The sequence below is a fragment of the Mus musculus genome, chromosome 5 (assembly GCF_000001635.26).
Source record: "Mus musculus strain C57BL/6J chromosome 5, GRCm38.p6 C57BL/6J".
Taxonomy (NCBI): Eukaryota; Metazoa; Chordata; class Mammalia; order Rodentia; family Muridae; genus Mus; species Mus musculus.
Window position 1 is genome coordinate 86,795,001 of NC_000071.6, and position 144,179 is coordinate 86,939,179.

At 38.2% G+C, this 144,179-nt stretch overlaps 3 protein-coding genes, 2 non-coding genes and 1 pseudogene across 18 annotated transcripts; 1 reads left to right on the top strand and 5 right to left on the bottom strand.

Annotated features, from left to right (window-relative positions):
- The first annotated feature begins 8,979 nt into the window (after positions 1–8,979).
- Positions 8,980–41,659, top strand: Ythdc1 (YTH domain containing 1). 14 transcript variants are annotated; one of them, NR_153372.1, is made up of 19 exons: positions 9,266–9,591; positions 14,305–14,340; positions 20,629–20,730; positions 21,464–21,792; positions 21,907–22,333; positions 25,086–25,175; positions 25,633–25,686; positions 26,252–26,346; positions 27,596–27,704; positions 27,791–27,908; positions 31,727–31,811; positions 32,955–33,121; positions 33,508–34,479; positions 35,554–35,636; positions 36,664–36,700; positions 36,797–36,836; positions 36,948–37,010; positions 38,508–38,642; positions 40,684–41,659. NR_153372.1 is itself a non-coding variant. In XM_006534867.4 (18 exons), exons 1-18 carry the CDS (start codon positions 9,564–9,566, stop codon positions 40,686–40,688), a joined length of 2,079 nt encoding a protein of 692 aa, XP_006534930.1. In that variant the 5' UTR covers positions 8,980–9,563; the 3' UTR covers positions 40,689–41,659. The 14 variants fall into 14 exon arrangements, 10 of the variants coding, with proteins under 10 accessions (XP_006534930.1, XP_006534926.1, XP_030110255.1 ...); XR_389269.3 differs by having other exon boundaries at positions 8,980–9,591; positions 32,955–34,479; XM_006534867.4 differs by lacking the exon at positions 33,508–34,479 and having other exon boundaries at positions 8,980–9,591; positions 36,773–36,836; positions 38,508–38,694.
- A 23,676-nt stretch (positions 41,660–65,335) lies between these two features.
- Positions 65,336–68,506, bottom strand: Gm21461 (annotated as a pseudogene).
- A 26,263-nt stretch (positions 68,507–94,769) lies between these two features.
- Ugt2b34 (UDP glucuronosyltransferase 2 family, polypeptide B34) lies at positions 94,770–111,937 on the bottom strand. Its single transcript, NM_153598.2, has 6 exons — positions 111,191–111,937; positions 109,257–109,405; positions 106,154–106,285; positions 98,733–98,820; positions 97,743–97,962; positions 94,770–96,481 (listed from the first exon to the last, which is right to left on the bottom strand). Exons 1-6 carry the CDS (start codon positions 111,918–111,920, stop codon positions 96,202–96,204), a joined length of 1,599 nt encoding a protein of 532 aa, NP_705826.1. The 5' UTR covers positions 111,921–111,937; the 3' UTR covers positions 94,770–96,201.
- Positions 111,938–121,215: 9,278 nt separating this feature from the next.
- Gm25211 lies at positions 121,216–121,322 on the bottom strand. The gene has a single exon (XR_003956129.1). It is a non-coding gene; the product is annotated as a U6 spliceosomal RNA (small nuclear RNA).
- A 316-nt stretch (positions 121,323–121,638) lies between these two features.
- Ugt2b1 (UDP glucuronosyltransferase 2 family, polypeptide B1) lies at positions 121,639–131,503 on the bottom strand. The gene is made up of 6 exons (NM_152811.1): positions 130,775–131,503; positions 129,548–129,696; positions 126,876–127,007; positions 124,605–124,692; positions 124,250–124,469; positions 121,639–122,865 (listed from the first exon to the last, which is right to left on the bottom strand). Exons 1-6 carry the CDS (start codon positions 131,496–131,498, stop codon positions 122,589–122,591), a joined length of 1,590 nt encoding a protein of 529 aa, NP_690024.1. The 5' UTR covers positions 131,499–131,503; the 3' UTR covers positions 121,639–122,588.
- Positions 131,504–133,902: 2,399 nt separating this feature from the next.
- On the bottom strand, positions 133,903–134,008 carry Gm24121. The gene has a single exon (XR_003956039.1). It is a non-coding gene; the product is annotated as a U6 spliceosomal RNA (small nuclear RNA).
- Positions 134,009–144,179: the final 10,171 nt, after the last annotated feature.

The following is a 144,179-nucleotide window of genomic DNA, read 5'->3' on the forward strand; positions in this document are numbered from 1 at the left end:
AGTAATTTTTGACTCAGAGGAGATAACAGAACACCTTTTGAAGACATCATCTACTATCTTCCATTTACTGTAAACAAAACTTTTTACTCTGTTAGTGATATTTACTTCAAGATGCCCCTGAGTGAGATACCAAGATGCAGATCAATGCAAAAATAAGAGGTTTATTTTCTGGCACAACGGGGTCAATCCTCAATCAGTCTTTCAAGGAGAGTTATGAAGAAGGCAACCCTGAATGGCTATTACAAGCAGTTTTTATACTTTTTAGGGGCACAGGTTACATCAGCAAGGCTACAGTTCAAACTTATTGGCTAAGCATATTGACCTTTAAATCTATTGGCTGGCAAGCATGACACACATTTGAACTCTACCTGGGACTTTCCAGAGGGTCAAGTAACTATCAGTCAGTACATGCTGAGAAATTTTTTACTCAAGGATGTTCCTGTGGATGGAGAATGGAGGCCTAGCCTTGACCCCAAGCGGGAGGGGTAAGCTGTAAGGAGGGGTGGGACTGGAGAAAGCCCTTAGGGTCCCTCATTACTTCCTCTCTTAGTTTCTCCTCTATTGCTGCAACAAAGCACCATGATCAAGGAGACTTATAAAAATATAGTTTAATTGGGCTTACAGTCTCAGAGGGTTAGAATACATGATTGTTGTAGCAAAGTCATGGTTGTAGGGAGAGCTAAGAACCAATATTTTTGATCTACAGGCAGGATGCAGAGAGAGGCACACTGGGAATGGCATGGGCTTTTGAAACTCAAAGCCCACCTGCAATGACACATCCTCTAACTAGGCAATGTAGTATTAGTACATTCTCCAAACTTTTAGATACAAGGGAAGTGTGGTGGTTTGAATAAGGATGGTTTCTGTAAGCTCATATGTTTGAATATTTGGTCCCTGGGTATTGGTAGAAGCGTCTGGGAAAGAATATATTATATGAGCTAAATTTGCACAATGACTCTATGAAGTAGATATGATTCTCATGTTCTTTTCTTGTTTATAGCAATGAGGGGGAGTTAAATCTAAAAACACATCACAGTGGGACGTAAGGAAAAGACTAGCTCTCTTTAGATTGTGGGTTTTGTCAGAAAAGGGTTCAAATATTTATTCCAATGCTTATTATCTACTAAGGGTGCAGAGTTCTTTATTTGCATCTGTAACTGAAGAGAAACTGAACAGTTCTTACTTTGTATTATACCATTATTATACTAGTTTTGGTATTTCAGTTTTTGTTTCATGTTTCCCTTTTGTTTTATAAAGAACAAAAAAACCCGAAATTTTATTTGTAATACAACAGGAAGTTATTATAACATAGTTAGGTGGAATGTTGGCAATATCACTTTTTAGGTTAGGGGCTGGGATAGACTAAATTTAAAAAAGGGAAACCTAGCTACATTTAAAACAGGGCTGAGGGAGTGGTGGAAAGCTTTGCAGTTCTAAGATTTTTAAGAGAGAATGTAGACAGGCCTAGGAAAACCTGCATGCTTTAAGACAACTAAGATGTGTATTTCTTTGTATCTATTTTCCCATTATATGCCTTTATTTCTTCTTCCTTCCCCCTGCCCAAGATCAATCCTGTGTTTTTCAAAGATTTAGTCTTTATTTTATGTTATGGCCAAAGGGTAAGTAGTTGCTGTTGCAGGATATGTGGATCATGCTTCGAAACCTGAGATTGTGTTATTTACTGAAAAATCCTGTTTCTAGTGTGGTGTGGCCAAGGCCTTAGCGCACACTTTTAATCCCTCTGGTGGGAACTAAATACATGTACATACCTTTAATCCCAAACAATGAAGGTAAAGTTAGTTTGTAGAAGAAAGCACCCATGTTTGAAAGTAATGAGTCAGAGAAAGATTCAACAGAGTAAGATATGTACAATTCTCACGAGAAGAGAGAGGAAAGGGAGAGCAGTATAGAGAGACAAAGAAAAGGAGACAGTTTTCCTGGAAGAATTTTACAAAGACAGGTTGAAGAAAGAATGAGCCAGAAGGTGAGAACATATAGCTAGAGTTAGTTTGAGGCTAAGCAAAAACAATTCAGTAAGAACTGAGAGAAGCCTGATTGAATCAGTCAGCTTGGAGAGGAGTTTGAGTCAGGACAGTTGAGTTTAATCAGCCAGCTAGAGATTAGAAAGAGTGAGCTTCTTTAGCAGCAAGGCATAGATTAGGTTATAAAGAGGCTAGAAAATTCCACGACTAGGCCTTAATTAACAGACAGTGGCAGTAAGCCTCAGAGATGGAGACAATTACTACAGGAGAATTAAAGGTACCCCCCACCAAAAGATATTTTTACAAGTTGGAGTTCCAAATGTTCCTGTTATAAACTCGGCCACTCATCACTTCCACCTGAGACAGGATCTCACTGAATAGGCTGGTTGTCCTGCAACTCAGTATGTAGACCATGGTGGCCTTGAACTCACTGTAATTCTCCTGGCTTTGCCTGGGATTACATAGAGCTGAGATTAAAGGTGGTTGACACTATACCCTGCAAATTGTTGCTTCTGCCTGATTTCAAGCTGGGGCCCTTGAGGGTAATGCCACTACACTGCAGAAACTGCCCCTAAGCTAGGCTAGTCATAATGAAGGAAGACTTACAGTACTAGCTTTGTCCATTTCTCATTTATTCTTTTCAAGTCCCTAGCCTATAAGGTGGTGTTGCCCACATTAAAGGTAGGTCTTCTCTTTTAATCCTTTCTAAAAATGACTTCACAAATGCACCCAGAGATATACTTTAGTAACTTGGGCTTTTCTCAATTTAATCAACTTGACAATAAAGATTAGCCATTATAATTACTGCTCACCAAGATGACCACACATTTGGAGAGATGGGTATCTGTCTAAATAGTCAAATATGTAAGTAGCTACAGAAGAAAAATCTCTTGAGAGCAGAGAGCAAGAGATTGATTTCTGGCATCAGACTGTGTGTGTATGTGTAGATACAATTTTGATGCAAATAACATAGTTATCACATTGAATTGTTAAAATCACTCAAACTAAAGGAAAATATAATTAGGAAGGATGTTCAACTCCTTTCTGAACAATAGTGAGCTATCTATTCACAGCCTTTAGCTAAGTACCACGGATGTTTTGCTGACTTTGTAGCAATCCCACAAATCATATCTTAGAAGTGGGCATTTCTTCTCACCTTATAAAATTAGTCCAAGGAGATACATCTACAGAATACCCCCAACACTTGCCACTTAGGGAACATGGTGGAAGAGGGGGTGGGTGGAGAGATGGTACCAGCCAGAGGTGTTTGCTGTGAGATTGTATCTCCTAGTAATGTCAGATGCTACACCCAGAAACTCTCACCAACATGATTGCCTAACCATGAGGAGGAAAAGGGCATGCCAAAGTGGATTGGGAAAGTCCATGAGGCCTTAACTCTACACAGAGAACTACAGGCAACTGAGGAAGGCTGAGATCAGAAGAAATAGTCTTCTCCAGGGAGGAGCACACCAATTATTTGTCCAATACCAAATAGAAAGCACTGAAAATATGGATAGGAGTAACATTATGCAGATGGAAATATTTAGAAATGGTATATACACACATACTTATGTGTATAGATAGATGCATGTCACAACTATTTATCCAAAGAGGGGACATGGATTTGAAAGAGTGAGGGGGTTTGGAGAGAGGAAACAGAGGGAGAAAGAATATAATCTCTAAAATGAAATAAAAATGGAAAACTTAATCATTGCAATGATAGCTTTTTTCTTTTTTTTTTTTTTTAAAGACGGGTCTCTCTCTCTCTCTATGTAGGCCAGGCTGGTCTTGAATTCAGAGATATCGCCTATCTGTCTCTTGAATACTAGAATTACTGGTGTATGCTACTATACCTATAACCTTTTTTAACGATTGTCATGCCTTTTCTTATCAAAAGCACTTTATTCTACACATGTATTCCTTTTTTATTCATGGTTTCCATTTTCTCATATCTGATTATCATAATGTTATTGATATTCACTGTTATTGAGATAGACCTTAGAATAGGACATTGAATCACTCATTTCTCAGTGTTTCTGCTTTTCCTCTAGTCTTAGACTGGAGTTTTACTCTAATCCAAACAACTATAGTCAATGTATGTATGTTTTAAAACTCTGCCAGTTACTCTAATAGCTTTTTTTAGTAGATGTGTTCAGGGTGCATCACAAACCCACATGGACCCCAGGATAGCAATGAATACAGATGAATTTGTTCTCAGATGACATATCAAAATTTCAAGACCTTGGACACCTATTGGGATGGTTTGTGTATTCTTGGGCCAGGGAGTGGCACCATTTGGAGGTGTGACCTGGTTGGAGTAGGTATGCCTCTGTGGGTGTGGGCTTAAGATCCTCACCCTAGTTGCCTAGGAATCAGTGTACCATGCCTGCCTGGATGCTGCCATGTTCCCACCTTGATGATAATGGACTGAACCTCTCAACCTGTAAGCCAGCCCCAATTAAATGTTGTTTTTATAAGACTTGCCTTGGTCATGGTGTCTGTTCACAGCAGCAAAACCCTAACTAAGACACCTATAGACAGTACACACAGAAAATTCACAAATATTATTCAGAGATCATCACGGCAGCTATTACTCAAGGGGGCTGGAGTTGTGTTATGTTCAGTCTATATAGCCTTTATGAGATCTAGGTTTGACTTTTTGCAAGATTATAGATAGCATATTAGGGTGGTTTTTAATTGCCTCACAAATTCCTAATAAAACAATGCATATGGAGGAACTATTTGTGGCTGCTGGTTTCTCAGGTTCAGTCCATCATGCTAGAGAGGGTACGGTAGAGCAGGTTATGTCAGAGGGAACAAGAAGCAGAAGTAAGTGTGGTATATGCACCCAGAGCCACCTTCTTTGTCCTCCTTTTATTCCATTCCAGCCTCGGCCAGTGAGATGGGGGACTCAGATAGAAGGAGTCACTTTCCTTCTTAGTAAATTGTCTCAAATACCCTCATGTTATTTGATACAACTTTTCTTGGGGAGATGTCTATTCATCCCCAGATAGGGAACACATGACAGCCCAAAGAAAGTAAGTTGGTGAACCAATGAGTTTTATTGAGATTACTTATAGGAGCAGAAATGACTCAAAGACAGGTATATCACCAAAATCCTCCCAAGCATGGGTGACAGCTCACAAAAGCTGGGAACCTGGGACACAATGCCCAGCCTGTAGGCAGCTCAAAAGTTTGGAAAGGAATGTCTGTTCTAAGTATCTCAGTGGTTCTAAATCTCTTTCAGGCAGCTTATCTGGTCTCAGAGTCTTCTTTGCAAGGCTGGCTTGTCTGAGAGTGACGCATGCCTTTTATTGTTTTCTCTGGCAGGTAGAGGACCCTAGAGAATGTGGTAAATTTCAGGGACTTCCTGAGTTAGTTTGAATTGTTTACTCTTTCTGATTACTGTTTCTGTCCCTGAAGGATGGAATGTTTCAATCTCAGAGGAAATTGTTTTTTTTTTTAATTTTTATTGGTTATTTTATTTATTTACATTTCAAATGTTATCCCCCCTTCCTGTTTTTCTCTTCACAAGCCCCCATCCCATGCCCCCTTCCTTCCATCTTCTATGAGGGTGCTCCCCTCCACCTACCCCACCCACTCACATCTTACACCCTAGCATTTCCCTACTGTGGGGCATCGAGCTTTCACAGGACCAAGGGCCTTCCCTACCATTGATGCCAGATAAAGTTATCCTCTGCTACATATGCAACTAGAGCCATGGGCCCCTCCATGTGTATTCTTTGGTTAGTGGTTTAGTCCCTGAGAGCTCTGAGGTATCTGGTTAGTTGATATTGTTGTTCTTCCTATGGGTTGCAAACCCCTTCAGCTACTTCAGTCTTTCCTCTAACTCCTCCATTGGGGTCCCACTGCTCAGCTCCATGGTTGGCTGCAAAGATCCACATCTGTATTGGTAAGGCTCTGGCACAGCCTCTCAGGAGACAGCTATATCAGGCTCCTGTCAGTAAGCACTTCTTATCATCAGCAATAGTGTCTGGGTTTGGTAACTGTATGTGGGATGGATCCCCAGGTGGGACTGTCTCTGAATGGCCTTTCCTTCAGTCTCTATTCCACACTTTGTCAGAGAAAACTACTGTTATGTAACACCTCAGACATACCTGAAGGGACACGATCCCACTTGAGCGGGAGGCTCTGGCAGGCCTTGCCCTTTTATACCATTTCTTTAGTCTTGCTGAAAACCATTAGATTACATTCCTAAAACTAGCCACCAAGGTCTAATTACTTATTTGGCCACTTCTTCCTCCTAAAGCTGACTACCAAAGTCCAGCTATGAGTATTGAAGAGCAGCAATCAAAAGCTTTCTTTATCTCACCTAATTAACATGCCCAATTAAAATGAAACACCTCATTCTAATATGGGATTTTCCCTTTTCCCTTTATAAATTGCCATTTGCCTATAAGCCACATCTGTTTTCTATCTACAGGCAGTCCTTTCTCTTCCAGGACAAATACCCCTGCACCCTCTCTCTTGTCCCCTTTTCCTTCTTCCACATCCTCTATCTCTTAACCTCTGCTCTTCTGAGGCAAGTAAATATCTCCTTTTTGTTGAGAATTTGGTCTTGGGGCTTCTGAGCAGATACCATAACTTACAACACCCAAGTGTGCCTCACCAATCTAGATAATTCAGAGTCTAGTCAAATTGACAATACAACGAGTCACCATAGATAGAAGTCCTAATACGAGGAGGCACCTAGCATCTGATTTTCTACTGTTGTCTTTTGTTTATTTAAGACTGGGTTTCCCTGTGTAGCCCTAGCTGCCCTGAAACTTACTATGTAGACCATGCTGGCCTCAGAGATCTGCCTGCCTCTGTCTCCTCCATGCTAGGATTAAAGGCCTCTGCCACCACACCCAGTTTTATTTAATTACTATATGTACATATAATGTATTACACATAGCTAGTTGCAGTGATGTTTATTTCATTAGTGATTGCAAAATGGTGATGTCTTAGTTGTATGGCTCTTTGACTATGGCACATTGGCATTACCAGTTACTTATTTTGGTACCTCTAAGTTACAATTTGAATGGGAAAGACAGAATAAGTGATCGTTTCTCTCTATCCAAGTGTTATAAACCCCAGTATGCTAGGATGTACCGGCTCTTGTGAGGTGGACGCATGAGGGTCATGGAATTCTAGAGAGTCAAGAATATACTTTTTGAGAAAGTGAGGCTTTCCCAAGAAATAAAACCAAAAGTGGTAAATGTGACTGGCTGGTCTTCTACTATCATCCAAGGGATTCTGACAAGCAGCTCAAACTACAAGTCTACGTGTGTAGACTTGCTTTTACATTCTATAGGATGGTTCTTTGGAGTATCCAGGGTGTTTTCACTTCCTACCTTTCAGTAGGCTTACTCCAAGTTATTTTCCCTGAAGATCTCGTACTACTGTTTGTTTGGTTTGGTTTTTCTGTGTAGCCCTGGCTGTCCTGGAACTTGCTTTTAGACTACGCAGGCCTAAAATCCAAGAGATCTGCGCTTCAGCTTCCCAAGTGCTTGGATTAAAGGCATGTGATGCCACCACCAGTGGGCAGTGACTTTTGTCAAACATCATCTCAGTACTTGTCTTCTCATTCACCTCCATTCCTGGTTACTGGAATGCCCCGCAGATCTTCATTCACCTCCATTCCTGGTTACTGGAATGCCCCGCAGATCTTCATTCACCTCCATTCCTGGCTACTCGAATGCCCCTCAGATCTTCATTCACCTCCATTCCTGGTTACTGGAATGCCCCGCAGATCTTCATTCACCTCCATTCCTGGTTACTGGAATGCCCCGCAGATCTTCATTCACCTCCATTCCTGGTTACTGGAATGCCCCGCAGATCTTCATTCACCTCCATTCCTGGTTACTGGAATGCCCCTCAGATCTTCATAAAGTCTTTGTATGTGCTTTCCGAAGACAATTAGTGCTTATTTGTTATTGTCTCTTATCTTTTACCATCAGTCTTCACCTCCACAGGAGGGCCTCTGTACTAGCTTTTCTCCATAAAAAGGGGTCTTATCACTATAGCAACTGTCTGTCTGTCTGTCTGTCTGTCTCTCTCTCTGTTTTCCAAGTCAAGGTTTCTCTGTGTAGCCCTGGCTGTCTTGGATCTTGCTTTGTAGACCAGGCTGTTCTTGAACTCAGATATCTGCTTGCCTCCTCCCTAATGGGAGGATTAAAGGTATGCATCACCCTTTTCTAGCTAGCTTTTTTTTTTTTTAATAAAGTTCACAATTTTCTTTTTCCCTTTTGTCTTTTTTCTTCCTTTCCATTTTTTTTTGTTTGTTTTTCTTTTGAGCTAAGGTTTCACTGTAGCCCTGGCTATCCCAGTACTGTTCACTCTATAGACCAGGCTGGGCTCTAACTCAGAGATTCCCCTGCCTCTGCTTTCAGAATGCTGGGTTTCAAGGTGTGCACCACCACTCCTGGCGTCAGCACAACTTTCAATTTGTTTACTCAAACCTTGGCTGCCTTAACTAGAAGATAAACTCAGACTTCCTTTGAGGGAGAACACATTTGTTTGTTTATTTTTGAAGCAGGGTTTCTGTGTAGCCATGGGTGTCTTGGAACTCAATCTGTATGCCAGGATGGCCTCGAACTCACAGGGATCCTCCTGCCTCTGCCTCTGCCTCTGCCTCTCCAGTGCTGGGATTAAAGATGAGCCCAAATACCACCCAACAATAAAGCTATTCTTAACCCCTGGTCCTAGAACAATATTTAAAAAGAAGTAGTAGACACTACTAATCAAATAAAAGAAAATTAAATATATAAAAAAGACATAGCCGGGCAGTGGTGGTTTATGCCTTTAATCTCAGCACTTGGGAGGCATAGGCAGGCGGATTTCTGAGTTCGAGGCCAGCCTGGTCTACAGAGTGAGTTCCAGGACAGCCAGGGCCACACAGAGAAACCCTGTCTCGTAAAACCAAAGAAAGACATAACACCCTTTCTGATGGTGTCTCACACTAACCATTCAAGGCCTTCCAAACGTTTCTGGTGAGATGTCTGCATCCTTGAGCTGTAGGAAGCACAGCAGAGAAGCCTAAATACCGATTATCCTCTGGAACGAGGGCGGTTCCCTGGACGTCAAGTTTGCGCGCGGGGCGGGACGACGTGCCGAAGTCACGCCCTCTTACGTCCCGCTTCTCGCTCCAGTCCCCGTCCCCGCCTCCGCCCCCGCCCCGGTTCCCCGCACTGTGACGTTCCGCGAGAGGCACAGAGCGTAAACAGCGCAAGGCATTTCGGGAGCGGGATTGTTTCGCGCAGGAAGCAGGCTCCATTTTAGCGCCGCCCGGCGTCGCCATCTGTGTCTCTCTCCTCCCCCTTGTCTCTGTGGTGGCCGAACCCCAACAGGAAGGCTGAAGCCCGCGCCGACCGAGGCCAGAGAGCCAGGCGGGAAGAGAACCAGAGCACGGGAGGAAGGGTTGCGCGTAGGAAGCTGAGTGGAGCAGGTCAGGTCGAAGCGCGCGGCCCGCCGGACGGACTGACGGACGGACTCGTGCGCCTGCGGCCGCGTCTGCGGCGCCCGCGCGACTCGCGTCCCGGCGGCGGCGGTGGCGGCGGCGGAAGCCGGAGGGCAGCCATGGCGGCCGACAGCCGGGAGGAGAAAGGTGAGTGTGGAGGACGGGGCCTCGGGGCGGCCGGGCGAGGGGACCTAGGAGCCGCGGCCTGCGGGCGAGGCGGGAGGTTAGGGCCTCGCGCAGAGCAGGCGGCCGCATCGTGACCCGCTCCTTGCGAGGCCTGGCCTGCTGGGCCCGGCGTCCTCGTCTCTGCGGCGGCTCCCACCTCGACCAGGGCTTTGCTTCTCTCGTCACTCCCGGGAGCGGTTGGGAGAGGGCTTGCTTTGAGGAACTTGCCCCCGGGCACGTTTCCTGGCCGGATTATGCGGATGTAATGCGTATTTTTCTGAACTGTCGTCTTTTTGGTTGACTTTTTTCGAAAATAACGTCACAGTTAGCATTGTTAGACTAGTGAGTAGACTAGTTTAATTCATTCAGGTGGATTATTAATCATGAGAAATACCTGTAAGTAGCTTCTCACTGATCTTTTGGATAAGCTAAGAATCGCTTCTTTTATTCCTCGAGTATTTACTTTGGAAAGAAAGATATTAGGAAAAAAACAAACAAACAAACAAACACCCATGCCCCTTCTTCCAAAAGTCCTAGCAACGGATCTCCCAGAATAGTGCAGAGTTCTCAAAAGATTCAGCGAGGAATACGTAGGTGGAGGCTAGAGAGACTTGGAAAGATAAAAAGAAAACATTTTAGTTGATAAAATGTCATTTCTTCTGAAATACTATATAGAGACCACAGATGCCAGTATAGGATCCAGACCATAGAAGATACTCGTCTAGATGGGATGCAGTCTTGAGAGAGTTCTCAGCTCTGGGACTATCGCGACAGTCTTAGAAGAAAATAGTGCACACTTGCTGCCCTGCATTTCACAAATCTCTGCTTGTGGCTCATTAAATTTGAGGTGGAGATTTGTTAAGTGGGCTGAACAGTCATTAAAGCTTTTTTCCACTTTTCTGGTCTGTCTTGAGTGGGAATATGTTTAAAGATCTGTCTTTGTCATAAGCATCCTCCCCCCCCCCCCCCCCTTAGGGACATGGTTTCCATGTAGCCCTGCCTGTTCTGGAACTTGATTTGCAGACAGGCTGGCCTCAAACTTGAGAGATCTGCCTGCTTCTGCCTCCTGAGTGCAAGGCATGTGCCATCACTGCCCAGTTGAAGCAATTCTCGATGCACACATTGCAGTTTATTTTTTATTCTGAAACTAAACCTGTTCCTCGAGACATTCTGAAGGACTGTGAAGGAAGAATTCTGATAGTGAATAAAGGACTATCTTATTATATAAAGTCAGTTGTAAAAAAAAAAAAAAAAACCTGAAGATCCTTTCAACCTTTGATTGGCAGGATAAGATTTATGACTTAGTAGTTTTGGTGGCTGCCATGGTAGATGAACCAAACACAAAAGCGATTAAAATTCAGTTGTCAGTATAGTTTCTATTAAAGTGAAGATAATTTAGAAATCAGTAATATACAACAATGCACAGTGAAGTAATGATCATTTGCTTTTAGAAGTGGACTTAATATTGAAGATGCACTTTAAACACAAAAACTCGATTATTGAGTTGTGATGTCATTCGTCACCAATGCTTAGAATATTTGGAAATAGTTTTTTAAAACTTAATTTTTCTAATTGTGCTTTATTTGAATTTTCTGGTACAAGTGACTTTTTTATAGTTAAAATCAAGATTATTTCTCTATACTAGCAGCTAGTAAATACCTACTGGAAGTGCTTAGTGTTACTTGATCATTGTCACTCACCTATGAAAGTCAGTATTAAAACGAATAAGTACCTTTAATCCCAGCACTTGGGAGGCAGAGGCAGGCAGATTTCCGAGTTCGAGGCCAGCCTGGTCTACAGAGTGAGTTCCAGGACAAGTCAGGACTACACAGAGAAACCGTGTCTCGAAAAAACAAAAAACCAAAACAAAAAAACCGAATAAGTAATACTTAAAGAAAAGTGAGAATGTTAAGAGAAATTTGTATCATTTGTTATGTGTTTAACAGGAAAGTACGAAGATTATAAGAATCTTAGTCATAATGGTGGCAATGTAGGCCTTTAATCCCAGCACTTAGGAGGCAGAGGCAAGTAGATCTCTTGAGTACAAAGCCAGCTTGGTTTACAGAATGAGTTCTGGAGCAGGTAAGATTCCTTTTTATGGGAGAAGAGAAATGTCCCATAAAAAGGAATCTTAATCATGCTAAAACTTAAGCCTTTAATAAATTCATAACTTTTGGAAACTCTTGATTAAAAAACAAGTCTCAGAAAATAAGAAAGTTGCAATTATGCGTGTTAATCACAATGAATTTTAGAGTCATAGGAATTCTTAATTTATTGGGCTTTGTAATAAACATCAATTCCTGTAATGTTTCAGTTAATCCTCTATACTTGGATAGTCTACCAGCTCCCTGCTATTTTTGTGTTGATTTGTCCAAAAAGTTGACTGTTAATGTGAGTTTTTTAAAAATAATACTGGGAAACAACAGCACCTTGTGTATTCCATGGATTTTTCTCTATGATGAAGAAATGCACATCTTTTCTGATAAACATTTTACATGAATTTTATTTGAATCCCTACAGGATATAGTCTACAAAGAATAGTTAACCCAAAATGTGTATGAATTTTTGCTTTTGTAAGTAATTGTCTACATTTCCAGATCGAAAGCTTCAGGAGGGCAAGGGGTGTGATTGTCTTGTTTGTAGGTATCTTTTAAAGTATTGTGTCCTCTGTTCCTTAAATATTTATGTGGTTCGACTTTAATGAATAACAGCATAAGCATTGTAAAGTACAGAGCTGAGTTTTACTTACTCTCATGCATCATACACACAAGCTTCTGTGTATATAGCGTGTATAAACCTGTATACATGCTGTGGCTAGCACTGTTGGGAGCTAGTTGCTTGAGGAAGGGCTCTATAAAACAGTATGGGTTTGATTTACATCTCCTTTCATTTTGGATCTTGTTTTAGTTTACTGGTAGTAGAAGTGGGAAAATAAAGAGATACTATCTTTGGGTGCCAGTTGGTTATATGGAAGGTGGAAAATATTGATGGGAAGGTCTCTCTTCAAGTCTCTGGACATCATTTAGAAGAATAGTTGTTTTCAGGCTGGAAGTATAGCTCAGTAGCAAAGTATAGTTGTTTGCTTTTGTGAAAACCCTAGTTTGGTTCCCAGAACCCACATGTCAACTACCATTGTTCCTTACTCCAATTCCAGGGTCCAATGTCTGATATCCACCAGATTTGCTCATAGTCCACACATGTTTACATGTAGGCAAAACACACTGACACATTTAGAAGAATGGTGTCTTTTAATGACTGAAATTTATTTGAGGGATTATCCTGATGTAAATATACTTTGCTTGATAGCAAAAGGAAGAGATTGCTGGACATCCTGTTGCCTTGTTTTTACCTCACTGAAACTGTCATAAGTGAATTGAAGAAAAATTCCTGGCCTGGGTTTGAAAATGTGTATTTAACATCTCAGTTTTCTTTTCTTTTTTTTTTTTTTTAAAGATTTATTTATTATTATTCATTAGTACACTGTAGCTGTCTTCAGATGCACCAGAAGAGGGTGTCAGATCTCATTACGGATGGTTGTGAGCCACCATGTGGTTGCTGGGATTTGAACTCAGGACCTTCGGAAGAGCAGTCAGTGCTCTTAACCGCTGAGCCATCTCACCAGCCCCCCATCTCAGTTTTCTTAAGTACTCTTGATCTGATGCTGACCTGAAATAAATAGTATTTTGTATAGGTTTACCTTCAATGTTTGTGTAGAGTTTACTCTGTTAAACCAATCTTTCAGGAATTAAAGTTTATGACCTCTCCATGCAGAGTTATGAGAATTTGTTTGGTTAAGTCATTTAAATTTTTGGAACTTCATTTTAGAATTACTCTTGCAGGATATAACATCTAAGGCTAAGCTACTTCTAAAATCCTGCTTTTATTTCTGTCTAAAACACCACAAGCAGAATTACTAGTCTTGTTGCTTTTAATATCTTTTTGAAGTCAAAACAAGGCTCTAAGAAGTGATTCTTCTTTGTATTGCTTTGTTTAACCTCTACCTAGAAATTTGCACCTTTACCTCAAACTCAGTTTGCTAATTGTTTGGATAACAGTGATTTCCATATATGAAAGATAATATAAATACAAAGTATTTGCAGATAATTGTCTTTCTGTAGAGGGAGTTTTCTTTTTCAAAAGATGTATTTAAGAAAATTGAAGCAGCCTTTAAAAAGGTAACACTATCATAAGTAAAATTTGGGTTTGCAAATGTTGGAAAATTGCAAAATATGAAAGTAAAAGTACTTGGATTTTGTTAAGTCATTCTACTGGGATTGCTTAGAATTGACTTTTTCCCTGTACTTTTACAGTGTGTACTATACACCATCAATATTTGAGTCAGTAGTGAATTGCTTGTATGGTATGATCCCACGAGATTTACCTTATAGTGTACTTAAGTCTCTGATGACAAGATGTTTAAAGATGCTGAAACCATGTAGAGATCACTGCACATTTCTCAGGATGTAACCTCATTGATATATGACCTTATTAACCCAAACAGAACTTTGAATCTCTGTGCCTTGATGCCATACCTAGGATAAAGCAGATGAAGTACTGTTCAACAAGAGGCAACAGTATTGTCTAAAGAGATACCAGCATGGCTTTGTGCAGACAGTATTAGTTAATAGTTTCATTACCATAAAACTGGAGTACCTCATGCAAAGCCTTGACATGTTACCTTCTCTGTTTTAACAGAAGATTGCCAAGACTGCTCCAGCTGGTTGTTTTCAGGTGAGAATCTGGGCCCCTAAGCGATAATAGTCCTGAAAAAAGGAAAAAGGGGAAAAAAACGAAAACAATAAAACATGGGTTAAATTACTGGTACTTTAAAAAAAAATTAGTAACTAATTTTATTCTATTAACTATTTGCTTTTGAATGAGTTTGAACCTTAGTTCTTTTTCTTTCTTTTTTTTTTTTTTAAAGATTTATTTATTTATTTATTATATGTAAGTACACTGTAGCTGTCTTCAGACACTCCAGAAGAGGGCGTCAGATCTCGTTACGGATGGTTGTGAGCCACTATGTGGTTGCTGGGATTTGAACTTTGGACCTTCGGAAGAGCAGTCGGGTGCTCTTACCCACTGAGCCATCTCACCAGCCCTGAACCTTAGTTCTAAATAGACATATTATTATTCAAAAAAAAATCAGTTTTGAGCTAATTTTATTGCCCTGTCCACTTTTTGAAATAAATATTTTGTGATTGTTTGATTTTGAAATAGATGGCTTTAAAAACAGTTTTTACGTCTAAGTTTTCTGTGTATACAACAAAGGAAAAACTGAAATTTGTTTGTTTATTTGAGATAAGGTTTCTCTTTGTGGCCTTGGCTGTCCTATATATATAGTTAACTCTGTAGACCAGTCTGGCCTCAAACTCAGATCTACCTGCCTCTGCCTCCTGAGTGCTGGGATTAAAGGTGTACAACACTACTGCACAGTGAAAAGTTTGTTTTATTCCCACAGAAATTAGGATTATTCTTCAGTACAGTATATGCCCATAGATCTTTTAACTTGGTGTTCCACCAACCTACATTTCTTTGGTGAGGGTATTGCTGTCCACTTACTATGAAGTAATTGAATCTACACATATCATAGATGCATATAAGTATGTAAGAAAGAAATTCATAAACTTTTACTGCTTGTGAGCCCTTCTTAATTTTTATGACTGTGTAGACATAGATATACAAAAAAACATGCCTAACATTTATGGATAATTGTCAAAGTATTTTACTGTTAAAAGACAGGCAAATATGCAAACTAGCAATAGCAAGAAAAGCTATGTTCTTTTTAGTTTTTACAAAAGAACAATTAACCTTGGAAAGAATTAAACCTTCGGTGAGTATTTGATATTAGAGGAGGGAGAGCATATATGCTATTTCCCATAAATCTGTTCTGTAGAAGTATGTTTAGGATCATTTCAGACATTGTAGGAAACCATTTCCTAATCCTAAGTCAAGCTTCACTTAACATTTGTTGGTGTGAAACTCAAATCAATTCAAACAGCAACTTTCTTTTAATTGAATATTTTATTTACATTTCCCCTCCACAACCCCCCTATTCCATCCCCTCCCCTCCTTCCTGCTTCTATGAGGGTGCTCCTCCACCCACCCAGCCATTCCCACCTCACTGCCCTGGGTTCCTTCCCCTTCACTGGGGCATTGAGCCTTCTCAGGACCAAGGACCTCTCCTCCCATTGATGGCAGACAAGGCCATCCTCTGCTACATATACAGCTGGAGCCATGGGTCCCTCCATGTGTACTCTTTGGTTGTTGTACTGGCTAGTTTTGTGTCAGCTTGACACAGGCTTGAGTTATCACAGAGAAAGGAGCTTCAGTTGGGGAAGCGCCTCCATAAGGCATTTTCTCAATTAGTGATCAAGGGGGAAAGGCCCTTTGTGGGTGGGACCATCTCTGGGCTGGCAGTCTTGGGTTCTATAAGAAAGCAAGCTGAGCAAGCCAGGGGAATCAAGCCAGTAAGTAACATCCCTCCATGGCCTCTGCATCAGCTCCTGCTTCCTGACCTGCTTGAGTTCCAGTCCTGACTTCTTTCAGTGATGCACAGCAATCTGGAAATGTAAGCTCAATAAACCCTTTCCTCCCCAACTTGCTTCTTGGTCATGATGTTTGTGCAGGAATAGAAACCCTGACTAAGACACTTGGTGGTTTAGTCTGGGGGAGTTCTGGTCAGACAGCAACTTTTAAAATCAAATATTATAATACAATCTAACGATATTTTTGATGTTCACATGCAGAGGAATGAATGCATGAAAAATCGCCATTTTCCACAAGAAAATAAGTATCTTTATATAAGAACATAAAACATTTGAGTGTACACTGAGAAACCTCAGTTCATTTGTGTTGCAGGATGATGGGCTCAGTGTAGAGTATATATGTTGTATGTTTAGAACTAAGGTCTCACGGGGTGGAACATAGTGCTGTGAGAAACATTTCAGATTCATTTTGATTTTGAGTGAGGGTTTGGTTATTATGCATTACTTTTTTACTGATGTCAGATCTCTCCACCCCACAATATTTGACACCCACAGTTCAAAGTGCTTGTGGTATAGAATATCAATAATATTAAGTGGATAGATTAGGATAAAGTGATGAATAGTATTAACTTTAGAGAAAGTGGTCTTGAAATTAGTAATTTTACTTTTTAATTCTATAAGGAGATAATTTTTAGGTGTATTTTTATTATATTTTTTAACATTTATTTATTATATATAGGTTCACTGTAGCTGTTTTCAGACACACCAGAAGAGGGCATCAGATCTCATTACAGATGGTTATGAGCCCTCATGTGGTTGCTGGGATTTAAACTCAGGACCTCTGGGAAAGGAGTCAGTGCCCTTTTTTTTTTTTTTTTGGTTTTTCGAGACAGGGTTTCTCTGTATAGCCCTGGCTGTCCTGGAACTCACTTTGTAGACCAGGCTGGCCTCGAACTCAGAAATCCGCCTGCCTCTGCCTCCCGAGTGCTGGGATTAAAGGCGTGCGCCACCAACGCCCGGCTCCCTTGGAGCATTCTTAAGACACTAATAGCTTTAGCTATCATCAGACTCCAAACTTGGAGAGATCCTAGTTGATTCCCCAGAAATGAGCAATAATGAAAAAGGATTGTTACTGTCTTACAGCATCATGATTCAGGGCAATATCGTCAGATAATTAGGGCATATATGTACTTAAAGAATAGATTCTATGGACTGAACCAGATTGTATGTATAAAGCTTGAGGTGCTATTGTAAAAGGGTTGATGTGTGCAGTCTCACTGCTAGGAAAGGCTTATAGGTTGCAGCACTTCTTAGGACTCTCCTTTTCTTTCCTGAGTGATTATTTGTGGCTTTTCTTTTTATTGGCATACAAAGTATTAGATATCATTATGACAGTTTCAAACAAGGTGTATTTTAGGAGATTCTTCTCCCCATTTTATCTTCCTTACCTCACTGTCCTTATAGCCCTCTCATCTCTTCCTATGCCATGCCATGTATGTTTTAAATTTTTATTTAAGTTGCTGTGTGTTATTAATGTCTGATTAGAGGTGAGAAAATTAGAAGTTGAGTCTGTATTTCCCAGTTCCTAGTTAAAATATGGTAGCTAACCTAAGTTTCTTCATTTCCTCCTCTCTTCCCTGTGTATCTTATTTTAATAAATGTGTTAATGACTTCAGTGAGAGAAAATGAAATGTCATTTACATCAGGTAATAGGAAAACATTTTATTAAGTATTAGGCTTTGTGAGTCATAACAATTCTTGGCTATGTCTGACACCTTCTTGATATGACTATATTTAGTTTATTACTATAGTACAAATAAAAGTACTCATCTAGAAGAATAGTTTTCTGTATTAGGTGAAATTTAATTGTTGCTGAGTATACAGAGCCAAGGCAGGGGTACATTAATTTGAAAGTCATACTGTTTAATATTATGTACTTCTGTGTTCTGTTCTCCCATCTAATTGTAGGTTTATAAAGTTTGAACTTCTGACTCATATCCATCTGCACTAAATACTTCTGGTCAGCTCTCCCTTTTTCCTTTTTAAATACGTATTTTATGTGTAGTAGTGTTTTTGCCTATGTGCAAGTCTGTACACTCCATGCCTGCCTGATCCCTCTGGAGGTCTGAAGGAGGGCATCAGATGCCCTGGGACTGGAGTCCCATGTGAGTCTGAGAACTGAGCTCTGGTCTTCTTGCAACATCAAATTCTTTTAGCTAACGAGCCACCACTTGAGCCCTGAACTTCTAATTCTTTATCTTCAAAGTACTGATGAGAAACATGCCTTCTTTATTTTGTGAGCTCATGTAAGTGAAAGTGCCAATCTGTTAGCTATAAGAGGTTTTTTGATATGTAGGCATTGGTTAGTAATTATCTTGGAAAAGTTTACAGACATTTTGTAAAACAACAGTCAGTATCTAAACTTGAATTCTGTAAAAACTTAATACGAAAAAGTGTTTTTTATAAGGTATTATGATATAGATATGCCTTTGAAATTTAAATTTTTATGGGTTTTTAAAAATTATTAAATTTTAGCATGAGACGTAATGTTGGATTTTGGATTATTTCAAATTGAAATTATTTTCATGAAAAGATTTGCGTATTTTCACCGATCTGCCTATTTTGTGATAGTTTAAATTGTTTTCTATGAATGTAGTTCATTCTTTCAAGACTAGTTAAAGAGCTTTGAGCAGTAATTATTATACACCTGCCAATTGTGGGATATTTATAGCAAACTATTTTTGTTTTAAATTTTTTAATTTTATGTGTATGAATGTTTTGGCACGTGTGTACACCTCATGTGTACCTGGTGCTCACAAAGGTCAAACGGTGGTGCTGCATGGCTGGAACTGGAGTTAAGAATGATTGTGATCCACAGTATATGTTCTGGGAATCCACAGTATGTGTTCTGAGATCTGAACCCAGGTCCTCAGCAAGAAAACACATGCTCTTAACCATTGAATCTTACCTCTCTAGCCCCTAACCCATTTACTTATTTTTAAAAATATTCTAGAGTCTAAAATGGTATTTGGCATCATTCAGATCTTGAGGGATCTTGATGTGAGTAGATGACATGATCCTTTTCGATGTATTTTGATTTTCATTAATGGCAGTAGAAATATGATTCATTCTTCATATTGGAAAAGTGAAGTACAGGGGCTGGAGAGATGGCTGTGAGGTAAAGAGCACTGGCTGCTCTTCCAGAGGTCCTGAGTTCAAATCCCAGCAACCATATGGTAGTTATGCCAATAACAAGTTTAATTTTCAGATACTTCATAAATAGACACCATTTTTTTCCCCGTGTAACTGCTTCTCTTTTTTTTGTGTGTGTTAATGATTACAGTTATCTTCAGTCCTGATTTCTGTTTTCCTCTAGTGGGGAGAGTTCTACTTAATGAGTGTTATGTACGGACTTGGAATTATTAACCTCACCATACGTTTAGTGGGCTTTATGGTTTACTGTAATTGTTTCAGCATGTCTTATGACTGTATAATTCCTCACCAGTGTAATTTTGCAAAGATATTTTTATACTGGAAGATTTACTATATGCCATCAACTGGAAGATTTACTATTTGCCATCAGTCAACTGTAGTTTATATTGCATACTTGATTTCAGTTGGCATTTCTATGTATTTCTTTTCTTTTTCTTTTTGGTTTTTTGAGACAGGGTTTCTCTGTGTTACCCTGGCTGTCCTGGAACTCACTCTATAGACCAGGCTGGCCTCGAACTCAGAAATTCGACTGCCTCTGCCTCCCAAGTGCTGGGATTAAAGGCGTGCGCCACCACGCCCAGCTTTGTATGTATTTCTTAGAAGTATTTTTCTATTGGGTTGAAGATGAGACAAAATTGAGTTTTGGAGATTTGTGTACTGTGCCAATTTAGATGAGTTGCCTTTCCAAACTATTTCTGATATCAATTTTTAGATAAAGTAGTTATAAAAGTTGTAGAGGATTTATCCATATATTTCCATGCATTCTGTAAAATTTGCTATTTGTTACATTTGTGTTTATGTCATTTTCATTTTCTCTGGAATACTCTGAAGTTGATCTGTCTTCACTTAATATGTGGGTCTATGCTTGCATATTTTTTTTCAACTATTTATTTTTTGTATGACATGCCCTTGCCCCTAAGTACTTAATTTTCTTAAGCATATTAAGAAAACATCAAGTTAATACTCAGTCATACGTGGATTTTACTGATTTTTTCCCAGTTAAGCCTCAGAAAAAGCTATATTCATCTGTTTGTTTTCCTATAGTATCAACAAGTTTTCTTGTGCTTCATAATAGACATTCAGATTTTGCATTTTTGTATATGAGTATCACAAAAATACTGTTTTAAGCAGGCCATATTTGGAGTTTTTGTGATGGTGATTTGTTTGATGTTACTTGATTAAATTCTTTACTCTTATTTAGTGGGTTTGATCAAACTGCTTTGAAGGTTATGGACACTTAGTTAATTACTCAAAATGAATGCTTGTTAGTACTAGAAACAATGATTAATGATAATTGATTTTATTTTTAATTTTGCAGATGGGGAACTTAATGTTTTGGATGATATTTTGACTGAAGTACCAGAACAGGATGATGAATTGTATAATCCAGAGAGTGAACAAGATAAAAATGAGAAAAAAGGTAAGAGTTCTTTTAGTTGTTGTTAAAAATACAGTTTTTAGATTTATGAAAAATTTTTTCTTGTACCTTGACAACTATTAGTACCAAAAGCACACAATAAACCATTTTGCATAACAGACCCGGAATCGGAATGGATAAAATACTTTTTAAAAAAAGAGACTTGAAAGATGGTTTAGTGTATATAAGAATACTTGTTTTTGCAGAGAGCCAAGGTTCAGGCCCAGTACTCCCATGGCAGCTCAAAAATACAGGCGATCTAGCACCTGCTTCTGATCACTCCAGGAACCAGATATGCTCATGGGTTGCACTGATACGTGTAATACTTGGTGTCTGGAGAGATGGCTCAGCTGGTAAGAGCACTGACTGCTCTTAAAGGTCCCGAGTTCAATTCCCAGCAACTACATGGTGGATCACAACCATCTGTAATGAGATCTGACTCCCTCTTCTGGAGTGTCTGAAGAAAGCTAAAGTGCACCCATATAAATAAAATAAATAAATCTTAAAAAAAAAAATCTTACCGGGGGTGGGGAAATAATACTTAACACTTTTAAATATGAGCGTTTAGTTCAGCAGTTGGGAAGCAGTTTTGTTTACATTTGTTCTAGAGTAAAACTGTTTTAGGAGGTACTTTTAAAAATGCATTTTTTTCTATCTCATGCACATTTATAAATCTTGATGAAATGAATGGAATAATGCAAATACTTCTCTATGTCTTTTTAAATTGTTTTTAAAGGATCAAAAAGAAAAAGTGAGAGAATGGAGTCTACTGACACCAAGCGACAAAAACCTTCCATCCATTCAAGACAATTGATTTCTAAGCCACTAAGCTCATCTGTAAGCAATAATAAAAGAATAGTTAGTACAAAAGGAAAGTCGGTTACAGAATATAAAAATGAGGAATATCAAAGATCTGAAAGGAACAAGCGTCTAGATGCTGATCGAAAAATTCGTCTGTCAAGCAGTTCCTCTAGAGAACCTTACAAGAGTCAACCAGAAAAAACTTGTCTACGGAAAAGGGATTCTGAAAGAAGGGCCAAGTCTCCTACACCAGATGGTTCTGAGGTAGTAAATGTTATTGCAGATAATAAAGCAGTTCTTTTTGAGGCTTTAGAACTCTTTATTCATCTTGACCTTGTCTGTTAATGACTGCTGATTCCCTTTTTCTTTAAACATCAGAGAATTGGGCTTGAAGTTGATAGACGTGCAAGCAGATCCAGCCAGTCTTCAAAGGAAGAGGTGAACTCTGAAGACTATGGCTCTGACCACGAGACAGGAAGCAGTGGTTCTTCTGAACAGGGCAACAACACTGAGAATGAGGAGGAAGGAGGGGAGGAAGATGTAGAGGAAGATGAAGAGGTAGATGAAGATGCAGAAGATGATGAGGAAGTGGATGAAGATGCAGAGGAGGAGGAGGAAGAGGATGAAGAGGAAGAAGAGGATGAGGACGAGGATGAAGAGGAAGAAGAATATGAACAGGATGAGAGAGATCAGAAGGAAGAAGGGAATGATTATGACACCCGAAGTGAGGCCAGTGATTCTGGTTCCGAGTCTGTTTCCTTCACAGATGGATCTGTCAGATCTGGGTCAGGAACAGATGGATCAGGTACTGTTCTATTTTTATTTTGTGTATTTCCTGGCTGTTAAATGATTTAGTATAAATTTGTGCGAGTCCAAGTTTTGTTTCTATGAAAGTGTATTCCAGGCTTTAATTTTATAGTTCTTAATATTTTCATCATTGACAAGAACTTATTCAGCTACATATGCATTTGCTATATACTTACATGTATTTTTCCCACTAGTTATTATAGGACATTTCCAAGGTAGAATGCCTCTTAGTTTTCCATCAAGTAGCCATAGAAACAAAACAATACAGTCTTTTTCTTGAAATATGAGATCTATGCATATGAGTTGACTGAGATAGCTTAGGTACTTGAGAAGGTAAGGCAGGAAGATTGTGGATTTAAGACCAATCTGGTCTGTATAAAACAAAAAAAGTATAGCTTATATGAAGAATCTTTAATTATTCTGAATATATGTAAAACTACTCATAGAATAGAGGGAATTTTTGTACAGGAATTATTATGTTTTGGGTATTGAACCAAGTAATGGGTTTTATTGAAATGATTAGGCCCTGAAATAGTTTTTAGTAAGTTCTTACATGAATCTGTTAATCTAGTTAGATTACTTCATACTATCTTGATTTTATAGCAAATGCATTTCAAATTGAAATGATGGCCTATCATTTTACAATAAATCAATACTTTCTATAGTTTTAAAAGAGATATCTAGAATTCAGAAAATGTCTTATGTGGTATCTATTTAAGATACCTTTTATACACAGATTATTTTTCTTAGGGGTGTGTGTGTGTGTGTGTGTGTGTGTGTGTGTGTGTGTCTTGGTATACATTGCCTGAAAAATGAGGTTACTGTGGAACTTTGACTTGGGTATGCTAGTTTTAAATACCAGGGACCACAATTAATTTCAATGCACTCGTTTTCTAGATTCCACTTTCTCCAGTTTCCTTTTTCTCACAATTTTTAGTAATTTATAAAATGACTCACTGGTTGACTAAAAGCTTTAGTTTTCTAGGAGAGTTTAATTATGCTTTTGATCTCTGAGTCATAACCTTCATGTACTTAAAAAATAGAATTTATTCATATAATATGCTCAGCATTTTTTTGCCATTTCATTTTCTAATGCCAGGTTTGCTCTGCTGTATAAATTTAGTTGGGCAAAATCTCCTGCACTGGTCCCTTCCCACCATATTATCTCTGTGTTTATAAGATGAATTATGCTCTAAGGTGTATTTTGTAACGAATTTGTAAAGTTTTTACTCTTGAAATGATAAAGGAAGAAAGCTTTGAAAACAGTGTACTAACAATTTTCTTTTTTTAAAACAAAACAACAACAACAACAAAAACACCAAAAGATTAGCTAGTCCTAGTGTGCTCATCTGGCTTTAAGTTTTTGGTATCATTACTCAAGAAATGTCAGAATGTCCTTGGTTCATACATTAAATAACATGGGCAATCTGCAACACTTGTTTTAGGGCACATCCTAGTATTAGTGTTTTAAAAAAAAACCAACAACAAAACAAGCTGTAGAAGTATCTTTTTCATTTACTCAAGAAGAATAGAAGACAAGTCTTGTATTCTTTAGCTTGAAGGCCGGCTTTTCAAATTGTGTCTTACAATTGAGGAAATGTATGACTTTAGCATAACTTTGTTTCTCTCACCTCCATGTTTTTATTTATTTATTTTGGTTAAGGTTTCCTATTTGTAAATTTCATTGAGTGTGCTTTAAGAATTAAGAGAGAGGAGAATTTAGTTAACTGAATTTATATAGAAGAGTACTGTATGTGTGACCATTGATAAGTCTTTTTAAGATTTTCATTGTTTTTACAAAAACATACATATTTTATACTTTTTAAATTACATCTTATCTCCCAGCTAAAGAGGTTCAAGGGGTGTATCATTTTATGGCTACAATGGCAAGGGGCTGAATCCAGTTTCAGTCCTCATATGTATTTATAAAGTTCCACACTAAGCGTGATTTTTCTGTGTGCTGAAGATCCCCCATTCTCAGAAGTAAAGACATGGACTGCCATTAAGACCTCAGTGGTACTTTTTTTTAAGATTTATTTATGTATATGAATATACTGTAGCTGTCTTCAGACACACCAGAAGAGGGCATCAGGTCCCATTACAGATGGCTGTGAGCCACCATGTGGTTGCTGGGAATTGAACTCAGGAAGGACCTTGGAAGTCAGTGCTCTTAACCGCTGAGCCATCTCTCCAGCCCGGTAAATTTTAAAGTAAACAAAAAGAGTGATCTAGAGCAGAAATGGTAAAAAAATAGAATTGAAGACATAGAAGTGGGGAAACCAGATTTGGTTATGTTCATATGTGTGTGTTTTCTAGTGTGAATCTTTTGTGTTCTGATGTTTAGATACATCACAATAAGACTTAAGTAATTTACACAAGTCACAGGACTTAGTGTAGCACTCCAGAGTACATTGAAAATACATACTAAGTTTTACTGAAGAAAATTATATTCGCTTTACAAATTTCCCTCCGTTGTGGAAAGCTTTTTTCATAAAAAAGTTAAGTAAGTTAAGTAAGTACCTGATATCTTCTCTGATTCATGCGTTTTTATTACTTGAAATGTGTGACAGTGTCAAACATAAATTTTTAAGTGAGACTGAGGAAGTTCGAGCAATGAGAAGGGGAAAAAACATGATTACTGTTTAAGCGCTGGGTAACAAGACTAGGACAAGTTCTCCTTTGAATTCCTATGCTAGCTTCTTTTGTATTGTGATAGTTTATACCTTGTCTGGATCTTTTGTTTGTTTCAGATGAGAAAAAGAAGGAAAGGAAGAGAGCTCGAGGCATATCACCCATTGTCTTTGATAGAAGTGGCAGTTCTGCATCAGAGTCATATGCAGGTAATCCCACTTGACTTTAGGATCATAGATTACTGACTGGAACTTGCTTTAGAAAGTGTGGAGGTTGTAGTTTAGTGTGAATTGTTGATGTTCATTAGTACTGAATTTTGGCATGTTCAGTGTAATAATTCTAGAGGAGACTAAGCTTTTTCTTATTTTAATCCTGTTCTGTTACTGCTTCAGTGAAATTTTCAATTTTCACATTTTTTTTTCTCTTGGAAGATGATGATTCAGTGACTAGTTTTCTGAGTGGGAAACTGTTCAAATATCAAAAAAAAAAAAAAAAATTCGAACAACCCAAAAAGCAAACACTCGTACACATGGAGAAGTATTTTTGTGTGTGTGGGTGCGCCAGGAAGAATTTGTCTGGAATGAGAATTTTATGTGACAAGACTGTAGAAATTTTGTCTTCATCTATTAAGCTCAATCTGAACAAATGTACTTTGGCTAAATACAGGTTCAGAAAAGAAGCATGAGAAATTATCATCTTCCGTTCGTGCTGTCCGAAAAGGTATCATTTAAATTTGAAATTGTTTTCATTGCATGCTCCATAAAGTCATTATTTTACCTTATTGGTTTTCCATTAGTACTTGGTTTTAGTGTGGTCATGTTCCGATATATCGTGTTCCGGGAGAAAGCATTAAGAACTTAAATAGAAATCTCCCACGCTTTGTATCTGCTTTCTATTGCCTATTTTTCACAATAATTATAGACAGCTTGCGGTATTTTGTTTTCTAGATATGTTGATATATTCACATTTGGACACATGTTTGACAGCATTAATAGTCTATGATCAATCTTTGAATGAACCCTTCAAAAGTTTATAAAACTTAAAGCCGTTGTCATACTTGAGCATGGGTCTGATACATCGGAACATCGCTGGGCGAGGCTGCCCTGCAGTGCTGCCCCTCCTCAGCTTTGCTTTGTTGTGTTGTGCCTGAGCTTTCTAGGCTGACTGGGTGACTTGAGATTTTGCAGTTGAGCTGGGTTTGGAGGGCTAATTTACTATAGTTGGCACACCTGTGTGTAGTAAAGTCCATGGTTAATGAAAATGGAATTATTTTTTTCTTTTCCAGATCAAACCAGTAAACTCAAATATGTCCTTCAGGATGCAAGATTTTTCCTCATAAAGAGTAATAACCATGAGAATGTGTCTCTTGCCAAAGCAAAGGTATCACCGTCAGCCCCATTGAAACATTCCTAATCCTAAAACTTAAGTGAGGCGTAATGATCAATGAAAACTACCTCCAGCTGCCTAAGATGCTTTGACTCTGCTTAGTTGCCAATTCAGATCTGGTCTGTGGCAAGTTAGGAAACCTGGTAGTGGTATGAATTTACATTTCTATCTTACTAGAAATCACAGGAGTGTTGAAGAGTATATAATTTATACCATAATATATGTTTTTTTCTGTTAATATTTCTTTTATATCCAGCTATTAATATATTTATATTTATATCCAGTCACCTGGGTTTAGGAAGAAGGGGGCTCTAGCTGTAAAGGTCCACTGTAGATTTTTACCGGTACTGTTAGTTAGTTGCTGGAGGATACAGAAATAAGAAACTTATGTTTTGTGTTTTACATCAGTTTTTAAAATACCGTAAAATTCTTAGCTTAAGTTGAGTAACATTTTCAACTGATGTTATCAAAATGTTCACATTTCTAACTGTATTTCAGTTGGTAGTATTTCTGATTTGGGTTGATGCTTACTCATAAAACTTTAGAAGGAGAAAGCAATGAGCAGCCAGTTACACTGTTCTTTAACAGTGGTTTTAAGCTGAAATAATAGTGCTGAAATGTGAATGAAGAGACTTGCTCCAAAGAAATGAGAGCTTCGTTGTCTTAATCTTTCTCTTTGGCTTTTTTTAACTTCTTCCTCTCTCTTTCTCTCTCTCTCTTTCCTTTTTACTCTTTCTTTTAAAATATAAATTGGTTAGAACTACTGTAGGAGTCTAAATAGCTTAAATAACTATGTGTCAGCTCTAGTTAAAAAAATCTTTTAGTTACATAAAAAATTTGAACTTATGAAAAACTAGAATTTTTAGCATTTTCACTTATGGTTTTATTGCTGCGAAACCATTTTACATTATGTGATTAAGCACACCTATTTAGGAAGACAGAAGTGGTGATGCACTCACTGTTCAGTAACACATACCTACCATAAAAATTGATTTTAATTTTAGAGTAATTGCAGTGATTGATAAAGAATTCAAGTTCATAAGATTTGCCTGACAATCCACTTTTTTAGATTTTATAAAGTTGTTAATCTTTTCATATTTTATCAGATAACTAATTCCCAGTTAACAAATGAGATTTTTCTGTTAAGTTTTTTTAAAATTTCAAATACCAACATAGTAACTTTTACTTTTTTTATCACTATAGTACTTGATTTTAATTTGTGATCTTTGCATTATTTCTGTAGGGTGTATGGTCCACATTGCCTGTAAATGAGAAGAAATTAAATCTTGCATTTAGATCTGCAAGGAGTGTTATATTAATATTTTCTGTCAGAGAAAGTGGAAAATTTCAAGGTAAGGATAAAAGTAATTTGTTACTTTGGGTATATGAAAATAACAATTGCAGTGACAGTGACAAATGTGATACTGTGGTCCCCTAGGTTTTGCCAGATTGTCTTCAGAATCACACCATGGCGGATCTCCTATACACTGGGTGCTTCCAGCAGGAATGAGTGCTAAAATGCTTGGAGGTGTTTTTAAAATAGACTGGATTTGCAGGTAAATTAAATCAATACAGAGAAAGGGCAACGGGTTGGGAATAATGTTAAAATTCTGTAGTAATTTGATTAATTTATTTAGTTTCTGCTGCCCTTTTGGGGGTGATGGGATTCTTTATTCTTAGACTTACTATATTGATGACATTGGTGTGTTAAACTTAAAAACAATGTTTATTTATTTAATTTTTTTTACCTGTTCACTGCCTTAATAAACTCATATTGAATGTTAAGGAAAAATAAAGTTTTCCTAGCAGTTGTTAAGATCTGATATATTTATTTCATTGCAAAACAATTACTCTTTTAGTTGTCTTAACAATTTTGGGGCTATTTATTGCCGCACAATTTTTAAGTTTTTTTTTTTTTTTTTAAAGATTTACTTATCTTATGTATGTGAGTATGTGGTCAGTGTTTTACATTTGTAATCCCATTACAAATGATCGTGAGCCACCTTGTGGTTGCTGGGAATTGAACTCAGGATCTCTGGGAGAGCCGTTGGTGTTCTTAACCACTGGGCCATCTCTTTGGCCCCAGTTTGTATTTTTACGGACATAAGCAGTACATGTTTAACCTGCTTTCTGGTATCTTAAAAAGGATTAAGACTTAATTATGTTTATTAGAGAAATTGGTGTAATTTTTATAACATGAGTTAACTATGTAACATGAGTTACATAAAAAACTTTATGGTGATACCAAATCATTGTACAGAAAAGGCTAATTCAGCAAGTTACATGTGACATTAAATAATGTTACATGTGACATTAAATATATGAATTTCATTGATGAGTTGACTTTGTTAGAATTCAAAGGAATTAGAAGTATATGTTACAAATAAGAAATGAAGTGTGGGGACACAGGTCAGTAATACCAACACAAAGGGCTGAAGCACAAATATCACTGAATTACAAGCCAGGCTAAACTTTATATTAAGTCAAGACTGAGGAGACAGATGAGACGGGTAAATACTGTTCTTTCTGTTGATGAAAGTGGAGGAGGATGGAAATGCTCCATGCGGTTGTATGAGTGAAGAGTGATGTGAAGAGTCAAAGGTTGATGAGTGGTGATGTGGCCCAGCCAGACTTCCCACAACTAAGTGAAGCACTGTATGTGAATTTTAATAGAGAAGCCCAAAACTCTGCAGACCTTTTAAAATTTTAGTTTTTGTTTGAAAGATTTTTTTTTGTTTGCTTGTTTTTGTTTTGTTATTTTAAGATAGGGTCTCTCTGTAGCACTGGCTGACCCTGGGACTCAGTGTATAGACCAGGCGGGGCTTGAGACTAGCAAAGATTCCTCTGCCTCTGTGTCCTAAAGAGTGGGATTAGAGACATGCGTTGCATTATACATCAGATTGTTCACTTTTTAAAATTATTTTATGTATGTGTGTCTGTGTACATGTGAGTGCAGGTGCCCACAGAGTATAGAAGAACATCAGTTTACCTGGAGCTGGAGTTGAGCCAGCTGGGCACTGGCTACTGTGGGTGCTGGGAACTGAACTCAAAATATCTCTTTAACACTGGGACATCTCTCCAGCCTATGTATGATTTTACACTTATTTTCTATAGCAAAAGTTGAAAGGCATCTAAATTGTTAGATAAATACAAAATTGGTTAAGTAAAGTATGTTTTGTTTCTTACAGTATTTTGCAAAAATAAATGTCCATGCTATAACATGTAGAAGCAGAATAAATTAAAAATTATAATTACAGTGCATTGAACTTTTTTTCTTCTTCCTTCCTGGTTTACATGTGTATAGTTATTTAGAAAATTATTAAGTGATAATGGAAACTTAATAAAATTTGTGACATGGTTCAACAGGTAAAAAGATACAGGCAATGAAACCTGAGGACCTAGTTTGAACCCCAGTGCCTTAACAGTGGAGGGAGAGAGAGCTGACCTCATACACACACATGCATGTACAGAATAAATACTGTGAAAGTGAGATGACAGGTTATTGTTTTAGTTGATATGGGTAAAAATGGTTTTTATTGTTTTTTAATTCCAGGTTTATAATTGTAAAGGCCAAAGAAAACATGGCTTATCATTGTGAACTATTTGATGATACCTTTTGGGAAAAAGAAACAAATACAGTGGCTTCAATGTTAGAATGTTACCTGTGTTGATCTTTATAGTCTCAGATTGATACATTTCTTCATTTTATAAGATCAGTTTTATTGGTTAATAATTTTTTAAGTAAATTTTTTTTACATTGACTCACTAATTAGCTATCTTACTTACTAACCTGCATGAACTGTTTTACCAAAGATAACCAAGTCCAGCCTACCTAAAGTAGATATAAAGGTAGAAAGGGTTTTACCTTTTAAAATTATTAGGTGTACCTAGATAATATTTTCAGGTTAATATATTAACACTCAAAAGTTTTGGAGGACAATGGATACTTGGTACACTGATATTTCTTTAATGTAAATCATTTGAAGGCCGAGTTTTGTTTTTCACTACAAGTGAGATTTACATTAGATTGTCAGAACTAAAAATTTTACATATTTAAACATACTAAATTTGTTGAATTCCTTGTAATTCAGGCAACTGTGTAGGTACATGATAATTGGAACAGAACAAATACTTTTTCAAATAAGACAGGAATATTTTAAGTGACCATGTTGCCATCTGGAGTGAGCTCAGAATAACACTTAACAACTATGGAATACCCAGAATTAAGCTTACTGAATAATTTTACTTTCAGTTCTTTGTTGGTTACTCCAAATAACCTATTTTTGTTTTCTATTACTTTTAATGTTAATTGCCAAACCACTATCTTATCACATGAAAGTCTTTACTATTTTCTTTTTTTTTTGTTGTTAAATTTGTCTCTATAGAGTGACTTAAATCTTGATCTCTTCCATATTTTCTGGTGCACTTAATATTAACAGTGTCATATCACTCTTCTCCATAGCATATCTGTTCAAAAGGTAACTAGATCCTATTCTGTAACTGCTGTAAGCAAGTAGTGTGGCTCATGGATCAAGGACTCTAACATGGGCTAAGTTTTGTTTTTCTATGGCGTCATAGTCGTCTGTTCTGCCCCAGTTGAGATGATCTAACATCACCCAGCAGTGTACATACAGTCTCTTCAGTTTAATCAGGGCCCATCGTACCAAACAGTCAGAGCCCTAAGAGTGATATGTTTGCTTTGACAGAGACTTATTTGGATATTGGGTATTCTTACTCTGCTTTTACACTTCTAGTGATTAAAAACAATCTATGTCTCTATTTTGTTGGCTGTGGGATTTCAGTTCTTTAAATGTTTGAATTGATAAAGTTGCTAGGAAAAAAAATGTATTGAGCAAAGCCAGACATTAATGAAGCTACCTACTTCTGAAAAAAAAAACCAGGATGTAGTAGTGTGCCATTTATTTAACCAACCTTGACTATCGTTTGGGTACTTTATTGATGATGTAGCTTCATTAGTTTGATACTTGTTATAGCCAGGTAATTGAAGTCTTTTATTTGTGCTGCGTTCCAGTTTTATTTTTTTCCTTTTAGCTGACATGTGCTTGTTACATTTTATAAGTAATCAGTGCTCCATAGTGTGCTTTTGATAAGCAATGTAGTAAATATATTTGTGACTTAAAATTATTTTCAACTCTGTGGTTCACAAAAAGTGTAATTCTTTTTAAGTTCCTTTTTTTGGCGAAAGCTCTGCTTTGCAAGGGCTCTCTGTAGAGGATTATATACCCTACCACTATAAGTGTTTCTTTACATTTTTGTCATGTTCACTGTTGATATATTGATACTATACTGAAATGTAGTACACATCCTTAGAAGACTTTACAAAGTAATATACTTTATGCTGTTTCATATCTAGGCGTGAATTACCCTTTACTAAATCAGCTCATCTCACCAATCCCTGGAATGAACATAAGCCAGTAAAGATTGGACGTGATGGACAGGTTTGTTTAATCTTTAATGAATATAATCAGCTGTTGTATAGACCTTTATTAATAGATACTTTCAGCCAGGCATGGTGGTGCACGCCTTTAATCCCAGTACTTGGGAGGCAGAGGCAGGCAGATTTCTGAGTTCGAGGCCAGCCTGGTCTACAGAGTGAGTTCCAAGACAACCAGGGCTACACAGAGAAACCCTGTCTCGGAAACAAAGCAAAAAAGCAACCAACCAAACAAAAAAGATACTTTCAAATTTGTCTGAAAGATAGGAATTGTAAAACCCAGAATATTTTGGGAAATTGCTGATTCCTGTGGTTGTGACTGACTAGGAAAATATTTATTAATATTACTCGGGTAAATGGTATTTTCACTAATAAACTGGTGAAGGTGAGAAGTGGCTTAGTTTTTGTAGTTTTTCATTATAAAAAATTAAACTATAGAGCATCTCATAAATCTGCATTTTCCTTTTGCATGGGACATACTACTGTATGTATCATTCTGATTTTAGATATGTGCTGATGAAGCAAGAACTCAAATTCCTAAAGTTTTATAGTAATAGTTTTAGGATTGTCACTAATATGTCTGATTTTTTCTTTTCTAAATAGAAAATTATCCTCTGAAAACACAGATATATACATGTATACATACATATATTTTAAACTCTGCAAATTAAATTTAACGTGTGTAGTGACTTAAACCCATACTTTTCATACTTATAGTTCCCTTATGTGGTTTGATGCCAACAGTTATTCATACTATTTCTATTGCTTGTAAGTTAAGTGTTGATATTTAAAAGTAACAACTTTGTCTAAGCTTGTAGGCTAGTCTGTTTCTATAGGTATTCAGTTCTGACTCTCTGACATAATCTTTCTTTTTAAGATGACTTACATTTTTATATTTTATGCAAATAGTTTTTGGATAGAATGGAATAGAATGAGTTTTAAGCAGCTGCACTTGTTGTTTCTACTCTTCAAATACATGAAGCACTTTGCAATGGTTTTTGTAAACCTGTAAGTTTATTAGAATCTGGTTTATTTTAGCTCCTTGGGAAAAAGTCTTTGAAGTCAGTGTTTTGTTTTGTACATGAGGAAACTGTAAGTCTTTTAAGAGATCCTATTTTGTCTGTTAATTGCTTTTTTAATATTCCAGGAAATTGAACTTGAATGTGGAACTCAGCTTTGTCTTCTGTTTCCCCCTGATGAAAGTATTGACTTGTATCAGCTCATTCATAAAATGCGTCACAAGAGAAGAATGCATTCTCAGCCTCGATCAAGAGGACGTCCATCCCGTCGAGAACCAGTCCGGGATGTGGGAAGGTTAGAAACGTTCTTTGGACTGATAATAGGCACATGTATCGGGATAACATGATGGAGGAATGTGATTCGTCAAAAGTTTGTCCTGCGGTAAAGAAGAAAGAGAAAATCCTCAAATCAAGCTGCATGGACTAGTTTGTGGCTTCATTGAGGATTTCACATGGTCACGTTGGCCTCATTTTTTTCAAGAGGAAAATGGGGATCTTTCCTAATGCAGAAAAAATAATTTACTAACAAGTGATGACCAGTTTAGACTAGATAGTACTCTGATAATACAGCAAGTGAAACGAGGTAGGCATTTTGTTGCTAAGAACAGGCTAGAAAGGAGGAAGAGGAGGAAGTCTTTATTTGCAAAAATTGTTAATATTTTATAAAGCCCTTTCTTTCAGGTGTGTCTCTGGATAAGCCTTACCACATATGGGACTTTTATAAAGGATCACTAATATTTTTTGAGAAGATGACGCCTCACTTAGAGGATAAAATGTTTTAAGTTATTTCATATTCAAGAGGAGCATTATTGGGACTGTTTCCAATTTTGTCACCGTGATGTGTTAACCCCATTGCCACATATTCTGTAACATGTGCCCAGTGAATTCACACATCCAGCTGAGCTTCTGAAAACAATAGGTTCTTTCCAAAGGGGATCAAGTGGCCCTGGGAGACCCGGCAACAAACCAAAACGAAGGGCTGTTGCTGTGTCTGTTTACAACTTTTCCAGATGCTGGCAGTACCTGTGGACTTAAAGTGTTTTTTAGAGGATCGCCATGGTTATTGATCACTACCTTATGAACTAAACAGCATTTTCCAGAAAAAGGGGGTTTAACTTGTTACAGAATTGGAGAGAAGTCTTTGAAAAGAACTGATTTAAGCCCTTCTACCCAACACCTTCCCCTGTATAGATTTGCATACAGCTAATCTAAAATATTCTGCTAAAGACTATTGGATGTGTGGTTGATGGGATGAAACCTTTGGTTACGTTTCCTTTGCTGGAAACAACCTGTGGTAGGTACAGATAATCCAACAGGAGTCCCATTTCTTTGAGCTTAAAAAGGACTTTGTCGAGTAGGTAGGAGGAAACCTGGCAGAGCCCCTTACTTTTGGCCTAAAAGGACTGATCACCAAGATGTCTTTTCAAGTTTAAGCTAAAAGGTTTCCAGTGCAATACAGTAAATACAAGTGAAGTTTTTCCTCAGTTTTGCAATGGACTGCAAACTATACTTATAACACCACTACACCTCTCAAGCCTGCCAGGGCCTCCATTTATGTATGTGGCTTACAGTCAGTAGTTGGACTACTATATGAACTGTTACTATCATGTTTTATACCGGTCGTAAATGCACTCCCCAAACTACAAGAAAGCGGTATGTTTATTTTATAACCAGCTTTTAATTTACTTAGTATTATTTATTGTAGATGCAACTGTTTTTATTCTGTTGGGGTGGGTGGTACTTGGTTTGTTGGATTTAACTGCAGTTTGAGTGGTTTGGTGCAAAAGTTAATGAGAACATTTAATATTTAGAGAGAGAGCTGAAAAATTATTGATGTTTGGTTATTATATACTATATATTTGAAACTAATAGTAAAAGGATTATGTTTAATCCCTAAATGTTTTGGAACTTTTTGTTTTGTTTAGCTCTTATTAAATGCTAAGTAAAGTGTATTTTATGTTGTATTGTTATACTAGCTATCAAGGTTTATGAAAGACAATGAAGAACAGCCCTCAGCAAATTAACAGCACCTTTTAAAGTTTGAGCTAGTGTTATGAACTCTGTTAAAACTTATTACATAGCAATTCATGAGAGCCGTTTTAAAAGTCATTGTCTCTGGAAAAATTACCTTAATAACTAATGTATTAAAGAAAGTAATGTTACTGAGATGCTAGTTTTTCAAGTAACATTTTCAAAACCTGTTACATAGCTTTATTAAATTTAAAACTTTCTGTATAATATGAAAACTAGTTTTGTGTAAAGCAGAGGGATCATTTAAGACTTCTTAACCTTGTTTATTTAGATTTGTTTAGATTGAATCTAAACTTATATCTATATACATTTCAGACCTAACTATTACATAATTGCTGATGTGGTTTTCCTTCTGTTGTTACCTGAATGGTGACATTTGGGAAACTTTGACTTGTTAAAGAACTGCTCATATATGTTTAGACTACTAAAATGTGTTTTACAGGGTTGAATTAGATAATTCTTGAGGTTTTTTTTTACTGTGAGATTACAGAGAGATCTACTCCACAGTATGTGTATAAGGATTGCCTTTGAGGAATTAAAATTTAAGAACTTTTAAGTTGTTCACCAAAAATTAATGGCAATTTCTTTTAGGAGGCCATGGGCTATTCTTTGTACTCATCTCTGTCAAACTCTTGCTTTGCTGTTTGTTTTACCAGCTGTTTTTGGTTTAATTTCTAATGTGTCTAATTTGTGTAGGCGTCGACCAGAAGATTATGATATTCATAACAGCAGAAAGAAACCAAGGATTGACTATCCCCCTGAGTTTCACCAGAGACCAGGTTAATATTTTATAATCCTGAAGATTATTTGACTTAAAATTATTAAAACAACAAAAACTTTCAATAGGTTTAAAAGAGACTACTTTTCCTTAGAAAATCCATACTAGTTTTAATTAGTAGATCTTCCCTACCATGTTTAGATTGTTCAGTCCACTTCATTGAGTCATAATTACATGAAATTTCTGTCTTTGCAAAAAATGGAAATTGATCTGTACATGTGTAAGATGTAGGAAAACAATTTTGTTGTGCTTTCTGTTCCTTAGGATACATAGTGTTTCCTGTCATATGCAGCATTAATTGGAAATCAAGATAGAAATTAGGCCTTTAAAAAAATAAACTTGATATCATTTTGGAGAGTGATGGTAAACACTTGGCTTGTTATCCAAGTGTAAAAGTTTTCAGTTAGTGTGTTGTTTGTTGAGATTAAAGAAGGGGTATGTTTAAATTACAGTCATGGACACACCTGTAAAACTCTAGAGTTTGGTTCTGGTTAGCATTATAACTCTAGTATTTTATAACAGTGGTTTTACAGAAGTATGTTTTTTTTCTAGGGAAGGCAATTGTGTTCCATTTAGACAAATACTTTCCCTAGTAACAGAGCCAGTCAGACATTTTTGTATATTAGTTTGCTGGACCCTCTCTAAAGGAAACTAGGGGGTGGAGTAGATACTTGTTTTGTTACTTGATTCTTAGAATATACATATACTCATTTTTGCAGCTTTTTGCAAATTTTTGTCCTTTGGAGTCTTCATGGTTTAAAACTTAGCTGTAGCTGTAAGCTCTCAAGGTGAAACATTGTTTAAAGGCCATTCTGCTGCAGTGTCCTCAAGCAAGTTCACATGTAACACTCAAGTTAGTTCTCTGTCCTTAAGACAGGATGCATGTGAAAATCTCTGTAGTAGTTGAATGATAACATCCTTTAAGTATATTCCTGGGAAGAGTTGAAACAAGGGTAAGGAAGGTTTAATTATAATGCCCTAGTAAAAATATAAAGTTTGATTTATTAAAATGCTTGATGTTTGAACAGGGTATGTAAAGGATCCCCGATACCAGGAAGTGGACAGGTAAGTTGGGCTCACTCTTGCTTAGCTTTGAATTACATTCTTGGAACTAGTTTATGAATTACCTGAATTTAGTTTTACAAATCTTATTCCCAACAGACGATTTTCAGGAGTTCGCCGAGATGTGTTTTTAAATGGGGTAAGCATTAAATTTTACATAATTAAAGATAGGGTCTGATTGTTTTTTGTTTTTGTCTTTTTTTAATTTCCCCAATTTTAACATTGTTGACAATGTCATCTTCTATTTTAGTCCTACAATGATTATGTGAGGGAATTTCATAACATGGGACCACCGCCTCCTTGGCAAGGAATGGTTTGTATTGCTCTGTTTTTTTTATCTGTTTTGTATTATTCTAACTTCATTTTGCAGTGTCTAGTATTTAAATACTTACTCAGAATGTGATACCTGTCCACTAAGAGACTTAAAATAATTGGATAAAACAAGAATGTAGTTTATATTGATACATATGTAAAGTGTGCCATGGTAATAGTATAAGTTCTTCCCTGGGTGTTTAGATTTATTCTCCCATATTTCTCTAACACTTTGACCAAGTTCTATGAGAACATCTGTTTATTCTGTTCGTAGAATTTACTGCCCATTCATTTATTCTTTGGCTTATCTGAGAGATGAGTGTGCAAGGAAGGATGCTTGTTTTGCATATATGTTGACAAATGAACAGTTATGTTCATATCATAGAGTTTAGCTTCCAGTAAAATGTCAACTTAGTAGGATTGTGCAGAAGGTAATTTCACTAAATGTGGTTTCTAATTGTACTTGATGTGATAGAGAATTTAGTTCATTTAAAATAAGACAAATCTTGAGATTTAATCTTCTATTTTCAAGGACATTTGATATGGTTTATTTTGAGAGTATATTTTGAGATGATAAGGCTACCTGGAAACACAGTTTCTAAGACGTAAAATTTCGTCGTTGAAGTATTTCTGCATGTCTAGTTTCCTCATTTTTTACTTTTAAATGCTGTTAGGTGACCTCTTAACCTTTCTTTGGCTTCATATCAGGCATAGTTTTACGGTATCTTATACATGTAAGTTAATTTTGAAAATCTTTGGATCCAAAAATATTAGGATGAGCTTGACACTAAAATAATCTATCATATGCCCTTTCTTAATTTTATAATGGCACCTTAAAATTACTCTAATTATTGGTGTTTCTGTGGGCATAATCATGCCATACACAGATGTATGGGTCCTCGGATGGAACTTAGGACATCATGCCTGGCAGCAGGTGTTTTTAGCCTGTTGAGCCATCTTACCAGCCCCTATATTGAAAGTTTTAAAGTTACATTAGCTCTTAGGCTTTATTTTGGAGATTTATGAGTAGCTGATTCCAGAGCCCAGGGTACTGCAATTGTATCCCAGCTGTGTGTGTGTAGACTTCTTTTATGACCCTTTCTATAGTGTGATGGTAGGCTAGGCTAGTTGGCTAATCTGTTGGCTATCTTTTTCTATAATTTAGGGTTAATATAAATTTGCTATATTATGCCAAATATAAAGTACTTAAAAATGTGCTTTGGTTTTAATAAGCACCATGTGTTTTTTTTTTTTTTTTTATTTCTGTTAGAATTTAAATAATACAAGGAACAAGGTAGAAATATTAGAGTATGTCTTTATTCATATTTTGTTTTTAACAAAAAGGCCATTTTGGGAAGCCTTAATGATTTCAATTTATTTGAAATAGTAGTGGTGAAACTGTTTGGGATTGGTGTGATTTTGGAATAGAAGTTCTAAGAATGGATTTGTTAACAAGGATATTTGGTAGATTTTTATGTAGATGATCTTTCTTTTTTAGCCTCCTTACCCGGGAATAGAACAACCTCCACACCATCCTTACTACCAGCACCATGCCCCACCTCCTCAAGCCCACCCCCCTTACTCAGGACACCATCCGGTACCACATGAAGCAAGATACAGAGATAAACGAGTAGTAAGTGCACAAGAAGGCAGAGGTGTGAGGGAACTACTTAGAATTTCTGTAGGTAATTTACATATGGGCACATACTAGATTTTGATGAACCATTTGTAGTCTTACTGCAGACTGAATATTAATTTTTCACTTTTTATTAAAAGTAGCCCATCATGTCCTTATGGATTATATAAATTTGTATTTCAAATTTCTTAAGTTGAACTACTGTGTGTGTTTGTATATACATATATGTACGTATTAATCATTGTAGAAATGTACAGGATATGCTTATGTTTGGATCTTAGTTGTTATTAGCTATGCAATTTAAAATTGCTGCCATAATTTTTTTTCCCAAATCTCTAAGATGGTAAATTTTAAGGTAACTTCTAAATCATGTATTTTTTACAAAGTTATTTAAAACTAGTAACTTGGGCGGTGGTGGCGCACGTCTTTAATCCCAGCACTCGGGAGGCAGAGGCAGGCGGATTTCTGAGTTCAAGGCCAACCTGGTCTACAAAGTGAGTTCCAGGACAGTCAGGGCTATACAGAGAAACCCTGTCTCAAAAAAACCAAACCAAACCAAAACAAAACAAAAAAAACCTAGTAACCAAGCAACTAGCTTCATCTGTCCTTGAGAAGGCTCTAGTAACACAATAGAGCCAACACCAAAATATTAAATACAGAATAATTATTCCCTTTTAGTAATTGGTTCTGATTGTCCATAATGACAACTCTCTTTATGACCACTTCAAAGTAGAATGGATGAATGTTTTGCAGTTTCTGCGCTTTCAGAAATGAAGGGCTGTTTGATTAAGACTGATTTTCTGCTAAAATGTATTTTTTCATGTAAATGGTATTTGATTGGATGGTATGTCCATATACACTTAAGTTAGGTAATTTCGGTAGTTTAATGTTAAAATGAAGAATATACATATTATGGAGAGTTGGTCAAAACAGTAATTTCATACCATATTTTGAGAATTTGTGGCTTATTTCTTAATTCAAAAAAGTCCATTAAAGTAAATCTTTTTAACATTCTGTAAATCAATTTAGTGATTCTAATATTGCTAGAATAGAAAGTGACAGAATTGATGGCTTACATAAGGTAGAAAGATGTACATAAAGTAGAAAGTATATTGAGACGTCTTACATAAATTTGTTTATAAATGCTATCGATGCATTTATGAAAGAAAAAGCTGGTGACAATATTTGAAACAGGAAGTCAATCCAAGAATAGTTCGGTTTACTTGCAAACAAATTCTATTTTATGGGCCTTTACTGGATTAATTAAAACATGCAATCCATATTTATAATATATTAACATTTTACTAAAAATGAATGATATGGGGAATTTTGTTCTGAATCTTGCTTTGTATACATTTAAGCTGACTTTTGAAAACGCACCACACTCAGAAAAGATGACCTGAGAGGTAGAGCAGGCAGGCATCAAGCTTAGACATGGCCTCTATGTTGTCTTGCATCTCCTTCATGCTTGTGCCTTACCCTGCTTTATCCTCTTCATTCTTCAGAATGCATTGTTGCTTTTTGTGGAATAGTCGTTCTGAAATAAAATTTCTTACAGCTCACAAGTACATTTTCTTATAGTTCACCAGATTTCTGAATTTTTTTTTAAATTTCTTAAATTACTATTAACAATAATTTGTAAGAAACTTTTGAGCCTAAGATTTCCTAGTTTCACAGTTTGCAGTTTTGTTTTGTAAAATAGCAGGACATGAAAGGGTGTGTTGCACAAAGGATGGTATTTAGTGTATTTGCTAGTATATAGGTTGTAGGGATGGAGTGAGTGAACAAGGATAGTTATGACTGAGTTGTTTATTATATCTTACTAAGGAATCAAATGGAAAGTCTCTACAAGTGGAATAGGAAATTACAGGAATACATGGTGCTCTAGTTAGTGCTGGTAGTGTATATCACCATTAAGTTCCATCCATGACTTCATGGTTGCGTTTTCTGATTTCTTCTTTACCAGACAACTGATAAAAGGGTTTTTAACTTTCATATAAAGTTTTGCTTTGCTGATCTGTTTTCTCCTTTTTCCTAGCATGACTATGATATGAGGGTCGATGATTTCCTTCGCCGCACGCAAGCTGTGGTCAGTGGTCGGAGAAGTAGACCTCGAGAAAGAGATCGGGAGCGAGAGCGAGACCGCCCCAGAGATAACAGAAGAGATAGAGAGCGAGACAGAGGTCGTGATCGAGAAAGAGAGAGAGAAAGAATATGTGATCGGGACAGAGACCGAGGGGAGAGAGGTCGTTATCGAAGATAATGTGCTTTTGGAAGCACTGACTGAAGATAAAGAAAATATTGTATTTTTTTTGTGTGTGTTTACAAGTAGTAAATTTATTTTCAGCTGTCGACTTAAAGCTCATTGTGTAGAAGGATTTATTATCACCTTTGTTCCAAGCATGCAGTAGAATAAGAACTGGAAAACTCAGATCCGCCAAAAAAATGCACAGTTGACAGTTGGGTTGACTCTTTTATTGGGGCAGAATGGAACAGTCCAAGAATGTAGATATTGATTCATTCTCCATAAATGTTCTTTTTACAGTGTATTCATCCTAGAGTTATTTTGTTTGTTTGTTCTCCTTTTGGACCTTGGTCAATAACTGCCATAGAATTTCGCTTTGTGTTTCTATAGGTAGCTGCTCACGGTTCAGTAAAAATACTGCTGCTATCAAGTATGCAAATATGGAAGTATGATGGTTTGACTATATGGCAGTGTTGTAGCAGCCTCTCGGTTTTTCCTCTTTCCTCCTTTTTTTTAAACCTATAAAGTCACTTTTAAGTCTTCAATGATGAGAGCAATATTAAGAAGACGTTGCTATCTAATTTTTAATCTTTTTAAATAAAAAGTTCCTGTGTTCAGTAGCATGGTTAATGCTATTGTTTAGCCTCCCTTTTAAACTGTACACTGGCTTGGAATGTTCACAGTTTCGCGTGTGTGGCAGCAGAAGATAACCCCACATTCTACATTGCTACTGTTTTGTATGAAATAAATTGATAAAGATTGACACTAACTTGCTGTATTTCCTTGTCTGATTGCATAAGTATGACAATATATTCTCTCCTATATAAAATCCCATGGAGTGGCATTATGTTGGTAATTTAGTTTGTATTTATACATCTGATATTTTGGATCCATATTTTAGGGTTTTTTTTTTCATCTTCTGTGTTTGAATTTTTTTAAATATAGTTTTCTCTTTTCTTAGACTGTTTTTTCACATTTCTGGCAATCCTTCTTTGTAACAATCCTCTAACCACATAACAAGAAGCTGATAAAAGTGGTTTCTTTTTTCCTTTTTGCATTTAATTTCTTGATTTGAACCTGAAGTTCGGTCTGTATGAATTGACTGTCTAAACTTTGGGACTGAATTTTGGCAGTTTTCTTTTTTACAGTATTGAACTTAAGAGTTACAAAGTCAGTACATGGGTTTGTGTTTTAAGTAAGGCTGCAGAGAACACAGGAGCTTCAGTATTGTATAACTTTGGCATATCTTCCTATACACGTAAATTCTGTTTACCAATGTCAGCATTAAAGACTGCAGTCATTAAATGGAGGAGTGATGGGTCTGAAAGAGTATTTGGTGATGTTAGGTCGTGTCATTCATTTCCTATTAGTAATTTTATACATTTATAAGATACATTCTATTCATCCCTCTCCCTCCCTCTTGTCCACCTGCCCATTTTCCTCACGAGTCTCCACCTCACTTTCACAACTTTCTGTTTTGGTGACCCCACTGAGGTATTTTATTCCATCAGGTAGTTAGTTGCACATTGTATAATGTCTGCTCTCTTCCAAGTCCTTAACCACCAAATACTTTGATTAGAAGCAATCATCAGAAATGTTTGTTTTTTAAAAATTAATAGTTCTACAAAACTAGTAGGCAATATTAAAGTTCTTTCTTGATGGTAAAATGGGGTTGTAAATCACATTGAACACACTGCATTGCACACTTTTGTGCTGTATACCAACTGACTACATCTTTTATAATTCTGATCTCTGATTAGACTTGGACAGCAGGTTCATGTTCCCATAGAAGTTTTTTTCATTGCTAATGAAAAAGAATTTAAGAATATCTCAAAAATGATGAGTAGATATTCATACTTAATGTTTTAAGGATTAACTGTCTTCAGGTTTCATTAGTCATGGCTTTTCTTAAAAGTCCATCTATTGAGAAGCTGTATATTTTGTGTGTTAGCTTCTCCTGGTGGTTATCATTTCTAATCCCAACACAAAGTCCTGAGGCAAAGGATTGCCAGCAGTTTAAAGGTAGCCAGAGCAGAAGTGTTGAGTAGTTTGTTTTATTTTTGAGACATGGTCTAACACAACTCTAGAACAGGCTGGCTATAAAATCTGATATCCACCTGTCTTTTCAAACGTTTTGGGATTAAAGATAAATGCCTGCTTGCTTTAAAAGCTTTTTCAGTGGGCAATTTTGTTTACAAAATATATATCCATACAGTGATTCACCTAGGTAGTTATTACTTCTTATTTGCCATCTTTTGGGAGGGACATTTAACATGCATTTAAAAGCAGTCTTTTGCTTAAGCATACAGCATATCACTGTGTGCATTGTATCTGTCAAGCTTGGTTCTTTGATCTAACTGTAAATGTGAAGCCATTATTTCATGTGAGGCCCTCATTTCAGTCATGAAGGTCAATTCTGACAAAATAAGAGTGAGTAGTTGTCTTTTTCCTTATATAGTCTAACTAGAAGCTTCAGTTAGTGTTTTAGCTCCCACGAGGCTTTTTTAATGGTTCAGGAATGTGAGCTTACTTTAGTCAGTTACATGCTTGCTTCAGATGGAAATACTTGTATCAGCTGGTTTATGAATTAGCAAAAGTACCTACTTTCTAGTAAATGCAAAAGGGATTAGAGGTTGAAATTGTGGTTCAAAGTTGTTTTGTGACGTTGTGTTAAATTCTGTATTTCATGACTATAGATAGAAGTCATTTTTTCTGTAACGTGCAAGAATATAGGCAGTTTTAACATTTAAAAAATTTATTTCAGTAACACTATTTAAAAATGGAGTAGTCATGAAAAACACCTTTGTGGGGCTTCTTTTTCTTTCTTTTTTTGTATAGGATGGTGGTTTTAGAAAAGTTCCCACCAACTTACTAACAGTTGTAACAGTAAATTTACTCACTTCTTGTAATACAGCCTCCACTTTCAAATTTGTTTCCTTTGATTAAATTATCCCACTCTTCCTGAACCAGCATCGTTCAGGAATATCCCACTGGTTCTGAACTGATCAGTACAGTGATCCCATTCTCTCAGGAACGCAGGGTTTTCTCTGCCAGAGCTTGGCTGATGACTAGTCAGGCTAGTGACCTGCTGGGGAAATCAGAATTGTTGGGAATGCTTTACTTACTCTGAGGATATAATAGAAGACACACTTTGCAATATATGAATGTAAAGCCTAATAAATTGGTTTAAAGATAATTCCAAAAGAGAAGAAGCTAGTAGCTCACTGCAAAATGGAGCAGAATAGGACTTTTTTAAACATCAAGGAACTTTACTAAATTAGTGCGTAGAAAGACTCTCTTCTTCCTCACCTCCCAACCCCTCGGAAGCAGGTAAAATTTGGGAAAAGGTCCTTTGAGTAGATTGAATATGGAGCAGTTTTGACAGGCATCCAAAGTGCAGTGCTTTTCCATGAATCAGGGATACTACTGGTAATGAGCTTATGTGGCCCACAAGTACCACTAGGGTTACAAAGGAAAAATCTAGCAGAAGAAAGACAACGTTCAAGTCATATTTTTGTTTTTCAAAACAGTGCTTCTCTGGCTGTCTTGGAACTAGCTCTGGAGCCCAAGCAGGATTTGGCCCTGATTCTGCCTGGGATTAAAGGCATGCTCCACTACTGCCTGGCTCACATCTTTATTTTTTAATTGTCAATTTTATTGATGGATGTCATTAGGAACAATTTCCTCTGTTTATATGATGGGGGGTGAGGAGGGAGGGGAGGGAGAGAGAGAGAGAAAGAGAGGATGCGGGGCACCATGTAGATAAAGGGTAGACAATATCTTTGTTGTCACATTAAGATAATTCCAACCTCATTATGTGGCTTAGCATTACAGGGCAACAGCTGTACACTGTTATTGTCTAAAATGTCATTACAAGGTACATGGAAACATAATCTCCACACTTATTAAGAGTGAATAAAATATAAGTCTAGGCAAATGCCTGGAAGACATAATTGAATTGGGGAGAAAACAGACTCCTGCAGGTTGTTCTCTGTTATCCACATGATGACTGAGGCACAAATTTTATACAAAGTCACTGAATTAGCTACCATTTACAGATACAAGCATTTTAACTATAAACTTATTTTTGTTGGGTGTGTAGATGCACTGCAAGACTAAAGTGCCTTTCCATCTTCTAAGGAGGAAGAAGGACTTAACTCTGGTGCAATGTGGGCATATAAATACAGATGGGATGGATACTAATCAGGAAGGGTAGAAACATCAGAATGTTGTTACTAGTTCTACCTTGGAGCTCCAGTTGAAGAACGCTAACCCATTGAGAACTTGAGAAGGTAAAATACAGTATATCAATGAGTTTCCATGAACTAGGCTCAGAAGTTGGCAAAGTAATTCCAGTGGGACATTTGGAGACTTAGTTTTCTGTCAATGCTATAAAACAGTTTGTTTAGAAAGTTAGCAGATCCAGAGGCATGAGTCCACCATAATGGGTAGGCATGGTTTCGAGCTGCAGGTATAGTAGCAGTAGCAGGAAGCTAAAAGAGCACATCTTAGACTGCAAGCAGGAAGCAGAGCGAACCTGCAGTAGAAGGGGAGGCTATAAATTCTCAGAACCTTACCCAAATGACATAGTCCAACAAGATTACACCACCTTCCAAAACACCATCACCAAGTGGGTCTGAAGTATTCAAATAACTGAACCTATGAAGGAAATTTCCTTTTAAACTACCACAGGGAGATGCATAAATATAAAAAAAAAAATGCATTCCAAGAGTTTGACTTTTATGTTGAGGTGTGCATTCTAGGAAAATGAAAGCATGGCTAGGTGCTCGAGAGGGATTGGTGGGGAAGTGGGTGAGACGGAAAGTTGCTGTAGCTTAAAAGCTGGTGATGGATGACTTGCAAAAGTACTGTTGAAAGTATGGTCTGTCAAAGCCAAGGGAGGTGGTGAGTTCTGAAACCTAACTCAGCAGGTGGAGGCAAGGTTAAGAAGACCAGCCTTGGCTACATTGCATCTGCCAGGCCAGTTTCAACTACATGCAACTTTTGTCAGATTTTTTAAAAAGATTTTTAAAAAAAAATTTTATTAGATATTTTCTTCATTTACAATTCAAATGCCATCCCCTTTCCTAGTTTCCTCTCTGAAAGTCCCCTGTACTCCCCCCGCCCCCGCCCTGCTCCCTAACCCACCCACACCTGCTTCCTGGCCCTGGCATTCCCCTGTACTGGGGCGTATGATCTCCGCAAGACCAAGGGCCTCTGCTCCTATTGATGGCAGACTAGGCCGTCCTCGGCTACATATGCAACTAGAGACACGAGCTCTGGGGGGGGGGGGGGGGGTACTGGTTAGTTCATATTGTTCCTCCTATAGGGTTGCAGGCCCCTTTACCTCCTTGGGTACTTTCTTTAACTCCTTCATTGAGGGCCCTGTGTTCCATCCAGTAGATGACTGTGAGCATCCACTTCTGTATTTGCCAGGCACTGTCAGCAAAATCTTGCTGGCATATGCAATAGTGTCTGGGTTTGGTGGTTCTTTATGGGATAGATCCCCTGGTGGGGCAGTCTATGGATTGTCCTTTCTTTTATGTATACAACATCCTGCCTGCAAGTATGCTAGCAGGCCAGAAGAGGGCACCAGATCTCATTACAGATGGTTGTGAGCCACCATGTGTTTGCTGGGAATTGAACTGAGACCTCTGGAAGAGCAGTCAGTGCTCTTAACCACTGAGCCATCTCTCCAGCCTTGTCAGATTAAAAATATAAATATATATTAGCCCAAGTTCATGTGATTATTTGCTAGAATTTTTTTTCTTTTCTGTAAAATGATAATCTTGAAAAAGAGTACTTGAGCTTCAGTAGCTATACAGGTAACATTCTTCCAGCAATTATAAAAGCAAAGCATATAAAATATCTTCCTTTCCAATCTGATTTCTGTAGGTCGCTAATTCAGTTATTTTCCTGTGTTGTGTGTTTGTATAAGACATGTGACATGAGTCAATGTGTGTGCCTCAGTCATCATGGATATCAGAGGACAACCTGCAATAGTCTGTTCAACTACCATATGGCTCTGGGGAATCAAACTGAGGCTTGGCAGCAAGTGCCTTTACTCACCGAAACCCTCTCATGGTTCCAATTCAATTATTTCTTCCAGGCATTTTTCTGGATTGATGTAATATTTTATTCACTCTTTTTAAGGTATTAAAAGTGAGGAGATGAGAGACTAGTCTGCGCAGGTGAGAGTGTGGACTACAGAGGTTACAGCTTCTGGGACAGGCAGAAGCGACACAGCTTCTGGGGCAGACCATGTTTAGGGCTCCAGACATCCAGGCACCTTCCCTGCCAAAGGAGAGGTGTCCGCTCCGCCTGGGAAGGCTTTGCCAGAGCACCTGGGGGAGCCTTCTCTGGTCCTGGATCTCCCAGAGACTAGTCTGCGCAGGTGAGAGTGCGGACTACAGAAGCTACACAGATTCTGGGACAGGTCCTGTTTTGGGCCTTCATCTTCTGCCAGAAGGCAGGTCTGAACGCCAGATATCTGTGTACCTTCCCTGCAAGAGGAAAGCTTGCCTGCAGAGAGTACTCTGACCACTGAAACTCAGGAGAGAGCTAGTCTCCCAGGTCTGCTGATAGAGGCTAACAGCATCACGGGAGGAACAAGATCCAACTAGAGACAACTATAACAACTAACTCCAGAGATTACCAGATGGCAAAAGGCAAACATAAGAATCTTACTAACAGAAACCAAGACCACTCACCATCATCAGAACCCAGCACTCCCACCTCAGCCAGTCCGGGATACCCCAACACACCCGAAAATTTAGACCCGGATTTAAAAGCATATCTCATGATGATGGTAGAGGACATCAAGAAGGACTTTAATAACTCACTTAAAGAAATAAAGGTGAACACTGCTAAAGAGGTACAAGTCCTTAGGAAAAACAGGAAAACACAACAAAAGAGGTAGAAGTCATTAAGAAAAACAGGAAAACACAACCAAAGAGGTGATGGAATTTAACACAACCATACAAGACCTAAAAAGGGAAGTAGACACAATAAAGAAAACCCAAAATGAGACAACGCTGGAGATAGAAACCCTAGGAAAGAAATCTGGAACCATAGATGCAAACAAAAGCAACAGAATACAAGAGATGGAAGAGAGAATCTCAGGTGCAGAAGATTCCATAGAGAACATGGGCACAACAATCAAAGAAAATGCAAAGTGCAAAAAGATCCTAACTCAGGAAATCCAGGACACAATGAGAAGACCAAACCTACGGATAGTACGAGTAGATGAGAATGGAGATTTTCAACTTAAAGGGCCAGCAAATATCTTCAACAAAATTACAGAAGAAAACTTCCCAAACCTAAAGAAAGAGATGCCCATGAACATACAAGAAGCCTACAGAACTCCAAATAGACTGGACGAGAAAAGAAATTCCTCTGGACACATAATAATCAGAACAACAAATGCACTAAATAAAGATAGTATTAAAAGCAGTAAGGGGAAAAGGTCAAGTAACATATAAAGGCAGGCCTACTATAATTACACCAGAATTTTCACCAGAGACTATGAAAGCTAGAAGATCCTGGACAGATGTTATACAGACACTAAGAGAACACAAATGCCAGCCCAGGCTACTATACCCAGCCAAACTTTCAATTACCATAGATGGAAAAACCAAAGTATTCCATGGCAAAACCAAATTCACACATTATCTTTCCACAAATCCAGCCCTTCAAAGGATAATAACAGAAAAACAAAAACAAAAAACAAAACAACAACAACAAAAAACAATACAAGGACAGAAACTAAGCCCTAGAAAAAGTAAGAAAGTAATCCTTCAAAAAACCTAAAAGAAGACAGCCACAAGAACAGAATGCCATTGGGAACAAAACACCCATGGAAGGAGTTATAGAGACAAAGATTGGAGCTGAGACAAAAGGATGGAGCACCTACAGACTGCCATATCCAGGGATCCATCCCATAATCAGCTTCCAAACACTGACACCATTGCATACACTAGCAAGATTTTGCTGAAAGGACCCTGATATAGCTGTCTCCTGTGAGACTATGCCCGGGCCTAGCAAACACAGAAGTGGATGCTCACAGTCAGCTATTGGATAGATCACAGGGCCCCCAGTGGAGGAGCTAGAGAAAGTACTCAAGGAACTAAAGGGGTCTGCAACCCTATAGGTGGAACAACAATACGAACTAACCAGTACACCCCGGAGCTCGTGTCTCTAGTTGCAGATGTAATGTATCAGAAGATGACCTAGTCAGCCATCAGTGGAAAGAGAGGCCCATTGGTCTTGCAAACTTTATATGCCTCAGTACAGGGGAATGCCAGGGCCAAGAAGTGGGAGTGGGGGGGGGAGGGGAGTGGGGAGGGAGGCTTTGGGAGACATTTAGGGTAGCATTGGAAATGTAAATGAAGAAAATACCTAATTAAAAAAAAAAAAGAACTGAATGCCAACTCTAACAAAAAAAAGGAGCAACAATTACTTTTCCTTAATATGTCTTAATATAAATAGACTCAATTCCTCAATAAAAAGACATAGATAACAGACTGGCTACACAAACAGGACCCAACATTTTGTTGCTTACAGGAAACCCATCTCAGGGACAAAGACAGACACTAACTCAGAGTGAAAGGCTGGAAAACAATATTCCAAGCAAATGGCCTGAAGAAACAAGCTGGAGTAGCCATTCTAATATCGAATAAAATCAACTTTCAACCCAATGTTATCAAAAATTAAAAGGAGGGGCACTTCATTCTCATCAAAGGTAAAATCTTCCAAGAGGAACTTTCAATTCTCAATATCTATGCTCCAAATGCAAGGACAGCCACATTCATTAACGAAACTTTAGTAAAGCTCAAAGCACACATTGCACCTCACAAAATAAGTCACAAAAGAGACTTGAACACCCCACTTTCATCAATGGACAGATTGTGGAAACAGAAACTAAACAGGGACACAGTGAAACTAATAGAAGTTATGAAACAAATAGACGTAACAGAACATTTTATCCTAAAACAAAAGGATATACCTTCTCAGCACCTCATGGTACCTTCTCCAAAACTTACCATATAATTGGTCACAAAACAGGCCTCAACAGATACAAAAATATTGAAATTTTCCCATGCATCCTATCTGATCACCATGGACTAAGGCTGATCTTCAATAATAACATAAATAATAGAAATCCAACATTCACGAGGAAAATGAACAACACTCTCCTCAATGATACCTTGGTCAAGGAAGGAATAAAGAAATTAAAGACTTTTTAGAGTTTAATGAAAATGAAGCCACAACATACCCAAACTTATGGGACACAATGAAAGCATTTCTAAGAGGAAAACTCATAGCTCTTAGTGCCTCCAAAAAGAAACTAGAGAGAGCACACACTAGCAGGTTGACAACACACCTAAAAGCTCTAGAACAAAAGGAAGCAAATTCACCCAAGAGGAGTAATCGGCAGGAAATAATCAAACTTAGGGGCAAAATAAACCAAGTGAAAACAAGAAGAACTATTCAAAGAATCAACCAAATGAGAAGCTGGTTCTTTGAGAAAATCAACAAGATAGATAAACCCTTAGCCAGACTCACTAGAGGGCACAGGGCCAGCATCCTAATTAACAAAATCAGAAATGAAAAGGGAGGCATAACAACAGATCCTGAAGAAATCCAAATCACCATCAGATCCTTCTACAAAAGGCTATACTCACCAAAACTGTAAAACCTGGATTAAATTGATAAATTTCTAGACAGATTCGAGGTACCAAAGTTAAATCAGGATCAGATTAATGACTTAAACAGTCCTATATCCCCTAAATAAATAGAAGCAGTCATTAATAGTCTTCCAACCAAAAAATGCCTAGGACCAGATGGGTTTTGTGCAGAGTTCTAGCAGACCTTCAAAGAAGATCTAATTCCAGTTCTTCTCAAAATATTCCACAAAATAGAAACAGAAGATGCTCTACCCATTCATTCTATGAAGCCACAATTACTCTGATACCTAAACCACAAAAAGACCCAAAAAAGATAGAGAACTTCAGACCAATTTCCCTTATGAATATCGATGCAAAAATACTCAATAAAATTCTTGCTAACCGAATCCAAGAAAACATTAAGACAACCATCCATCCTGACCAAGTAGGTTTTATTCCAGGGATGCAGGGATGGTTTAATATACGGAAATCCATCAAAGTAATCCACTATATAAACACACTCAAAGACAGAAACCACATGATCATCTCGTTAGTTGCAGAAAAAAAGCCTTTGACAAAATCCAACCCCCATTCCTGAAAAAAGTCTTGGAAAGATCAGAAATTCAAGGCCCATACCTAAACATGATAAAAGCAATCTACAGCAAACCAGTAGCCAACATCAAAGTAAATGGTGAGAAGCTGGAAGCAATCTCACTAAAATCAGGGACTAGACAAGGCTTTCCCACTTTCCTCCTACCTATTCAACATTGTACTTGAATCCCTAGCCAGAGCAATTCAACAACAAAAGGAGATCAAGGGGATACAAATTGGAGAGGAAGAATTCAAAATATCACTAATTGCAGATGATATGATAGTGTATATATATAAGTGACCCTAAAAATTCCACCACAGAACTCCTAAACCTGATAAACAGCTTCAGTGAAGTAGCTGGATATAAAATTAACTCAAACAAGTCAATGGTCTTTCTCTACACAAAGTATAAACGGGCTGAGAACAAAATTAGGGAACCAACACCCTTCACAATAGTCACAAATAATATAAAATACCTTGGTGTGACTCTAACTAAGGAAGTGAAAGATCTGTATGATAAGAACTTCAAGTCTCTGAAGAAAGAAATCAAAGAAGATCTCAGAATATGGAAAGATCTCCCATGCTCATGGATTGACAGGATCAATATAGTAAAAATGGCTATCTTGCCAAAAGCAATCTACAGATTCAATGCAATCCCCATCAAAATTCCAACTCAATTCTTCAACGAATTAGAAAGGGCAATCAGCAGATTCATCTGGAATAACAAAAAACCTACGGTAGCAAAAACTCTTCTTAATGATAAAAGAACCTCTGGTGAAATCATCATGCCTGACCTAAAGCTGTACTATTGAGCAATTGTGATAAAAACTGCATGGTACTGCTAGACAAGTAGACCAATGAAATAGAATTAAAGACCCAGAAATGAACCCACACACCTATGGTCACTTGATCTTTGACGAAGAAGCTAAAACCATCCAGTGGAAAAAAGCATTTTCAACAAATGGTGCTGGCACAACTGGTGGGTATCATGTAGAAGAATGCGAATTGATCCATTCTTATCTCCTTTTACTAAGGTCAAGTCTAAGTGGATCAAGGAACTCCACATAAAACCAGAGACACTGAAACTTATAGAGGATAAAGTGGGGAAAAGCCTCGAAGATATGGGCACAGGGGAAAACTTCCTGACTAGAACAGCAATGGCTTGTGCTGTAAGATCGAGAATCCAAATGGGACCTCATAAAATTGCAAAGTTTCTATAAGGTAAAAGACACTGTTAATAAGACAAAAAGGCCATCAACAGATTGGGAAAGTATCTTTACCAATCCTAAATCAGATAGGGGACTAATATTCAATATATATAAAGAAGTCAAGAAGGTGGACTCCAGAAAATCAAATAACCCCATTTAAAAATGGGGCTCAGAGCTAAAGAAAGAATTCTCACCCGAGGTATACCAAATAGCTGAGATACACCTGAAAAAATGTTCAGCATCCTTAATCATCAGGGAAATGTAAATCAAAACCTCCCTGAGATTCCACCTTACACCAGTCAGAATGGCTAAGATCAAAAATTCAGGTGACAGCAGATGCTGGCTTGGATGTGGAGAAAGAGGAACACTCCTCCATTGTTGGTGGGATTGCAAGCTTGTACAACCACTCTGGTAATCAGTCTGGTGGTTCCTCAGAAAATTGGACATAGTACTACTGGAGGATTCCGCAATACCTCTCCTGGGCATATATCCAGAAGATGTCCCAACTTAAAAAGAACACATGCTCCACTATGTTCATAGCAGCCTTATTTATAATAGCCAGAAGCGGGAAAGAACCCAGGTGTCCCTCAACAGAGGAATAGATACAGAAAATGTGGTACATTTACACAGTGGAGTACTACTCAGCTGTTAAAAAGATGAATTTATGAAATTCCTAGGCAAATGGATGGACCTGGAGGGTCTCATCTTGAGTGAGGTAACCCAATCACAAAAGAACTCACACAATATGTGATATCCACACTGATAAGTGGATATTAGTCCAGAAACTTAGAATACCCAAGATATATGATACAAGTTGCAAAACACATGAAACTCAAGAAGAACGAAGACCAAAGTGTGGACACTTTGGCCCTTCTTAGACTTGGGAACAAAACACCCATGGAAGGAGTCACAGAGACAAAGTTTGGAGCTGAGACAGAAGAATGGACCATCTAGAGACTGCCACACCCGGGGATCCATCCCATAATCAGCCTCCAAACGCTGACACCATTGCATACACCAGCAAGATTTTGATGAAGGGACCCTGATATAGCTGTCTTTTTTGAGGCCATACCAGTGCCTGGCAAACACAGAAGTGGATGCTCACAGTCAGCTATTGGATGGAACACAGGGTCCCCAATCAAGGAGCTAGAGAAAGTACCCAAAGAGCTAAAGGGGTCTGCAACCCTATAGGAGGAACAACAATATGAACTAACCAGTACCCCCCGGTGCTCGTGTCTCTAGCTGCATATGTTTCAGAAGATGGCCTAGTTGGCCATCATTGGGAAGAGTGAACCCTTGATCTTGCAAACTTTATATGCCTCAGTACAGGGGAATGCCAGGGTCAAGAAGTGGGAGTTGGTGGGTAGGGAAAGGGTAGGGGAGGCTATGGGGGACTTTTGGGATAGCATTTGATATGTAAATGAAGAAAATACCTAATTTAAAAAAAAAAGGGAAGAGATTGTTTTCATGTACTTTCTTAGTCAAAACTAGACTATATGTAAAGCTGTTGCCCTGTAGTGCTAAGCCACTTAACGAGGTTGGAATAATCTTAATGTGTATGAATTATGGTCACAATGAAGAAATCATCTAGTTTGTTAGATAACACATGACTTTATGTAAAATACTTCTCCCTGATTCCACTGGTTAATATACTAAATATACTTTGGAATTTTTGTATCTTGACTGTCTTTATACTGGTTTCATCCTTTCTAAATGAAAATGACTGATTCTTGAGCAAATAGGGATTTTACTTGGAAATTTAATGCCAATGTGTATGTGTATGTGTGTGTGTTTAATATATTTTAACCAAAGTTAGGCTTTGTGAAAGGGAGAGACGTGGAAGTGACATAATATGGTCATTTTACACTTTGATAGGATTTTATGCTAAATGGTTACATAATTTATTTTCAGTTGCAGAAGTCCAAGAGGCTTGCTCACTTAATATGTAGTCATACTAGTCCTTAAAATTCTTAGCAGTCTGGGAGTCAAATAATGCTATTTAATTTTTAATTTAAATTTCATTTCTCTAATGTAAATTTGAGTAGTTTTCCACGAATTTGTTTTAGTTTTTAAAGAACTCTTAAATTTTATGTATATGAATATTTTGCTTTGTATGTGCTACATGCAAGCTGGTGATGGTGGAGACCAGAAGGGGGAATCAGATACCCAGGATCTGGAGTTATGGATTTTCATGAATCACCATGTGGGTGCTGGGGAGAAATAAAGCCAGGTCCTCTGTGAAAGCATCAAGTGCTCTGACCTGTTGATCTATCTCTCTAGTCCCCTCCACTTAAAATTATTAATCATATTTCTTTTATGATAATTTTCTATCCTATTTAATCATCTCATCTAATTATATATGTGTGTGTATGAATTACACATAAATATTAATTATTGGATTCTGATATATGTTACCAGTGTTTTCTACACTGAATATGTTGTCTTTTTGTTTGTGAGGTAAAGTCTCACTAGATGGCCCTGGCTGGTCTGAAACTTTCTGTGTAGATTATGCTAGCCTTGACCTCAGGGAGGTCTATCTGCCTCTGCCTGTGCCTCTGCCTTGCCAGTGCTGGGGCTAAAGACATGTACCACCATACCCAGTTTACCTTGTCTTTTTTCCTTATTTCTGTGTAAAAGTTACATTTTGGTGTTCAGTATATTTTTAAAAAATTTTATTTTTAACATGTAAAAAAATGCTCACTCTTTTAACATGCTCATTCTGGTGTTTGTCCTTGTGAGAATATAGCACGGTGGTCCCATTGAATAAGTTAATTCTCCCAGGATAATTTGTAATTGAACAGTTAAGTGAGTGATTTTTTTGAGATTTATTCTTATTTTATGTGTGTGTATACATATATATGCAAGTATTTCTATATGCTTCCAAGTGTGTTTATATTTTTTAACCCTTTGCATGTAGTGTTCTCAGAGGCCAGAAGAGGGTGCCAAATCCCTAGGAATTGAAGCCACAGATACTTATGTGCCTGACATGACCTTGGCTTGAAAGAATAGCATATAATACTTGACTAATCCAACATCCTTTCATAAATGGTAGCCTTTTTTGATAAAGCTAAATCCACAACTTTTCCTAAAGATAGAATAAATATCACTCAAGAACCAGAAGAGCAGGAAAGCTGCCATGAGATTGTCTTGTAAGAAAATGCAGGAATATTTTACAATGATACCTCAACAATTGCTGTCTAAAGAAGACCTGACCAAGTATAACACCAATAGGCATGCTAATATAATGGAAGGGAGAAACTTCACAAGAGTCCACCAATAGACAAAGAATTGCAAGTAAAGAATGTTGAGAGAGGAGAAAATAGTTCTCTTTAGTGATTCCCACTCAATTGATTATCCAATGGCTTGAAATCATATACATACAAGTAGTGCTAAACAGATTGAGCAGAATCTGTGTATATAAGTATGGTTGAGTAACCATACCAGAAGACAAAAGAAACCATGATTTTTAGAGGCAATGGGGTGGGGTGGGGTGTAAAGGAGAAAGAAATTGAAGGGCAGGGATGATGCCATTTTTCAATTTAAAAACAATCACTCAGTCTTCTCATTTTGTCTGAAAACTACAAACACAATTATGCAATATATTACAGCATATACAAGGATTGGTATGGATTTCAAATAATTTCTTCACATGAGATACCCTAATATTGAGTCTTATGTGCCAGGAGCTTATCCCGTCACCGAATTCACTGAGGAAAGCAGCGATCAAGGCCAAAACTGCTTTATTTTTGACAAGTTTGTCTTTAATTCTTTGCTATTCTGTGGCTAAAAGCTGCTTATTTTGGCAATGTGACTCCCGCTGATAGCAGCAGAGAATTAAGAAAAAAGTCTGACTCAATGGGCCCTTGCTGGGCCCATTTGATTTTGTTAAGTCTTTGAGAGTCAGAGAGAAAAGAAAAGGAAGAAGGGGAGAAGTGAAGCACACACATAGACACACACAGACGCACTTTGGCCAGGCCCAACTACTTGTCTCATTTCCACAGTGTGCACACATACTTACATACATAAACATACCTACACACATACGTGTGTACATACAAATAGGCACACACATATACATTTGGAGGGTAAGGCAGAGCCCCAAATGCCACACTTCATTTCTTCTTTGTCCTTCTTATACCTTCTTAGACAAAAGTTCTTTATAAAATTACCTTATAGGTAAATTACCTTATAGATAAAATGTTACATAAAAGAGTTCCAGAAGGATGTTGATAGTAAATTCAAAGCAGTGTTTCATTCTATACGCTTGTTGTAAGTTCAAAGCAACAGTTTCACATGGCCTTGCTTTATCATAGTGCACACCTATAGCTTCATCCTTGGACCTAACCTAGAATGAATATTTTTCCTTGACCACAAGTTTGCCTCTGTAGCCTCCTCGAGCATTGAGCAGGCTGGCTCAGACCTGTTCTGCCACTGTGAATGAGACCACCTAGATCGGTCTATTGTTCTGCCACGACAGCATTCTTATCCAAGACTTAGAGAGGCTGAACCTGGTCTTTCTGAGACATTCCTGACTAAGTGCTGACAGCCTGGTGACAAAGCATCAAGAGCCTGGCATGGTGGGGGATGGGCGTCCCCTCTTTACAAGCTCAGACTCTTAAGTAAACTCTGGGGTCTTGATCAGTATCTTGCCTTGGTCTCTTATTTCTTCCACCGCTTCCTCCCATGCAGCTCCAGCCTCCCATTTGTGTAGCTGCAGGTGGCTACAGGTGGTGTCCAAACAGGGACCTGAATACGGAAGGACTGACAGAGGGAACACTGTCTTGGTAGAGCTGTAAGGGAAGATTAAGAAGTATTCGGCACAGTAAGCAACATCTTGTATTCATGCTAAGCTGACTTTAAACTTCATCTTTTCGAAATTGTTGCTGTAGGTGCCGGATACAGGCTAGATTGAGTCAGAGTTACCCCAGAGCTGATATCAGCTAGAGGTTGACAGTGGAAAATGGGAGTGAAAAATTCTAAACAGGCATTTGTCCGCAGTCAAGAACTGCATCAGGCGAGAGGAGTAGGACTTGAAATAATAAAGTAAAATAAAAAAGTAAAATTAAAAAAAAATAGGGAGATGCTAGATTTACGAATGACATGAGAGAGAGACATCAAAAGGGAAGGAAATGGATTTTGGAACTCTCCCAGGGACAGAGGGAAATCCGGAGACATCCTGTTTTCTCTCTGGCCCCTACAGGAGACACCCTTTGTTCTGACTACATCAAATTCTCTACCCTTTTTGTATTGTCTGTGTTTGGTGCACCAATCAGTCCATGTGTCAATTCATGTCTGTTTTAGTTTCGTTGTCTGAATGACTGTTCTATGTTTCCTGTTGAAAAGAAAAAAAAATGGTTAAAACTTTATCTGGTGGCTATCCATCTCTTGATTCAGTCTCAGTTTACACAGCAGAGGCGAGGAGTAACGCACAGCAGGATAGCTCCTGCTAAAAACTGTTTTTCAAAAGAAGGAGTCTGCAACTTCTTAGTTCTAAGGCAAATAAGTTGATAGTTGTTTTTTCCTAGAAAATTCTCTGCAGTTGTGATTATGGGTTCAGCAAATGACAAAGTGCCTTTTATTTTGAAATTATAGCTAGAAAAAGTAAAATTCGTTGATTGGTCTAAATTTATAAGATTCTTGTAGCCACCTCATTTGGTTTTTGACTGGTCTTAAAGGTATAAATATATTCTGCATGTCTTGGTCATAGAGTATTGGCTTATAAGTTATTGGGTATGACTAAAAAGGTGTAACATTGGAAACAAGAAAGTTAGCTCAGAGTTGGAGTCCTTTTAATAACAACACATGGCATAAACCAGCCCAGGAAACTAGGCCTCTAAGGATACTTCTAAATTGGGATAGTGTTTTATGTAATTCTTATCCTAGAAAATAGACTTATAAGATTTAAAACAATGTCTCTTTAAAAAAGCATTAAAATTTGCACTGTCATGCATTCATGTGTATGAATTGGCAGCCAAACTTTGTAACATGAAAGTGATGTTTCTGGTATTGATTCTTTAGTTTGTTTTATTTTGTTTTTGTTTTTGTTTTTTTTTGTTTGTTTTTTTGCTTTTTTAAAAATTTTTTCGAGACAGGGTGTCTCTGTATAGACCTGGCTGTCCTAGAACTCACTCTGTAGACCAGGCTGGTCTCGAACTCAGAAATCTGCCTGCCTCTGCCTCCCAAGTGCTGGGATTAAAGGGGTGCACCACCACTGCCCAGCTTCTGGTATTGATTTTTGAAGATAATAAATTGTTTAAAATTGGGTTTTGCTTAACCAAAGTTATATAAACATTTTAACATTCCAAAAAAAAAAAAAAAAAAACCAAACCTTAAAAATTATGGTTAAAATTGCCAATGTTCCATTGACTGTAGTTTGCAGTTTGATCACAAACTTAAGATTTTTAACTCACCCATATATTGTAATTAGGATGGTTACAAGAGTCATCATCTTATGAGATGGCTAATGCAGCTCACTCATCCGGCCATACAAAGCAAGACAGACTTATCTAGGTATATTCATTTTTGTGCAGAAATTGGACTCTTATATAATCAGTTTGGCTATGGTGGCTGCCTTGCAGGGGATTACAGTAAAGCAATTTTTTTTTCCATAGTACTAAAGTTATACGGAATGTTTTAAGTATAAGTCATCTTAAGAAAGACTATCCAAAATTGGAGAAATAGACAGTCAAATTGTTCCTCACTACAGGAGAGATAATATTTGTGTCAGGACTCAGGCAGTATGCTCAGGTTAAGAAATATTTACATTTGAGTTAATGCAAAGCTCAGATCAGCCTCAGATAAGGCTTGTGTGGCATTTCTTTTGTTTTGCAAACCCTGCCTAGGGAAGTTCTTGGGACCTTGCCTCCCCTTGCCTCTGGGGAATAATTTTTTAGCTAAACAATATTGCTATAGATCTATCAAGGTGTTGTTCAAAATAAAGTTTAAATTTAAGATTTATGAAAAGTCAAATAGGCTGTAGAACTTATAGAGACATTACAAGCTGGCTTGCCTACTCCATATAAAATTATTATAGATTTGAAAGTTTGTTTTTTTCTTTGAATATTTTTTCTGTCTCTGCCTCAATACAAGAAGCTAAGACTTTGAATTCTTCAGTGTATAGTGTTTGTTAAATGGAATATAATTAGCAAATGCTTCTGAAGGGAAGTTTACTTCAAATCTTGGTTCTCACAATGAGCTTTCAAGTTCTGGGGAAGGCTGGAGAGAGATGGCTTAGCAGTTAAGAGCATTGACTACTCTTCCAGAGGTCTTGAGTTCAATTTCCAGCAACCACATGGTGGCTCACAACCATCTATAATGAGACCTGGTTCCCCTCTTCTGTCTGGTGTGTCTGGAGACACTTACAGTGTACTGACATACATAAAACAAATAAATAAATTAAAAAAAAAAGTTCTGGGGAGTAGCTGTTGCTCCAGAGAAGATTCAGAGGCAATATCTTTTTAATATTTAGGGTCTTAGTTATCCTAGAAAATTGTGGTACAGAAAATTTAAGAAAAAAAATGATTTGCTTACTTCAAATTATTTTCAAAAGCTTCCAGGAGATGTTAATTGGCTAAGACCTCACCTTAAGGTCTTAAGGTGACTTAAGCCTTTGTTGGATATTATCAAGAGAGATAGAAATTAACTGGAAAAAAATAAAAGTGTTTGCAGAAAATAGAGGAAGCTTTTATAATTAATTATCAATTATAATCAATGGTAATCAAATATTAGCTACTTATTTTAATGTACCCACAGCAATTCTTTGGCAAAAGAGAACATTAATGGAAAATCATCTTTCTTAATCTCCAAGTAATGTTTTAACATCCTATTATAAGGCTGCCGTGGTACTAATAAAGAATTGTAAGATAAATTCATGAAAGTATTTTAGAAAAATAACAACAAAATTGTGTCTTAAAAACCTGATGAAGCATCTGTTCCTTGTTCCAAACAGCAATTAAATTTTTTTTTAACAGAATATTGGTATTTGGCCTATTGAATAGCAAACTTTTTAGGTAAAATTGATAATCATTATCCAAAAGATAAGTTGTTAAAGATTACTTCTACGCATGCTTTTGTATTTTCTGTAAATTTATGTATGCATGCATGCATCCCATTTACTGTATTTAAAAATAGCCCTTCTATGGGAGAAAAGTTTATGTGATTGGATCACGTGTTTATTCTTTTGAGTTTCTTCCTGCTTCAGCACAGATAATTAAATTGTGTGCTGTAGGCAGTGTTTTAAAATGTTGAATAATCAAGCTTTAATTTGTATACAAATAGTCGATACACACACACACACACACACACATACACACACACACACACACACACACACATATATACACACATATACATAAAACAAATAAATAAATTATACACACACACACACACACACACACACACACACACACACACACACATATATAAGGACTGTCTCTGGAAATTTAAGAACTCATTCTAGATTGCCTGGACAAGACCTCTTAAGGTGATGCCATGCTAGATTTATATCCCAGGCAGATTACAGGACTTACACAAGAATAATTGGCCATATAATCTCATTCTTTACATCATCAAGATAGTATGGCTTGAGATAATAATTTGGTATTTTTAGAGAATGTGCGTGTCAAATTGTAAAGACTTCTCCTCAGTGTTTTCAGTTTCTACCTATTCCACATAATGGTGTTAATTCTTGAGGACTTATACTTAATCAATTATTGCAAATGGATACTCATATTTCTGATTTTAGAAATAAATAAATAAATAAATAAATAAATAAATAATATGCACATGTGACTGACTACTGATAACTTTTCAGGCTTTCTAGTTACAACTGCTCTAGCAAGAGAAGCAACTAGCTGGGCGGTGGTGGTGCATGCCTTTAATCCCAGCACTTGGGAGGCAGAGGCAGGCAGATTTCTGAGTTCGAGGCCAGCCTGGTCTACAAAGTGAGTTCCCGGACAGCCAGGGCTACACAGAGAAATCCTGTCTCAAACACACACACAAACAAACAAACAACAACAAAAAAAACAAAACAACAACAAAAAAAGAGAGAAGCAACTAAAAGTGTAATTAATTATTGCCTATGTTAATTTTTTTATGCTTGGTGTTGAAAGGAAATTAAATAAAATAAAAGGTTTAAACTAAAAAGGCCTGGGACTGAGACTGCAAAGAAAACAAGCCCGGGCATGCCCGAGTCCGTCTTGAAGCTAGGTCACCCCGTCAAAAAAGGAATGCAGGAACTGGTTCTGACTATCTTGGCTGACTCATTGACCCTCTGGCAGCCCGGTGCCTCCTGCTCGCCCCCCTTTCTATAGAGAACATAGTTAAAAGCTGAAACATTAACCAGATGCATTGTCGACTCAGATAATACCCCGGCTTTAGAATTCTTATAAGCCCTGGCCTGCACGTACTACTCTGCTGACTCATAATCATGTTGCTGATGTTTGAATGGGCCAATCGTGTATAACTGCGCCAATTCTTCCTAGTCCTAACCCCTGCCCTATTAAAAACCCTGAGTTTTTGAGTCTCAGGGCCGATTCCTCTGTCTCCTACGTGAGATACGTATGGATCCGGAGCTCTGCCTTTAAAGCTGCCTCATGCTTTTGCAACAAGAAGGTCTCTCGTGTTTCTTTGGGTGACCCTGCGTCCCGAGACTTGAGAGGAGGGCTCCTTCTTGGGCTCCTACAGTGTTCCAAATTAAAAGAGATATTGGAACTGTCTATTTATAGTCAAGTATTTGAGATGTCTTGTCAACAACTTAATGTTACCCATGTTCCTGAGATACTTTATAATTCTCAAGGACAAGGTATTGTGGCACTTTAAAAACTATATCTTAAAAAACAAAGAAGGGGAGGAATTATATCCCTGTGCACATTATGTAAATCACATTTTTATTTTTAAAAATTTAAAATTTGGATGTCAAAGAACTTGCTGAATGCCTTATAGCGTCTTAAACTAGACATACTCATGCCTAGGTAGGTGAGATGAAAAGGATTCACTTATTGGCATATGGTGTGATCCTGAACAGGTACTTAATATGGGGGAGAGAACATGCTTGTGTTTTCTCCACAGAATGCTGCAGGAGTGTCCCAGATGCCAGAATTATTTGTGTAATGGGCTGACCTGTGAGCTTGCTGAGTGCCCTGACAATGGTGACAAGAAAGCTGTATTGGGTATATGTTCTTGACCCAGATTAGACAATCTGAGGTGCCTTGTTTTAAGCTTTTTAACCTTACAGGACAGAGGACATTAAATTAAATGTTCTCCGTGGAAACTGACTTTAAAAATTTATTCAAAAGGAGGAGTTATAATGACCCTTCTCTTTCCTTTAATGTGACCAGTTATTCTAACTCAATCATGGACTAGTCTAGTAATAATTCCAATATTAGAGATTCCTATTATGATTAGCCAGCAGAGTTAACTTGAAGCATAACCTATTTACATGAGACTTAGCAGCTTTTCTGCTGATTCCCAAAGCCACCTCCACCTCGGGGAGGGGGGGGGAGGCCAGAGTTTGGGCTTGATAGTTGCTAATTTGCAACTGAATAGAGTACCTGGACTTCCCCACAAGACAGCCTTAATCCTGTTGCTTTTCACCTCTAGGCTTTGTATTTCAAGCAGGTCAGTTACCTCCTTGCAGGCTCATCTTCAGCAAGTGCAGGTGGCAGAAATTCATTGATATGAAGAGATGCATTGAGTACACATTGTGGCTTTGGTCTGATTGGGAGAAAGGTGTGCTATGAGGACCAGCAGCTAAAGACAGGCCACTGGGTCTCTGAATTATTCAATCTAAGACAGAGGCTTGTGCCAAGAGGCTGTGGTTTGTTCATAATAACACCATAGAGCTGTGTTTGTGCAAATAAACACAAGCAAGCTGCACATGTTCTGCAGGATGGATAAGAATAAGTTCATAGAAGACCAAAATCCTAAGCCAGGTGTGGCTGCCAGCCACCATAATTCCCAGGCAGGACCATGGAGTAAGTCAATTATATGCCCCAGTCCAGCTTATTTTTATTTTATATATAGGGAGGAATTGTAGCCTCCTCCAGCATTGAGCAGTCTGGTTCAGACCTGTTCTGCCATTGTGAATGAGACCACCTAGGGTGGAGTCTTCTGACCTAGATAGATCTATTGTTCTGCCACCTCTGCACTCTTCTTCAAGATGCTGCTACCGGCTGAGAAGCTGAACCTGTCTTCCCGAGACATTCCCCACCAAGTGCTAACAGCCTGGCAACAAAGCATCAAGAGTCTGGTGTGGCAGGGGATGGGCCCATTTCCCCCTTTATAAGCTCAGACATTTAAGGAAACTCCGGGGCCTTGATCAGTATCTTGTCTTAGTCTTAGTTATTTCTTCCACTGCTTATTCCCATGCAGCTCCAACCTCCCATTCAGGAACCTGATTCGTGTAGCTGCAGGTAGCTACATGCCTCAAGCCTATTTCTCTCAGTGTAATTTATGAAAGCTCATTGTATTTCTTATTAGGCAGCCTTCCTTTAGCTATTCTATGAGGAGGGGCCACATTCTAGTCTTGATTCTATTGCATCTTTCTTGCAAAACAATTTTTAAAAATCCCCCTTAAACTTTCTTCTTAAAACTATTTGAATCAACTTAGGAATGCTATAAAGTAAATAATTCATCTAAACAGCATTAGTTTATGAAATTTCATCTTCCTCTTGATCTGTCAGAAATTTTCCCAATAGGGTGGGCTAATGTCCAGGAAGCATCAGGCTATGTAATAGTGGCAGAAAAAACATGTCAAGCAAGAAGCAATGGGGCTGAGCCTCTCCAGAGTGCATCATTACACTCATGCAAAACAAACAGCCATCTCTTCTGTTACTTGTTCAACTTACTTCTACTTTTTGGGCTATGGATGGTGAAATTGGGAAGCATAGACTACTGGTTTGATCACATAGGTAAGGAGAGAATGCTTTCATATTCCTTTAATATTAACAAGATGAATGTATCTTGCATTTGGTCTAGAATCATTAGCTATACTGATGAATGTTAGGCCAAATGAATTGTTATTCTGGTGACACCTTCTGAGTTCTTCTAAAGCCGGTATTTATTGTTAGCTCAGTTACTTGTTTTGTGAAGATACAGGAATGTGGGGTGTGTGTGTGTGTGTGTGTGTGTGTGTGTGTGTGTGTGTGTGTTTAATCCACATCTTCCATGTATTAACCTTGAAGAAAATAACATTAGTTTTGGTCTCTGGTGGTTTGGATAATAATGACCCCTATACACTCATATATTTGAATGCTTAGTCACCAGGGAGCATTGCTATTTGAAAGAAGTAGAAGTGCATTTGTTGCTTTGAATCCAAGCTCTCTAGAGAAAAATGCAACTGGATCTCTGTGAGTTCAAGACCATTTTAGGAAACTCCTCAAATTTACTATTTTACAAAAATCTCTTCAGCATTATTAGCTTTAGTCACATGCTATATTTTAGATGTCCATATTTATTTATGATTTGTGACTAAAATTTGATAAGTAATCTATGTCTCTGTATCTTATTGGGCTTCTCCCCGTTCCTAGTAACTGATTTAATATTTTTTCTTTTTTTTTTAAACAAAGTTTCATTCACTATGTGTCCCCAAATTCCCTAAAAATTCAATATGCAAGAACCCAATCAATGCATTATGTCTGTACCCTATGACTATATAGTCACAGTTTAGTCACACTTAAGAATGATGCTACCAGAAGAAAAGATTTTTGAACAGGAAAGCAATGAGGAAGCCCAGCAAGCTGAGAATACTGAATCCAACTGTCATGACCCCAACTTACTCATAGGCTAGAACATACATGAGCAAAGAAACTGCTTTGCCTTTTATCCCTAAAGTGTAGACATTAAGGTATATCATTCATACTGTAGTCTTTTGTTGCCAAAGTTCAAGGGAAGCTAACATAACTTTATAGGAGGATTGTTAAATATTTGATCTCATGTCTCAATATTCCCATAGATAGATTTCCAGTAAAGCTTCTGAGGGTACTAATCCATTACAAGGTTCATTAGCTGTTGCATTAAAAGCACAGTAAAACATGAAAATTGTGAGAATTCAGATGTTATATTTATTGAAATTAATAATACATTGAATACATTTATTTATATTAAATATGGAATGAATGTTCTAAACAGGCTTAAAATGAATATCTCAGATTCCTGGTCCATTTAAGCATTGCAAATGGGACTACAATTTATTATATGATATAAAGTCTTTGAGTGTTACGCAAAGACTCTGAAGGAATAAAATATAATTATTCATGTTCCAAATGCAAGGCACCAGAAGCAAGAAAATGGGAATATATTTACCTTAGGCAGGGGCTTGGCAGGTCTACAGTGGAGGCTGCCAACAAAATCAAAATTTGGTAAGACAGGATGAGGAAATTCCAAATCCCAGTGAGCCATATGTCTGCCTTGGCCATAGTCACTGAGAGTGTTGTGGGTCTTCCTGAAGAGAAATCAGCAGATGTGACAAATGTCATGTGAACATGACTATTCCAGGTAGCTCTCTGGAGGCTCATTTGGTAATGTAATCAGAGACACTTAGCAGTTTGTGGCTTAGATATATATCAAAAAGTGTATGTGTGTTGAAAAATTTGTAATTTGTATTTTTCTTATATTTATGCATAGAGTAATATAAAATTATTGTGGGAGTTGCTGTGAGAAGACACCACCTTGGTAATTCATGATCACTAAATATTGAGATATGCCATTGAAATGCGATCAAATGCTATTATCTCAGAATCCTAACTCAGGAAAACACCTTTCCCTTTAACTCTAGATGTAATATGTCCTATGAAACAGCTGGAACCATGATGTGTGCTCCTATTAATGAACTGAGTATGTGGCACTGTCTGGTTTTGAGACAGTTGGATGCAGCCTAGAGTGGGTCCTCATATACTAATGAAGTTACAGTGGACCCCGAATGCTAGATCCTCTTCGTCCTCATCTCAACTGCAGAGATGGAAGGTATGTGCATCCCAGCCCAGTGCAAACGTTTAAGGGCTTTCTGTTTCAGGAGTTTAGGGAGACAGGGTCTTACTATGTAACCCTGGCAGACCCCAAAGAGAAGTTTGACTATGCCTAAGTTCTTTGATATTACTCTTGATTCATGATTGAATATGCAATATTCGGCATATATAAATTTGTTTACTGATAATAAGGACACATGCCTTAAAATGTGGTTAGAGACATGTGTGTTCATTGTGCATATTTGAAAACACTGTAGGTAGTCTCCAATGTGTCTATATTTCAAAGGTATCCATCCAAAACCCAAATTCAACTCACTTCAATAAGTAAATTAGATTCTCCCACTGTTTGAATTCACATATTTTCTGTGTATAGAGAAGAGATAGCATATGCACAGCTGTGCAGAAATTTAATAGGCTAAATGGGAAGATCTTTTAAACCATAAATGAGAAAATTTATTTATATAAAAAGTCCTCAATGTGTTTATACATATGGTAGAAATATGTACAGTCCTCTGTGTAGTATGAAAGTCATGAAGACTGTGGGGTTGTTTAAAGCCACTGTTTTAGGGGCTTGTACAATGGATTAGAAGGTAAAAAGTGTTTACCATGTGACGTTAAGGAGTTAAGTTCAGTCACACAGAGGTGGAAGGAAAAACTCTTCAAAGTTCAATCTTATTTCTACATATGCAACACAGAGCACCAGCCTCCCATGTATCACTCTATTGTTCACGTGCATAATTGTGACAATAATAGCAAAGGCAGTAAAAATAATGATGATGGTTGTGGGGAGCCACCCTCACGTTCACCGTTACAAGATGGCACTGATATCCTGTGTTCTAAGTAGTAAACAAATAATCTGCGCATGTGCCAGGGGTAGTTCTTCACTCCACGTGCTCTGCCTTCCCCGTGTCGACAACTCGGCCAATGGGCTGCAGCCAATCAGGGAGCGACACGTCCTAGGCGGAAGATAATTCTCCTTAAAAGGGACGGGGTTTTGCCATTTTCTCTCTTGCTCCTGAAGAAGTAAGCAATAAAGCTTTTGCCTCAGAAGATTCCGGTTTGCGTCTTTCTTGCCGGTCGAGTGGGATGCAATAGATGGTGATGGTGATGTTGATGGTGGTGATGGTGATGGTGATGCTGATGGTGATGACACCTGCCGGGTAAGACCGCTGTTGGAAAGCATGAGGGAAAATGTGTTGTGCATACCAATTTCTTAGAAAAGTTCTCAAAGCTTTGTTTTGTGAGCATGTGCCTTTCAGAAGTGTCTTGTACAAGTCATAGATAAGGCTTTGCAACTGACATTGTGACATAAACCTTTCTGCAATTCTTTGAATTTGGCAGGTAATTTCACAGGGTTGCCACTATTTTAATTTGGAGAGACAAATTCTCTGCTGTCAATCCTGTTCTGTCAAGGAAAGCTTCAATGACAGCAAATTGAGCATGCAAAAATGCCAACAGAACAGGGCACCAACTAATACAACAATGTAAAGCTGATTCCACTTCTCATTAAACATTTGAAACCAAAAGTCAAAACACAGCACATTGATGACATTTCTCAGCCTCTCCATGAAAGTCATCCTGTCGCTCTGTTCTGACATGGCAGCAGGCACATAGGAAGGAGGCAGTGGGAGTCCCCCACTGTACTTTTCATGAGTGGAGCCAGGAAAGAAGCGGAGACTGTACACAAGGGGGATCTTGAGGATCCTGGCCAGTAGGTCACCACAGGGCATCAAGGGATCTACCCGGATGACATCTTAAGTTTTGTCATAAGCTTTGTCATAAGTTCTTCATTAAAATCTACATCTTCGCAGAGACTCTTAGAATATTTTGAATATGTTACCAAAATTTTTTGCAACATTAAAAATTATCCCCAAAGTGACTGCTTTGGCAGCTCATAAATGCTCTTAGTGATGGAGTCCATGAAAAGATCTTCTATATCAGCCCTGGAATATGATGCAGGGTATGTCTCAAACTCAATAGATGTATTGTCAATCTCATAAGAAAAGAAAACTGAAGGTCTCAGTACAACCACTCCATGACCCTTCTTCACAAGCTCATTTAGAATTATCTTTAAGTTGATCCAGTGGCTGAACTCCACTGGCCACACCAGTGTCTTCCCACCAGTCCCAGATCCAGTGAAGATGCTCAGCTGCATCAGGATCAGGGCTGCTGCCATTTTCAGAGGCATCTTGGTTAACTTCATAGCGTCCTCTCAAAGTATGATCTCTCAGGTCTTGAAGAAATAGAAAGAGTAATTGATATTCAATTAGTTAAACTGTAACTTGTACCTTTGAACAAATGGGCATGATATAGTCACAGCCTCTGGGTGGCAAGTATCAAAACCAGATGTGAATGCTGGTTAATGACCCATTATTCTCGGTGACCTTGGATGTGTCATGTACTTAATAACACTGGAAAGTAAGATCTCTCCTTTTCTCTCTCTCCCTCCTTCCCTCTCTCTCCCCCTCCTGCCTACTCTCCCTTTCTGTCTCTCTACCTCAGTCTTTCTCTATTTCTGCCTTTGTCTTTGTCTAGGTGGCTATAGGTTTGTCTCTGGCTGATTCTTGCTCTTGCTGTAGCTCACTGTCTCCTTCTAATGTAAGCTTCTTGATAAAGAACCTGAATTTAAGCCATAACTTTAGTGTCACATTTTTCAAACATCATAAATCATTGTTCTGTAATATGAATATTAGCACCATCATCCAGTTACCATACCTATTAAAGATTTAAATATATAGCTCAGAGGTCAATATTATAATCTCCGAATTAGACACAGTGTAATTATAGTTGGACATGATTGTATCCTAGATAGAAGCCCTGTTCTTTTAGCCTTTCCATTGGATCCAGCTCTACTCTAAAGTGAATATGCTTTCTTGTAACCAGACAGCCTGGCAGGAGTGAAGAGATAAGAAACACTTCTGTTTCCCTCTTTGGCTGTCAGATTATGACAACATTTTCCCATTGATGGTCTGCTGGGAAAAGAACTGTTTGATTTCTGGGGACACCCATTGGAGGAATTTGTTTCCAGGAGGCCCATTTACAAGCTAGGGGAGGCTAATATTTCTGGAGCTTAGGAGCTAAGTTAATGGTAGGAAAGGTCCCATGCCATTCCTGGAAAGCTTAGCTAGGCATATGTCTTTTTAAAAATTAGATATTTTCTTTATATACATTTCAAATTTCAAATGCTATCCTGAAAGTTCCTCTATACCTTCTCTCCACCCTGCTCCCCTACCCACCCACTCCTGCTTCTTGGACCTGGCATTCCCCTGTCCTGGGCATATAAAGTTTGCAATTCCAAGGGGCCTCTCTTCCCAGTGATGGCTGGCTAGGCCATCTTCTGCTACATATGCAGCTAGATACACAAGCTCTGGGAGTACTGGTTAGTTCATATTGTTGTTCCACCTATAGGGTTGCAGACCCCTTCAGCTCCTTGGGATCTTTACTCTAGCTTCTCCATTGGGGGCCCTGTGTTCCAACTTATAGATGACTGTGAGCATCCACTTCTGTATTTGCCAGGCACTGGCATAGCCTCATACGAGACAGTTATACCAGGGTCCCTTCATCAAAATCTTGCTGGCATATGTAATAGTGTGTAGGTTTGGTGGCTGATTATGGGATGGATCCCCGGGTAGGGTAAGCTCTGGATAGTCCATCCTTTCATCTTAGCTCCAAACTTTGTCTTTGTAACTCCTTTCATGGATATTTTGTTCCCTATTCTAAGGAGGAACAAAGTATCCACCCATTGGTCTTCCCTCTTCTTGATATTCTTGTGTTTTGCAAATTGTATCTTGGTTGTTCTATGTTTCTGGGTTAATATCCACTTATCAGTGAGTGCATATCTGTACTGGCTAGTTTTGTGTCAACTTGACACAGCTGGAGTTATCACAGAGAAAGGAGCTTCAGTTGAGGAAATGCCTCTATGAGATCCAAATAAGGCATTTTCTTAATTAGTGATCAAGGGGGAAAGGCCCCTTGTGGGTGGTGCCATCTCTGGGCTGGTAGTCTTGGGTTCTATAAGAGAGCAGGCTGAGCAAGCTAGGGGAAGCAAGCCAGTAAAGAACATCCCTCCATGGCCTCTGTATCAGCTCCTGCTTCCTGACCTGTTTGAGTTCCAGTCCTGACTTTCTTGGTGATAAACAGCAGTATGGAATTGTAAGCTGAATAAACCCTTTCCTCCCCAACTTGCTTCTTGGTCATGATGTTTGTGCAGGAATAGAAACCCTGACTAAGACAATGTCTAATGACTTCTTTTGTGATTGGGTTACCTCACTAAGGATGATATCCTCCAGATATATCCATTTGTTCAAGAATTTCATAAATTCATTGTTTTTAATAGCTGAGTAGTAGTCCATTGTGTAAATGTACCACATTTTCTGTATCCATTCTTCTGCTGAGGGACATTTGGGTTCCTTCCAGCTTCTGGTTATTATAAATAAGGCTGCTATGAACATAGTGGAGCATGTGTTCTTATTACCAGTTGGAACTTCCTCTGGGTATATGCCCAGGAGAGGTATTGCTGGATCTTCCAGTAGTATTATGTTCAGTTTTCTGAGGAACCTCCAGACTGACTTCCAGAGTAGTTGTACAAGCTTGCAATCCCACCAGCAGTGGAGGAGTGTTCCTCTTTCTCCACGTCCTCGCCAGCATCTTTGTCACCTGAATTTTTGATCTTAGCTATTCTGATTGGTGTGAGGTGGAATCTCAGGGTTGTTTTGATTTGCATTTCCCTGATTAAGGATGTTGAACATTTTTTTTCAGGTGCTTCTCAGCCATTCGTTATTCCTCAGTTGAGAATTTTTTGTTTAGCTCAGTACCCCATTTTTTAATGGGGTTATTTGATTTTCTGGAGTCCAGCTTCTTGAGCTCTTTGTATATATTTGATATTAGCCCCCTATCAGATTTAGGATTCGTAAAAATCCTTTCCCAATCTGTTGGTGGCCTTTTTGTCTTATTGATAGTGTCTATTGCCTTAAAGAAGCTTTGCAATTTTATGAGGTCCCATTTGTCGATTCTTGATCTTACAGCACAAGACATTGCTCTTCTGTTTAGGAATTTTTCCCCCTGTGCCCATATCTCCGAGGCTTTCCCCCACTTTCTCCTCTATTAATTTCAGTGTCTTTGGTCTTAGGTGGAGGTCTTTGATCCATTTAGACTGGAGCTTTGTGCAAGGAGATAGGAATGGATCAATTCACATTTTTCTCCATATAACTGCCGGTTATGCCAGCACCATTTGTTGAAAATGCTGTCTTTTTTCCACTGGATAGTTTTAGCTCCCTTGTCAAAGATCAAGTGACCATAAGTGTGTGGATTCATTTCTGGTTCTTCAATTCTATTCCATTGATTTACCTGTCTGTCACTGTACCAGTACCATGCAGTTTTTATCACAATTGCTCTGCAGTACATCTTAATGTCAGGCATAGTGATTCCACCAGAGGTTCTTTTATTGTTGAGAACAGTTTTTGCTATCCTCGGTTTGTTATTATTCCAGATGAATTTGTAAATTGCCCTTTCAATCTCAGTGAAGAATTGAGTTGGAATTTTGACAGGGATTGCATTGAATCTGTAGATTGCTTTCGGCAGGATAGCCATTTTTACTACATTAAGCCTGCCAACCCATGAGCATGGGAGATCTTTCCATCTTTTGAGATGTTCTTCAATTTCTTTCTTCAGAGACTTGAAGTTCTTATCATACAGATCTCTCACTTCCCTAGTTAGAGTCACACCAAGGTATTTTATATTATTTGTGACTATTGAGAAGGGTGTTGTTTCCATAATTTCTTTCTCAGTCTGTTTTTCCTTTGTGTAGAGAAAGGCCATTAATTTGTTTGAGCTAATTTTATATACAGCTACTGCACTGAAGCTGTTTATCAGGTTTAGGGGTTCTCTGGTGGAATGTTTGGGGTCACTTATATATACTAACATATCATTTGCAAATAATGATATTTTGACTTTTTCCTTTCCAATTTGTATTCCCTTGATGTTCTTTTGTTGTTGAATTGCTCTGGCTAGAACTTTAAGTACTATATTGAATAGGTAGGGCGAATGTGGGCAGCCTTGTCTAGTCCCTGATTTTAGTGGGATTGCTTCAAGTTTCTCTCCATTTAGTTTGATGTTTGCTTCCGGGTTGCTGTAGATTGCTTATGTTTAGGTATGGGCCTTGAATTCCTGATCTTTCCAAGACTTTTATCATGAACGTTTGTTGGATTTTGTCAAATGCTTTCTCTGCATCTAACAAGATGATCATGTGTTTTTTGTCTTTGAGTTTGTTTATATAGTGGATTACATTGATGGATTTTCATATATTAAACCATCCCTGCACCCCTGGGATGAAGCCTACTTGGTCATGATGGATGATCGTTTTGATGTGTTCTTGGATTCGGTTTGCGAGGATTTTACTGAGTATTTTTGCATCAATATTCATAAGGGAAATTTGTCTGAAGTTCTTTGTCTTTTTTGGATCTTTGTGTAGTCTAGGTATCAGAGTAATTGTGGCTTCATAGAATGAATTGGGTAGAGTACGTTCTGTTTCTATTTTGTGGAATATTGTGAGAAGAGTTGGAATTAGGTCTTCTTTAGTTCTGATAGAAATCTGCACTAAATTCATCTGGTCTTGGGCTTTTTTTTTTTTTTTTGCTGGGAGACTATTGATGACTGCTTTTATTTCTTTAGGGGAAATGGGACTGTTTAGATCGTTAATCTGATTCTGATTTAACTTTGGTACCTGGTATCTGTCTAGGAAGTTGTCAATTTCATCCACATTTTCTACTTTTGTTGAGGATAACCTTTTATAGTAGGATCTGATGATGTTTTGGATTTCTTCAGTTTTTGTTGTTATGTCTCCTTTTTCATTTTTGATTTTGTTAATTAGGATATTGTCCCTGTGCCCTCTAGTTAGTCTGGCTAAGTGTTTATCTATCTTGTTGATTTTCTCAAACAACCAGCTCCTGGTTTGGTTGATTCTTTGAATAGTTCTTTTTTTGTTCCACTTGGTTGATTTCAGCCCTGAGTTTGATTATTTCCTGCCGTCTACTCCTCTTGGGTGAATTTGCTTCCTTTAGTTCTAGAGCTTCTAGGTGTGCTGTCAGGCTGCTAGTATATGCTCTCTCTAGTTTCTTTTTAGAGGCACTCAGGGCTATGAGTTTTTTTCTTAGGACTGCCTTCATTGTGTCCCATAAGTTTGGGTATGTTGTGGCTTCATTTTCATTAAACTCTAAAAAGTCTTTAATTTCTTTATTTCATCCTTGACCAAGGAATCATTGAGTAGAGTGTTGTTCAGTTTCCATGTGAATGTTGGCTTTCTATTGTTTATGTTGTTATTGAAAATCAGCCTTAATCTGTGGTGATCAGATAGGATGCATGGGATAATTTCAATATTTTTGTATCTGTGGAGGCCTGTTTTGTGACTAATTATATGGTCAGTTTTGGAGGAGGTACCATGTGGCCCTGAGAAGAAGGTATATCCTTTTGTTTTAGGATAAAATGTTTTGTAGATATCTATTAAATCTATTTGTTTCATAACTTTGGTTAGTGTCCATGTGTCTCTGTTTAGTTTCTGTTTTCAAGATTTGTCCATTGGTGAGAGTGAGTTGTTGAAGTCTTCTACTATTATTGTGTGAGGTGCAATGTGTGCTTTGAGCTTTACTAAAGTTTCTTTAATGAATGTGCCTGCCCCTGTATTTGGAGCATAGATATTCAGAATTGAGAGTTCATCTTGGTAGATTTTTACCTTTGATGAGTATGACGTGCCCCTCCTTGTCTTTTTGATAACTTTGGGTTGGAAGTCAATTTTATTCAATATTAGAATGGCTACTCCAGCTTGTTTCTTTGGACCATTTGCTTGGAAAATAGTTTTCCAGCCTTTCACTCTGAGGTAGTGTCTATCCTTTTCCCTGAGGTTGGTTTCCTGTAAGCAAAAAAATGTTGGGTCCTGTTTATTTAGCCAGTCCATTAGTCTTTGTCTTTTTATTGGGGAATTGAGTCCATTGATGTTAAGAGAAATTAAAGAAAAGTAATTGTTGCTTCCTGTCATTTTTGTTGTTAAAGTTGGGATTCTGTTCTTACGGCTGTCTTCTTTTAAGTTTGTTGAATGATTACTTTCTGGCTTTTTCTAGGGTATAGTTTCTGTCCTTGTGTTGGTGTTTTCCCTTTATTATACTTTGAAGGACTTGGTTCTTGGAAAGATATTGTGTGAATTTGGATTTATCATGGAATACTTTGGTTTCTCCATCTATGGTAATTGAGAGTTTTGCTGGGTAGAGTAGCCTCAGCTGGCATTTGTGTTCTCTTAGGGTCTGCATAACATCTGTCCAGGATCTTCTGGCTTTCATAGTCTCTGGTGAGAAGTCTGGTGTAATTCTAATAGGCCTGCCTTTATATGTTACTTGACCTTTTTTCCCTTACTGCTCTTAACATTCTATCTTTATTTAGTGCATTTGTTGTTCTGAGTATTATGTCTGGGGAGGAATTTCTTTTCTGTTCAGTCTATTTGTAGTTCTGTAGGCTTCCTGTATGTTCATGGGCATCTCTTTCTTTAGTTTTGGGAAGTTTTCTTCTATAATCTTGTTGAAGATATTTGTTGGTCCTTTAAGTTGAAAATCTTTATTTTCATCTACTCCTATTATCCATAGGTTTGGTCTTCTCATTGTGTCCTGGATGTTTTGAGTTAGGATCTTTTTGCATTTTGCATTTTTTTTTTTTGTTGTTGTTGTGCCCATGTTCTCTATGGAATTTTTTACACCTGAGATTCTCTTTTCCATCTCTTGTATTCTGTTGCTGATGCTCACATCTATGGTTCCAGATTTCCTTCCTAGGGTTTCTATCTCTAGCGTTGTCTCATTTTGGGTTTTCTTTATTGTTTCTACTTCTCTTTTTAGGTCTTAGATGATTTTGTTCAATTCCATCACCTGTTTGGTTGTGTTTTCCTGTATTTCTTTAAGGACTTCTACCACTTTAGCAGTGTTCTGTATTTTTTTTTTTCTGTATTTTTAAAGTGAGTTATTAAAGCCCTTCTTGATGCCCTCTACCAGCATCATGAGATATTATTTTAAATCCGATTCTTGCTTTTCAGGTGTGTTGGGGTATCCAGGACTGGCTGAGGTGGCAGTGCTGGGTTCTGATGATGGTGAGTGGTTCTTGGTTTCTGTTAGTAAGATTCTTACATTTGCCTTTTGCCATCTGGTAATCTCTGGAGTTAGTTGTTATAGTTGCCTCTGGTTGGATCTTGTTCCTCCTGTGATTCTGTTATCCTTTGTCAGCAGACCTGGGAGTCTAGCTCTCTCCTGAGTGTCAGTGGTCAGAGTACTCTCTGCAGGCAAGCTCTCCTCTTGCAGGGAAGGTGCACAGATTTCAGACCTGCCTCCTGGATGAAGATGAAAGCTAGAAACAGGGCCTGTCCCAGAAGATGAGTTGCTTCTGCAGTCTGCATGCTCACCTCCACAGACTGGTCTCCGTAGGGACAGGGGGAACAAGATGGCTCCCTCACCTGCTCCAGTCGGGCTCTCCTGGACAGACACCTCTCCTCTGGTAGGGAAGATGCCCGGATGTCTGGAGCCTGAAGCGGGGTCTGTCCCAGAAGCTGTGTCACTTCTGCAGTCTGCTTGCTCACCCTTTGCAGTCTGTGAACTGACCTGCACAGACTGGTATCTGAGGGACCCAGGACCCAAGATGGCTCCCTCACCTGCTCAGAAAGAGCCCTCCTGGGCGAACACCTCTCCTCTGGTGGGGAAGGTGCCCAGATGTCTGGAGCCTGAAACGGAGTCTTTCCCAGATGCTGTGTTGCTTCTGCCTTTCCCAGAATCTGTGTTGCTTCTGCAGTCTGCTCGCTCACCCTTAGCAGACAGTGGGCTGACCTGTGCCACATATGTCTTGTCAGAATCCCAAAGACAGATTTGGGAAGTGGTGACTGGTTCTTTTTGTCTCTCTTCCTGAAATGATCACACTTTTTAAGTCTTTTCTGCATTTCACAATTAATTAGGCTCTTTTGCTAGGCTAATTGAGGTAGATAAGTGTTTGCGTGTGACCTGGTTTGTTGCAACACACAGACTGACCTCTAAGCCATGTAATACTTATATTTTGTTATTCTGAACTTTTCCTGTAACTGGTATAAACAGTGTTACTTTGTGACTGAGTTTGGTGTTTTTAAGGTTTTAAAATACTGTCATGTTATCATAGGTAACTGTATTTGTTTTATGTCGCTGTTAAATCCTATTATATAACATAGAAAGACCATAGTCATTTCTAATTTGATTGATGTTATCTCTGTTCCCAATATTTGTCTGTTACTGATTGTTATAAATTAATATTCATGTACCATATTTTGTCCTGTTCTATGGTTTGAGCTCAGTCCTTTCCTGAATCCATGGATCTCTTACAGACATCACCAAGAACTTAATCCCTTCTTTTCATTAGTCCTCATTCAGACAAAGTATCAGTAATAGAAACCAGGGCATCCCCTTCCTTATGCTCCCCCAGCAGGGTCCTACACAGCACCAAGCAAACCAGGAGCTCCTCTGAGGGCTAAGCATCGGAGTGCAAAGTTGAGAGAGCCGAGAGAGGGAAAGATGAAGATGGGTTCAGGCATCACCAAGCTCTTGGGAGAAACTGAGTTTACCTTGAAGTGTGTCCTCTGGGAGGGCCAAAGTGGGAAATTCATGGAGCAAGATGACAGAATTCCTTTGGAATTGGCAGCAAAGACAGCAGGTGTTATTGGGGCCAGTCCTAAGTGGCTTGATCCTGAAAGTGGGAGCTCAACATGGAGCCCTGGATCTGAGCCAGCAGCAAGCATGGGTGGAGACCTCTTGGCTGCTTGTCCTTGTGAGAGTTTGCAGAGAGAGGAGGGGACCTCGGGAAACAGAATCTATTCTGCCTGCTGCTTGTCTGTCTGCTTTCCCTTCCCTGTAAGAGTTTGATGTGAATGTGCTTTTACTTCTTTTGATGTTTAACTACCTGAGCCCAGTGCTCTGGATCCTTACAATCTGAGGAAGTGTCAGACTGTTTCCACTATTTCCAGGCATCTGCATGGGTTGTTATTCCACACACAGTGTAGCACTATCCTGATGTCCCACCCTTGGTCTCTGTTACTTCTCTCTTGATTATACTCAGGTAAGAAGAGGAAGCCTCATCTCATCGTGGTTTACAATTGTTTTGAGGTGATCTTGAGTGCGGTTTGGTTTAGAGTAAAGATGTTAAACATACTTCTGAATTGGCTTCCTGTAGCTCTTTCATGGAAGTTGCCTATTCATTTACTCGATCCATATTTGATGGCTGAATAAATTTTGATGGGAGTTGAGATTTTTAATACAGAGTCATGTTACGTGTTTCCCCCTCCATATTATGTAGCTATGGCCTTCCTTTACATAATGTTTGAGTACCTTTTGTGGGTACATGATTTACACATGCCTGTCTCCTTCATGAGTGTCTTTTCAGTATTCAATGATGTATTTTGATGCAGAGAAGTTTTAATTTTTATGAGTCCAGTGTAGAAACTTTTGCTTAACTTCTTCTGCTTCTGAGGTCAAACAAAACAATCTTTAAATTCAAAAACAAACTTATTGCCCCGCCTTTATCATCATCTTATGATTATAGTTCTCACCGTTACTTAATAAAGCAATTTAAATGATCATTTGTATATGGTAGGAGGTAGAGGACCTTTTTAAATTTTTCATGCCAACAGTGTTCTTAACAGAACTTGGTTAAACAAAAAATCAAAACCCTTGCAACTTTTGCATTGACCAAAGTTTCTGGTCCTTGTTAATTAATCATAATATCTATTTTTTATATTCTCTATACATTTAGCACTCTCACACAAAATATAGCAAAGCCTAAAAATGACAGAAGACTGACAGCACACATTAAGAATTTACATTATGCCAGAGTGTGATTCAATATGATAATGTGAGCTTAAAGACTGAAGCTATTACCTGCACCAAAGAACAAAATATACTGGTGCAGCTCACATCATTTAACTAAGTATAAAAGTCAAACCCAGATCAGCAAACAGATCTGAAGTGCTTGTTTCCCAACAGTATGACACTGAAAATGGATAGGATTCTCACTGTCAGTTTTCTCTTAGCAACTGCTAATAAGTCTTTAGAAAGGCTTACCCTCCAACAAGTAGTCTATAACTACTACAAAGACAAATGCTGGGCAGTCTTTATCTCCTTAAGATTTGAAAAATATTCTGGGAATTTTGTGTCATCTTGATTTGTTCTGAGATAGTTGGATGGAGTTTGGGTTGGTCCTGATGTCACTATGTAGCTAAACTTGTCCTTGAACTCCAGTTCCTCTTCTTTCACATCTCAGCAGCAGGAATTGCAAGCATGTGCAGCCAATTCTAGGGCAAGCATTTGTGAGATTCTGTTTCAGCATCTCACTATGTACCCCAGATGACCTTAAAGACAATTTTTGAGTATGCCTGAGTTCCTTGTCTTCATATTGCTCTTGACTCATGACTGATTGTATAATAATCAGATATGTATTAATACATTTGTGGATAAGTGATAACAAATAAAATATGGAATAGAATAAAATACATAAAATATAGAAAAAGTCAATTTCCTATATGATTTTTAAAAAGACATTATTTAAAATTTCAGAATAATTCCCATGTCCATAGTTCAACATAATAGGTTTTTAAAAAATATTTATTTAGTTGTGTGTGTGTGGGAACGCACATGCATGTTTCACAGTTGGAGAGTGGATCAGGAGAGAGGTAAAGTCAGGATTGTTAAAAAAAAATTAAAGAATAAATTTATCCCTCTCCTGGTCCATTCTCCAACTGTTCCACATACCACACTCCTTTCTTCCCTCTCTAAGAGGGCCCCAAGTCTCTTGAGGGTTAGGTGCATCTTCTCTGACTGAGTCCAGACCTGGCAGTCCTCTGCTTTATATGTGTTGGGGGCCTAATATCAGCTGGTGTATGCTGCCTGGTTGGTGACCCAGGTTAGTTGAGATTGCTGGTCTTCCTATGGGGACTCACTCCTCCTCAGCTTCTTCCAGCTTTTCCCTAATTCAACTACAGGGTCACCAGCTTCTGTCCATTAGTTGGGTATAAGTATCTGCATCTGATTCTCTCAGCTACTTGTTGGGCAGTCATGATAGGCCCCTGTTTGTAAGCACATCATAGTATCAGTAATAGTTTCAGACCTTGGGGCCTCCCCTTGAGGTGGATCCCAATCTGGGCGGGCCACTGGACCTCCTTTTCCTCAGGCTCCTCTCCATTTTTGTTCCTGCAGTTCTGTCAGACAGGAACAATTCTGGGTCAGAGTTTTTGGCTGTAAGGTGGCAATTCCCTCCCTCACTTGATGCCATGTCTTTCTGCTGAAGTTGGGCTCTATAAGTTCACTCTCCCCAATGTCGGGCATTTCATCTAAAGTCCCTCTCTTTGAGTCCTGAGAGTCTCTTTCCTCCCAGGTCTCTGGTACAATCTAGAGGGTCCCCCGATCTCCTACCTTCTGATGATGCCTGGAATCAGGTTTTTCTGCTGGCCCTCAGGGCTTCAGAACTGTTCCCCCTTCAATACCTGACTATGTTCCCCTCTTCCCCTCCCTGTCTTTTTCCCCACCCAGATCCATCCCTCCTTCCCCTCCTCCTATGATTGCCTTCTTCTCCCTCCCAAGTGGGATTAAGACATCCTTACTTAGGTCCTTCGACTTGTTAGCCTGACATAGCCCAAAGGACAAATTGGCAACCTACAGATTGGGAAAAAGTCTTCACTAACCACATATCAGACAGAGGGCTAATATCCAAAATATATAAAGTACTCAAGAAGCTAACCACTAGGAAACCAAACAACCCAATCAAAAAATAGGGTATGGAACTAAACAGAGAATTCACAACAGAGGCTGAGAAGCACTTAAAGAAATATTCAAAGTCCTTAGTCATCAGGGAAATGCAAATCAAAATGACCCTGCGAACCCACCTTTCACCAATCAGAATAGCTAAAATCAAAACTAGGTGACAGCACATTTTGTTGAGGATGTGGAGAAATAGGAACAGTCCTCCATTGCAAAACTGGTACAACCATTCTGGAAATCAATCTGGAGGTTCCTCAGAAAATTGGAACTAGATCTACCTGAAGACCCAGCTACACCACTCTTGGGAATATACCTAAAAGTTGTCTCACCTTGCAACAGGGGCACATGTTCCACTATGTTTATAGTGACCTTATCTGTGATAGCCAGAAGTTGGAAACAACCCAGATGTCCCACGACAGAAGAATGGATTCAGAAAATGTGATTCATTTACACAATGGAATATTGCTCAGCTATTAAGAACGAGAACATGATGAGTTTTGCATGCAAATAGGTGGAACTAGAAAATATCATCCTGAGTGAGGTAATTCAGCCCCCAAAAGATATGTGTGGTATGTACTCACTAATAAGTGTAGATTAGCCAAAGAAAGTGCAGAATTCCCAGGATACAATCCACAGAATGCCAGAGGACATTTTAAAGAAGGCATTTTGTCCTTTCACCTTAGGTAGTATGAATAAATTTAAGGTCTTCAGGTTCTTGACAGCATGTGCCTTCATCTGGCTAGCTATTTCCTGGCTCTCTCTGAGGTTCAAAACAGAAGAGAATTAAACACCCAGTGACTGGTGATGCACTCTCTATCATCCTTCATTCACAATCTTTCTGTGTCTGGGATAGAGGTGGTGCATGTCACAAGTATAAAGAACCTCATTATGTAAAGTCAGAAAGTACTTCAAATTTTGAATAAAGCAACCAGCTAAAGCGATACTGTCTCCATACTACATAGATATCTGTGTACCAATCTGTGTTAGTCCTCAATCTGCAGTCTGTCACTAAATAAGATGGTAGATGAGTTTAAAAGAATCATTTTAGGGTCATCCAGAGGGCCCAACAAGTTAAAACACTGGTTAGGCAACAGTGGCAACCAGTCCCATCTTTAGAATATATGTAAAACCATGAAAAGAGAACAGATTCCAGAACATGTCCTCTGAATTCACCATGTGTGCAGTGACACAGCCTCATAACCACTACACAAACAATCACCATCATCACTGCCATCACAAAGGCAATAATGATAAATACAATGCAGGTAAAACTTTTTAAAGTCTAGATACAATAGCTAATAAAAGGTTATGTGCTTGCTTAGAGAGACCCTCAAAGCACTGCTTGGTGAGTATATGCCTTGCTGAAGTGCCTTGTTCAGGTCATAGATGAGGCTTTGCAACTGACAATGAGACACAGGCTTCTCTACAATGCTTTGGATTTGGTAGGTAATTTCACAGGGTTGCCACCATTTTATTTAGGAGAGACAAATCTTCTGCTGTTGATCCTGTTCTGTCAAGGTCAACTTCAATGGACCTGGAAAGAGAGGCCCATTGGACACACAAACTGTATATGCCCCAGTACAGGGGAACACCAGGGCAAAAAAAAAAATGGGAATGAATGGGTAGGGAAGTGGGGGGAGGAGGGTATGGGGGACTTTTAGGATAGCATTGGAAATGTAATTGAGGAAAATATGTAATAAAAAAAATAAAAAAAATAGCTGAGTAGTACTCCATTGTGTAAATGTACCACATTTTTTGTATCCATTCCTCTGTTGAGGGGCATCTGGGTTCTTTCCAGCTTCTGGCTTATTATAAATAAGGCTGCTATGAACATAGTGGAGCATGTGTCCTTCTTACCGGTTGGGACATCTTCTGGATGTATGCCCAGGAGAGGTATTGCAGGATCCTCCAGTAGTACTATGTCCAATTTTCTGAGGAACCGCCAGACTGATTTCCAGAGTGGTTGTACAAGCTTGCAATCCCACCAACAATGGAGGAGTGTTCCTCTTTCTCCACATCCTCGTCAGCATGTGCTGTCACCTGAATTTTTGATCTTAGCTATTGTGACTGGTGTGAGATGGAATCTCAGGGTTGTATTGATTTGCATTTCTCTGATGATTAAGGATGATGAACATTTTTTCAGGTGCTTCTCAGCCATTCGGTATTCCTCAGGTGAGAATTCTTTGTTTAGCTCTGAGCCCCATTTTTTAATAGGATTATTTGATTTTCTGGAGTCCACCTTCTTGACTTCTTTATATATATTGGATATTAATCCCCTATCTAATTTAGGATAGGTAAAGATCCTTTCCGAAACTGTTGGTGGCCTTTTTGTCTTATTGACGGTGTCTTTTGCCTTGCAGAAGCTTTGCAGTTTCATGAGGTCCCATCTGTCAATTCTCGATCTTATAGTAACAAGCCATTGATGTTCTATTCAGGAATGTTTCCCCTGTATCCATATCTTCGAGGCTTTCTTCCCCTTTCTCCTCTATAAGTTTCAGTGTCTATGGTTTTATGTGGAGTTCCTTAATCCACTTAGATTTGACCTTAGTACAAGGAGATAGAAATGGGTTGATTCAAATTCTTCGACATGATAACCGCCAGTTGTGCCAGCACCATTTGTTGAAAATGCTGTCTTTCTTCCACTGGATGGTTTTAGCTCCCTTGTCAAAGATCAAGTGACCATAGCTGTGTGGGTTCATCTCTGCGTCTTCAATTCTGTTCCATTGGTCTACTTGTCTGTCACTATACCAGTACCAATCAGTTTTTATCACAATTGCTCTGTAGTAAAGCTTTAGGTCAGGCATGGTGATTCCACCAGAGGTTCTTTTATCCTTGAGAAGAGTTTTTGCTATCCTAGGTTTTTTGTTATTCCAGATGAATCTGCCGATTGCCCTTTCTAATTCGTTGAAGAATTGAGTTGGAATTTTGATGGGGATTGCATTGAATCTGTAGATTGCTTTTGGCAAGATAGCCATTTTTACTATATTGATCTTGCCAATCCATGAGCATGGGAGATCTTTCCATATTCTGAGATCTTTAATTTCTTTCTTCAGAGACTTGAAGTTCTTATCATACAAATCTTTCACTTCCTTAGTTAGAGTCACGCCAAGGTATTTTATAATATTTGTGACTATTGAGAAGGGTGTTGTTTCCCTAATTTCTTTCTCAGCCTGTTTATCCTTTGGGTAGAGAAAGGCCATTGACTTGTTTGAGTTAATTTTATATCTAGCTACTTCACTGAAGCTGTTTATCAGGTTTAGGAGTTCTCTGGTGGAATTTTTAGGGTCACTTATATATACTATCATATCATCTGCAAAAAGTGATATTTTGACTTCTTCCTTTCCAATTTGTATCCCATTGATCTCCTTTTTTTGTCGAATTCCTCTGGCTAGGACTTGAAGTACCATGTTGAATAGGTAAGGAGAAAATGGGCAGCCTTGTCTAGTCCCTGATTTTAGTGGGATTGCTTCCAGCTTCTCACCATTTACCTTGAGGTTGGCTACTGGTTTGCTGTAGATTGTTTTTATCATGTTTAGGTATGGGCCTTGAATTCCTGATCTTTCCAAGACTTTTATCATGAATGCCTGTTGGATCTTGTCGAATGCTTTTTCTACTTCTAACGAGATGATCATGTGGTTTTTGTTTTTGAGTTTGTTTATATAATGGATTACATTGATGGATTTCCATATATTAAATCATCCCTGCATCCCTGGAATAAAACCTACTTGGTCAGGATGGATGATTGCTTTAATGTGTTCTTGGATTCGGTTAGCGAGAATTTTATTAAGGATTTTTGCATCGATATTCATAAGAGAAGTAGGTCTGAAGTTCTCTATCTTTGTTGGATCTTTCTGTGGTTTAGGTATCAGAGTAATAGTGGCTTCATAGAATGAGTTGGGTAGAGTACCTTCTATTTCTATTTTGTGGAATAGGTTGTGCCGAACTGGAATTAGATCTTCCTTGAAGGTCTGATAGAACTCTGCACTAAACCCATCTGGTCCTGAGCTTTTTTTGGCTGGGAGACTATTAATGACTGCTTCTATTTCTTTAGGGGATATAGGACTGTTGAGATCATTAACCTGATCTTGATTTAGCTTTGGTACCTGGTATCTGTCTAGAAACTTGTCCATTTCATCCAGGTTTTCCAGTTTTGTTGAGTATAGCCTTTTATAGAAGGATCTGATGGTGTTTTGGATTTCTTCAGGATCTGTTGTTAAGTCTCCCTTTTCATTTCTGATTTTGTTAATTAGGATGCTTTCCCTGTGCCCTCTAGTAAGTCTGGCTAAGGGTTTATCTATCTTGTTGATTTTCTCAAAGAACCAGCTCCTTGATTGGTTGATTCTTTGAACAGTTCTTCTTGTTTCCACTTGGTTGATTTCACCCCTGAGTTTGATTATTTCCTGCCTTCTACTCCTCTTGGGTGAATTTGCTTCCTTTTCTTCTAGACGATTTAGGTGTGTTGTCAAGCTGCTAATGTGTGCTCTCTCTAGTTTCTTTTTGGAGGCACTCAGAGCTATGAGTTTTCCTCTTAGGAATGCTTTCATTGTGTCCCATAAGTTTGGGTATGTTGTGGCTTCATTTTCATTAAACTCCAAAAAGTCCTTAATTTCTTTCTTTATTCCTTTCTTGACCAAGGTATTATTGAGAAGAGTGTTGTTCAGTTTCCATGTGAATGTTGGCTTTCTATTATTTATTTTGTTATTGAAGATCAGCCTTAGACCATGGTGATCTGATAGGATGCATGGGACAATTTCAATATTTTTGTATATGTTGAGGTTTGTTTTGTGACCAATTATGTGGTCAATTTTAGAGGAGGTACCATGAGGTGCTGAGAAGAAGGTATATCCTTTTGTTTTAGGATAAAATGTTCTGTAGATATCTGTTAAGTCCATTTGTTTCATCACTTCTGTTAGTTTCACTGTGTCCCTGTTTAGTTTCTGTTTCCATGATCTGTCCATTGGTAAAAGTGGTGTGTTGAAGTCTCCCACTATTATTGTGTGAGGTGCAATGTGTGCTTTGAGCTTTACTAAAGTTTCTTTAATGAATGTGGCTGCCCTTGTATTTGGAGCATAGATATTCAGAATTGAGAGTTCCTCTTGGAGGATTTTACCTTTGATGAGTATGAAGTGCCACTCCTTGTCTTTTTTGATGACTTTGGGTTGGAAGTCAATCTTATCAGATAGTAGGATGGCTACTCCAGCTTGTTTCTTCATACTATTTGCTTGGAAAATTGTTTTCCAGCCTTTCATTCTGAGGAAGTGTTTATCTTTTTCTCTGAGATGAGTTTCCTGTAAGCAGCAAAATGTTAGGTCTTGTTTGTGTAGCCAGTTTGTTAGTCTGTGTCTTTTTATTGGGGAGTTGACACCATTGATATTAAGAGATATTAAGGAAAAGTAATTGTTGATTCCTGTTATTTTTGTTGTTAAAGTTGGCATTCTGTTCTTGTGGCTGTCCTCTTTTAGTTTTGTTGAGGGATTATCTCCTTGTTTTTTCTAGGGCGTAGTTCCCGTCCTTGTATTGGTTTTTTTCTGTTATTATCCTTTGAAGGGCTGGATTCGTGGAGAGATAATGGGTGAATTTAGTTTTGTCGTGGAATACTTTGGTTTCTCCATCTATGGTAATTGAGAGTTTGGCTGGGTATAGTAGCCTGGGCTGGCATTTGTGTTCTCTTAGTGTCTGTATAAGATCTGTCCAGGCTCTTCTGGCTTTCATAGTCTCTGGTGAAAAATCTGGTGTAATTCTGATAGGCTTACCTTTATATGTTACTTGACCTTTTTCCCTTACTGCTTTTAGTATTCTATCTTTATTTAGTGCATTTGATGTTCTGATTATTATGTGTCGGGAGGAATTTCTTTTCTGGTCCAGTCTATTTGGAGTTCTGTAGGCTTCTTGTATGTTCATGGGCATCTCTTTCTTTAGATTTGGGAAGTTTTCTTCAATAATTTTGTTGAAGATGTTTGCTGTTCCTTTGAGTTGAAAATCTTCATTCTCATCCATTCCTATTATGTGTAGGTTTGGTCTTCTCATTGTGTCCTGGATTTCCTGGATGTTTTGAGTTAGGATCTTTTTGCATTTTCCATTTTCTTTGATTGTTGTGCCGATGTTCTCTTTGGAATCTTCTGCACCTGAGATTCTCTCTTCCATCTCTTGTATTCTGTTGCTGATGCTGGCATCTATGGTTCCAGATTTCTTTCCTAGGGTTTCTATCTCCAGCGTTGCCTCACTTTGGGTTTTCTTCATTGTGTCTCCTTCCCTTTTTAGGTCTAGTATGGTTTTGTTCATTTCCATCATCTGTTTGGATGTGTTTTCCTGTTTTTCTATAAGGACTTCTACCTGTTTGGTTGTGTTTTCCTGCTTCTTTAAGGACTTGTAACTCTTTAGCAGTGTTCTCCTGTATTTCTTTAAGTGAGTTATTAAATTCCTTCTTTATGTCCTCTACCATCATCATGAGATATGCTTTTAAATCCAGGTCTACCTTTTCAGGTGTGTTAGGATGCCCTGGACTGGGCGAAGTGGGCATTCTGGGTTCTGATGATGGTGAGTGGTCCTGGTTTCTGTTAGTAGGATTCTTACATTTACCTTTCACCATCTGGCAATCTCTGGAGTTAGTTGTTATAGTTGTCTTTGTTTAGAGATTGTTCCTCTGTTGATTTTGTTACCCTCTATCAGCAGACGTGGGAGACTAGCTCTCTCCTCTGAGTTTCAGTGGGGAGCAGTTTCTGCAGGCAAGCTCTCCTCTTTCAGGGAAGGTGCACAGTTATCTGGTGTTTGAACCTCCTCCTGGCTGAAGATGAAGGCCCAAAACAGGATCTTTCCCAGGAGCTGTGTTGCTTTGACCAGGAAGGTGGCCGGTTGTCTGGAGCCGAAGATGGCACTACCTCAGAAGGTCTCTGGCTCTCGCCTGTCCCAGAAACGGCTGGCCTCTGTATTCCACACCCTCACCTGTGCAGCCTGCCCTTCACGGAGTCCCAGAGCCAAGGAGGCTCCCGCCGCCGGGGCCTGAGGCAGAAACCTCTCGGGCCGGGTGGACCCCTGTGCTCTCACCAGGAAGGTGGCCAGTTGTCTGGAGCCGAAGATGGCACCGCCTCAGAAGCTCTCTGGCTCTCGTCTGTCCCTGAAACGGCTGGCCTCTGTGTTCCACACCCTCACCCGTGCAGCCTGCCCTCCGCAGAGTCCCGGAGCCAAGGAGCTTCCCGCCGCCGGGGCCTGAGGCAGAAACCTCTCGGGCCGGGCGGACCCCTGTGCTCTCACCAGGAAGGTGGCCGGTTGTCTGGAGCCGAAGATGGCGCCGCCTCAGAAGCTCTGTCCTGTATTTCTTTAAGGGAGTTATTTTTGTCCTTCTTAAATTCCTCTATTACCATCATGAGAAGTGATTTTAGATTGGAGTCTTGCTTTTCCGGTGTGATGGTGTATCCAGGACTTGCTATGTTGGGAGAATTAGGTTCTAATGATGCTGAGTAACCTTGGTTTCTGTTGAGTATGTTCTTATGCTTCCCTCCTGCCATCTGATTATCTTTAGTGCTACCTGCCCTGGCTAAATCCGGCTGGAGCCTGTCCTTTCTGTGATCCTGGTTGTGTAAGAACTCCTCAGAGTTCAACTGTCTCTGTGATCCTGTGATTCTGGGATCCTGTGATCATGAGATCCTGGGTGTATCAGAGTTTTGAGTATTCAAGCTGCCTCCTAGATCCTGAGATTCTGGTGTGACCAAGTTCCTGTGATCCTGTGATCCTGTGATCCTGTGAGCCTGTGTACGTGGGTGCGTTAGAGCATCTGAGTGTGGAGTTTTTTTCTGAGTGTTGTTTGACTGACTGTGGCGTTAGTGTCCAACTTCTGCTCAGGGCACTGGCCCAGACTGAAAAGAACCCATGCCACTGGTCGAGCCAACTACCTTCTTTTTAAATTCTTTTCAGTTGATTCATCTATTCCAAATCCTTATCTACTTACTTACATTATGGTTTCCTTACATTGAGCATATAATTTAATATAGTATTGTGGTATTTGTGATTGGCTTCAATATTTTCAAAATCTGAGGACTCTTATTATTATTGTAGGCATGTGAATTAGTTCTGTGTCATCATCATACCCCATTGTGTAATATAATATGACCAGACTTGTTTATTCATTTCTGAATTCTAAATTTTTTATTGTTCTGCTATATTCAAATACTAGAAATGTAGATGATATTTTATTGAGATTTTTCATATATTTTATGAGATATATTTCAAACAATATCATGTTTTCTACTCTTCTCCTCTTACCCCTTTCACCCATCCACATCCATGCCTTTTTTCTCTTTTTATAATACAATTAGGCAAATAACAAAGGAACAAACCACACTTAAAAATAAACAAAGAAAGAAAAAGCACAAGAACACACACACACACACACACACACACACACACACACACACACACTCTACATAAAAATGCAAAATCAGAACCAAAAATATGCAAGCAAAAACCAGTAAGATAAAAAAAAATGCCTAAACAAAGCAATATGAAAAAATATTCTATCAAAATATCAATGAGCTCTTATTGTGGTGGTCATATACTCCTGGGAATGGGGTACACCTTTAAGTGTGGTTTATCTATCCAGTGGGCTCCTAATGAAGAACACTAATTTTTTTCTTTCAGATAATTTGTCATAGCTTTATGGTTAGGGATAGGAGCACACACAGACTTTTTTTTCTCTCCACACTGACATCCTCTTTGGGTTGAACCTATGCCTGCCCTGTGCATGCTGATATAGCCTCTATAAGTTCATATGATCCTAATTTCTGTTGTGTCTAGGAGGCACTGTTTCCTTGGTGAATTAGGATGGAGTGTTCCAAGTCTTTTACTCTCTGCACACTGTCCAGTTGTGGGTCTCTTATTAGTTCCCATTCTTAATAAGAGGGAGACACTGATCTATTGGTTTTGCAAAATGTCATTAGGCGTCATTTTATTCCAGTGTTCTTTGTGCAGTACTATAATATCTTTTTTTACTTAGGCTCACAGCTTATCTAGTTTCAGGTTCTTGATACCTGAGCACTGTCAGGCATGGGCTCTATCTTATGAAGTGGGCTATAATTCCAATCAGAAGGGTTATCATGCAGGCCTTCCACCTCTGTAGACTGAAGAGTTTCCAGCTGAATTGGTGGTTACATTTTTCCTCTGAGAGTATACAGAGTACCTTCCAGTACCATGAACACTAATCAGTAGATGTGAAGGTTCTAGGTTGCTCAACTTTTGGGTGTTCAATGTGTTAAATGTGTGATCTTCAGCAATAGGGCCTTTCTATCAGTTCATTGGGGAGGAAATGATAGCCCTAGCAATATTCAGGATTATTTGGGGACTTCCATGGGCCCTTTTTGGCTAACAATTCAATTTTATGTTCTTTATTCATAGGGCTGGAAGTTTTTCTTTGTGCTGAAACATGTCTAGTTTCCCTAACTATTTGGTGATTCTACTTACTTTTCTTTCATATCTCTATATATTTTAAGAAGTACCCCATTTTGTTTATATGGTAGATTACTTTCATGGACTTTTGTATATTGAACCAGCCTGCATTCCTCAGACGAAGCCTACTTGATCATGGTGGATGATGTTTTTGATGTGTTCTTGGATTTGGTTTGTGAGTATTTGACTGTGTGTTTTTCATCAATGTTCATAATGGAAATTGGTTTTTTGTAGTGTCTTTGTGTGGTTTAGGTAACAGGTTGACTGTAGCCTTACAGAATAAGTTTGGCAATATTCCTTCTATTTCTATTTTGTGGGCTAGTTTGGGGATTATTGGTATTAGATCTTTGAAAGTCTGGTAGAATTCTGCAGTAAAACCATGTGGCCCTGGCCTTTTTTTTTTTTTTTTTTTTTGGTTACGGGATTTGTAATGACTGCTTCTATTTTGTTACAGTTATAGGACTATTTAACTAGTTTACCTGATCTTGATTTAAATTTGTTAAGTGGTACCTAACTAAAAATCATCTATGTCATATAGATTTTTCTATTAGTTGAGCACAGACTGTTGAAGTAACACCTCATGATTCTTGGAACTATCTCACCATATGTTAGCATGTTTCCCTTTTTAGTTCTGATTTTGTTAATTTGGATATTGTCTGTCTGCTTTCTAGTTAGTTTGGCTAAAGGTTTGTCTAATTTGTTGATTTTCTCAAAGAACCAGCTATTTGTTTTCATTGCACCCCCCCCCCCTTTGAAATTGTTCCCTTTATTTCTACTTGATTGATTTCAGTCCTTGAGTTTGATTATTCCTGCCATCTACTCTCCTAGGTGTGTTTGCTTCTTTTTGTTCTTGTAATTTCAGGTATGCCGCTAGTATGAGAACTCTCCAATTTCTTTATGAGGGCATGCATTAGTATGAATTTTCCTCTTAGCACTGCTTTCATTGTATCCCATAAGTTTGGGTATGTTTTGCCTTCATTTTCATTAATTCTAGCAAGTCTAGAATTATTTTTATTGTAGTTTATTTTTTCCTTGACCCAGTGGTCATTGAAAAGAGTATTGTTCAGTTTCCATGACGTAGGCTTCTTATTGTTTGTGTTGTTGTTGATGTCTAGCTTTAATCCACGGTAATCTGATCAGATGTAAGGGGTTATTTTTATCTTCTATCTTTTAGGGCTTGTTTTATGGGAATCTTTTCCTTCTATTTTTTTATTCTTAGGTTGCTGTTTTCATAATGCCCCTCATTACCTGGATGTTCTGTGTTAGAAACCTTTTAAATTTGTCATTTTCTTTGATGAATAAATATATTGATTTCTTCCATCTTATCTTCTAGCTACTATTGTTCATACAAAGCTGAAATCATTACTAGCCAATAGAAATGCTGCAATTTTCAAATGTCAACCAATCATGTAACCTCCAAGTTGGAAAGTCCCTTCCCCTGCTTTAACTGTGATAAAAGTCAAGGCTTCACCAGCTCAGTGCCTTCCACTCCCCTGAACACTATTGGAGAGGTTGGAGGGTCTGCGCTTGAGTTTGAATAAAGACTCTTTGCTTTTGCATATGAGTTGGATTCCTGGTGGTGACCTGGTGACCTGGTGGTCTGTAGGAACTTCAAGATCTGGATATAACAATTAGTTTGACTTCTTTAGTGATTCTATTTCTTTGTGAAATAGAAACTTTAAGATCATGAAATATTTTCTGTCATGTGTGACGTGGTTGCCAGCATGACTGTATGACACAGTTCTGGCTTCAGGAGCACCGTGAACCTGAATAATGCATCTCTAGTTTCCTAGTATACAGATGGTGTTGCTCTTTTTTGTATTCTTGTCTGTTTTGCCTTTCTTGATACCACATTTGTCCTCAACTATAACTTTGGTAAACGTTTCTGGGAAAGGGATTGAGGGCATTACTAGAGAAGGATAATGGCTCTGATACTTATAGCAACCAACTGCTCTGGACCTGGCCATTCAAGCAGTCAACCCAGGCATAGCAAGTTTTGGATGTGGAGGCTGACTGCCTTAATTGTTCTATGAGAAGTTTTAGTCAACTCATGATAATTAAGTTGTACTAGGAAATATTTGAAGCAGGAAATATTTTTGAGAAACCTGAAGATTTAGTAGTTAAGAAAATCAAAGATCCTCCACGGAAAAGGAATACTGGGCATAGGTCATTAAGGACAGGGGACTCCATAGAAAATACAAGGGACAAGATAGAAGAAGAAATACCTGCATCTAATGGATTGGTGAGCAACAATAAGAACTCCCACAAGGGGGAGATCTTTCATAATGGAAAGTTTGATCTAGGAATATTGTTGGTAACATTGAAAGATATGTTTGTAATAAAAACGATAAAGATGGAGAAGAGCTTGGACCCTGTGAGGGGTCTACTGGATTAATGAACTGGAAAGAGTGGAAGATACTGATTTGCATCCCGACATTGTCTGCCTAAGGAATTTAGGATACAAGTTTTAAGAGATAGAATTTGGGCTTGTGAAGGAGTTCTGGGGGAAGCTTGCATGAGTAATAAATGTTGCATGGAAAAGAGTTAAAAAAGCATTGTACAAATAGATATTTGGATGAGCTCAAATATTAAAGAGATTCTGAAAATTTAGAGAAGCCATAAATATAAATATCATCCTGACTTGTTCAGTACTTTTATGTTTTTATGGTAAAGCTGCAACGGCAAGTTTAGGCCAGTGATATGGAGGTTATTCTCAGAGTTAAAAGTTAATGTATTACTTGATTTATTAGACACTATACTGTGACTTTGTGTGTGCTTTGTAATTTCTGGTGGCATAGTTACATGGGGATTTTAGGGAAATAATGGGCTTGAGGAAAATTATAGAAAGGATTTTCATTATGTATAACAAGGCAGTGTATAATAAAAGACTGAGGTGAATTCAGAGAGAAAAAATTGTGTGTGTGAGTGTGTGTGTGTGTGTGTGTGTGTGTGTGTGTGTGAGGGAGAGAGAGAGAGAGAGAGAGAGAGAGAGAGAGAGAGAGAGAGAGAGAGAGACTGCAAGCTGTCTCAGAACACAGCTTCAAAACAGCAATGGGTTGGCTATCAGCTTGCACCTTTATCATTGCCTGAGATTCTGATTTTGTGCCAATCTTAACCTCCCATTCTTGAGAACCTCAAAACGACTGAAGCTAGTCCTCAACAATTTTCCTAATTTCATTTGACTGCTTGTGTTTTCGCAGTCTTTCATCAAGACCTTTTTTCACATCCCCATTAAGATCCTTAGATATATTCATAGTTGCTATTTAGAAATCCCAGTCTTGTGATTCAGTTAACTGTTTCCTCATGGTATATTTTGAGAGGTTTGATGACTTTTGGAGAAGTTGCTTTGGAAGTTAGTGTCTGTAAGTTTCTGTGCTGTGCTCTAGACATCTGGTGTTGTGATGTTTGCACAGTTTCTTGTTATAAATATCTGGTCATACTTTTGGTGAGTGGGAACTCAGGTATGGAGTTTCTGGTATTCCAACACGACTAGGTGTAGACCCCATGAACCATGCTTGATTTCCATCTTGGAGTTACTTTGTATTTTAGGTTTCATAGACTGAATTGTGAATTGGATCTCACGTTCTGGTTGAATGTCTGCTTTAGGAACAAGCAGTGACAGATGAAGTAGGTGGGGTACAGTGTAAGTACCAGCTCTTACTTACCAGGCCAGGTAACCTGATATGGTTGATGAGACATAAATCTTAACCAGATCTGAGTGGAGGGGTCTCAGGAAGAGTTTGGCTGAGACAAATTTATTTGAGCACTCAAACGTTTTATACCTTTATCAGAAATAGTATATAATGTTGACTACTATGTTAACTCTAAGAGGAATTGTCAGGACATGATGATATTTGCAAGCTATACAGGATACAGAAGATTAATGTCCAAGGACAAATGTATCCTGTCCAATTTATATGTTTCACTGACTTCGAAGAAATTCAGAGAAATACAAGGAAGCCTGAATTCTTCACTGCCTGAGTGAGGACCTTAGTTTCTCAGGGACTGGAAGGCACAGTAACTCAGGAGCCTTGGACTCTGACATGTAAATCTCTGAGGGATGCCTCTCAAGGCAGGTACACAGGGCCAACTCCATGCTGTGTGTGACAGACTATCAGAAGGGGAAAGGAACTGATGATTAATTTCTCTGAATCATGATTGGGGGCAGGTTCTCTAAAGGGCAATAGAGGAAGAAATAGTGGTTATCCTGGTTTTGGCTAAGAATGGCAGTGAGTTTTACAGGGTAGAAGTGGTAAAGGAAGAGTTGCTAGGAAGTAGGCAGATCAAATCTGAGAATACTTTGAAAAGTCCTTAATGGATCAGTGCTGGGCTAGGTTGTCTACCTGGATTCAAGCCAAATGTGCTGCATGTGTGGAGTCCCACTTAAAGAATATTTCTGCAGGAATGTGGGAATTCACAAAAGAATGATTATTGGCTAGGAGAAATGACTAAAAGAGGTCATAAGGATAACTAGAGGAAATTACCTCCCTTTAAGAGCTTTAAAAATGGTGTGTGTGTGTATGTGTGCGTGTGTGTGTATGCACACAAATTTGTATGTGTTTGGACTTACTACATCATTTTTCAGGAGAGTAGGGTAAATGTGAGATTACATAATCTTCTTACTGCATGTCATTCCAGGAATTGATCTTATGTGATCAGGGCTGGTGGAATGTGCCTCTATCAGCTTGTCTATCCTGCTCTCATGACATTTTTTATAATATATATTATATATAGTATAATAATTATTGATCTACTATGCATATTATAGATATAATTATATATAATTAGACATTTTATTTGATAATGATAGATTATGGATATGGTCATTATCTCTCATATTCTCTCTGTGAATGTAGGTCCATATATGTCATTCCTTTATATGTTATATGTGTGACTTTGAGAGAGCATTGTGTATATGTGAGTGTGTAGAAATGCACCTGAGTGCAGAAGGCAGAGTGTGCCCAGTGTCTTACCTGCTTTCTCATACTCTATCATATTCACTTGAGAAAGGGCATATCACTGAACCTGAACTTTGCCACTTCTCTAAGGCTACCTAAATCCTAAAGTATTTCTCCACCTGTCTTTATCTCCCACTCAGAACTTATGGCACAGTCATTTCTAATCAAGCTTTGTTTCTACACTTATGATGAAATTTTATCCCAGGTCTCATTCTGGAAGAGCAAGCACTGTTAACCACTCAGCCATTTAGAACTATCATTATAATTTCAAAACATTTATTTCTTTTAGAAATATTGAAGTCACAGCATAAATATAGAGGGCATAGGTAAAGTACATTCTGTTTTATAAAAAGGGACATGAATCACATACATACACACATCCTGCACTTGTGTGAGAATAACTTATTTAGAGTCTTTATTCTGTGTTATCAAACCATAAATTAAAATATTACATCTGTTCCCAAAAGCTAATTATAAAAAGGAAGGAATTTCATTATTCTTTGTCAAGGGTTGAATGGAAATAGAATTCATTTCATGAAATGAAAAATTGTCTTTAATCCTAAATTGTATTTTATGTGCATGCAGGCTTCCTTTGCATGTGTCTCTGCAGTACCAAGAGAGGCCAGAAGAAGGTGTAAGATCCCATAGTGACACTTGAGTTACTGCTGGTCCTGAATCATCACCATATGGGTGATAGGAATGGAATATGGGTTCTCTAGAAGAAGAGTTAGTTAGTAACTGCTGAGCCATCTCCCCAGCCCCAAGTCCAATATTCGTAGTTCCTTTAAGGAAGAGGTCATTGCTTATTGCTTATTGCACCACATGAGAGTCTGCAAAAGTACAAGTGTTCTAAAGACAAATGTAGGGTTACAGGTTTCACACTGCTCCAATCCTGAACATGTTACCTAGATATTCATCCTGTAAAGTCTGCAATAAATAAAGTTAAAGCTTGTTCAATACTTGCAAAACCATGTAGAAATTGTGGGCTTCTTACTCATGGTATATCCGCAAACAAACTATGAGTTATAAGTGGTGTGTTGTCTATATGTGTGTGTGTGTTTATATAAAGCCTGAACACATATGTATAATTATATCCTTATGCTTATGAATTTGTGAGTGGGTCTTACCTATGCCATGGCACAAATGTTCAGATGTCAAAGCACAGCTTTCAGTGTTAGTTTCCCTTCCACATTCTATGAGGCAGGCTATTTCTTGCTGAAGACCAGGCTAGTTGGCCTGAGAGCTTCAGGTAATTCTCATGTGTCTGTTTCACATCTCTTGGTTTTCTCATACTAGAGTTATAGACACTACTTGATATGGATTTTTTATGAGTTCCTCAAAAATCAAGGAGGAAGTCTTGCCTGACAAATAGTTGCACCATGGAGCCAGCTCTTCAGATGTAACATTCTTTGGTTTAACTTTGATGTTGCAGAAATGAATTTGTAAAATGTCTGTTGTTTCCGTTTCATGTTGATGGTGTTAATTTTACTGTGTTTCCCTTTCAATTTTATATTTGGCTGAAATACTACTAATTTCAAAAAGAATTATTAAATCTCTCGGAGAAAAAAAATATCTTCTGACTTAATAAGTAATTATTGAAATACTATCTTGTCACAGGATGAAGGACCCTAAATCATTGCCTCCCTTTCTGTGATGCACTGGAAAGGACCATGTGTCAGTCTTCCCCAGTTCAGCTACTCCCCTTTCTTCTTCCTTCCAGCTTTAGTCAACTTCTGGCAACAAAAGAGGCAACACTTTTTGAGGATGAACATCACAGTCAGCACACAGGCCAGCAGGAACCCAAGCACATCCAGAGAGTGGTATTGGACCCAGCTGAGGTCATGGGCTGCCACACGAAGATGCTTGGCTCCTTTGTGACGCATGACAAACTCAATCCAGAAGACTGCTCGGTCCAGGGGCTTCACTGGCTGATCATGGTGAATTCTTGATAACCGCATGGCATTCTCCTTATAGCTAAAGACACCAACATTGAACCAATTAATTTCTTAGTGCATATATGCTAAAGCCCATGATAGTTTCAAGGATAGTATCATGAGACTCTATCAATTCAGTAGTAGAGCACTAGGTGTGGTATGGATTTGATTGGTGTTTGCTTGAATGTTTGGATGTTGGATGGCATTTTCAAAGGAATTCTTTCCAAATAGGAAATGGGAAACAAATTTCAGGAAGTGAATTTTTTCAGTACAGAATATGTTCAGGAGGCGTTCTAAGCACTGCAAATGAGGTGGTTCATTGTCATTTGAAGATGATTGCATTGATGACCTTGAGATGAAAAGGTGTCAAACTTTGAAATTACAGTAAAATTAGTATTAAGGTTAAAAATTGGAAACTGAAGAGAAATGAATGGAATGGAGCGATTTGATAATTTGCCTAGAATTCTCAAGGGCTTGAACTTGAATGGTATGAAAACATCGTTGAATAAATACTCAACTATTATAAAAAATTAAATCCTTTCTTTACAACCTCAAGAGTTTATACTAAATCACATAAACTATGCTCTAAAGAAAAACACTTCACTTTCTCACTATTACACAGAAACTAGCAGAGCTGGTTGTGTAGAAGTATAGGGCCAACCACTGGTAACTGGTGTCTAGGAAGGAGAGAGTGAGTGGGGAAAAAGAGGTCAGCTAATATATGCATCCTGCCACTGTGTAGCAGGATCACTCTGTATAGAAAGTGAGTGACTGAATTACAAGTTATATATCCTATTGAAATTAGAGGACATTGGAAGGGGTGACTTTCAGCATTGATTAAAAATGTCATTCTAAATGTACAAAAAGCTGGAAATTGTAAGTATTCATATTTGGTAATTACATATAATATGTCTATATATGCATTTTTATGCATAATTATTTTACTTTGGGCAATAAGTGAAGATTATTTAAACAAAGAATAAGAGTTAAAAAATTTGAGCCATTGAATTTATATATGGTTTAGCTTCATGATTCTGTTTCTTGATTTGATTCCATTTGTGGAAATTGTGTCCTTTCATTTAGCAAGAGAAGAAAATTCTCAGCATCAAATTATACTAAACTAATTTCTCATGCAATAAGTCATGGGTGTAGTTTGCGGTCTTAATTGACACTTAAAGAGTTTTCCACAATGTTTCCTGTTGTTGTTTACACCATCAGACTAAAGATTAGAGGAAAGCTAGTATTACCTTTGAGAGAACCTATCTTGACTAGTAGTAATTTCACTAAAGCACAGTACTCACGAAGGGTCATTAGTGACTGTCTTCAGTGCAGTGTGCAAATCTGTACTAGACATTGTGAGAAAGTCCAGTCTAACAGCTGCTCCTTTGGCCTTCAAGTGCACAATATTGTCATATTGGTCTCCAAACAAAGGAATGCCAACCACTGGAATCCCATGGTAGATCGCCTCATAGATGCCATTGGTGCCACCATGAGTTATAAACGCTCTGGTTTTGGAATGACCTAGAAAGAGTAAAAATGAAGGGAAAGTATTAACCATAAGTCTGAGAAAGAAATTGAGAGGCAGAAAATAAAGGCAAGACTTGGTAAAATGTGCTCTAAATGACGATACCATAACTAAGTGATTTTACTGTTTCTATGTAGTTTTAGGGCGAGGAGCCCTCCAAGTCCATAGAACTCAAAGTGAAGGCCACATATAGGAAATAGGGTGTAGTAGAATGATTTTTTGCAATGAGCAAATAAGGCACAACTCCTCTCAAATGGAGCAAAGAGTAAGTGCAGTCTCAGGCTATGGTTCAGATGAATATGTTCTCCTAAAGAAACAGTGGAGTCTCTGCCCCTGGTGGATTTTGCCAAGCAGTAAGGTTTGTGTGCTCATGGTAAAGGAATTAGACTCAGCAGAGTTCATTACGTGAGGTATCATTTCTCTATGTGGAATTTTGAGGTGAACCTTGTAAATGAAGAGTCAGTTATGGAAGAATGCCATTTCACTTGGCATTTGAAATTACCCTACAGTAGGGGAAAGGGTAGATATAATCTTGTAGAAATAGGAGGTAGAGAGAAACATGAAGAAGTGACTTAACTATACCTGGAACTTAGTTACAGCAGAAATCAATATGGTTTCTCCCCATCTTGAAAGTTAACAGAATAGTTATTCAGTTCTTTTCAAACTATTATCAGGTTTATACCACATTTGTCATAAATGCATTAGTGCTGCTATTTACCTTCCCTACTGGCCTTTTCTCATGTTGCAGTTGTGTCCTGATGCTTACCTAGAAGGTCATTCTGGGGGATCCATTTGTACAGACGAGTGTTGGAGCCCAATGTCTCTGGCTTCTTGCCCTCAAATCTCCACAGAACCTGTTAAGGTGAAGCTAGATTTTAAAATTAATTTTAAGGCAGCAAACATTACTGCTCAGGTAAGGGATCATCATATCACAAGATCTGTATGATCTGACTGGTATATGTGCACACCTTTAGTACACATCTTTAAGGTAAAACTAGATTGTGGAAGGAAGCAGCTAAGTTTGACAGGGAGATCTAATTGAGGGCAGATAAAATGACAAATATTGACAAATCAGAAAGTTTTGAATGAATGAGTCAGAGATAGGATACACCTAACTCTCAGGAGAACAGCATAGGAAAGAGCTGTGCTGTTTTAAGACGGGAGATATTTAAATAAAGATGGAGAGGAGGGGAGGAGGTTTTAGAGAGGCATTTGGGGAGGGGTAATCATAATCAGAATATATTGCATTAAAAAAATCTCTTTTCAAAGAAGCAAAATAGAAAAGAAAAAATATGTAAATTAAAAAATGGAATTTGTATGATGATAACATGTTCATTTGTATTTGTATAAGAAGCTATTTAAAAGCAAAGCATGGATATATAAAGTAAATTGTAAGCCAGTGCAGTGAGTGTATTGCCGTGGAGTTGAGTTCCTTCAGTTGAGTGCAGGTCAACAGAAACAGCTGAAAACAGAGAATAAGAAGGAGCTAGAATGTGAGAACAAGATACCAAGTGAGTCTGAGGCCAAGCAGAGCAATTCAGTCAGAAGCCAAGAGAAGTCAGATTGAATCAGTCAGCTTGGTGAGGAGTTTGAGTCAGAACAGCTGAGTTCAACCAACCAGCCAGATTTCAGAAAGAACTAGAAAGGCTGAGCTTATTCAGCAGTAAGCCTCTGAGATGACAAATACAACTATCAAATAAACGATATTTTCTAATCTTTATTTTGTATTAGTAAGTGAATCATACTTGCGAAGGCCCAGTTTCTAGGTAGGTTGTCACATTTGTCCAAGATTACAAATGAACATGATCAGCCCTGGGCAGAGCTTGCACTCCAAAACCTCTCTAACATCCAGAATCAGCTTGACCCCAAGGAGCACAGACACAACTTTGCTTACAGGTGAGACATCCCCTACCCCAATACCTGACCTATCAGGGACTCCCATGGTGCCCAGTGGAGGCAGGTTTTATCTGCCCTGCACTGTCAGAGACACATCTTCCTTCTGGTCCACAACTTGGCAGGGGCAGAGCCATCGCTCTAGACCTTTCCCACACCCTAAGACACCTTGACTCAGGAGTGATGACCTAACCTGTGTCACAGGTGAAACAGCCATGCCCAATACCTGACCTAACTGGGAACCCTCCCACCCCCCGTGGGTCCCAGCAGAGGTGAACCCTATCTGCCCTACTCTGTCAGAGACACAATTTCCTTTGAGCCCAGCTGAGGGCAGATCTGGCACTCCAGACCCCCTCCCACATTCAGAGACAGCCTGACTCCAAGCAGTTCTGTCACAACAAAAGAAAGAAAGAAAGAAAGAAAGAAAAAAAGAAAGAAAGAAAGAGAGACAGAGAGACAGAGGGAGGGAGGGAGGGAGGGAGGAAGGAAGAAAGAAAGAAAGAAAGAAAATATAAAGGGCAAAAAGCTCCTAATCCAAAACATCCAGGAAACCTAGGACACAATGAAAAGACCAAACCAAAAAACAATAGCAATCAAAGAGACAGAAGATTCCCAATTCAAAGGGCAAGGAAACCTCTTCAACAAAATCATAGAACAAAACTTCTCTAACCTAAAAAAGAGATGGTCATAAATATACAAGAATCCTACAGAACACCAAATAGATTTCACCAGAAAAGAAAATCTTCTTGTCACATAATAATCAAAACATTAAATGCACAGAACAAAGAAATAATATTAAAAATGGTAAGGGAAAAAGGCCAAATAGCATATAAAGGCAGACCTATCAGAATTACACCAGACATCTAAATAGAGACTATGAAAGCTAGAAGATCCTAGGCAGATCTCATACAGACCCTCAGAGAACAGAAATCCCAGCTCAGGCTACTATACCCAACAAAACTCTCAATCACCATAGATAGAGAAACCAACATATTCCACGAAAAAATGAAATTTAAACAATATCTTTCCAATTATCCATCCCTACAGAGGATATTAGAAGGAAAAATCCAACACAAAGAGGGAAACTACACCCACAAATCCCAAGAAATTAATCATCTCACAACAAACTCAAAAGAAGACACTTATATAAACATAATACCATCACTAACAACAAAAATAACAGGAACCAACAATCATTGGTCTTTAATATCTCTCAACATCAATGAACTCAATTCCCCAATAAAAGACATAGGCTAACAAAGTGGATACATAAACAGGACCCAGCATTTTGTTGCCCACAGGAAGCACATATCAGTGACAAAGACAGACACTACCTCAGACTAAAAGGCTTGAAAAACAAATCTTTCCAAGCAAATGATCCTAAGACGCAAGCTGGAGTATGTAGCAGAATTTTCCTGTCCAATTACTTTAAATATTACTACAACAAGAAACCTGTGATTGGACAGGGAAAAGGGAGGTGGAGCAAAGAGTTTCAGAGATAGAGATGGAGGACACAGGAGGAAAAAGGAAGATGGAGCAGGAGGAAGATGATCCAGATTCTGTGTGGCTTTAAATAGCCACAGGTAACTAAAAATATCATAAAGGATAGACTAATTGGGATAACTTGTCTAATCTAGGTGGGCAGTTGGTATCAACTGGCTCTGAAATTATTGTGTGGACATCTTGTAAATTGAGAATTTACTGACATATAAATCTAACTATAAACTTCAAGAGTTTGACTTACTGGGTCCCTACAATGTAGGACCACTGACCAAAGGGGGTATATGACTGAGAAGGAACTAGTGGCTCTGAGGCAAGTGTATCAGGGCTGGGAAGACTGAGATTGGTTGCTGCATGCAGGTAGCCATTAAGTCAGTGGGGTTGGTGGGGCAGAGAGTAGATGGGTATAGCTTGGGAACTTGCTGTTCTTTTTATTATTTCCAGCAACAGCAGTAGCCATTCTAATATTCAATAAAATAGACCTTTTTTTTTTTTTTTACCAAAAATTATCAAAAGAGATGGGGAAGGACACTTCATACTAATCTATTCTGAACATTTATGCCCCAAATACTAGGGAACCCACGTTTGTAAAAGAAACATTACTAAAGCTCAGAGCATAAATTGATCTTCACCCAAAATTAGTGGGAGACTCCAACACCCCACTCTCACCAATGGACAGTTCATGGAAACAGAAACTAAGCAGACACAGTAAAACTAAAAGAAGTTATGAGCCAAATGGATTTAACAGATATCTACAGAACATTTCACCCTAAACAAAAGAATATACCTTCTTTTCAGCACCTCATGGTACCTTCTACAAAACTGACCATATAAATGATCACAAAATAAACCTCAACAGATGCTAGAAGATTGAAATCATCCTATGCAGCCTATCAGATTACCACAGACTAAGGCCCATCTTTAATAACAACAAAAACAACAGAAAGCCCACATACACATGGAAATTGAATACGTCTCTACTCAATGATAACTTGGTCAGGGAGGAAATAAAGAAAGAAATTAAAGAATTTCTAGAATTTAATGAAAATAAAGGGATAGCATACCCAAAACTATGGAACACATTGAAAGCAGTGCTAAGAGGAAAATTCATAGCACTGAGTAACTTCTTATAGAAATTGGAGAGATCCTACACTAGCAACTTAACAGAACATCTGAAAGCTCTAAACAGAAAGAAGGAAACACACACAAGAGTAGTAGATTGTAGGAAATAATCCAACTCAGAGCTGAAGTCAACCATTTAGAAACAAAGAGAACGATACAAAGAATCAACAAAACTAAGAGCTTGTTCTTTGAGAACATCAAGAAGATAGATAAACCCTTAGCCAAACTATCTAAAGGGCTCTGATCCAGTTTCAAAATTAACAAAATCAGAGAAGAAAAAGGAGACACAACAACAGAAACTGAAAAAAACAAACAAATATCAGATCCTATTACAAAAGCCTATATTCAACAAAACTGGAAAATCTAGATGAAATGGATCATTTTCTAGACAGATACCAGGTACCAAAGTTAAATCAAGACCAGGTAAACTATCTAAACTGTCTCAAAACCCCTAAGGGAACAGAAGCAGTCATTTAAAGTCTCACACACAGTCAAGGAAAGCCCTGGGCCAGATGGTTTTAGTGCAGAACTCTATCAGACCTCAAAGAAGATCTAATATCAAACTCCTCAAATTATTCCATAAAATAGAAACAGAAGGAACACTACCAAATTCTTTCTATGGAGCCACAGTTACACTGTTACCTAAACCACAAAAAGACCCAACAAAGAAGGAGAACTTCAGACCAATTTTCCTCATGAATATTGATGCAAAAATACTAAAAAATTCTTGCAAATGGAATCCAAGAACATATCAAATAGGTTTCATCCCAGGGATGCAGGGATGGCTCAATATATAAAAATCCATCAATGTAATCCACTATATAAACAAACTCAAAGAAAAAAACCCACACGATCACCTCATTAGATGCTGAAAAAAAATCTTTGACAAAAATCCAACACCCCTTCATGTTAAAAGTTTTGGAAAGATCAGGAATTCAATGCCCGCACCTAAACATAATAGAAGCAATATACAGCAAACCAACAGCCAACATCAAAATAAATGTAGAGAAACTTGAAGCAATCCTATTAAGATCAGGGACAAGGTAAGGCTGCCAACTCTCTCCTTGTCTATTCAGTATAGTACTCAGAGTTCTAGCCTGAGCGATTAGACAACAAAAGTAGGTCAAAGGGATAAAAATTGGAAAGGAAGAAGTCAAGATTAAACTATTTGTGGATACTTCAATTCCAGTTAAAAAAGGTAACAAAATAATCACAAGAGTAGGGAACTGGGTGAGAGAAGGGAGGAGGAAGGAAAAGGGGAACAGGATCAGGTATAGGAAGAGATAGGAGAGAAGTCCAGAGTGCCAGGAAAATGAATAGAAATAAGTAACAGTGGGGTACAGGAGTTTCAGAAACTTGTGGAACCACTAGATAGTCCCAGATGTCAGGGTTGTGAGAGTCTCCCAGGACCCACTGGGGATAACAACAGCTAAAATACCCAACAGCAGGCAGATAGAACCTGAAGAGACCACCTCTAGCAGATAGACATGGCACCAGTGGAGGGATGGGGCCATCCACCCTGCTAAAAAATTTTTAACCTAGAATTGTCCCTGTCTAAAGAAAATGCAGGGACAAAATTGGAGCAGAGTTGCAGGAAAGGCCATCCAGAGACCACCGCACCGTGAGACCCATTCTATCTGCAGGCACCAAACCCAGGCACTATTGCTGATGCCAAGATGTACTTGCAGACAGGAGCCTGGTCCAGAAAACTTTTGCTGACAGGTCCCTGATATAGCTATCTTTTGTAAGGTTATGCCAGTGCCTGGCAAATACAGAAGTGGATGCTCACAGTCAGCTATTGGATGAAACACAGGGCCCCCAATGGAGGAGCTAGAGAAAGTACCCAAGGAGCTAAAGGAGTCTCAACTATAGGAGGATCCTATAGGAGGATCAACAATATGAACTAACCAGTACTCCCCACAACTGTGTCTCCAGTTGCATATATATCAGAGGATGACTTGTTAAGCCATCAATGGGAGGAAAGGCCTTTGGTCTTGAGAAGATTATATGCCCCAGTAGATGGTAATGCCAGGGCCAGGAAGCAGGAGTTGGTGGGTTGGGGAGCAGGGCGGTGGGGGGGGGGGAGGGTATAGGGGACTTTCAGGATAGCACTTGAAATGTAAATGAAGAAAACATCTATTAAAAAAAGAATAGCCAATAAACTAGAATAGTACAATTCTCATTTTGAAGATAAGGGAACTAATTTTATTTATGTGTAAGTTAGGGAGTGTGTATATGTGTGTCTGTGTGTGTGTCTGTGTGCAAGTATGTACATATTCATGGGAAATGTGTATTGGTGCCAGAATTGATGCCAGAAGAGTGCTTTGGATCCCATGGCATGAAGCTATAGGCAGAAATGATCTGCCAGACATAGGGGCTCAGAACTAAGTTCAGGTCCTCTAGGTGAGAAACACATGCCCTAAAAGACAAGCCACTTGTCCTGTCATGCTACATACTCTGGTGGAGTCAGCTTAACAGGAGAAAGTTTGGAAGCTGGCCGTGAGGAAAAGAGTTTCAAGGAAACTCCCTCCTGGAGTCTATTGATCCCTCTAACCCATAAAATTAATTTTCCACTCCCGCGTTAGTCTGGCGTATGGATCCACGTGCCCTATAGTAAGCCTTACCCTATTATAAGTGCCTTTTAAGTTTGAATTCTGACATAGCTAAAGCCTCTCCCAGTGTTCCAAGATCCCAGATTACAGCAAGGAGTTTAACCTATTCAGTAACTAATTAAGCATTACAATAGACAGAGCCATTAACTCAGTTGTCTGCAGAAAGAGCCTGGAAATCTCACTGAGATAGAAATCTTTACTACAGGCTACGTTCCATGCCAAGAGCAAGTTGATATACTATCCTGATAAATGGGGAAATTTCCAGACAACAGAAGATTTTACAAGGGCTAGGAATTTAGGGGTCCGTGACACTACATTATTCGTGAGGTCTGTCAAGAGTTAAACCCCCCTGGTGCTATTAACACTAAAGTGTGAAATTCTTGCCTGGCATTAGGCTGATCCTAGGCAGGGCTGGTAATTTCTATTGTAAACATTTATCTAGTTCCTGAAAATTCCTTTCTTGCTTGTATCTGGTAAATTTCTGTGTACCTTGTCTTATTGTGATTTGTAGCTCCTGATAATTCACTGTATTATATAATAGTCTAATGCTCGACCAAACATTACATTCAGATTCAACACCTCTCCTGTGTGCATCTGTTTGTCAATTTAATCCTAAGCTTTGCCCACCTACTCTAGAGACCCGTTCTATGCAGACACAGGGGCCCAGAGGGTCTGTGGCACTGTCAGACAACTGCTTATTTTGAGAGATAGTTCATTGTTCCTGGGGCAATGCAGTACCTAGTTACAACTGAAAAGTGGTCTGAATACACTGAGGCTTCTCAGTTATCTTCTAAGGAAATAGAAGTAACAAAGCAGATTTTTGTACCTGCCTATAATACCTCCCTAACACGAAATTCACAAACACTTGCTAAGTGTTTCTCTTACTGATCCAATGTTAGGAAAGAGTTATTAATGAAAAATATCATCTACTATTTGACATTTATCCTCTGTAGCTCTGTGTCTTAAGTGACATCAGGGATGAACTAGAGCTATCAGGAAACTTTAGTTTCACACTGGAGGAATCTGCAAGCAGATGGAGAAGAGCATAGGACCATCTCACCTTCTGTGGAATCTGAGCAAGGCCTGCTGCAATCACATTGGCTCTTTCTTCTGTTATGCTACCCACCATGGACCCCAGGGAAAACACCACAACACCATGTTCTCCAGATGACTGGACAAAGTCTTCTATTTCCTATTAATGAAAAATCAGACCATTACAAAGAGCAGCAGCACCAAACAACTTGCACAAAACAAGACACCAACATTCATGGGAGGAAACTGAGGAATCTCAGAAGTGATCAGAATAGCAAGTCCTTTAAAACTCTTTGTATCCATATATAACATGTACACTTGTAACCAAGTATATATATTTATTTATCAACATGTCTAGTGATATCTAGGTTGCTTCCCTCTTTTGTAGCTACTGTTTTAATATTGGGTGAAAATAGCATAATTTAATGAACCTATAAAAGAAAATATTTAATTGGTTTGCTTCTAGTTTTAGGGTCTTAATATACTAACTTATTATTGGTTAGCAGTCATGCAGGCTACAGTTCTCCTAGTCATACAAATAGCCCTGGGTTATTTTCATCTTGAAAAACAAGTTTTTTAGACATTAAATCCAAAGTTCTCTTCCCTCCTTGTTCCTTTGGCTACTAAACATCTGCTTTCTCTTTCTATAACTTCAACTGGTGTACATAGTTTATATTAGATTTTCTTATTTTCTTTCTTTCTTTTATACTAGCTCAGTTAATTTAGTGTACTGTTATTAAAGTCATGCTATGCTTCTCTGTATCATAGATTTTAAAGGTTTGGATATTTCTTTGTATTTGTACACACACACACATACATAAACACACTATATATATGCATATATTTATGCATTTTTAAATATGCAATGTGTAGATATATGTATATAGATGTACATAAATAAACATGCAAACATGTAAATACATACATATATATGCATACATATATTCATATACATTCATCAACATTTCTAGTGATATATAAGTTGCTTCTCTCTTAGTTACTGTTCTTAGTATATAAGCATACATACATACATATATATATTTATTTATCAACATTTCTAGTGATATCTAGGTTGCTTCCCTCTTTTGTAGCTACTGTTTTAATATTGGGTGAAAATAGCATAATTTAATGAGCTTATAAAAGAAAATATTTAATTGGTTTGCTTCCAGTTTTAGGGGCTTAATATACTAACTTATTATTGGTTAGCAGTCAGGCAGGCATGTCAGTGGAATAAAAGACCATATCTCAACCTAATCCATATATTGCAGATAGAGAGAAAGAGACCAGGCACGACTTAGGCTTCTGAAACCTCAAAGTCCATCTCCAGTGATATATTTTCTCCAATAAAGCCACACCTAATCCTTCTTAAGTAGTTCACCAACTGGGAACCAAGCATTCAAATATGAACCTCTGGGGGCCCTTCTCATGCAAATGCCCCCTCTCCCTTGAGGAAGAGTGATGCTCTGATCATCCTTGCATTACTGTCTCATTGAGACCCTTCATTCAGTTGTTCTACATGCATGCTCAAGGGTGGAATTCATGGACCTGAAATCTATTTTTAATTTTCGTAGGAGTAGTCCATTCTCATGCACTTAATAAGTTCAAGAAATTTGTTTTTATTTTTCTTGGAGTATTAAATCAAGGTAAATTGTGTATTCACCCACTTAAATGATTATCAGTTCTTTATTTTGAAAATGCAACATAATTCTTTTAGCTCTTCTGAAATACACGACAAATTTTAAAGTGTAGATATTTTCCACTCCCGATGTACTTTGTCAAATAAGTATTGAATGGCACAGAAGTATGTGAGTATCTAATAGTATGAAGCAGTTGGTTTATAGGAACAACAATTCCCACCACAAAGAAGAAAAAGAATCAAAAGTCGTTGACTATGGTTGAAAATTTGTTTCTGTAACATCAATCCACTGGCCATTATTCCCAGTTATCATGCATAGACTTCCCTCTGGCCCCTCTTTTCTGTTTGCATTTCAGCAGCACTGGGCATGTTGGGTCAGCTCTCCCTATTGACCTCAGCCTCAGCACGCCTTTCATGCCCTCACTCTGTTCCTCTCCCTGTCTTTCCTGTTAGCATTGCCATTCCCTTACTGTAAAGACAATCTCCTGTAAACTCTGCTGGCCTGCATAAAACTTAGGAATCTTTTCTTTTCTTCTCTTCTCTTTTCTTTTTTTTCTTTTCTTTTTTTATTTCCTTTTTTTTCGTTTCTCTTCTCTTCCTTTCCTTTCCTTTCCTTTCCTTTCCTTTCCTTTCCTTTCCTTTCCTTTCCTTTCCTTTCCTTTCCTTTCCTTTCCTTTCCTTTCCTTTCCTCTCCTCTCCTCTCCTCTCCTCTCCTCTCCTCTCCTCTCCTCTCCTCTTTCTTTTTTCTTTTTTTTAAGAGTTCTCAATAACTATATATATCCCAACTATATTTTAAAACAGCCATGTCATCTTTTATGTAACATCATTATTGTATAACTAAAGGAGGATTCTTCAGAGACATCTCTTCCTAGAGTAGAAAAAAGTTTCACTTTCTTTGCATCATGAAGTGTTAGTGTGAGTTAAAATCATATCACATTCCTTTGTACCTCCAGGGTGCATGTACAGTTCATTTATAGACATTATCTAAGAGCAGTTTTAGAGATCAAGGAGATACTGAGCTTTGTTAAATGAGCAGAACTATGTGCCTTATTTTGTCCCATATCCTGACTCCTCTTTTATTGTCAGACAACTTGGCCTTCCCTCACTGTAACATTTCTTCTTCACAGTGAAACTTCAAAGTAGAACTGTTGGTGTTTCTAGGTAAGCCTGTGCACACTCTGTTTCCCTGTATGCTCTCTGTGTGCTTACCTCTGGGTTGTACTTGTTAGTTATCTGTGTGTTCTGCTTGAATCACTTATATTTTCTCTTTGCCGAGTAGGATTCTAACTGTCCCTGCCCTCGGATATCCACAGGGTTCATAAACGAAATGCAGACTCTTGTGATGGAACAGATATAGGCCTTTCTGCTGGCTGTTGTCTTTACCTAAATTTCTGTGATGTTCTGAGTTTGACACAAAGACTCTGAAGGAATACAATCTAATCACTCATGTTCGAAATGCAAGGCACCAGAAGCAAGAAAACGGGAATATATTTACCTTAGGCAGGGGCTTGGCAGGTCTGCAGTGGAGGCCACCAATAAAATCAAAATTTGGTAAGACAGGATGAGGAAATTCTAAATCCCAGTAGGTCCTAATGAGCCATATGTCTGCTTTGGCCATAGTCTCTGAGAGTGTCGTGGGTCTTCCTGAAGAGGAGTCAGAGCAATGAAGATATAAGATATAACAAAATATCAGGTGAATATGACTATGCCTTCTGGAAGCACTTTTGTTTATGCAGCCAGAGATGTTTACAAGTGTGGGACTTTGTGTGAAAAAAAATATATGTGTGTGTATGTTTATGTATGTATGTATGTATGTATGTATGTATGTATGTATGTATGTATATAGATGTGTTTGAATGTGTGTAGTATTTGAAAACAAATTTGTAATATATATGCTTCTCATATGTATGCTTAGAGATATATAAATTCATTGTATGAGTATCTGTGAAAAGTTACCACAATTGTAACCTTGTTAATTTATGATCAATAAGTATCAAGATATGTTCTTGAAATACAGTCAAATACCATTATTTAGGAATCGTAACTTAGGGAAACACTTTTCCCTTTAACTCTAGATGTAGTTTGTTCTATGTAGCAGCTAGAACCTTGATGTGTGCTCCTATAAATGAACTGAGAATTTTGTGCTGTCTGGTTTTGAGACAGTTGGATGCAGCCTAGAGTGGTTCCTCAGTGACTAATGAAGCTACAGTGGACCCTGAATGCTAGATCCTCTTCCTCCTCACCTCAACTGCAGAGATGGAAGGTGTGTGCACCCCAGCCCAGTGCAAACATTTAAGGGGATTCTGTTTCAGCATTTCATTGAGACAGTGTCTTACTATATTACCCTGGTTTCCCTCAGAGAGAAATTTTTATTATGCCTGAGTTCTTTGATTTTGCTCTTGATTCATGACTGATTGTTTAATAATTTGGTATGTATAGATGTGTTTACAGATAATATGGATACATGCCTTAAAATATGGAGAGAGACATGTATGTTCAGTAAAACACTAAGTAATACCCAATATGTCTACATTTCAAGATTCTATGTTTGAAACACAATTTCAACTGACTCCAATAAATCAATTAGATTCCCCCATGTTTTGCATTCACATATTTCCTCTGTATAGAGCAGAGATAGAATATTCACAGCTGTGCAGAAGTTTAGTAGGTTAAAGGGGAAGATCTTTTAAATCATAAATAAAAAAATAATTTATATAAAAAGTCCTCCTTTGATTGTAAATAGAAAGATGATAGATAGATATTTACCTATGCTAGAAGTATGTATAATCCTCAGTGTATTTTATAAGTCATGAAGACTTTGCCTTTGTTTAAAGCATATGTTTTAGAGGCTGGTGTAACACATTAGAAGGTAAAGGTATTCCATGCAAGCTAAAGACTTGAGTTCAATCTCTATACAAGCGTAAACACCTAAATTGATCCCAAGAACATACATAGAGGTAGAAATAAGAACTCTTCAAAGTTTAATCTGGCCTCTACATAAGCAACCCAGAGCACAATCCCCCTTTCCCATGACACAAGTGTGCATGTTCATACACATGATAATAATAGCAATGAATATAATAAAGTGGCAAAGATATTAATGACAATGAAGGCACCAGTCAGGTAAAAGTGTTGCTTTAAAACACGAGGAAAAATGTCTTGGGCCTATGTAATTTCTTAGAGAAATAATCATAGTTTTGTTATGTGAGTGTGTGCTGACAATTCATAGACAAGGTTTTGCAACTGACACTGGAATACAAAGTTCTTTACAATGCTTGAATTTGACAGCTAATTTTCTAGTTTTCCCATCATTTTATTTAGGAGAGACAAATCATTCCCCTGTCAGACCTGTTCTTAGACATTCACATTCAATGACACAGCAAATTGAGAATCCAGCAATCCCACCAGGGCACTGAACAGGGCACTTACCTAATACTTCAGTATAAAGCTGATTCCAGTTCTTCTCATTAAATGTTTGGAACCAAAAGTCAAAACACAGCATATAGATGACATTTCTCACCCTCTCCATGAAAGTCATCCTGTCACTCAATTCTGACATAACAACAGGCACATAGGAAGGAGGCAGTGGGAGTCCCCCACTGTACTTCTCATAAGTGGAGCCAGGAAAGAAGCGGAGACTGTACACAAGGGGGATCTTGAGAACCTCAGCCAGCAGATCACCGCAGGGTATGAAGGGATCTGCCAGGATCACATCAAACCTTGATTTTTGTAGCTTTGTCATGAGTTCTTTGTTAAAAACTACATCTTTACAGAGACTTTCAAAATATTTTGAATCTACCCAAACCATTTCTTGCAACATTAAGAAGTATCCCCAAAATGACTGCTTTGGCAGCTCATAAATATATTTCTTGAGTGATTCCCAGAAAATTTCCTCTAACTCAGATAAGGAGTATGATGTAGGATAAGTCTCGAATTCAATAGCAGATGTGTTGTCAACCTCATAAGATAAGGATGCTGAAGGTCTCAGAACCATCACTTCATGACCCTTCTTCAGAAGCTCGTCTAGGATTGTCTTCAAGTTGAGCCAATGGCTGAACTCCATTGGCCACACCAGCACCTTCCCACCAGTCCCAGATCCAAAGAAGCCACTCAGCTGGAGCAGGAGCAGGAGCAGGGCTGCTGTCATTTTCACAGGCATCTTGGTTAACTTCAGGCCTGCCTTCCAAAGGATGATTGCTCAGCTCTTACAGATATAGAAAGAGCAGTAATCAGTCAGTTAAAGTGTAACTTGTACACACCAAAGCAAATAGAAATGGGAGTCACAGCCTCTGGAGGGCAAATGCCAAAACCTGGATGCAGATGTGAAAGTGGGAAATGACTCTGGATTCTCAGTGATCTTGAATGTATACTGTATTTGGAGAACAGTGAAAAGTAAGATCTCTCTTTCTCCCTTCCTTTCACTCTCTCTTTCTCCTAATGGAGCTTCTTTGATAAAGAATCTGAAGTAAAGGCAAACTGTCCAGTCACATTTTTATAAATACCATAGGTCAGTGTTTTGTCATATGAATATTGGCAACACTGACCAGTTACCATACTACTTAGTGATTTTAAGTATATGGCTCAGAGGTCTATAGTGTAATCTCAGAATTAAACACACTGCACTTACGTTTAGAGCATATTATAATCTAGATGGAAGCCCCATTCTTTTAGTCTTCCCATTAGCTCCATCTCTACCCCATCAAGAACCTGCTTACTTGTAACTAGTCAGCCTAGCAAAAGTGAAGAGATAAGGAGACATTTGTGTTTTCCTCTTTGACTCTCAGACTATTGAAAGACTTTCCCCAGTAACTTTCTGCTAGGAGAAGAAATGTTTGATCTCTGGGGACACCCAGAGGAGGAATTTGTATCCAGGAGGGCAATTTACAAGTTAGGGCAGGCTAACATTTCTGGTGACTAGGAGCTAAGTTAATGGTGGGCAAGGTCCCATGCCATTCCTGGAAAGCTTAGCTATGCAGATGCCTTGTAAGAATCCCAAAGATGGAATTAAGGGTGACTGGCTCCTTTTGTCTCTCTTCCTAAAGTGATCACACTGAATATATTCTGCATTTCACTATTAATTTGGCTCTTTTATGGATTTATTGAGCTAGGTTTGTTTGTAAGTGACAGCTTACACTCCCCTATATTGTTTTTCCTGCAGTGACCATGCCTTAGTCATCTTTATATAGAACAAAGTAATACTTAGTAAATGGTTTTTGAATGAATCCAAAAATCTAGTTCTCTAATTCTGCTTACAAGTAGCATAAAATTCTAAATGTAAAAACGGGACTGTCCTCTGATATCATAGCTATTTTAGACAGAACTTGATAGTTCCATACTAGAAATGGGAAGAGTGTCTCAAGGCATAGTGTGATTTTTAAATATTGAGGACAGTGGTTATTTTAAAATTTCTTTTTAATTAAGAAAACCCAGGATTTTCTTTTCCATGTTTTGAACCTGATGGCTGTATAACATTAAAAAACAGTTCAATGTTAACTAAGTTATATAAAAACAATTTTCTTTGACAGAGAAGCTTCAGTATTTAAATGAACAATAATAAATAACCAAATAACATAGATCAGCTTATTCAGCTGCTTCAATGTATATTTTACATTCAACCTCTCAACACTAGGTCTATGAAGTATAATCTTCTTTAAAAGGACTATAACATTCACTAGAAAAATGTGTGATTCTTATTGTCCAAATGGTCACTGGGTAGATTCTGAAGTACTTGGCTCTTAGGAATTATCCCTTCTTTTGATTCAGAAGAGAAGCTGATGCCTGCTACCAATGTTGTGTCATAAATTTGTGCCAGACAGGATATACAATGTAGACGAGACCCTATTGCTATTTTCTAATACATGAACATTGTATGAAATAGACTCTTAATGACTTATACCCAAACATTAAAGCATCTCCCAACTGTCATCAGAGAACATTTTTGCAGTGGATAGTTATTGGCATAGAAACCCATAAATGTCCAAGGTGCAGAGCATAAGAAACACTAAGCCATAAATGGGACATGTATATCACATGGTATCCTTCCAAGCCTCGGGTCATTTCTTTAGAAAGCGTGTAAGAGACAGAGGTGGTGGATAACTACAAGCAAGCTCTTTCTTTCATATTCTACAGTCTCTGTTGAGGATTTGTCTTTTGCTATGTATGTAATGCTATATACTAGCATCCCAAGGTTGCCCCCAGACATGAGAGAATCGGCACGTAGGCCCATATAACCATGTAACCTTGTTATTCAAGTTATTACTATTTGGTGAATAAAGATACCTCCATCCTATAGCTGGACAAAAGAGAGATAGGTGGAATTTTTAGTTCCCAGGTTTGAAGGAAGAGAGAAGATGGAGAAAAGAGCAGATATCATGGAGTAAGTCAGTCATCAAAACATGGCCAAGAGGAATGGATAAGTGAAGTTAAGAACATCCCAGATGGATCATGGTGAGATATCTCAGGGTTATGGATAGGGAAGTAGATGCTAATAGCTTAGATGGTAGCTATCTGCCCAGCTTTAGAGGTTATTAAGGCTTATTATAAACATGAATGTTGCTTGTATTTTAGCTGGGAACTGAATGATCAAAGGCAGGGTAAAAACTTGATTGAGATTAAATATTTACTACTGCATCATCTGCACATATCTACTCCTAGGGACTGTGACAGCATGTAAAATCCCCATACAAGTACAAGATGGAGAAAATCTCAGAATGGAGAGAACAAGTGACCACAGAGTTCCAGCCCTAGCTGGGGAGCGATTAGCAATTGGTATTGCTGGGAGAAGGAGAGTCAGATTTTTTTTTTTGTTTTAAAAATATTACCTGTAGCAACTCTATCCTACTCTTGTGCAAGGCCACATATTCATGGTATATGGGTAGTACACATTGAACATGGTTGATATGAAAAAAAAAAACACACACACACACACACAATGTTCAGTCCCTAGGGAATGGAGATGGATCTGGGAGAAGTTGGCTGAAGAGTTAAATATAATCAAACCATATTATGCAAATTCCCCAACTCAGTGCTGAAGAGAGGACTCAGTGGGTAAGAGCACTGGCTGAATTTCCAGAGAATAGAAATTCAATTCCCTACATGTATGGTCACTCTAGTTCAGACCTCATGGGCACCAGAGATACATGTGGTGTAGAGACATATTATATATAAAATACTCAATATATAAATATATACACACACATATATATAAAATTTGTCACACACATATATATGTATATATATGTATATATGAGTGTGTGTGTGTGTGTGCGCATATACATACACACATAGCATACAATTATTTATTTTATTTTTATTTTATTGTTTTTGAGACAGGAATTTTATGTATAGTTCTGGCTATCCTGAAACTTCCTTGGTAGGCCAGGCTGGCTTGGGACTCAGAGAGCTCTACCTCTGGAGTGCTGGGATTAAAGGTATATGCCACCGTGCCTGGTTGCTGTTTTATTTTATTTGTATTTTTTACATAAAAATTTTAAAAAAGAAGTTTAAGTTAGCCAGATAAGATGACACTCATCTTTGATACCAGCACTCAGGAGGCAGATGCAAGTAGATCTCTATGAGTTCAAGGCTAGCCTGGCTTACAGTGAGAGTTTGAAAACAGCTAGAGCACTAATGAGATTCTATTTCCAATATATAAGTCAACAAACACAAAGATGTACAAGTGAAATAAAAGAAAGAGAGAAATAAACAAGTTTTATTTCAAACCCTGAGTCTGGAGTGTTGACTCAACAGTCAACAGACAAGAGCACTGTCTGTCTTTCCATAGGACTCAGTTAGATTCCCAGGATTCATAGACATCTATAACTCCAGTTCAAGGGTATCCTGTGCCATATTCTATGTACCAAGCATGCATATAGTACACACACACACACACACACACACAGGTTGTGAGAACATTAATAAGATTTAAAAATTGGTATCTCAAATATAATTCTGTGCAAGTAGCTAGCCCTGGAGGACTAGGATCTCTTATGAAGGCATTTGTTTAGAATAGAAACTACAGTATGGAAATGATACTTGCAATATACCTTTAAATTCCAGATAAGTGGAGCCTTGAATCACACACTAATTAAGGCAGAAAGAGGGTGTTTAAAGTGAACCTTGGAATGGATCTATCAGCAGGAACTCATTTGATCTCAGAGAAGGTGAACTTTGGTTTCAGCTCAGGACTGTTTTATATCCAAGTCTTGGCAAAAGCCAGAGCCTGCTTCTGTTGTAACTTAAGTTACTCCCTTTGAAAAAAATATTCTGTTGACTTTTCGTTGCAGAGTTCTTGTTTGGCCAGTGTTGCCTTTATAGCAAGGTCCTGTACCTGGCATTTTGGAATAATCTGTTTCTAAATTCACAGAATTCTTGGCCAGCTTCAGCTATCTTTCTTATTTTGTCATCATAAAGGTTATCTACATCATGTGATCATGTCAAGTCAGGATCATGAGATAGAATACTTGTTTGTTTGTTTGTTGTTTTTAATAAAAGCAATTTGTCAGCATGCAGAAACCACACTGTGTCTAGAATCTTTCTTCCAGTTTCTAGAATAGCACTATCACACTGTCTGAATTAGCTAGGATATCAGATTAGAACAGATCTGATTTTATATTGAGAATTGTATCCTACCCATGAACATCTCAAAATGTACACCAGGATTATAGAACTAGATTTATGGGTTCATAAAAAAAGTTCCCCAAGTATAACATTGCTTTAAAGAGTGAAATCGTAAAGATGACTAAGGCATGGTATCTGTCCAGGAGAAACTTAATATAGTGAGATGTAAGCTGTCAGTGAAGGAGCAAATGAGGGTTCTAACCACTCACTATGCCATTTGGTGTTTTATTTCTGATGTACAGGAATCTGGGATTTTTACCAACATGAACAGAATTGAAATACATTGGCTACATAAGAGCAGTAACTGTTATAACTGGCATATAAAGTTGGAGTTGAGTGAGGTCTGAGTTCTGTAAAATAGCCAGAAACAATGACTTTCCTTATACAGATGGAAAAGTGAGTCTATTTCAAAAGTGTGACATATGAACATAATTATTTATGAGTAGTAAAAGGAAAAAAAAAGCAAGTAAGGAAGAAAAACAGTCCACCAAATGAAGTCAGAGCAGGCCTGGAATGTGTAAAGGTAAGTGATAGTTAGACGTGTTTTGCAAAGGCTTTATGCCTATGCAAAGTTTGTGAACCACAGTTCAGCTCAGTAATTGTTGTTAGGGAGAGTTCCTTTTGTCATCGGACTCTGAGCCAAATCCTTATTTAGCTTTCTTTTTTTTTTTCTTTCCATTTTTTATTAGGTATTTAGCTCATTTCCATTTCCAATGCTATACCAAAAGTCCCCCATACCCACCCACCCCCACTCCCCTACCCGCCCACTCCCCCTTTTTGGCCCTGGCGTTCCCCTGTTCTGGGGCATATAAAGTTTGCGTGTCCAATGGGCCTCTCTTTCCAGTGATGGCCGACTAGGCCATCTTTTGATACATATGCAGCTAGAGTCAAGAGCTCCGGGGTACTGGTTAGTTCATAATGTTGATCCACCTATAGGGTTGCAGATCCCTTTACCTCCTTGGGTACTTTCTCTAGCTCCTCCATTGGGAGCCCTGTGATCCATCCATTAGCTGACTGTGAGCATCCACTTCTGTGTTTGCTAGGCCCCGGCATAGTCTCACAAGAGACAGCTACATCTGGGTCCTTTCGATAAAATCTTGCTAGTGTATGCAATGGTGTCAGCGTTTGGATGCTGATTATGGGGTGGATCCCTGGATATGGCAGTCTCTACATGGTCCATCCTTTCATCTCAGCTCCAAACTTTGTCTCTGTAACTCCTTCCAAGGGTGTTTTGTTCCCACTTCTAAGGAGGGGCATAGTGTCCACACTTCAGTCTTGATTTTTCTTGAGTTTCATGTGTTTAGGAAATTGTATCTTATATCTTGGGTATCCTAGGTTTTGGGCTAATATCCACTTATCAGTGAGTACATATTGTGTGAGTTCCTTTGTGAATGTGTTACCTCACTCAGGATGATGCCCTCCAGGTCCATCCATTTGGCTAGGAATTTCATAAATTCATTCTTTTTAATAGCTGAGTAGTACTCCATTGTGTAGATGTACCACATTTTCTGTATCCATTCCTCTGTTGAGGGGCATCTGGGTTCTTTCCAGCTTCTGGCTATTATAAATAAGGCTGCTATGAACATAGTGGAGCATGTGTCCTTCTTACCAGTTGGGGCATCTTCTGGATATATGCCCAGGAGAGGTATTGCTGGATCCTCCGGTAGTACTATGTCCAATTTTCTGAGGAACTGCCAGACGGATTTCCAGAGTGGTTGTACAAGCCTGCAATCCCACCAACAATGGAGGAGTGTTGCTCTTTCTCCACATCCTCGCCAGTATCTGCTGTCATCTGAATTTTTGATCTTAGACATTCTGACTGGTGTGAGGTGGAATCTCAGGGTTGTTTTGATTTGCATTTCCCTGATGATTAAGGATGTTGAACATTTTTTCAGGTGCTTCTCTGCCATTCGGTATTCCTCAGGTGAGAATTCTTTGTTCAGTTCTGAGCCCCATTTTTTAATGGGGTTATTTGATTTTCTGAAGTCCACCTTCTTGAGTTCTTTATATATGTTGGATATTAGTCCCCTATCTGATTTAGGATAGGTAAAGATCCTTTCCCAATCTGTTGGTGGTCTCTTTGTCTTATTGACGGTGTCTTTTGCCTTGCAGAAACTTTGGAGTTTCATTAGGTCCCATTTGTCAATTCTCGATCTTACAGCACAAGCCATTGCTGTTCTGTTCAGGAATTTTTCCCCTGTGCCCATATCTTCAAGGCTTTTCCCCACTTTCTCCTATATTAGTTTCAGTGTCTCTGGTTTTATGTGAAGTTCTTTGATCCATTTAGATTTGACCTTAGTACAAGGAGATAAGTATGGATCGATTCGCATTCTTCTACATGATAACAACCAGTTGTGCCACCACCAATTGTTGAAAATGCTGTCTTTCTTCCACTGGATGGTTTTAGCTCCCTTGTCAAAGATCAAGTGACCATAGGTGTGTGGGTTCATTTCTGGGTCTTCAATTCTATTCCATTGGTCTACTTGTCTGTTTCTATACCAGTACCATGCAGTTTTTACCACAATTGCTCTGTAGTAAAGCTTTAGGTCAGGCATGGTGATTCCACCAGAGGTTCTTTTATCCTTGAGAAGAGTTTTTGCTATCCTAGGTTTTTTTGTTATTCCAGATGAATTTGCAAATTGCTCCTTCTAATTCGTTGAAGAATTGAGTTGGAATTTTGATGGGGATTGCATTGAATCTGTAGATTGCTTTTGGCAAGATAGCCATTTTTACAATGTTGATCCTGCCAATCCATGAGCATGGGAGATCTTTCCATCTTCTGAGATCTTCTTTAATTTCTTTCTTCAGAGACTTGAAGTTTTTATCATACAGATCTTTCACTTCCTTAGTTAGAGTCACGCCGAGGTATTTTATATTATTTGTGACTATTGAGAAGGGTGTTGTTTCCCTAATTTCTTTCTCAGCCTGTTTATTCTTTGTGTAGAGAAAGGCCATTGACTTGTTTGAGTTAATTTTATATCCAGCTACTTCACCGAAGCTGTTTATCAGGTTTAGGAGTTCTCTGGTGGAATTTTTAGGGTCACTTATATATACTATCATATCATCTGCAAAAAGTGATATTTTGATTTCCTCCTTTCCAATTTGTATCCCCTTGATCTCTTTTTGTTGTCGAATTGCTCTGGCTAATACTTCAAGTACTATGTTGAAAAGGTAGGGAGAAAGTGGGCAGCCTTGCCTAGTCCCTGATTTTAGTGGGATTACTTCCAGCTTCTCTCCATTTACTTTGATGTTGGCTACTGGTTTGCTATAGATTGCTTTTATCATGTTTAGGTATGGGCCTTGAATTCCTGATCTTTCCAGAACTTTTATCATGAATGGGTGTTGGATCTTGTCAAATGCTTTTTCTGCATCTAACGAGATGATCATGTGGTTTTTGTCTTTGAGTTTGTTTATATAGTGGATTACATTGATGGATTTTCGTATATTAAACCATCCCTGCATCCCTGGAATAAAACCTACTTGGTCAGGATGGATGATTGCTTTAATGTGTTCTTGGATTCGGTTAGCGAGAATTTTATTGAGGATTTTTGCATCGATATTCATAAGAGAAATTGGTCTGAAGTTCTCTATCTTTGTTGGGTCTTTCTGTGGTTTAGGTATCAGAGTAATAGTGGCTTCATAAAATGAGTTGGGTAGAGTACCTTCTACTTCTATCTTGTGAAAAAGTTTGTGCAGAACTGGAATTAGATCTTCTTTGAAGGTCTGATAGAACTCTGCACTAAACCCGTCTGGTCCTGGGCTTTTTTTTGGCTGGGAGACTATTTATAACTGCTTCTATTTCTTTAGGGGATATGGGACTGTTTAGAAGGTCAACTTGATCCTGGTTCAACTTTGGTACCTGGTATCTGTCCAGAAATTTGTCCATTTCGTCCAGGTTTTCTAGTTTTGTTGAGTATAGCCTTTTGTAGAAGGATCTGATGGTGTTTTGGATTTCTTCAGGATCTGTTGTTATGTCTCCCTTTTCATTTCTGATTTTGTTAATTAGGATTTTGTCTCTGTGCCCTCTAGTGAGTCTAACTAAGGGTTTATCTATCTTGTTGATTTTCTCAAAGAACCAACTCCTCGTTTGGTTAATTCTTTGAATAGTTCTTCTTGTTTCCACTTGGTTGATTTCACCCCTGAGTTTGATTATTTCCTGCCGTCTACTCCTCTTGCGTGAATTTGCTTCCTTTTTTTCTAGAGCTTTTAGATGTGTTGTCAAGCTGCTAGTATGTGCTCTCTCCCGTTTCTTCTTGGAGGCACTCAGAGCTATGAGTTTCCCTCTTAGAAATGCTTTCATTGTGTCCCAAAGGTTTGGGTACGTTGTGGCTTTATTTTCATTAAACTCTAAAAAGTCTTTAATTTCTTTCTTTATTCCTTCCTTGACCAAGGTATCATTGAGAAGAGTGTTGTTCAGTTTCCACGTGAGTGTTGGCTTTCTGTTATTTTTTTTGTTATTGAAGATCAGCCTTAGTGCATGGTGATCTGATAGGATACATGGAACAATTTCAATATTTTTGAATCTGTTGAGGCCTGTTTTGTGACCTATTATGTGGTCAATTTTGGAGAAGGTACCATGAGGTGCTGAGAAGAAGGTATATTCTTTTGTTTTAGGATAAAATGTTCTGTAGATATCTGTCAGATCCATTTGTTTCATCACTTCTGTTAGTTTCAGTGTGTCCCTGTTTAGTTTCTGTTTCCATGATCTGTCCATTGGTGAAAGTGGTTTGTTGAAGTCTCCCACTATTATTGTGTGAGGTGCAATGTGTGCTTTGAGCTTTACTAAAGTTTCTTTAATGAATGTGGCTGCCCTTGTATTTGGAGCATAGATATTCAAAAATATGGAATGCTTCACGAATTTGCGTGTCATCCTTGCGCAGGGGCCATGCTAATCTTCTCTGTATCGTTCCAATTTTAGTATATGTGCTGCCGAAGCGAGCACCTTATTTAGCTTTCTTGTTCAATCCAGGACCCATCTACTAGGGATGATCCTGTCCACAGTAGGCTAAGCCCCCCTCTCCCAACCCCGAACCAGCAACCCCTGCCTTCTTCACTCCACATTATTTAAATTATTCCAGGAAACTTGTCCACATGCCAGATTTTCCTCTCAGATGACTCAAGATTTGTCAAGTTAGCAACTGAATCTAACCCAGATGGATTACAAACATTTTCCAGCTGGACTTAAATAACAGGACACAAAGTTGGCATTGGGACATATTGGATGAGGCCAGTGGGAAGCAGAAAGGTGATCATAAGGAAAGATTTTAACATTTTATTGAATCAAGGTAAGAAATTCTGTATGAATGAGTTAAACAAAATCAGCAAAGTACATTGTGTGTCTGTGGGGGATATTTCAGATACGAAATATAACATGAGCTAGGTGATGGTATGACTTAAAAAGATAATCTTCTCTTGGATGTGTACTTTCAAAGCGAGAGAGAATGGGACATTTGGCAGCTTAAATCTACTTCAAAAGGCAGAATGAGAATGACAGTGTTCAGGTCAGTTGTGAGTAAGAGATAAGAAGGAAAATAAATCAATAATCTTGCCAAGCCTAAGAACTCCCAAGTACTGGAATTTATGTCAGGAGCAGTAAGAGTAAATGCTTGAAGATTAGTGTCTGAAAAAGGCTTCTGATTGAAGGAGAGTAGCCTCCACCACAGGCCCTTTAGGAAATATTTGTTGGAAGTTTGCTGTACCCAATTAATAACCAGAAACAATGGCTTTCCTTATATTGATGGAAAAGTGAGTCTATTTCAAATGTTCTGTACCTGAACGCTATTATTTATGAGCAATACAAAAAAAAATGAAAGAGAAGAAAAAAGGAAGGGAAGAAAAATAAGTTCATTAAATGAAGACAGAGCATAAAAAATTAACTAATATTTAGAGAGGTTTTTCAAAGGCTTTATGCCTATGCAAATTTTGTGAACTACAGTAACCTCAGTGATTGTTGTTGGGTATAGTTCCTCATTTACATTAAAACATTCTAAACTGAACACACAATTTTGCTTCTAGAGCTCTGAGTGTATAGCTTGCATAAATCCTTACGTGCATTCAACATATAGTGCATCTATGAGAGCTATCTTTAATGAAGTCCTGACCCTGTCTTGTTTCAGAGGGAAGGCACCTGGGACAGACAACAGGTTTCTGCTGGAAGCAGCTGGCAGAGGCTCATCTCTCAGGACTCTCTGCTTCAGCCTTCATGAAGCTACTCTTTTTTCTTCTTTCCCATGTTAGCAGTCTTATGGCAACAAAAGAGGCAACATTTTGCAATGATGAATACCACAGCTACCACACAGACCAATAGGAACCCAATCACATCCAGAGAGTGGTACTGGAACCAGGTAAGGTCATGCAGAGCTGGGCGAAGGTGCTTGGCTCCCTTGTTGCGCATGACATACTCGATCCAGAAGACAGCTCGGTCCAAGGGCTTCATTGGCTGGTCATGGTGGATTCTGGATAATCTCATGGCATTCTCTTTATAGCTGAAAGGACAATGCATGCAACTAAAATTAAAGCTAATTTGTCGACTTCCCTAACATTTATTGGTTTGGGGAAAAGTCCCACAAGAGTCTCAAAATGAATGGCATAAACTTCCCACACAAGTACTATGTTTTATGAGGTGATAGGGAGGACAGTTGAGTGACAGGGAAGTCAGTGAAACAGTCTTGTTTAGTACAGGTTTTTTTTTGAACTTGGTGTGTAGTTGACACTGGTCTTAATGAAGTCCTGAATTTACCTCCAACTAATGAGCTTACCTTGTATACCAGCTCCTCAGGTACACTTGGCTTATTTTTGCTTTATTCCCCATAGAATACTTATTTTTAATTTGAAGTTGAGCAATATTTCAAACATTGGCAAGAGAAAGTGTGTGTGTGTGTGTGTGTGTGTGTGTGTGTATGTGTGTGTAAGTTTTAAGAAAAGAAGTGGACACTGAATTCTTTTAAACTCTACAGGGTCATATCTCATGCTGGATATCTCCTCTCTAGTTTTGGTTTCTCCTCTTCTCTTCTATCTCTGTTTCCTAATTTCTTTTTATAATCAGATTCATGTTTTGAAAACACTTGCTAAGTTATTATTCTTCCTTGAACAGAATTTCCAGCAGACTTCTGACTGGATGGAAAGCAATGTAATTGTGTTCCTGGACTAGGAGACTGTGTATGGAAGAACCAGGTGCACTTTCTCCTGTTATTTTGCCTCTGGATATTCTCATTAGGTACATTTGTCTATTGGAATACCTTGAAACTACCAACAGTGTTCTCTGGGTATGGTAATAATTTAATACTCTCTCTCATTTCTTCAGTACTGGTTATGCAATATCACATATCATTATAGAAATTAAAGTTTTACCAAAAGTTTTATAACTTCAGAAAATATGGGTAAATGTTTAACTTTTCATTTAAGATCATGGTTCATGAATACTATGTACATTCTATCTTGAAATAGTGTCCTTGTTACCAATAGACATATATTTGTGATATTATTTATGTATATAGAATAGTTTAAGACTTATCATGTCTCATTTATTGAAACTTAAATTCAAGGTATCTTTATTGTTAAAGTAAGCACATATTTCAGACATGCAATATCACAAAGTTATTCAAAATTATTCTCCTTCAAATAGGATAAAAATCAATCTGATGTTGTGAATCTAGCAATATTTTCAAAGGAATAGTTATTCACCATCAAGCGTGAATGCACATAGTTTTAATTCTAGCACTCAGGAGACAGAAGCAAGCAGACCTATATCAGTTATTGGCTGGTCTTGTGGTTACATAGTACAAAACAAAAAAGAAAAGAAAAGAAAAAAAAACCTTAAAAAAAACCAAAACAACTTCAAACAAGGAAACAAACAACAAATAGACTCACGAAGGGTCATTAATGACAGTCTTCAAGGCAGTGAGAAGGTCTGTAGTTGACATTGTATCAAAGTCCACTCTAACAGCTGCTCCCTTGGCTACTATGTGGTTAATATTATCAGGTTGATCCCCAAACAAGGGAATACCAACAATAGGAATGCCATGGTAGATCGCCTCATAGATGCCATTGGTTCCACCATGAGCTATAAAAGCTTTGGTTTTTGGATGACCTGCAGTGAGAAGAAGTTTTACATAATTATTGATCATAATATTAAAGACAGGGGGAATATGAAGGCTCAGAAGGGGGCTGTTCTCAAATAAGTATATTACTATAGCCCCAAAGCTGTAGTGGAACTTTGCCTTACCAAGAAGGTCATTCTGGGGGATCCACTTGTAGAGCCGAGTGTTGGATCCTAAGGTGTCTGGTTTCTTACCATCAAATCTCCACAGAACCTGTTACACACAGACACTACCTTATTTAATTAAAGAAATCCAAGGCTTTGGCATATTTTGATTCTAGAGAATTGAGATTACTCAGTTGAACATTATCCAGATGATGGACTATAAAATTTAATAGAAGGGAAATCTAAACTAGTATGAGATATTAAAAGACTGAAATAAATAATACATTTTCTATACATGGCTTCCTAATAACTTGAGCATGCCATTTAATTATACATTTTTTAAAATTTCTGTTTTTTTAATTTTTTATTAGGTATTTTCCTCATTTACATTTCCAATGCTATCCCAAAAGTCCCCCATACCGCCCCCCACTCCCCTACCCACCCACTCCCCCTTTTTGGCCCTGGTGTTCCCCTGTACTGGGGCATATAAAGTTTGCAAGTCCAATGGGCCTCTCTTTCCAGTGATGGCCGACTAGGTCATCTTTCGATACATATGCAGCTAGAGTCAAGAGCTCTGGGGTACTGGTTAGTTCATAATGTTGTTCCATCTATAGGGTTGCAGATCCCTTTAGCTCCTTGGATACTTTCTCTAGCTCCTCCATTGGGAGCCCTGTGATCCATCCAAGAGCTGACTGTGAGCATCCACTTCTGTGTTACAATTTTTATATATCTGATAATTAACGACAAATTCTTGTATACATGACATTTTTAGAGAGTTAATATAATCCTTACTGGGAAAACAGTGTTAAATTAGTAATATTTTATGATTATGTGATTATGTATATTTCATATATAATCCTATATATAGGATATATGTAAATATTACATATAATCTCAATATTGCATCTTTTAAAATCATAGCCACATAGTTTTACCTATATTTCCGTGTTCTTTCAGCTATTCATTATAATTAGGTTTATTTTGATTCATAATATACCATGATATAATTTCCCATTTCTAAAAATAATTTCTTTCTTACTAGCAAGTATGCTTCATTTCAGATAAAGTCTATTAACGACTGTCCATGAAAAATTGTCTCAAAAACAAAAACAAAAACAAAAAAGAAACAATTGTCAATAGGAAAATTGAAAATATGCTTTGAATTGTCCTGAATACATTTCATGTCTAGTATCAAACTGAGTTCTAACGTACAAGGAAGTTTCACAAACTGGAATAATAACTGTCAGTCTTTACTTTCTGTATGCTTTGTGTTTTGTAAGATAAAAAATTATCTCCACAATAGGCGGTATCAGTATCAAGTAATAGAGTAAATGTAGTTTACAAACATCAAAAGACTTCTGCTTTTAGGAAGTAATTCAACAATAGAGTTTATGACGTTGGGAGCTGCTGGATTCTTCCCACACTGTCCTTGCTTACATAAGACTCCATCTTAAATTACAGCCTCTTTCACCATCCAGAAAAACATGTTTATCTGATGTGCTAGAAGCATAGTTCCTGTTGATGAGTTCATAATTTTATAATCCTGAGTTCACTGCAGAGTCAGCACCTATTTTTTTTATCTTTTCTCTTATGTTTTCCTACATCAGTCACTGGCAAGAAGATATTTTCCTCTTTCTTTACAGATATTTTTGTTTCATTTTATGTATATGATCTTTTGCCTGCATGTAATTCAGTGCATGCACTGTGACTGTTCTGTCTGGGGCATGAAGAACACATGAGATTCCCTGGCAATTGAGTTGGGGATACTTATGAGCTACTATGTAAGTCCTAGCAATCAAGTCCAGTTCCTCTGGAAGAGCAGCCTGTGTTCTTAATGCATCACTGAGGCACCTTTCCAGCCTCAGCATAATATTCCTCATAACTGTACATCTCCCTTCTGTTTCTCCTTCCTTCCATCCTTTCTTTCTTTTACTTCTCTCCTTTTGAGACACTGACACACTGAATGACTCAGAAAAGCCTGGGAATCAACATGAAGTGTAAACTGGTTGTAAATATGAAGAAAAAGACCTACCTCAGCTCTTTAAGCTCCAACAGGTCAGGTATGCACAACCATGCTGGATCTAAGTGTGATCCTTCAGGTTATAATGTCAATCAGAACCAGACTAATATTTTATCTTCTGCAATTCATTCTTTTCTTTTTAATGTGGTGTTTGAGATTCATAGGAAAGAACCCCTTACTTTATATTTCACAGCAGTTTTTCCTACTGCAATCCTTTCAGAGTTCAATAGACTTACAATACATTTGTCCACCCAGTGAACTCTTTATGTTACCTTCTGTGGAATCTGGGCAAGAGCAGAAGCAACTACATTGGCCTTTTCTTCTTTAATGTTTTTAACCATTGATCCCAGAGAAAACACCACCACACCATGTTCTCCAGAGCTCTGAACAAATTCTTCCATTTCCTATGAAGACAGTTGTGACATCACAAATTAATGGCTGCCTGGGAAGCACTGTCTAAGGAACTGAGACAAACATTACCAGAGGAAATAATGTAATTACTGGAATTATTTTAGTGAGACCAGTGTATCCATTGCCTCAGCAGTCATGTGTTCATGGAGAGTACATTTGTGCTATAGTACAATTTACCAACATAAGAAAATTAGAGTAAAAAATTATTGTCAGTAGAGTTATTGAAATTTAGAGTTTCATTAGGAGGTATTTTCAAACCATCATGAGTAGGAGGGAGAAAGTTTATAAGATCCAGAGGGGATGAATGACATCCCAGGGTCTACCAGGCATAATAAGACTGATGCTCATATAAACTCACAGAGACTGTAGCAGCATGTCTAAGACCTGCCCAGGTTCAAGGCAGATGAAGTTCCTGCGCACAGAATAGAAAATGTTCATGGACTTCCACTTCTAACTAAGAAGCTATTTGCAAGTGGTATCTGATAACAAAGGGGAAAACCAGCTTTCCCCAGTAGTGACTGGGTAAATCAATCATACACCAGAGGAGGTCCCAAGCCCAGGAATAGTTAGCCACCTAAAATAAATGCCATGTTTTTATTTATTTATTTATTTATTTATTTATTTATTTATATTAAATCTTATGTGTGCTTTTTCTTTCCTTTCGTTTTGCTGGAATATTTTTGGTCTTATTTTTTTAAGTTCATTTCTTTGATTTTCTTTTTTGTGGTTTCTTTGAGAGAAATGAGAAGGACGAGCAGCAAAGGAGGGAATAGAAAAGAAGAAGAAATGTAGGGAAGGAGAGATAGAGGGAGATGAGGGATAGAGAAGAACTCTAAGAGGGGGACCACGATGTAGGCAACATTTGGGGCATAAATAAATTAATTAATTGAAAAAATTATGTATTCTCACATTGAAAAAAAAGAAATTATCTTTAGTACATTCTAAATAAAAGTAATGTGTTTCTACTACATAAAAATAGGGAAAAAAGAAGAGAAACTCCATGACATAGAATAAAAAGCAGTAATGTATTGAATAACCACAGTAGCATTGGGAGTAATTTGGGAATTGAAAAATAGGAGTACCTTATAGTAAAAGCTTATGAAGAACAAAAAAATCTATCAAAATGAAGAGACTCTCTAAAGAGTTGTGTAATATTCATAAATTTTTAAGAGAGTATGCTAATTAAAAAAACAAACTAACATCAGAAGAAATAAGAATTCAATTAACTTAGGCAAATGATCCAAAGTAGTTGTTCCCTCAGATTTAAATAGCTTACAATTATCTGAAAATCTTTCAATAATGTCAGCTATTAAAAAAATAAATTCAAAATATATCAATATTCCATCATAATCCACTTATCATGAATGTCACAAAAATGTATGTACTATAAAAATGCTCCTACAGATAATATGGAAATTGAACATTTATGCATTTATCATATTTGGAAATGTAAAATTAGATAAAATACATAAATAAGCGTCTTGATATAAATAACATTAATGTGTTACATACAGTTAACCTATGCCACTCTTTGGTGATATCTGAAGGAAATAATTGCAAGTGAAAAATCTACATAATAATGTTTATTACATCATTATTCAAAATTCCCCTATATAGGATTAGCTTAGATATTCTTCAAGTGATCAATGTGTATCAAAGTGTTGGTAAATATACATAATTGTGTTTTACTCAGATAGAAAAATGTTATTATTATTAAATAATTTAGGAAAATAGCTATTGTTTAGAGGACAGGAGATTAATCAATAAGCCAGAAACAGAAAGATAAGTGTTGTTTTCTTTTGCATGTGGAAACTACAAAGACAAAAAATAAATCCCTGCAGAACCTAAGGGTAGAAAGACTCCAAGGAAGTGGAAAGGTTAAAAGAGAGCCATGTGTGGAACATGCATACATGAAGCTGTCCAAAAACTCCTGCCTGCCATGTCATCGTCCTGCTTATCTAAGTCTGTCATTCTTTCAATGGTTGTTTCAATTTTCTATTTTTCCTCTCTTCTTTTCATTCATTAATCTAACCCTGTACATTGGCTAGGTCATTGTAACTTCACAAGGATTCTAGGACATTACATCTCATCTCTGTTGGATATATCTTCAACTTATCTGTTTATCTAATATAACAATGTATAACGTTTGTCACAGTGTATATAACATCTCTTCATCACTATAATGTTTCCAAGTAGAATACAATTTCTATTTAGTGAAGATATTGATTCTTTATTTCTTTAGCTGTTCAACACGTCTCTGGCATTTACTATATGTTCTTGAAGAGAGCATAAATTCTCTTTTATGAGTTACCTAAACACCTTTAAATCACTGACCACATTCTAAAGTGGTATAATACTTTGCTTAAGAGTAAGAAGATTCAGAGATGTAAGGAAATAATGTATATCTTAATTGTCAGAGAGTTCTAATCCACTTGATATATGTTTCATAAAACCAAACATCTGGAAATAGTGGTTAAGAATTGTTTCCATGAAAAGGAAAAACAGTTTACCAAGGGAAACAATGTAGAGTTACCTTAGGCAGTGGTTTGGCTGGTTTACAATGGAGTCCTCCAACAAAGTCAAAATTAGGCAAGAAAGGGTGAGGAAATTTCAAGTCCCAGAAGGTTCGAACGAGCCATATGTCTGCCTTCCCCATCATCTCAGTTAATGTTGTAGGTCTCCCTGCACCCCAAAACCAAAAACAAATACACTATGGTGAAAGGAGTTTGTCTGGAATAAAGCATGTGATTTCTGCAATGAGTTGAGGTCATGTAGACAAGCAATTTAAAATGTTCCAGTTATGATTTATGATATAATTGTATTAACATAAATATTGTGTGAAAATTACATTGATTTCCAACGTTGCACCAATAAATTTGAAATTTTGCTCTTGCAAAGGTGCTTGAAAATGCTTAGAAACACAGCTTTTGTAGAATATTTAGTCTATTTTACACATTTTAGTAGCTATGCTTTTGGTTTCTGATTCTTGAAATGCAATGTGATAATTGGTAAGGAATGACTAATTTTCTTTTATCCCTGCTGTACTATGTCCGTTACAGGAGACTAGTATCACTAACTTAGTTGTATATCTCAAAGTTATAGCTGGGTATTTGTATAAGCAGTTAATATTTAAACTGTTTCTCCTAATAAATTAGGTAATATTTTATTTAATGAAAAGGTATTTTGAAAATAATAAAAACCTATGCATTTCTATCAAGATTTAAGGCTTTAAGATTAAGTTTTATAGATATGATCCAACTCAAATTCTAAGAAAATCAAGTTGCCTTGACTGTTTCTGGTTCTAGTGGTACAATTTAATTGTGAATAAGCTTTCAGGACATTCTTGATAAATGTTTTAATTTCTAAGTGAGTAAATGTCTTAAGGAAATGTGTTTTCTTCAGTGCTACACAAATAGTTGTGGTAATGAATTATGACTCTGTAGTGTTCTCATTTACAGATATTAAAGCACTCAATGAAACCTGGAGTTTCTTATACTTAGACAATGTAGAGCAGATCAAATGATCACCAAGAGAAATCTTCCTTGTCTAATTTTGCATGGTTAGTAATTTCTGAAGTGTTCTGTATAATTACTCTGCAGTATTTTGCCTTGCTAAGAGCCTATTTGATTCTCTTCTATTTTTACTCTATCAGCTCACAATTAAGAATCTCATTCTATGCCTTTATATTCACCTATACACATTCTCATTCAAAAAAACATCAAGTCAGGATTTCACAGTAACAATGAAAGGCACAGTTTACCTAGAACATCACTGTAAAACTGATTCCAGGATTTCTCGTTAAATGTTTGAAACCAAAAGTCAAAAAGCAACACCTGCAACATATTCTTCACCCTTTCTGCAAATGTCATGTGGTCACTTAGTTCTGACAGAACCACAGGCACATAGGAAGGGGGGAGTGGAAGGCCCCCACTGTACTTTTCACATTTGTATCCAGGACAGAAGCGGAGACTGTATACTAAAGGTGTCTTAAGCAGTTCTGATAGCAGCTCACCACAGGGAACCAAGGCATCTGCTAGAACGACATCAAACTTAGATCCTTGGAGTTTTTTCATGAGGCTCTTGTTCCAAACTACTGCTTTGCAGAAACTTTCAATCATGTCTGAATATTCACTGGAGATTTTTTGCAGTTTTGAATAAGATGTCCAAAATGGAAGTTTTTTTAATTCGTATGTCCAGTTTCCTACCCATTTTTCAAAAGCATATTCAAGATCATCTTTACTCAAAGGTGCAGAATAAATTTCAAAATTAATAGAAGATTCATTGCTCGGCCCAATGAGGATGGAAGCAGAAGATATGAGAACGGTGACGTCATGACCTCTCTGGACAAGTTCATCCAGGATTATTTTCATATTTATCCAATGGCTGTATTCTGTAGGCCACACCAGCACTTTCCCACAGGCTCCAGGTCTAATATAGCATATGAACTGTATCAACAGAAAAACTGAAGCCTGTTTCATAGACATCTTGCTGAAAGAGAATGTTTTTGATATTTGTCATTCTTCACAGTTTTTTTCTGCTTTTATGTAAGTTCTGTCAATCAAGAAGTTAACATATAACTTCTAACCACATCACTGACTAGATGAGTCTGATGGTGTAACATTCTAAGTAAATACACACATGGAACATGAGCTCAAGGTTCACGAAGTTTGTCTTTTTTGTCCCTGATAGTATTGAGCTACAATTGATTCACTTCTTTTTCTTTTCTTTTTCAATATTATTTTCCCATTCAAAGGTGGAACGAAGTATCAACACTTTGGTATTCCTTCTTCTTGAGTTGCATGGGTTTTGCAAATTGTATCTTGGGTATTCTTAGTTTCTGGGTTAATATTCACTCACCAGTGAGTACATATCATGTTAAGTTCTTTTGTGGTTGGGTTACGTCACTCAGGATGATACCTTCCAGATCCATCCATTTACCTAAATTTCATAAATTCATTGTTTTTAATAGCTGAGTAGTACTCCATTGTGTAAATGTACCACATTTTCTGTATCCATTCCTCTGTTGAGGGACATCTGGGTTGTTTCCAGTTTCTGGCTATTATTAATAAGGCTGCTATGAATATAGTGGAGCATGTTCCTTATTACCAGTTGGAAAATCTTCTGGATATATGCCCAGGAGAGGTATTGCAGGATCTTCCAGTAGTACTATGTCCAATTTTCTAAGGAATCGCCAGACTGATTTCCAGAGTGGTTGTACAAGCTTGCAACCCCACCAGCAATTGAGGAGTGTTCCTCTTTCTCCACATCCTCGCCAGCATCTGTGTACCTTATAGCCTAATGAATTTTTGATCTTAGCCATTCTGACTGGGGTGAGGTGGAATCTCAGGGTTGTTTTGATTTGCATTTCCCTGATGATTAAGGATGTTGAACATTTTTCAGGTGCTTCTCAGCCATTCGGTATTCCTTAGCTGGGAATTCTTTGTTTAGTTCTGAGCCCCATTTTTTTAATGGGGTTATTTGATTTTCTGGAGTTTATCTTCTTGAGTTCTTTATATATATTGAATATTAGTCCCCTACCTGATTTAGGATTGGTAAAGATCCTTTCCCAATCTGTTGGTGGCCTTTTTGTCTTATTGACAGTGTCCTTTGCCTTACAAAAGCTTTGCAATTTTATGAGGTCCCATTTGTTCATTCTCGATCTTACAGCACAAGCCATTGCTGTTCTATTCAGGAATTTTTCCCCTGTGCCCATATCTTCGCAGTTTTTCCTCACTTTCTCCTCTATATGTTTCAGTGTCTCTGGTTTTATGTGAAGTTCCTTGATCCACTTAGACTTGACCTTAGTACAAGAAGATAAGAATGGATCAATTCCATTCTTCTACATGATAACCGCCAGTTGTGCCCGCACCGTTTGTTGAAAATGCTGTCTTTTTTCCACTGGATGGTTTTAGCTCCCTTGTCAAAGATCAAGTGACCATAGGTGTGTGGGTTCATTTCTGAGTCTTCAATTTTATTCTATTGGTCTACCTGTCTGTCGCTATACCAGTATCATGCAGTGTTTTTTTTTTTGTTTGTTTGTTTTGTTTTGTTTTGTTTTATCACAATTGTTCTGTAGTACAGCTTTACGTCAGGCATGGTGATTCCACCAGAGGTTCTTTTATCCTTGAGAAGAGTTTTATGCTATCCTAGTTTTTTTTTTGTTATTCCAGATGAATTTTCAAATTGCCCTTTCTAACTCGTTGAAGAATTGAGTTGGCATTTTGATGGCATTGCATTGAACCTGTAGATTGCTTTTGGCAAGATAGCCATTTTACTATATTGATCCTGTCAATCCATGAGCATGGGAGATCTTTCCATATTCTGAGATCTTCTTTGATTTCTTTCTTCAGAGACTCGAAGTTCTTATCATACAGATCTTTTACTTCCTTAGTTAGAGTCAAGCTAAGGTATTTTATATTATTTGTGACTATTGTGAAGGGTGTTATTTCCCTAATTTCATTCTCAGCCTGTTTATCCTTTGTGTAGAGGGAGGCCATTGACTTGTTTGAGTTAATTTTTTATCCAGCTACTTCACTGAAGCTGTTTATCAGGATTAGGAGTTCTCTGGTGGAATGTTTAGGTCACTTATATATACTATTTTATCATATGCAAATAGTGATATTTTGACTTTTTCCTTTCCAATTTTTATCCCCTTAACCTCCTTTTGTTGTCGAATTGCTCTGGCTAGGACTTCAAGTACTATATTGAATAGGTAGGGAGAAAGTGGGCAGTCTTGTCTAGTCCCTGATTTTAGTGGAATTGCTTCCAGCTTCTCACCATTTAGTTTGATGTTGGCAACTGATTTGCTGGAGATTGATTTTATTATGTTTAGGTACGGGCCTTGAATTCCTGATCTTTCCAAGACTTTTATCATGAATGGGTGTTGAAAAAAATATGGAATGCTTCTGAATTTGTGTGTCATCCTTGTGCAGGGGCTATGCTAATCTTCTCTGTATCGTTCCAATTTTAGTATATGTGCTGCTGAAGCAAGCACCAATTGATTCACTTCTTACAAGCAAGTATTGTGCCTTTCATAAAAATTGAATATTTTCTTTATTTATGTTTCAAATGTTTTCTGCTTTTCAGGTCTCCCCTCTGGAGACCCCATATACCATCCCCTCTCCCTCTGCCTATATGATGGTGCTCCCCGACCCACCCACCCACTCACATTTTTTCTGCCCCAGTTCTGGCATTTCGGTACACTGGGGCATTGAACACCCTCAGTCACAATGGCCTCTCCTCCTGACCATGACCAACAAGGCTATCCTCTTTAACATATGCGGCCATTGCCATGGGTTCCTCCATGTGTATCTTTTGGTTTGTGGTCCAGTGCACAGGAGCTACTGGGATCTGGCCTGTTGACACTGCTGCCCTCTCCATGGGGCTTCAACCCCCCTAAGCTTCAGTAGTCCTTTCTCCAGCTCCTTCATCTTGTACCCCCAGCACTCATTCTAATGGTTGGTTGTGAGCATCCACCTCTGTATTTTTCAGGCTCTGGCAGAACCTCTCAGGAGACAGCCATATCAGACTTCCATCAGCAAGCACTTCCAGGTACCCACAATAGTGTCTGACTTTGGTGGCTTTTTATCCTCATGTGGGAAGTCTCTGGATGGTCTTTTCTTAAATCTCTGCTCCACACTTTTTCTCCATATTTTCTCCTGTGAGTATTTTATTCAACCTTCTAAGAAGCACTGAAGCATCCATATTTTGGTCTTCTTTCTTCTTAGGCTTCTTATGGTCTGAGAATTAAATCCTCTGTACTCTGTACTTTTGGGCTAATGTCCACTTATTAACGAATACATATCGTGCATGTTCTTTTGTGACTGAGTTACCTCATCCAGCATGATATTTTCAAGTTCCATCCATTTGCCTGCAAATTTCATGAAGTTACTGTTTTTTTTTTTAATGTAACATAGCTTACTTTTATTTTCTTACATTTTCTCTGTTTTTTTCTAATTATATATTTTCTTTACTTACATTTCAAATGCTACCCGGAAAGTTCCCTATACTCCACCCACCCCCCTGGCTCCCTTACCCACCCACTCCCACTTCTTGGCCTTGGTGTTCCCCTGTCCTGGGGCATATAAAGTTTGCAAGACCAAGGCTCCTCTCTTCCCAATGATGGCCAACTAGGCCATCTTCTGCTACATATGCAGCTAGAGACACAAGCTCTGGGGATACTGGGTAGTGCATATTGTTGTTCCACCTACAGGGTTGCAGACCTCTCTAGCTCCTTGGGTACTTTCTCTAGCTCCTCCATTAGGGGCCCTGTGTTTCATCCTATAGATGACTGTGAGCATCCACTTCTGTATTTGCCAGGCACTGGCATAACCTCACTCGAAATAGCTATATCAAGGTACTTTCAGCAAAATCTTGTTGGTATATGCAGTAGTGTCTGTGTTTGGTGACTGATGGATCCCCGGGTGGGGTAGTCTCTGGATAGTCCATCCTTTCCTCTTAGCTCCAAACTTTGTCTCCTTAATCATCAGGGAAATACAAATCAAAACAACCCTGACATTCCACCTCACTCCAGTCAGAATGGCTAAGACCAAAAATTCAGGTGACAGGACATGCTGTCAAGGATGTGGAGAAAAAGGAGCACTCCTCTATTGCTGGTGGGATTGAAAGCTTGTACAACCGCTCTGGAAATTAGTCTGGCAGTTCCTCAGAAAATTGGACATAGTACTACTGGAAGATCCAGCAATACCTCTCCTGAGCATATACCCAGAAGATGTTCCAACTTGTAATAAGGACACATGCTCTACTATGTTCACAGCAGCCTTATTTATAATAACAAGAAGCTGGAAAGAACCCAGATGTCCCTCAACAGAGGAATGGATACAGAAAATGTGGTACATTTACACAATGGAGTACTACTCAGCTATTAAAAAGAATGAATTTATGAAATTCTTGGGCAAATGGATGTATCTGGAGGATATCATCCTTAGTGAGGTAACCCAATCACAAAAAAAGTCACTTGATATGCACTCACTGATAAGTGGATATTAGCCCAGAAAGGTTTAATATCCAAGATACAATTTGCAAAACACAAGAAGATCAAGAAGAAGGAAGACCAATGTGTGTATACTTCATTCCTCCTTAGAATAGGGAACAAAACACCCATGGAAGTTACTGTTTTTAATAGTTATGTAGTATTCCAGTGCGTAAATGTACCACTTATAGTGGAGAGCCTTTGGGGGACTGCTTGGCAAGAATCTGACATTGCCTAAGGACAAGGAAATGTGCTTCCTGCAGGAACCTGACATTAGGCCATGACAGGGAAGTAAGCTCAGGCAGTAATATGACATTAGGCTATAACAGATAAGTAGGTTCAGGCAGGAATTGTAATCTTAGACAGAAACAAAAGAAGTAGGCTTCAAGCAGGATTTTGGGCTTGATAAGGAAGTGGGCTAAGGTATTTTGGTCATTCTGACAAGCCATTGGAAACAACTGTCAAGGGAATAATCATGGGACTTTTCTTATTGTCTTGCTAGTTCCTTATTGTACTGCTCACCCTTAATGATTGCATGTAATTAAAATGGTATAAAAGCAGATTGGGAAAATTAAATTTGCCTTCAGTCTCAGAATTGACTGGGGTCATGCTATAATGTTGTCTAATTGTCTTTTTTTCCTTTTAATCCTCCCTCCTGTGCTGGAGAACCTGTTGATTGACTGAGCAGGCTTGGTCAACATATTCTGTACCCATTCCTCTGTTGAGGTAGATCTGGGTTGTTTCCAGCTTCTGGCTATTGTAAATAAGGCTGATATGAACATAGTGGAACATGTGCACTTATTACATGTTAGAGCATTTTCTGGGTATATGCCTAGAGTGATATAGCTGGGTCCTCAGGTAGTACTATGTCCAGTTTTCTGAGGAATCACCAGACTGATTTCCAGAGTGGTTGTACCAGCTTGCAATCCCACCAGCAATGGAGGGGTGTTTCTCTTTCTCCACATCCTTGCCAGCATCTTCTGTCACCTGAGTTTTTGATTTTAGTCATTCTGATTGGTATGAGGTAGAATCTCAGGGTTGTTTTGATTAGCATTTCCCTGATGATTAAGGGTGTTGAACACTTCTTTAGGTGCTTCTCAGCCATTTGAGTTTCCTCAGTTGAGAATACTCTGTTTAGCTCTGTTCCCCGTTTTTAAATAGGGTTATTTGGTTTTCTGGGGTCTGAATTCTTGAGTTCTTTGTATATATTGTCTATTAACCCTCTATTGGATGTTAGATTGGTAAGATCTTTTCCCAACTGTTGCTTGCTATTTTGTCCTATTGACAGTGTCCTTTGCCTTACAGAAGCTTTGCAATTTTATGAGGTCCCAGTTGTTCATTGATTTTTGATCTTAGAGTATAAGCTATTGGTGTTCTGTCCAGAAAAATTTCCCCTGTGCCTATGAGTTGAGATTTTCCCCTCTTTCTCTTCTATTAAACTCAGTGTATCTGGTCTATGTGGAGGTCCTTGATCCACCAGGATGTGTACTTTGTACAGGGAGAGAAGAATGGATCAATTTGCATTCTTCTACTTGTTGACCTCCAGTTGTACCAGCACCATTTGTTGAAAATGCTGTCTTTTTTCCACTGGATAGTTTTAGCTCCGTTTTTAAAGATCCCGTGAACATAGCTGTGTGGGTTCATTTCTGGGTCTTCAGTTCTATTGTAGTGATCTACCTGTCGCCACTGTACCAACATCATGCAGTTGTTATCGCTATTGCTCTGTAGTACAGCTTGAGATTAGGGATGGTGATGCCCCCAGAAGTTCCTTTATTGTTGAGAATAGTTTCCCTTTCCTGTTTTTTTTTTTTTTTTTGGTTATTCTAAATGAATTTGAGAATTACCTTTGTTGTTTTGACTATTATGTCATGGGAGGAATTTCTTTTGTGGTACAATCTCTTTGGAGTTCTGTAGGGTACTTTTATATTTATGTGCAGTTCTTTCTTTAGGTTAAGGAAGTTTTCTTCTGTAATTTTGTTGAAGATATTTACTGGCCCTTTAAGTTAAAAATATTCTCTGTCTTCTATATATATTATTCTTAGGCTTGGTCTTTTCATTGTGTCTTGGATTTTCTGGATATTTTAGGGTAGGAGCTTTTTTCATTTTTCATTTTCTTTGATTGTTGTGTCATTGTTTTATATGGAATATTCTGCACCTGAGATTCTCTCTTCTATATTTTGTATTCTGCTGGTGATTCTTGCTTCTGTGATTCCTAATCTCTTTCCTAGCTTTTCTATCTCCTGGACTGTCTCTCTTTGTGATTTATTTATTGTTTCTATTCCTATTTTTAGATCCTTGACGGTTTTGTTCAATTACTGTATTTATTTGGTTGTGTTTTCCTGTAATTCTTCAAAGGATTTTTGTATTTTCTTTAAGGGCTTCTACTTGTTTACCTGTGTTCTCCTTTAGTTCTTTAAGCGAGTTATTTATGCCCTTCTTCAAGTCCTCTATCATCATCGTGAGAAATGATTTTAGATCTGAATCTTGATTTTTCTGGTGTGATGGTGTATCCAGGACTTGCTGTATTGGGAATTGGGGTCTGATGATGCCAAGTAGCCTTGGTCTCTGTTGCTTATATTCTTGTTCTTGCCCCTCCACATCTGGTTATCTCTGGTGTTATCTGTTCTTGCTGTCTCTGATAATGGCTTGTCCCTTCTGCAAGCTTGTGTGTCAGTACTCCTGGGAGATCAGTTCTCTCCAGGAGGAATTTGGGTATGGAGAGCTGTGGCACAGGTCAGCTCCAGGGTGGACACAGAAACCAGAATGATCCTGTGCCTGGCTGTTCCTTGGTTCCTGTGTCCTGCTGGCTCTGGGAGGGTCCTTCTTGGGCCAGGAATTTGAACAGAAGCACTGGTCTTACCTGTTTTTATAGGTGTGTTGGTACTCCTTCTGACTCTCTTCTGGCAGTATTTGAGTATGGAGTAGTGCGTCACAGGATCAGCTCCAGGAAAAGAGGGAAACTGGAAAACCAAGTATCATGTCGTGAATACAACATATTAGAGTTTGTGAAGAGTCAGAGATAAAAAGCTGGTATTTCTTAAGTATACTTAACAGTAAAAAGTCAAACAAGGATCTGGGTGAATCAGCATTTCTTAGACCTTGGTGTCTTTTAAAAATTTTAATATGTATAATTCATTATGTTATGACCATCAAATTGCCATATTTCCTCCCAGAAGGAGGAGGTGATCTAATGTTCAGGAAAAGAAGAAATCTTACAATAGTTCTCTTCTAGTATATAATACACAATTACTAGTGTCCTGGATATTCTCTAGTGGACACGTCTTCAAGTGTGTTCTTTTTAGGTTTCTTTTGTTGTGAGAAAAATCATTATTAAAAGAAATGTGGAGAGCATGGGTGTTCTTTCTGCTTAGAGTTGTTGTACATAATGAGGGGAAATTAGGGCAGGAATTCTAGGGAGGATCTTGGAGGTAGGATCTGAAGTTTCTTAGAGGAACAATACTGGTTTTATCCTGATGGCTCAATTTGCTCTCTCTTACATCTAGTACCACCATTCTAGGAATGCCAACAGTCACAGTGAGATGGGGTTTTCTACAGTATTCATAAAACAAGAAAATGTTTTAAGCATTTTATGTGCTAAGGTTCCCTCCTCTCAAATGGCATTAACTTGTATTGAGTTAACTAAAAACTCACCAATGAAAAAGGACAAAGGAAACTCCAGTGAAGTAACTCTTCTAAGATGTCAGCATGATGGAATCTTTTAGTTGATGTATCTGCTTGTAGTACTTCTAAGCTCTTTTAAGTAACTCCTCCCCCATATTCTTGTAAACAACTCAATAAATTCCTTGGCTCACCATGTCACACCTGGGTGGAGTCACTAGTTTTAATTTTTAGTTGTTGTTGTATTTTTTCTTCCTTTCCTTCCATTTTTCTTTCTTTCTGTCTTGCTTGCTTGCTTGTTTCCTTGTTTGCTTGCTTGATTTCTTGCTTTCTGTCTTTCTTGCTTCCTTGCTTTTTCAATGACTTTTATAATCTTAATAGACTTTAGTTCTTATATTTTCAGGAAAAAAACATATTATGTAATTGTATCCCAAAGAGGGACAGATCCAGATAAAATCAAAGGAAATTCTAGGATAGGCATTTTGTGTGACTGTTAGATAATGTAAATCCAATTGCGACTCAGCTGCTGGCTTGTAAGGAACTTTCCTTTTATAAGGATGGCATTACAGGACACACACACACACACACACACACACACACACACACACACACAGGAAATATGATGTTCTTTTCTTCACTAGTCTGTAATTTGGAGGAAAAGTAGAAAATAGAGGAATAGATGAGATAGAAATGATATTTTGTTGTTTCATGGAGATGGCGGGGAGCAGTTAAATTTCCTTCTTTCTACATTAATATGTCCATGGCTAACGTCACTGTTTCAGGCTTGCGTATGCCAGCAATATTAGCAGAGCATGTTTCTTTGTGAACTTTCACTTCCTTACAATCACATTGATCTCTCTTTCATTATATTCCACGAAGTGTAGATGTAGCAACTCTGATGTAGATGTGTCTACTGGGGCAGGATTTTCTGACCTTTTGATATATGCATTGGGTGGCTGTGCTCCTTTGTGATGGGTATCTATTGTGAAGATGATGGTGAAGTATGGTAGCCATGCTGTGATGATTTCAATAGGAAAGGACCCCATATGCTCATACATTTGAATGCTTGGACATCAGGGAATGGCACTTTTAGGGATATGTGGATTTTTGGAGTAGCTGTGGTCTTGTTGGAGGTAGTGTTTTTCTTGGGGTGGGCTTTGGGTTTTCAAGTGCTCAAGGAAGACCCAGAGTCTCTCTCTCTCTTCCTTGTACCTGTGGATTCAGATGTAGAACTCTCAGATACTCTTCAGTACCACTTCTGCCTGTAAGCCACCAAGCTTCCTGCTATGATGACATTGAACTAAACTTCCTGGTCCTGCCATAATGACCCCCTCACCTGACACTGTGGTGGCTCTCTCACTGAGGGCATATGGGCCTCTAAATGATAGGGGAATCAGGTTATGCTAAATTGACCCTTTGTTTGGCCATCTTGTACAACTGGAAGGCCTAATATGCCCCCCTCCCCATTTCAGATAACCCCATGGGGCTGATTAATCTCTTTGAGACTGTTTTATTTACTCATAAGCCCACCTGGGATGATATTGAACAACTCATGAGAGTGCCCTTCACAACTGAAGAATGAGAGAGGATAATGCAGGAATCCAGAAAGAAGGTCCCCTCAGACACTGAACAGGCTGTCATCAACAACAGGTTTCTCCTGACTAGACCTTACTGGGACTTTAATATGGCAGAAGGTAAGGGATACCTGAGGGTCTGGTGCTCCATTGGCAGGTCTCAAGGGTGCCACACGATGATCCACCAATTTGACCAAGGTATGTAAGGACCAGATGAGTTGCCAACAGCCTTTCTAGAGGGACTCATGGAGGCATTCTGTCCATATAACTCCAGCAGCGAGGAGCACAAAGCTACTGAGATTATGGCTTTTATAGACCAGGTGAGTAGAGATATCAGGATAAAGCTTCAACGGCTAGAGGGACTACAAGATAAGTCATTGAAGGATTTCATGCAGGTTGCTGAGAAAGTCTACCATAACAGGGAGAAAGAGGAAGAAAAGGAACAGAGAAAGAGAAAGGAAGAAGAAGATAAAAGGAAAATGAAAAAACTAGAAAGGTGACAGGAAATGAATTTACAGAGAATCTTGCCTACAGTAGTTAGGGAAAGCAGAAAAGAGAGACTCCAACCAAAGAGATATAGAAAACCCCTTTAAACCGATCAGTGCACATATTGCAAAGAGAGGGGCCATTGGACTTGAAAGTGCATTAACAAACAGAAGCAGGGGGGTGGGAAATTGAAGGCTTGGAAAAACACCCCCAAAAGGCAAAGGTGTTAACCCTGGGTGATGACAGTGATTAATGGAGATGGGGTTCAGACCCCCTCCCTGAATCCAGAGAAACTCTGATAGTGGAGGGGAAACACACTCAGTTTCTGGTGGACACAGGGGCGCAACACTAGGTCGTCCTCTAAGCTGATGGTCCAGTTTCCAAGAACCCAGTTCTTGACCTCTCCTACCCCCAGAGTGACTTTTTAGGCTGACAAAGATCTTATGGCTTGATTGCCAGCTTTCCATATCAGCCACCAGGAATTGTGGCCTAAACTTAGTGCCCTGTATAATGCAGGTATCCCAGAGTTTCCACAGGACTACCAAGTTGGAGATTGGATATATGTTAAGAGGCATCATGCTGAAAACTTGGAAGCCAAGTGGAAAGGGCCATACCTGGTGTTGTTGACCGTACCAACCTCCAGAAAATTGGATAGAGTAACTGCCTAGGTTCATATAACTCATGTCATACTAGCACCTGCATCTGACACCAACTGGATAGCAGCCAGACTCACAAACAACCCCCTCAAGCTCAAGATCACCTGCCCATCTGTAAGGCCTGAGAAACCATGAGATGGTTATGGTGTATCTTCCTTCTGGTGCTGGGCCTCAGCAACCCCCAAAGCCATACCAAAGTGACTTGCAACATACTCTGAGGATATAGCTTGGTGTACTGTAGACAAACACCCACCTTACATCTGGTGGCCAGATCTTGTCTTTGATCTCTGTAAGTTAGGAGTGGGTTTTGACTCCTGGGATATCCCCACCCTAGAGACACAGGGCAAGGGAGTACACAGATGTGGGAAATGAGGGACTAGTGGATCTAAACTATGTCCGAGAAGTGGCTTTGGAGGGTTGGGCTTATGGTGTGAACATTTGAAGTTGAATAACTTTCAAGAAACCCCCATATATGTGTGCCCTCGAGATGGGAAAAGCTATCAGCAGGCCCACCAGTGTTGTGAGGTGGGGGGGAAGAAATCACTTTTTCTGTGCTACCTGGGGATGTGAAACACTAGGAAGCACATACTGGAGACCATTCCCGGGGTAGTTAAAGATTCAATGGTCAAGGTGAGAGAAGAGCTCACCAAGCAGAAGAAAGAGCAAAGAGTCAGGACTGGTTTAGAATTTTGGTTTCACTCCCCCTTGTTTAACCCTCCTTATACTTACCCTGTTAGGACCCCTAATTGTTCTGCTATTGTTGACCTTTGGAACCTGCATATTGAACAAGCAAGCAAGCATATAGTCTTCATAAAAGAGAAAATAAGAGCAGTACAGCTGATGGTCTTGTGCCAACACTATGATATCCTGAGCATAGGACCTGAAGGATATCAGTTAATTACTCCAGACCCCTGAGTGTAGCTCCAGGATTAGAGCTTGTACAAGAAAAAGGGGGTAATGAGGGACCCTAAGGTCTTTGTCCAGTCCCGCTCCCTCTTTACAGCTTCCCCTTCCTACCTGGGGTCAAGGCTAGGCCAAGCTCCATTCTCCACCCAGAGGAACATTCTGGAGTAAAAAGTCTCAGAATGTACTGACCTATAGTCACCTGACCCTCTGAAAAGTTCCAGTTAGAGTTCAAATGCCTTTCATGCTTGCTAGATAATAGATTTATTGGTCAATATGCTTAGCCAATACTTTTGAACTGTAATCTTCCTGATGTAGCCTGTGCCCCTAAAAAGTATAAAAATTGCTTGTAATAGCCATTCGGGGTCACCTTCTCATCACTAGCCTTGAGGGACAGATTGACAGCTGACCCCAACATACTGGAAAATAAGTCTCTTTCTTTTTCCTTGAAACAAACAACAAAAAAAGAAAGAAACTGTGACCAATAGGCCAAGTTCATGTCAAAAGTTTATTGCTACTGCTTTAAGGAGTAAACTAAAGCAAATAGTTTGCTCTTACTTTTTATCACTATTATTACTATTATTATTATCCTTCAATCTTTTTTATAGTCTAGTCATTATCCCCCTCCTCTTGCTCTTGCTTTTATTGCCCATTATATGAATCATATTCTGACTTCTGCTACAGATAATCAAATGCTAAAGGATTTGTTCATTAAAATACAAATTGGATTATCCTTTTAAATTTGCAGTCATAAATAAAAAAAGCAAAAATTTTATTGTTAATGAATTTGTGTGACTTAGCACTGGCTTTGATATTTTAGACCTTTATAAAATATTAATAATTAAAAGTGGATAATGCTCCTACATATCCACACATGCTTCTTTATAAAGTAACACAGAACTCAGATGATTTTACTTGTATGTGACCACGGGTAAC

Coding starts and splice junctions, on each gene's coding strand:
- Ythdc1 (XM_006534863.2), top strand. CDS start 9,564: ATGGCGGCCGACAGCCGGGAGGAGAAAG. Junction 9,592..14,304: donor CGACAGCCGGGAGGAGAAAG/GTGAGTGTGGAG, acceptor CTGTTTTAACAG/AAGATTGCCAAGACTGCTCC. Junction 25,176..25,632: donor TGCATCAGAGTCATATGCAG/GTAATCCCACTT, acceptor GGCTAAATACAG/GTTCAGAAAAGAAGCATGAG.
- Ugt2b34 (NM_153598.2), bottom strand. CDS start 111,920: ATGCCTGTGAAAATGACAGCAGCCCTGCTCCTGCTCCTGCTCCAGCTG. Junction 106,286..109,256: donor CTGCCAAGCCCCTGCCTAAG/GTAAATATATTC, acceptor TTTCATTAATAG/GAAATAGAAGACTTTGTCCA. Junction 97,963..98,732: donor CCCCCAGAATGACCTTCTAG/GTAAGCATCAGG, acceptor TACTCTTTCTAG/GTCATTCCAAAACCAGAGCG.
- Ugt2b1 (NM_152811.1), bottom strand. CDS start 131,498: ATGTCTATGAAACAGGCTTCAGTTTTTCTGTTGATACAGTTCATATGC. Junction 129,697..130,774: donor GTTTTACAGTGATGTTCTAG/GTAAACTGTGCC, acceptor TTTGGGGTGCAG/GGAGACCTACAACATTAACT. Junction 124,470..124,604: donor CCCCCAGAATGACCTTCTTG/GTAAGGCAAAGT, acceptor TTCTCACTGCAG/GTCATCCAAAAACCAAAGCT.